Below are 144,179 nucleotides of genomic sequence, written 5' to 3'. Positions count from 1 at the left end.
AGTCAAGGGAATAGAGGTAGTAAAGGCAGAATAGAGGTAGTAAAATAAATAGAGGTATTAAAGGGAATAGAGGTAGTAAAGGGAATAGAGGTAGTAAAGGGAATAGAGGTAGTAAAGGGAATATAGTCAGTAAATGGAATAGAGATAGTCAAGGGAATAGAGGTAGTAAAGAGAATAGAGGTAGTAAAGGGAATAGAGGTATTAAAGGGAATGGAGGTAGTAAAGGGAATAGAGGTATTAAAGGGAATAGAGGTAGTAAAAGGAATAGAGGTAGTAAAGAGAATAGAGGTATTAAAGGGAATAGAGGTATTAAAGGGAATAGAGGTAGTAAAGGGAATAGAGGTAGTAAAGGGAATATAGCTAGTAAATGGAATAGAGATAGTCAAGGGAATAGAGGTAGTAAAGAGAATAGAGGTAGTAAAGGGAATAGAGGTATTAAAGGGAATGGATGTATTAAAGGGAATAGAGGTAGTAAAAGGAATAGAGGTAGTAAAGAGAATAGAGGTAGTAAAGGGAATAGAGGTATTAAAGGGAATAGAGGTAGTAAAAGGAATAGAGGTAGTAAAGAGAATAGAGGTAGTAAAGGGAATAGAGGTATTAAAGGGAATAGAGGTATTAAAGGGAATAGAGGTATTAAAGGGAATAGAGGTATTAAAGGGAATAGAGGTAGTAAAGGCAGAATAGAGGGAATAGAGGTAGTAAAGGCAGAATATAGGTAGTAAAAGGAATAGATGTAGTAAAGGGAATAGAGGTAGTAAAAGGAATAGATGTAGTGAAGGCTGGCAACAAGAAATTATTGAAATGTTTAATTTGAATTACTGTTTGTTCCAACAACACTCCACATCCATTACCTTCCATTACCTTCAACACTCCATTGCCTTCAACACTCCATTACCTTCTACTGAGGAGGATGCCTGCTGTTCTCGACTCCCATTCCCCATGCCAATCAATAGTTGGGTATAAATAAAAGGGAAACTACATCCTAAACTTCACTTCCCCTGTGCTCTCATTTTACAGTTCAGTCATTTCATAGAAACTATTATCCAGAGCGACTTACAGTAGCAACTAGGGTTAAGTGCTCAGCAGATTTTTCACCTAGTCGGTTCAGGGATTCGAACCAGCAATGTTTCAGTTACCATCCCAACACTCTTAACCGCTAAGCTACCTGCCACCCCAATCAAATCACATCAAGCTTTACTTATACAGCATTTCAGACATGTCATGCAACACAATGTGCTTTACTGGGGGGGGGGGGGGGGGGTAATAGAGGTAGGAAAAGGTAATAGAGGTAGGAAAGACGGAATAGAGGGAATAGAGGTGGTAAAGGCAGAATAGAGATAGTAAAGGGAATAGAGGTAGTAAAGGGAATAGAGGTAGTAAAGGGAATAGAGGGAGTAAAGGGAGAATAAAGGGGAAAGGGAATAGAGGTGGTAAAGGCAAAATAGAGGTAGTAAAGGGAATAGAGGTATTAAAGGGAATAGAGGTAGTAAAGGGAATAGAGGTAGTAAAGGGAATAGAGGTAGTAAAGGGAATAGAGGTATTAAAGGGAATAGAGGTAGTAAAGGGAATAGAGGTAGTAAAGGGAATAGAGGTATTAAAGGGAATAGAGGTATTAAAGGGAATAGAGGTAGTAAAGGGAATAGAGGTAGTAAAGGCAGAATAGAGGGAATAGAGGTAGTAAAGGGAATAGAGGTAGTAAAAGGAATAGAGGTATTAAAGGGAATAGAGGTATTAAAGGGAATAGAGGTAGTAAAGGGAATAGAGGTATTAAAGGGAATAGAGGTATTAAAGGGAATAGAGGTAGTAAAGGCAGAATAGAGGGAATAGAGGTAGTAAAGGGAATAGAGGTAGTAAAAGGAATAGAGGTATTAAAGGGAATATAGGTAGTAAAGGGAATAGAGGTATTAAAGGGAATAGAGGTATTAAAGGGAATAGAGGTAGTAAAGGCAGAATAGAGGGAATAGAGGTAGTAAAGGGAATAGAGGTAGTAAAAGGAATAGAGGTAGTAAAAGGAATAGAGGCATTAAAGGGAATAGAGATAGTAAAGGGAATAGAGGTAGTAAAGGCAGAATAGAGGGAATAGAGGTAGTAAAGGCAGAATATAGGTAGTAAAAGGAATAGATGTAGTAAAGGGAATAGAGGTAGTAAAAGGAATAGATGTAGTGAAGGCTGGCAACAAGAAATTATTGAAATGTTTAATTTGAATTACTGTTTGTTCCAACAACACTCCACATCCATTACCTTCCATTACCTTCAACACTCCATTGCCTTCAACACTCCATTACCTTCTACTGAGGAGGATGCCTGCTGTTCTCGACTCCCATTCCCCATGCCAATCAATAGTTGGGTATAAATAAAAGGGAAACTACATCCTAAACTTCACTTCCCCTGTGCTCTCATTTTACAGTTCAGTCATTTCATAGAAACTATTATCCAGAGCGACTTACAGTAGCAACTAGGGTTAAGTGCTCAGCAGATTTTTCACCTAGTCGGTTCAGGGATTCGAACCAGCAATGTTTCAGTTACCATCCCAACACTCTTAACCGCTAAGCTACCTGCCACCCCAATCAAATCACATCAAGCTTTACTTATACAGCATTTCAGACATGTCATGCAACACAATGTGCTTTACTGGGGGGGGGGGGGGGGGGGGGGGGTAATAGAGGTAGGAAAAGGTAATAGAGGTAGGAAAGACGGAATAGAGGGAATAGAGGTGGTAAAGGCAGAATAGAGATAGTAAAGGGAATAGAGGTAGTAAAGGGAATAGAGGTAGTAAAGGGAATAGAGGGAGTAAAGGGAGAATAAAGGGGAAAGGGAATAGAGGTGGTAAAGGCAAAATAGAGGTAGTAAAGGGAATAGAGGTATTAAAGGGAATAGAGGTAGTAAAGGGAATAGAGGTAGTAAAGGGAATAGAGGTAGTAAAGGGAATAGAGGTATTAAAGGGAATAGAGGTAGTAAAGGGAATAGAGGTAGTAAAGGGAATAGAGGTATTAAAGGGAATAGAGGTATTAAAGGGAATAGAGGTAGTAAAGGCAGAATAGAGGGAATAGAGGTAGTAAAGGGAATAGAGGTAGTAAAAGGAATAGAGGTATTAAAGGGAATATAGGTAGTAAAGGGAATAGAGGTATTAAAGGGAATAGAGGTATTAAAGGGAATAGAGGTAGTAAAGGCAGAATAGAGGGAATAGAGGTAGTAAAGGGAATAGAGGTAGTAAAAGGAATAGAGGTAGTAAAAGGAATAGAGGCATTAAAGGGAATAGAGATAGTAAAGGGAATAGAGGTAGTAAAGGGAATAGAGGTAGTAAAGGGAATAGAGGTAGTAAAGGGAATAGAGGTATTAAAGGGAATAGAGGTAGTAAAGGGAATAGAGGTAGTAAATGGAATAGAGGTAGTAAAGGGAATAGAGGTAGTAAAAGGAATAGAGGTAGTAAAAGGAATAGAGGTATTAAAGGGAATAGAGGTATTAAAGGGAATAGAGGTAGTAAAGGCAGAATAGAGGGAATAGAGGTAGTAAAGGGAATAGAGGTAGTAAAAGGAATAGAGGTAGTAAAAGGAATAGAGGTATTAAAGGGAATAGAGATAGTAAAGGGAATAGAGGTAGTAAAGGGAATAGAGGTATTAAAGGGAATAGAGGTAGTAAAGGGAATAGAGGTATTAAAGGGAATAGAGGTATTAAAGGGAATAGAGGTATTAAAGGGAATAGAGGTAGTAAAGGCAGAATAGAGGGAATAGAGGTAGTAAAGGCAGAATATAGGTAGTAAAAGGAATAGATGTAGTAAAGGGAATAGAGGTAGTAAAAGGAATAGATGTAGTGAAGGTTGGCAACAAGAAATTATTGAAATGTTTAATTTGAATTACTGTTTGTTCCAACAACACTCCACATCCATTACCTTCCATTACCTTCAACACTCCATTGCCTTCAACACTCCATTACCTTCTACTGAGGAGGATGCCTGCTGTTCTCGACTCCCATTCCCCATGCCAATCAATAGTTGGGTATAAATAAAAGGGAAACTACATCCTAAACTTCACTTCCCCTGTGCTCTCATTTTACAGTTCAGTCATTTCATAGAAACTATTATCCAGAGCGACTTACAGTAGCAACTAGGGTTAAGTGCTCAGCAGATTTTTCACCTAGTCGGTTCAGGGATTCGAACCAGCAATGTTTCAGTTACCATCCCAACACTCTTAACCGCTAAGCTACCTGCCACCCCAATCAAATCACATCAAGCTTTACTTATACAGCATTTCAGACATGTCATGCAACACAATGTGCTTTACTGGGGGGGGGGGGGGGGGGGGGGTAATAGAGGTAGGAAAAGGTAATAGAGGTAGGAAAGACGGAATAGAGGGAATAGAGGTGGTAAAGGCAGAATAGAGATAGTAAAGGGAATAGAGGTAGTAAAGGGAATAGAGGTAGTAAAGGGAATAGAGGGAGTAAAGGGAGAATAAAGGGGAAAGGGAATAGAGGTGGTAAAGGCAAAATAGAGGTAGTAAAGGGAATAGAGGTATTAAAGGGAATAGAGGTAGTAAAGGGAATAGAGGTAGTAAAGGGAATAGAGGTAGTAAAGGGAATAGAGGTATTAAAGGGAATAGAGGTAGTAAAGGGAATAGAGGTAGTAAAGGGAATAGAGGTATTAAAGGGAATAGAGGTATTAAAGGGAATAGAGGTAGTAAAGGAAGAATAGAGGGAATAGAGGTAGTAAAGGGAATAGAGGTAGTAAAAGGAATAGAGGTATTAAAGGGAATAGAGGTAGTAAAGGGAATAGAGGTATTAAAGGGAATAGAGGTATTAAAGGGAATAGAGGTAGTAAAGGCAGAATAGAGGGAATAGAGGTAGTAAAGGGAATAGAGGTAGTAAAAGGAATAGAGGTAGTAAAAGGAATAGAGGTATTAAAGGGAATAGAGATAGTAAAGGGAATAGAGGTAGTAAAGGGAATAGAGGTAGTAAAGGGAATAGAGGTAGTAAAGGGAATAGAGGTATTAAAGGGAATAGAGGTAGTAAAGGGAATAGAGGTAGTAAATGGAATAGAGGTAGTAAAGGGAATAGAGGTAGTAAAAGGAATAGAGGTAGTAAAAGGAATAGAGGTATTAAAGGGAATGGAGGTATTAAAGGGAATAGAGGTAGTAAAGGCAGAATAGAGGGAATAGAGGTAGTAAAGGGAATAGAGGTAGTAAAAGGAATAGAGGTAGTAAAAGGAATAGAGGTATTAAAGGGAATAGAGATAGTAAAGGGAATAGAGGTAGTAAAGGGAATAGAGGTAGTAAAGGGAATAGAGGTAGTAAAGGGAATAGAGGTATTAAAGGGAATAGAGGTAGTAAAGGGAATAGAAGTAGTAAATGGAATAGAGGTAGTAAAGGGAATAGAGGTATTAAAGGGAATAGAGATAGTAAAGGGAATAGAGGTAGTAAAGGCAGAATAGAGGTAGTAAAGGGAAAAGAGGTAGTAAAAGGAATAGAGATAGTCAAGGGAATAGAGGTAGTAAAGGCAGAATAGAGGTAGTAAAAGAAATAGAGGTATTAAAGGGAATAGAGTTAGTAAAGGGAATAGAGGTAGTAAAGGGAATAGAGGTAGTAAAGGGAATATAGTCAGTAAATGGAATAGAGATAGTCAAGGGAATAGAGGTAGTAAAGAGAATAGAGGTAGTAAAGGGAATAGAGGTAGTAAAGGCAGAATAGAGGTAGTAAAGGGAAAAGAGGTAGTAAAAGGAATAGAGATAGTCAAGGGAATAGAGGTAGTAAAGGCAGAATAGAGGTAGTAAAAGAAATAGAGGTATTAAAGGGAATAGAGTTAGTAAAGGGAATAGAGGTAGTAAAGGGAATAGAGGTAGTAAAGGGAATATAGTCAGTAAATGGAATAGAGATAGTCAAGGGAATAGAGGTAGTAAAGAGAATAGAGGTAGTAAAGGGAATAGAGGTATTAAAGGGAATGGAGGTAGTAAAGGGAATAGAGGTATTAAAGGGAATAGAGGTAGTAAAAGGAATAGAGGTAGTAAAGAGAATAGAGGTAGTAAAAGAAATAGAGGTATTAAAGGGAATAGAGGTAGTAAAGGGAATAGAGGTAGTAAAGGGAATAGAGGTAGTAAAGGGAATATAGTCAGTAAATGGAATAGAGATAGTCAAGGGAATAGAGGTAGTAAAGAGAATAGAGGTAGTAAAGGGAATAGAGGTATTAAAGGGAATGGAGGTAGTAAAGGGAATAGAGGTATTAAAGGGAATAGAGGTAGTAAAAGGAATAGAGGTAGTAAAGAGAATAGAGGTAGTAAAGGGAATAGAGGTATTAAAGGGAATAGAGGTATTAAAGGGAATAGAGGTAGTAAAGGGAATAGAGGTAGTAAAGGGAATATAGCTAGTAAATTGAATAGAGATAGTCAAGGGAATAGAGGTAGTAAAGAGAATAGAGGTAGTAAAGGGAATAGAGGTATTAAAGGGAATGGATGTATTAAAGGGAATAGAGGTAGTAAAAGGAATAGAGGTAGTAAAGAGAATAGAGGTAGTAAAGGGAATAGAGGTATTAAAGGGAATAGAGGTAGTAAAAGGAATAGAGGTAGTAAAGAGAATAGAGGTAGTAAAGGGAATAGAGGTATTAAAGGGAATAGAGGTATTAAAGGGAATAGAGGTATTAAAGGGAATAGAGGTATTAAAGGGAATAGAGGTAGTAAAGGCAGAATAGAGGGAATAGAGGTAGTAAAGGCAGAATATAGGTAGTAAAAGGAATAGATGTAGTAAAGGGAATAGAGGTAGTAAAAGGAATAGATGTAGTAAAGGCTGGCAACAAGAAATTATTGTAATGTTTAATTTGAATTACTGTTTGTTCCAACAACACTCCACATCCATTACCTTCAACACTCCATTGCCTTCAACACTCCATTACCTTCTACTGAGGAGGATGCCTGCTGTTCTCGACTCCCATTCCCCATGCCAATCAATAGTTGGGTATAAATAAAAGGGAAACTACATCCTAAACTTCACTTCCCCTGTGCTCTCATTTTACAGTTCAGTCATTTCATAGAAACTATTATCCAGAGCGACTTACAGTAGCAACTAGGGTTAAGTGCTCAGCAGATTTTTCACCTAGTCGGTTCAGGGATTCGAACCAGCAATGTTTCAGTTACCATCCCAACACTCTTAACCGCTAAGCTACCTGCCACCCCAATCAAATCACATCAAGCTTTACTTATACAGCATTTCAGACATGTCATGCAACACAATGTGCTTTACTGGGGGGGGGGGGGGGGGGGAATAAAAATAAAAACATAAGAGGATAAAAAACAAAAGAATAACAATAAAAACTGAACAAATAAAAAGCCCCCTACGGAAAAGCAAAGCTAAAAAGATGTGTTTTAAGATGTTTTTTAAATATATCCACAGTTTCGGCCCCCTTCAGGTTCTCTGGCAGCCAATTCCAGATGCTGGGGGCATAATAACCAAAGGCTGCCTCTCCATGCCTCTTGGTCCTAGACTTTGGGATAGTTAAAGGCTGCCTCTCCATGCCTCTTGGTCCTAGACTTTGGGATAGTTAAAAAGCTGCCTCTCCATGCCTCTTGGTCCTAGACTTTGGGATAGTTAAAGGCCAGTACCAGAAGACCTGAGGGACCTACTGGGTACATAACTAAAAAGCATGTCTGAAATGAATTGGGGTGCACAATCATGGATTGGTTTAAAAACCAATAGAAGAATCTTAAAACGTATTCTAAAGCTCACAGACAGCCAGTGCAGAAACCTTTAAACCGGTGTAATGTGTGCTCTCCGTCTGGTCTTGGTCAGTACCCACGCTGCAGCATTCTGTATGTTTTACAGTGCAGAAACCTTAAAACCGGTGTAATGTGTGCTCTCCGTCTGGTCTTGGTCAGTACCCACGCTGCAGCATTCTGTATGTTTTACAGTGCAGAAACCTTAAAACCGGTGTAATGTGTGCTCTCCGTCTGGTCTTGGTCAGTACCCACGCTGCAGCATTCTGTATGTTTTGCAGTTAACCAGTGGCTTTCTTGGGTAGACCAGACTGGAGAGCATGACAGTAGTCAAGCCTGCTTGTAATGAAAGCATGGATGAGTCTCTCTGTATCAGCCTGAGAGAGAAACGGCCTCACCTTGGCAATGTTTCTCAGGTGGTAAAAAGCTATTTTGGTCACATTCCTATTATGTGATTTGAAATTTAGTTCAGAATCTAAAATAACACCTAGTTTTTTTTTTTACCTGGTGTTTTATCTTTATTGCCCGGGAATTAAAATGTGCGGCCAGATTCTCGCTCTGTGCTTTGGCTCCAACAATAAGTACCTCGGTCTTGTCTTGATTTAGCTGGAGCAAATTGTGAGCCATCCAAGTATTTAAATCACTAATTCAGTGTAATAGTTTATCCGTGGAGCTAAAATTGTCTGGTGACACAGAAATGTAAAGTTGTGTATTGTCTGCGTAGCAGTGAAAATCAATGCTGTGCCTTCTGATAATGCTACCAAGGAGTAACATATACAAACTGAACAGTTCCGTACCCTAAATCAAACCTTGTGGAACTCCACATGTGATGTGTATTTTCTCTGAGTTATGTTCACCAAGGCTGACAAAAAATGATTGACCGGTTCAATATGTTCTAAACTCATTTAGAACTGGACCGTAGAGACCAACTCACCTCTCCAGTCTGTCCAGAAGGACATCAAATCAAATCAAATTTAAAATTGTATTTATCACATGCGACACTTCAATCTAAGAGTACAAGGACAGAGAGCTGTTTGTTGTGTTGGCTCTAAGATAACGTACCACTTTAACTAAGTCTGTCTCTGTGATGTGGTGGGCACTAAAACCAGATCGGAATTTTTCAAAAATACAGTTGGCATACACATTTTTTTTAGCTGTACTGTACTGTTGTGGGATGTGCTCCTGCACAGGTCCCTTTCACATTCTAGAGGTGACAGGACAGCAAATCAACCAAAACGCGCATAAGTTCCAACAGAAAGTCCAGGAACATTATAGTAGATAAGGGCGCACATTTCTCACTCAAAATATTGATGTTTCAGAATGACAATAAACAATCTCTGATTCAAGCCATGGATTCCTCACACTCAGTTGCACACAAGCACGCATACACACACACACACACACACACACACACACACACACACACACACACACAGGCACGCACACACAGCCCCGTTCCTTCCACTGTGACTTCACAAAGTCCTGCTAAGAATGTCAGGATGTAAGGTCCTGATGCCACTACTGCCAGGAGAACACTGCCTCGTAAATATTTAACCATCTGGTCGTTTACACAGCTATGCATGCACATCCACATCCACATCCACATCCTCATCCACATCATTATCCTCATCCACATCCACATCCTCATCCACATCCGCATCCTTATCCACAACCACATCCTCATCCACAACCACAGGCACATCCTCATCCACATCCTCATCCTCATCCACATCCACATCCTAATCCACATCCGCATCCTTATCCACAACCACATCCTCATCCACAACCACAGGCACATCCTCATCCACATCCTCATCCACATCCTCATCCTCATCCACATCCACAACCACAACCACATCCACATCCTCATCCACATCCTCATCCACAACCACATCCACAACCTCATCCACATCCTTATCCACAACCACTTCCACATCCTCATCCACAACCACAACCACATCCACAGGCACATCCTCATTCACATCATCATCCTCATCCACATCCACAACCCCATCCTCATCCACATCCACATCCTCATCCCCAACCACATCCTCATCCACATCCTCATCCACATCCCCAACCACATCCTCATCCACATCCTCATCCTCATCCACAACCACATCCTCATCCACAACCACATCCTCATCCACAACCACATCCACATCCACATCCTCATCCACATCCTCATCCTCATTCACAACCACATCCGCATCCTCATCCTCATCCACATCCACATCCTCATCCACAACCACAGACACATCCACATCCTCATCCACATCCACAACCACAACCACATCCTCATTCACATCCACATCCTCATCCTCATCCACAACCACATCAACATCCTCATCCACATCCTCATCCACATCCCCAACCACATCCTCATCCACATCCTCATCCTCATCCTCATCCACAACCACATCCTCATCCACATCCCCAACCACATCCTCATCCACATCCACATCATCATCCACAACCACATCCTCATCCACAACCACAACCACAGGCACATCCACAACCTCATCCTCATCCACATCCTCATCCAAATCCTCATCCACATCCACAACCACATCCTCATCGACATCCACAACCACATCCTCATCCTCATCCACATCCTCATCCACATCCTCATCCACATCATCATCCACATCCACAACCACATCCTCATCCACATCCACAACCACATCCACAACCACATCCTCATCCTCATCCACATCATCCACATCCTCATCCACAACCACATCCTCATCCACATCCTCATCCACATCCTTATCTACAACCACATCCTCATCCACAACCACATCCTCATCCACATCCTCATCCACATCCTCATCCACAACCTCATCCACATCCCCATCCTCATCCACATCCACAACCACATCCTCATCCTCATCCACATCTTCATCCACAACCACAACCACATCCACAACCACAACCACATCCTCATCCTCATCCTCATCCTCATCCACATCTTCATCCACAACCACAACCACAGGCACACTCTCATACATGCATAGAACAGTTCACACAAACCTATAAACACATACCGTATGTACAATCATGCTGCATACACACATTCACACATTCAAACACACAAACCCAATGAAGAAAACACACACACACACACACAGCTATTTACAAAGGGATGCTTACAATCCACAGTGGCTGTATCGCCGGGTAAGGCTGTGATTCCTTTCCTCTGCTTATATACTGCTCTGTAGCATATACAGTATATTATAAAGCACGGTTTGTGTAAAATTTGTGCTGGAAATGATGAACATTGTAGTGTAAAGTTAATGCTGGAAATTATGGACATTGTAGTGTAAAGTTAGGGCTGGAAATGATAGACATTGTAGTGTAAAGTTAGGGCTGGAAATGATGAACATTGTAGTGTAAAGTTAGGGCTGGAAATGATGGACATTGTAGTGTAAAGTTAGGGCTGGAAATGATGGACATTGTAGTGTAAAGTTAGGGCTGAAAATGATGAACATTGTAGTGTAAAGTTAGGGCTGGAAATGATGGACATTGTAGTGTAAAGTTAATGCTGGAAATGATGAACATTGAAGTGTAAAGTTAGGGCTGGAAATAATGGACATTGTAGTGTAAAGTTAGGGCTGGAAATGATGGACATTGTAGTGTAAAGTTAGGGCTGGAAATGATAGACATTGTAGTGTAAAGTTAGGGCTGGAAATGATGAACATTGTAGTGTAAAGTTAGGGCTGGAAATGATGGACATTGTAGTGTAAAGTTAGGGCTGGAAATGATAGACATTGTAGTGTAAAGTTAGGGCTGGAAATGATGAACATTGTAGTGTAAAGTTAGGGCTGGAAATGATAGACATTGTAGTGTAAAGTTAGGGCTGGAAATGATGAACATTGTAGTGTAAAGTTAGGGCTGGAAATGATGAACATTGTAGTGTAAAGTTAATGCTGGAAATGATGGACATTGTAGTGTAAAGTTAATGCTGGAAAGAGTAGTGTAGAAACACACAACATGGTATGGCATAGTGGGGCTAGATAGTGTGGAAAGGGTATTATACTCTGTCTCTGGAGGATGTAGAGGTCTGTTCGCTCTAAAGACTGGCCTGCTTAACCAGGGGTCAGAGGTCAGAACTCCAGAGGACCAAGGGTCAGTGAAAGGTCACGCTAAGCCGGAGAGCATAGGAGAAAAGTTCCCTGTGTAAATCCGATCTAACACAAAGAGATAAATGAGGCAATTACAGCACAGTGGTTATCTACATGGATGGACACAGTGCTCCCTGTACCTTATCTCCTACAGGTACTCAAAAGGTCAAATGGTCAAATACACACACTCAGGCACACTCTGCCTGGCTATCTCTACCCATATCTGTGTTTCTACTCTCTCTACCTCATTTCTCTCTATTCCCCCTCTCTAACGATAGCACTCTCTCTCTACCTCATTTCTCTATTCCCCCTCTCTAACGATAGCACTCTCTCTCTACCTCATTTCTCTCTATTCCCCCTCTCTAACGATAGCACTCTCTACCTCATTTCTCTCTATTCCCCCTCTCTAACGATAGCACTCTCTCTCTACCTCATTTCTCTCTATTCCCCCTCTCTAACGATAGCACTCTCTCTCTACCTCATTTCTCTCTATTCCCCCTCTCTAACGATAGCACTCTCTCTCTACCTCATTTCTCTCTATTCCCCCTCTCTAACGAAAGCACTCTCTCTCTACCTCCCTACCACCTCCTCCCCTCATTCCCTCTCCCTCCCTCCCTTCCAATTCAATTCAATTTAAGGGCTTTATTGGCATGGGAAACATATGATAACATTGCCAAAGCAAGTGAAGTAGATGATAAACAAAAGTGAAATAAATAAAAATGTACATTAAACATTACACTGACAAAAGTTTAAAAAATAGTTTTTTTAAAATGTCATATTATGTGCAAATGGTTAAAGTACAAAAGGGAAAATAAATAAACATACATATGGGTTGTATTTACAATGGCGTTTGTTCGTCACTGGTTGACCTTTTCTTGTGGCAACAGGTCACAAATATGGCTGCTGTGATGGCACACTGTGGAATTTCACACAGTAGATATGAGAGTTTATCAAAATTGGGTTTGTTTTCGAATTCTTTGTGGATCTGTGTAATCTGAAGGAAATATGTGTCTCTAATATGGTCATACATTTGGCAGGAGGTTAGGAAATGCACACATCCTGCACCCTCTCCCACATATGCTTCCTGCCTTTTCCCTCGAGGAACCTTTTTACCACACCAGCTGAGCTAAATCTTTCCTTTCCTACCCTGCTGAAGTGAAAATGACCTGGATTTGGGATGTGGACTGTGGAGGATCACTGGACACTGGCTGGAAAGACTGAACCGGCTTCCCACACCAAGCTAGGGATGGACTATAGCTCCACTCTGCCCCTGCCCTCTGCAGTGTAAAGTAGAAGACAGAGCACTAGCTGGAATGGTTGCAACATTTTGTCAATGCCACTGTCTTGGTTGTTGCCTAGTTACCAAGAATCCTTGTTCCGGCCAAACGCTATGCCACATCCACGGGCGTTAGTTTCTTCTCCTCCCGACCCTTCACCGAAACAAACACTTTCAGGGGCTGTCTGATTGGTCCAGAAACCGATGGGTTGGACCAGACCCAGGACAGGTGGGTAAAGCAGCTTTATGACATCGATCATTGGCTTTGATACTCTGATTGGTTGGAGACGATCCAATTGCTGATGACTTTGTTTTGTACAACACCCATCGTCGCCACAGACGACTGCAGTGTTGGCGGTCTCAGATTAAAGTATGTTGTGAACGACAGAACAGCGGAACAATTTAGTGTGAGTCGTCAGGCTAGTCTTGGTTACGTTCAACCCCATACTCTTTTGTGGTTTAATGATACCCCATCAACAACAACAATAAGGAAATGTATTTTCTTAAAAGTCAGTGATAAGATATGACCAAAGGCTCCACGAAGCGAATATATCAATATTGAAAGTTAAAGAATCGTCAGGGTGAAAGGCAGTTCAACCCTCTCCATTCTCTCTCCCAGTACACAGTACAAGCTACTCACAACCCACACGTATTGTTATCACAATCCTCTTAGCAAACAGAGAAGCCCTCAAGCACCTCATTCCAAAACAACATCTTCTTCGGATTAAAATCTAATCATGTACATCGCAACATTATCATCAACACAATCTATTATATTGCCACTTTGGGATATTGCTGACGAGCACTATAGCGCTATCAATGAGATTCAAATAGGCAAAAGTGGTGCTCACATGGTTCTCTCTTTGTGGTCCACATTCATGTGCTTTGGCTGCTGTTATCAGGCAGCTGGCTGTACTTTAGGCCTTCAATAATTCAGTGTAAACATACAGAGATGTGAGGAGGAACCGAGGGGCTTATCTTGTTTCTTTTCTCTTCCATCTCACTGAACATCAATTCAGACTCACTGTTTACCGGAATCAGCCTTCCTCTGTCCTCCCCACCCTCTCTCTGTCCTCCCCCCCCTCTCTCTCTGTCCTCCCCCCCCCTCTCTCTCTGTCCTCCCCACCCTCTCTCTGTCCTCCTCTCTCTCTGTCCTCCCCACCCTCTCTCTGTCCCCCTCTCTCTCTGTCCTCCTCTCTCTCTCTGTCCTCCCCCCCTCTCTCTCTGTCCTCCCCACCCTCTCTCTGTCCCCCTCTCTCTCTGTCCTCCTCTCTCTCTCTGTCCTCCCCCCCTCTCTCTCTGTCCTCCCCCCTCTCTCTCTGTCCTCTTCTCTCTCTGTCCTCCCCCCTCTCTCTTTGTCCTCCCCCTCTCTCTCTGTCCTCCCCCCTCTCTCTTTGTCCTCCCCCTCTCTCTCTGTCCTCCTCTCTCTCTGTCCTCCCCCCTCTCTCTTTGTCCTCCCCCTCTCTCTCTATCCTCACCCGCTCTCTGTCCTCCCCCCTCTCTCTCTGTCCTCCCCCCTCTCTCTCTGTCCTCCCCCTCTCTCTCTATCCTCACCCCCTCTCTCTGTCCTCCTCTCTCTCTGTCCTCCCCCCTCTCTCTCTGTCCTCCCCCTCTCTCTCTATCCTCACCCCCTCTCTGTCCTCCTCTCTCTCTGTCCTCCCCCCTCTCTCTTTGTCCTCCCCCTCTCTCTCTATCCTCACCCGCTCTCTGTCCTCCCCCCCTCTCTCTTTGTCCTCCCCCCTCTCTCTTTGTCCTCCCCCCTCTCTCTTTGTCCTCCCCCTCTCTCTCTGTCCTCCTCTCTCTCTGTCCTCCCCCCTCTCTCTTTGTCCTCCCCCTCTCTCTCTATCCTCACCCGCTCTCTGTCCTCCCCCCTCTCTCTCTGTCCTCCCCCTCTCTCTCTATCCTCACCCCCTCTCTGTCCTCCCCCCTCTCTCTTTGTCCTCCCCCTCTCTCTCTATCCTCACCCGCTCTCTGTCCTCCCCCCTCTCTCTCTGTCCTCCCCCCTCTCTCTCTGTCATCACCCCCTCTCTGTCCTCCCGCCTCCATCCTTCCCTCCTGTGTTTCCTCCTGGATAACATCAGGTGCAATCTTCCTCTTCACCTACTTTTAATCTGCAATTCCATACAGAATCAAAAGTGTCTGTGTAAACGTATTTGACCTGAATGTAGCCCTTTACTGCTGTCAATGGGAAAGCGCCCCATTTGGCCTCATAGGTGGAATATTATTCATATTTTTAATAATTTCGTAATTTATTTACACTACTGGTCAAGGGTTTTAGAACACCTACTCATTCTAGAGTTTTTTTTCTTTTTTTTCTACATTGTAGAACACTAGTGAATACATCAAAATGATGAAATAACACATGGAATTCTGTAGTAACCAAAACAGTGTTGAACAAATTAAAATATATATTAGATTTTAGATTCCTCAAATAGCCACTCCTTGCCTTGATGACAGCTTGCACACTCTTGGCATTCTCTCAACCAGCTTCACCTGGAATGCTTTTCATCAAATCAAATCACATTTATTTATATAGCCCTTCTTACATCAGCTGATATATCAAAGTGCTGTACAGAAACCCAGCCTAAAACCCCAAACAGCAAGCAATGCAGGTGTAGAATCACTTTTCCAATAGTCTTGAAGGAGCTCCCACATATGCTGAACACTTGTTGGGTGCTTTTCCTTCATTAAAAGGTCCAACTCATCCCAAACCATCTCAATTGGGTTGAGGTTGGGGGATTGTGGAGGCCAGGTCATCTGATGCAGCACTCCATCACTCTCCTTCTTGGTCAAATAGCCCTTACACAGCCTGGAGGTGTGTTGGGTCACTGTCCTGTTGAAAAACAAATGATAATACCACTAAGCCCAAACCAGATGGGATGGTGTATCGCTGCAGAATGCTGTGGTAGCCATGCTGGTTAAGTGTGCCTTGAATTCTAACATGGAAGCCAAACCGGCTGTGCGCATGTGCCATCGTGCATACATTTATTTTGTCCCCCCACACAAACGCGGGGATGACTCAGGTTAAAATATCAAAACAAATTCTGAACCGTTGACATTAATTTGGGGACAGGTCGAAAAGCATTAAACATTTATGAAAATTTAGCTAGCTAGCTTGCACTTGCTAGCTAAATGATCCTATTTAGCTAGCTTGCTGTTGCTAGCTAATTTGTCCTAGGATGTAAACATTGAATTATTATTTTACCTGAAATGCACAAGGTCCTCTACTCCGGTAATTAATCCACATATAAAACGGTCAACCGAATATTTTCTAGTCGTCTCTCCTCCTTCCAGGCTTTTTCTTCTTTGAAGTTATTTGTTGATTGGCATCTAAACTTTCATAGTATCACCACCACGACCGACAACACAGTTCGTCTTTCACGTGGGTACCTGCTTCTATAAACCAATGAGGAGATGGGAGAGGCAGGACTTGCAGCACGATCTGCGTCACAAATAGAACTGACTTCTATTTTAGCCCTTGGTAACACAGGCGCTCGTTGATGCGCGCGAGCAGTGTAGGTGCAATAATTGAATAATATAGATTTCTACATTTATTTTGCAACGCTCGCACACGCTATGCGAGAGGTGTAGTCAGGGTGTAAATAAACCACAGACAGTGTCACCAGAAAGGCACCCCCACAACATAACACCCCCTACTACATGCTTTCTGTGTGGGAAATACAAATGCAGAGATCATCGTTCACCCACACTGTGTCTCACAAAGACACGACGGTTGGAATGAAAAGTCTCAAATTTGGACTCTAGACCAAAGGACAAATTTCCACCTGTCTAATGTCCATAGCTCGTGTTTCTTGGCCCAACCAAGTCTATTGTTCTTATCGGTGTCCTTTAGTGATGGTTTCTTGGCAGCAATTCAACCATGAATGCCTGATTCACACAATCTCCTCTGAACAGTTGATGTTGAGATGTGTCTGTTACTTAAACTCTGTGAAGCATTTATTTGGGCTCATAATGTAATACATTTCAAGTCTATACCTGACATGGTACAGGTGTCTTCTTTTTTAAGCCCATAATCAAATCAAATGTTATTGGTCACATACACATGGTTAGCAGATGTTAATGGTCACATGGTTAGCAGATGTTAATGGTCACATGGTTAGCAGATGTTAATGCGAGTGTAGTGAAATGCTTGTGTGTCTAGTTCCGACAGTGCAGTAATATCTAACAAGTATCTAACAATTCCCCAACAACTATCTAATACACACAAATCTAAAGGGGTGGGTGAGATTTGCTCTGAATGTAGGCAGCAGCCTCTCTGAGTTAGAGATGGCTGTTTAGCAGTCTGATGGCCTTGAGATAGAAGCTGTTTTCAGTCTCTCAGTCCCAGCTTTGATGCACCTGTACTGACCTCGTCTTCTGGATGGTAGCTGTGTGAACAGGCTGTGGCTCGGGTGGTTGTTGTCTTTGATTATCTTTTTGGCCTTCCTGTGATATCGGTTGCTGCAGGTGTCATGGAGGGTATGCAGTTTGCCCCCGGTGATGCGTTGTGCAGACCACACTACCCTCTGGAGAGCCTTGAGGTTGAGGGCGGTGCAGTACCCGTACCAGGCTATGATACAGTCCGACAGGATGCTCTCGATTGTGCACCTGTAAAAGTTTGTCAGGGTTTTGTGTGACAAGCCCAGTTTCAGTTTGTCTGTGAAGTGTACGCCGAGGAACTTAAAACGTTCCACCTTCTCCACTGCTGTCCCTTCGATGTGGATAGAGAGATGCTCCCTCTGCTGTTTCCTGAAGTCCACGATCATCTCCTTTGTTTTGTTGACGTTGAGTGAGAGGTTGTTTTCCTGACACCACACTCCAAGTGCCCTCACCTCCTCCCTGTAGGCTGTCTCGTCATTGTTGGTAATCAAGCCACTAATGTTGTGCCATCTGCAAATTTGATGATTGAGTTGGGTGAACAGGGAGTACAGGAGGGGGCTGAGAACGCACCATTGTGGGGCCCCAGTGTTGAGTGTCAGCAAAGTGGAAATGTTGTTTCCTACCTTCACCACCTGGGGGGCGGCCCGTCAGAAAGTCCAGGACCCAATTGCACAGAGCAGGGTTGAGACCCAGGGCCTCCAGCTTGATGATGAGCTTGGAGGGTACTATGGTGTTGAATGCGAAGCTATATTCAGTGAACAGCATTCTTACATAGCTATAACCATGTGTGTGAGGTGTATACTTGTGTTTCAAAGTAGATTTGTTTTACGACTACCAAGAAACACTCTGTGTGACCCTGATTTAGCTCACTACAGTAAAAGGTTAAACACACCATTTATTTTGAGGGAGTTTTATTCTGTGGTCTTGCACCACATCACTTTTCAGTTCAATTGCAATTGTTTTCATTGGTCCCTAAAATATTCAAACAGAGTGGTTCTGGGTCTATCAACTTTACTCAAAGGCAAGTTTCAAATGTTCCACACTCCTTTGACGCCGCGTGCTTGACAGGACGTCTTGTGTGTGCCCCCCCCCCGTCCCATGCAAATCATTTCACAAGACTGAGAGCTCTCTCTCTACCTCTATTCCCTAGCACAAGCTCCTAATCATAAAACATAAAACACCAATAAAACTGCTCAGGTACTCTACCTCTACCCAGGGCCCCGCTTCAGCCAAGGAAAGATGGCCTCACAAAATCACAAATGCAGCTTCCTTAAGTGTCTGAGAACAATACCTTTGTGTTCCATAAAGCTTGTAGACCAAGTAGCTGGAAACAGGAAAACCTTGCTCCCCTATGGCTGTCTGGCTTTCATCCTGGGTTTTTCCTCTCTCTCTTATCAGACCCTGAGCCGATAAGAGGGAACACATAGACGTGGTGATGACTGCACACAGACGTGGTGATGACTGCACACAGACACGGTGATGACTGCACACAGACGTGGTGATGACTGCACACAGACGTGGTGATGACTGCACACAGACACGGTGATGACGTGGTGATGACGTGGTGACGTGGTGATGACGTGGTGATGACGTGGTGATGATGTGGTGATGACGTGGTGATGACGTGGTGATGACGTGGTGATGTGGTGATGTGGTGATGTGATGATGTGGTGATGACGTGGTGATGATGTGGTGATGACGTGGTGACATGGTGATGACGTGGTGATGACGTGGTGATGACGTGGTGATGTGGTGATGTGGTGATGTGGTAATGACATGGTGATGTGGTGATGACGTGGTGATGACGTGATGACGACGTGGTGACATGGTGATGACGTGGTGATGACGTGGTGATGACGTGGTGATGTGGTGATGTGGTGATGACGTGGTGATGTGGTGATGTGGTGATGTGGTAATGACATGGTGATGTGGTGATGACGTGGTGATGACGTGATGACGTGGTGATGACGTGGTGACATGGTGATGACGTGGTGATGTGGTGATGACGTGGTGATGACGTGGTGATGACGTGGTGATGACGTGGTGACGTGGTGATGACGTGGTGATGTGGTAATGACATGGTGACGTGGTGATGTGGTGATGACATGGTGACGTGGTGATGACGTGGTGATGTGGTGATGTGGTGATGACGTGGTGACGTGGTGATGACGTGGTGATGTGGTGATGACGTGGTGATGATGTGATGACGTGGTGATGACTGCACGTCTTTCCTTTGACTCAATGCCTCTGGCTCAAGAGCGCATTGTTCAAGGTCTTGATTGGGGTCTCCTCGAAACAGGTGTGCAGCACGGGGAAGGACTTCTACACACAACCTGACCTGAATGGCTCTGACAATAGCTAATCAAAACAAGAGAGTAGAGTTACGAGATCCACACATTGTTTGTTTCAACCTGAACAATTATTTTCCGAGCCCAGTATGAGTTATAATTTAGAAGTTCAGGATTATTTAGAAGAACGAGTGATAGAGTACAAGCAAAACATATGTTTTTTACAGGCTAATGATCCAATGTAATAAGAAAAAGAGCAGACATTCATAAAACTCTGTCCATGTCAAGGCAATGACAGTCTCCTTTTTTCTCTCCATTTGGAGTGATGCTATAGTAGTGACTGAATATGAGACCAAAACAACAAGTCTGGACAAATAGAATAAGGTAAAAAATATTACTATTTTGTAAACACCTTCAAAGGGCAAGTCTATCTACACTAAAACCCTGCAGACATTATTATTTCCTCTGATGACAGAACAGCTTTGTTTCTCGCTCGTGGGAGTTATTTTTTCCCCGTGTTTAGAGGTTGTCAAGGTTTTTAGGAACGCCTACAGGGCTGTCGACATGGTCATTGACCTCATAGGGAAGGCCCAAACATGTTTCAAAGACTCCAGCCACCCAACCAAGACTGTTCTCTATGCTACTGCACGGCAAGCGGTACCAGCGCACCAAGTCTAGAACCAACAGGACCCTGAACAGCTTCTACCCCGAAGCCACAAGACTGCTAAACAAGACTGCTAAACAAGACTGCTTAACAAGACTGCTTAACAAGACTGCTAAATAGCTAATAAAATGGCTACCCGCTGCTGTTACTGTCTATTATCTATCCTTTACCCCTATCTACAGTATACTGCTGCTACTGTCTATTATCTATCCTTTACCCCTATCTACAGTATACAACTGCTACTGTCTATTATCTATCCTGTTGTCTAGTCACTTTACCCCTACCTACAGTAGACTGCTGTTACTGTCTATTATCTATCCTGTTGTCTAGTCACTTTACCCCTACATACAGTATACTGCTGCTACTGTCTATTATCTATCCTTTACCCCTACCTACAGCATACTGCTGTTACTGTCTATTATCTATCCTGTTGTCTAGTCACTTTACCCCTACCTACAGTATACTGCTGTTACTGTCTATTATCTAACCTGTTGTCTAGTCACTTTACCCCTACCTACAGTATACTGCTGTTACTGTCTATTATCTATCCTGTTGTCTAGTCACTTTACCCCTACCTACAGTATACTGCTGCTACTGTCTATTATCTATCCTTTACCTCTACCTACAGTATACTGCTGCTACTGTCTATTATCTATCCTTTACCTCTACCTACAGTATACTGCTGCTACTGTCTATTATCTATCCTTTACCCCTACCTACAGTATACTGCTGTTACTGTCTATTATCTATCCTTTACCCCTACCTACAGTATACTGCTGCTACTGTCTATTATCTATCCTGTTGTCTAGTCACTTTACCCCTACCTACAGTATACTGCTGTTACTGTCTATTATCTATCCTTTACCCCTACCTACAGCATACTGCTGTTACTGTCTATTATCTATCCTGTTGTCTAGTCACTTTACCCCTACCTACAGCATACTGCTGTTACTGTCTATTATCTATCCTTTACCCCTACCTACAGCATACTGCTGTTACTGTCTATTATCTATCCTGTTGTCTAGTCACTTTACCCCTACCTACAGCATACTGCTGTTACTGTCTATTATCTATCATTTACCCCTACCTACAGTATACTGCTGCTACTGTCTATTATCTATCCTTTACCCCTACCTACAGTATACTGCTGTTACTGTCTATTATCTATCCTGTTGTCTAGTCACTTTACCCCTACCTACAGCATACTGCTGTTACTGTCTATTATCTATCATTTACCCCTACCTACAGTATACTGCTGCTACTGTCTATTATCTATCCTTTACCCCTACCTACAGTATACTGCTGCTACTGTCTATTATCTATCCTGTTGTCTAGTCACTTTACCCCTACCTACAGTATATGTACATAGTACATACATACTAAACTACCTCGTACTCCTGCACATCGACTCGGTACTGGTAATTCCTGTATGTTGCCATGTAACTTTTACTCGTTATTATTGTTCATTATTCACTGTGTATTTATTCCTGTCACTATTTCTACATATTTGTTTTATTTTTATCTTGAAATCTGCATGGTTGAAAAAGCACTAGTAAGTCAGCATTTTCCCTGTTGAACCTTTTGTTTACGGAGCATTTGACAAACAACATTAGATTTTTTAGGGAGGGGTGTGAAACACACAAACATACACTTTCCAGGGTTTAGGAGGAGTGAAGTACATGTAGTTCAACTAGTAATTTAACTACATTTTGCAGTAGCTTGGTGGTAGATTAACTCATTTAAAATCTATGTAGATAGCATTTACAGTAGTTCATTACTGTCATGTGTGCTCCCTCTCCTGTGTGCTCCCTCTCCGGTCTCTAGGTCACCAGGCTGCTCGTTATGGCGCACACCTGTCACCAGCGTTACGAGCATCGAGTTACGAGCATTCAAAGTAACTTCAGTTAAGGAAACTACATATATGTTTAAGGGTAACTTTAGTGTAGCTTACCTTCTTTCAGTGTAATTGGTACTTTGGTAAACTATCTTTTCAGAGTAGATTCTCCAACACTGACACTTTCCATGTTATGGGTTTATAAATCAAATCAAATTTTCTAATTAAATCTAATTTAATTTGGCACATGCTTTGTAAACAACAGGTGTAGACTAATAGTGAAATGCTTACTTAAGGGCCCTTCCCAGACAAACCGCAGTCAGCTGTAGGCTAGCAAGTGACCAGGGTAGACGTGGCAGTGTGGTGGCCTTAGAGTGGCCTTTGAGGGGCTTGTGTCTGTTATCATGCAGCCAAGGAGAGGAAAACGTATATACAATACCTGTCCAAAGTTTGGACATACCTACTCATTCAAAGGTTTTTCTTAATTTTTTACTATTATCTACAATGTAGAATAATAGTGAAGACATCCAAACTATGAAATTACTCATGTGGAATCATATAGTAACATAAAAAGTGTTAAACAAATCCAAATATATTTTTTGATTTTAGATTCTTCAAAGTAGCCACCCTTTGCCTTGATGACAGCTTTGCATACTCTTAGCATTCTCTCAACCAGATTCATGAGGTAGTCAACTGGAATGAATTTCAATTGATAGGTGTGCCTTGTTAAAAGTACATTCGTGGAATTTCTTTCCTTCTTAATGCGTTTGAGCCAATCAGTTCAGTTGTGACAAGGTAAGGGTGGTACACAGAAGATAGCCCTATTTGGTAAAAGATCAAGTCCATATTATGGCAAGAACTGCTCAAATAAGCAAAGAGAAATGTATATATATATATATATATAGTACCAGTAAAATATTAGGACACACCTACTCATTCAAGGGTATATATATATATATATATATATATATATATATATATATATATATATATATAGATAGATAGATAGATATAGATACACAGAGACACACAGGGACACAGAGATAGAAAGACAGAGATAGAAAGACAGAGAGAGAGAGAGAGAGAGAGATCTACCATGACAGTTGGCGCCTGGATTCCTCTCCCTGGTCAGTGACATTATCCCTTCACCAACACACATACACACGCATGGACGTGTGCGTGGGCACTAGGCACTCACAACACACACACACACACACACACACACACACACACACAGAGAAAGAGACACACGTGCATACACATTATCTCTCTGGCCCTCGCTCTCTCTCTCTCTCTCTCTTTCTCTCATTCATTCACTCACTCACTCACTCAGACACACACGTGCATGTACACACATTCCCTCTCTACCTCTCTCTGGGTTCTCCGCTCTCTCAATTCAATTCAATTCAATTCAAAGGCTTCATTGGCATGGGAAACATATGCTAACATTGCCAAAACAAGTGAAGTAGATAATAAACAAAAGTTAAATAAACAATAAAAATTAACAGTAAATATTACACTCACAAAATAATTAAGACATTTCAAATGTCATATTATGTACAGATAGAGTGTTGTAGTGGTGTACAAATGATTAAAGTACAAAAGGGAAAAAAATAAACATAAATATAGGTTATATTTACAATGGTGTTTGTTCTTCACTAGATTACCTTTTCTTTTGGCAACAGGTCACAAATCTTGCTGCTGTGATGGCACACTGTGGTATTTCACCCAGTAGATATGGGAGTTTATCAAAATTGGGTTTGTTTTCAAATTCTTTATGGATCTGTGTGATCTGAGGGAAATATGTATCTCTAATATGGTCATACGTTGGACAGGAGGTTAGGAGGTGCAGCTCAGTTTCCACCTCATTTTGTGGGCAGTGTGCACATAGCCTGTCTTCTCTTGAGAGCCAGGTCTGCCTACGGCGGCCTTTCTCAATAGAAAGGCTATGCTCTCTAAGTCTGTACATAGTCAAATCTTTCCTTAAGTTTAGGTCAGTCACAGAGGTCAGGTATTCTGCCACTGTGTACTCTCAGTTTAGTGCCAAATAGCATTCTAGTTTGCTAGTTTTTTTGTGAATTCTTTCGAATGTGTCAAGTAATTATCTTTTTGTTTTCTCATGATTTGGTTGGGTCTGTGGGGTCTGTTTGTGTTTGTGAACAGAGCCCCAGCCCCAGCTTGCTTAGGGGACTCTTCTCCAGGTTCATCTCTTTGTAGGTGATGGCTTTGTTATGGAAGGTTTGGGAATCGATTCCTTTGAGGCGGTTGTAGAATTTAACGGCTCTTTTCTGGATTTTGATAATTAGTGGGTATCGGCCTAAATCTGTTCTGCATACATTATTTGGTGTTTTACGTTGTACACGGGGGATATTTTTGCAGAATTCTGCATGCAGTCCCTCTCTCTCTCTCTCTCGCTATCTCTCTGTGAAACACATACACACACACACACACGCACGCACACACACACACACACAGTTATTCCCCAGGTGCTTTCTCTGGAGAGTCCAGTGTGTTCCTGAATGACTCATCCTCTTCCATTCACCACACAAGCCAAGCAGGACAATGTTGTGATGTCGGCCTACGAGCAGAATCTAAAAACAGAAAAAAATCTCTCATCCATTGAGGAACTTTCCCACGCTGGGGGTGATGGAGGATAGAGAGGGAGAGTCCAGAGCAAACAGAATCTTTCCATAATGTCATTGTTAGAATATGTGTTGTTTCACACTGGGTAAGCCAGGAAAACAGACCAACCCCCAGGGGTGTTGTCACACCCAGTATCAAACCAGGGTCACACCAGGATCCACAGCACAGTTTCAGGACACCCAGTCTGTGTCCGACATCACACCCTATTCCCTATATAATGCACTACATTTCCCTGGTCAAAAAAAATACACTATATAGGGAATAGGGTGTGATTTTGGACACAGGCCCATTATCATCCAAACACTAATCAAACAGGTCCCACCCTTTATTAAATAAATTAAAACCCAAGCTGGGACGGAGCACTGAGCCACTGAACAGCTTCCTGAGATCTGTTTTAGGCCTAACATTAATCTCCCACAGTTATCTTTTCTACTTTTAAACTCGGACAAAACAGAGATGCTAGTTCTAGGCATCAAGAAACAAAGAGATTTTCTGTTGAATCTGACAATTAATGTTGGTTGGTTGTACAGTCGTCTCAAATAGAACTGTGAAGGACCTCGGCGTTACTCTGGACCCTGATCTCTCTTTTGACGAACATTCAAGACTGTTTCAAGGACAGCTTTTTTCCATCTACTGCATTGCTAAAATCTTAAACTTTTTGTCCAAAAATGATGCAGAAAAGTTAATCCATGCTTTTGTCACTTCTATATTAGACTACTGCAATGCTCTACTCTACAGCTACCCGGATAAAGCACTAAATAAACTTCAGTTTAGAATCTTGACTAGAACCCAAAAATGTGATCATATTACTCCAGTGCTAGCCTGCCTACACTGGCTTCCTGTTAGGGCTACAGCTGATTTCAAGGTTTTACTGCTAACCTACAAAACATTACATAGGCTTGCTCCTACCTATCTTTCCGATTTGGTCCTGCCGTACATACTTACACGTACGCTACGGTCACAAGACGCAGGCCTCCTTATTGTCCCTAGAATTTCTAAGCAAACAGCTGGAGGCAGGACTTTCTCCTATAGAGTTATATTTTTATACAATGGTCTGCCCATCCATGTGAGAGACACAGAATTGGTCCCAACTTTTATGTCTTTACTGAAGACTCATCTCTTCAGTAGATCCTATGAATGAGTGTAGTCTGGCCCAGGGGTGCGAAGGTGAACGGCAAGGCACTGGAGCGACGAATTGCCCTAGCTGTCTCTGCCTGGCCGGCTCCCCTCTCTCCACTGGGATTCTCTGCCTCTGACACTATTACAGGGGCTGAGTCACCAGCTTACTGGTGCTCTTCCATGCCGTCCCTAGGAGGGGTGCGTCACTTGAATGGGTTGAGTCATAGCCGTGATCTTCCTGTCCGGTTTTGCATCCCCTCAGGCTTGTACGGAGGAGATCTTCGTGTGCTATACTCAGCCTTGTCTCAGGGTAGTAAGTTAGTGGTCTGTTGATATCCCTCTAGTGGTGTGGGGGCTGTGCTTTGGCAAAGTGATTGGCCCTGTCTGGGGGGTATCATCGGATGGGGCCACAGTGTCCCCCGACCTACTCCTGTCTCAGTCTCTAGTATCTATGCTGCAATAGTCTATGTGCCGGGAGGCTAGGGTCAGTCTGTTATATCTAGTGTAATTCTCCTGTCTCATCCGGTGTCCTGTGTGAATTTAAGTATGCTCCCTCTAATACTCTCTCTCTCCCCCTCCCCTCACGGAGGACCTGAGCCCTAGGATCATGCCTCAGGACTACCTGCCTGATGACTCCTGGCTGTCCCCAGTCCACCTGGTCGTGCTGCTGCCCCAATTTCAACTGTTCTGCCTGTGGCTAGGGAACCCTGACCTGTTCACCAGACGTACGATCTTGTACCTGCTGTTTTTGAATCTCTCTCTCTACCGCACCTGCTGTATCGACCTCTGAATGCTCGGCTATGAAAAGCCAACTGACATTTACTCCTGAGGTGCTGTCACGACTTCCGCCGAAGTTGGTGCCTCTACTTGTTGGGGCGGCGTTCGGCGGTCGTCGTCACCGGCCTTCTAGCTGCCACCGATCTACGTTTCTTTATCTATTTGTTTTGTCTTGATTGTACACACCTGGTTCCCATTACGTTATAATTATTTTCCCTATTTAACCCTCTGGTTCCCAATATGTTTTGTGCGTGATTGTTCCTTGTTAAGTGTTATTAGACTGCTGTGTTATGGGGTGTTTTCTCTGCGTGGAATTTTATGGTTGTTTCTTTTAGAGTAAAACACGTTGTTTTACTCAGTTCTGTGTCCTGCACCTGACTCCATCCTCACCACTGCACACTGACAGTTGACAGGTTGACCTGTTGTACCCTCTACAACCACTGTGATTATTATTTCACCCTGCTGGACATCTATGAACGTTTGAACATCTTGAAGAACAATCTGGCCTTAAATGGCCATGTACTCTTGTAATCACAAACCGGCACAGCCAGAAGAGAACTGGCCACCCCTCAGAGCCTGGGTCCTCTCCAGGTTCCTTCCTAGGTTCGTGTCTTTCTAGGGAGTTTTTCCTAGCCACCGTGCTTCTACATCTGCATTCTTTCCTCTTTGGGGTTTTAGGCTGGGTTTCTGTATAGCACTTTGTGACATCAGCTGATGTAAAAAGGGCTTAACAAATGCATTTGATTGATTGATTGATCTTCCCTTAGCAACTTCAAAATTGTTAAAAAGTTTGTAAAAAACAATTCTAATGAATGTAACAATTTGGACAATATTTGAAGATACTGCAAACTTTTTGATTCTTTATAATCCATAAAGTATTGACTGAATTACAGCACATAAAACAAACAAATAATGAATGGTGTGAATTCAGGTATTCCATTTATTGTCAAATTTCTCTTTTTTTCTTAGAATGCACTCATACATTTTATTATTGTTTCAGTTATTTTTAAACATTTTGTGTTAAAATAAAGAAAATGATATGTGCCTCATTTGCATATATTAACATAAAGGGGTGGAAGAGGGCTGCACCTAACAAAACACTTGCTCTACGCTACCTGCACTCAGCTTTAGCGTTCTTATAGATGCAACGGAAAGACAATGTATTCCATTCAGCCCATTACAGCCGTTACCCGGGTCGTTACAAACATTTCTGTGGTCATAATGTTATCGGGGAAAAAAGGCACAAGCAAGTGTATGAAAGAGTCGCAGCAGTAAAATGAAACCAATCGAGCGAGCGAGATTTAAGTGACAAGTGGATTTCACAGCCCTCAAACACAGGCAGTAGATGGCTGAAAAAGACAGATCCTCAGGTGGGCGGGGCATGCGCTTTGCTACTTCCCTGACTCTCCTCTTTTTCTCTTTTCTTTAGAGACAATGATCCAATTAGTGGTTGGCTGACTGATGATCATTTTTCAGTTGCCTGGAGATGTGACCTGGCCTAATTGCCTCCATAATTGTCAGGCAGGCTGATACACCTGGGGCTTCATCCATGGCAGCTAGGCAGATAACAGTCTCTCTCCTCCCCTCCCCTCCGTGACTCTCCTCTCTCTGGCTCCACACAGCAGTATGGAGCTGGAGACCTAATGAAGCTGCAGTCATGATCCATGCCCACCGCCAACCTTCCATCCTGGGGGATGGTGGGTAATCCACCATCCCCCAGGATTGGTTGCTGGAGGGCAGGTATGAACTTGTTTGAATACACTGCCCTCTGTGCTGCTAGCCTGCTGCTGACCAATGTTACCATTGATTTATTGTCATTTCAGATACAACGTGAGTTAATTACAGGCAGGATCAAATCAAATCAAATCAAATTTTATTTGTCACATACACATGGTTAGCAGATGTTAATGCGAGTGTAGCGAAATGCTTGTGCTTCTAGTTCCGACAATGCAGTAATAACCAACAAGTAATCTAACTAACAATTCCAAAACTACTGTCTTGTACACAGTGTAAGGGGATAAAGAATATGTTCATAAGGATATATGAATGAGTGATGGTACAGAGCAGCATAGGCAAGATACAGTAGATGGTATCGAGTACAGTATGTACAAATGAGATGAGTATGTAAACAAAGTGGCATAGTTTAAAGTGGCTAGTGATACATGTATTACATAAGGATACAGTCGATGATATAGAGTACAGTATATACGTATGCATATGAGATGAATAATGTAGGGTAAGTAACATTATATAAGGTAGCATTGTTTAAAGTGGCTAGTGATATATTTACATCATTTCCCATCAATTCCCATTATTAAAGTGGCTGGAGTTGAGTCAGTGTCAGTGTGTTGGCAGCAGCCACTCAATGTTAGTGGTGGCTGTTTAACAGTCTGATGGCCTTGAGATAGAAGCTGTTTTTCAGTCTCTCGGTTCCAGCTTTGATGCACCTGTACTGACCTCGCCTTCTGGATGATAGCGGGGTGAACAGGCAGTGGCTCGGGTGGTTGATGTCCTTGATGATCTTTATGGCCTTCCTGTGACATCGGGTGGTGTAGGTGTCATGGAGGGCAGGTAGTTTGCCCCCGGTGATGCGTTGTGCAGACCTCACCACCCTCTGGAGAGCCTTACGGTTGAGGGCGGAGCAGTTGCCGTACCAGGCGGTGATACAGCCCGCCAGGATGCTCTCGATTGTGCATCTGTAGAAGTTTGTGAGTGCTTTTGGTGACAAGCCGAATTTCTTCAGCCTCCTGAGGTTGAAGAGGCGCTGCTGCGCCTTCTTCACAATGCTGTCTGTGTGAGTGGACCAATTCAGTTTGTCTGTGATGTGTATGCCGAGGAACTTAAAACTTGCTACCCTCTCCACTACTGTTCCATCGATGTGGATAGGGGGGTGTTCCCTCTGCTGTTTCCTGAAGTCCACAATCATCTCCTTAGTTTTGTTGACGTTGAGTGTGAGGTTATTTTCCTGACACCACACTCCGAGGGCCCTCACCTCCTCCCTGTAGGCCGTCTCGTCGTTGTTGGTAATCAAGCCTACCACTGTTGTGTCGTCCGCAAACTTGATGATTGAGTTGGAGGCGTGCGTGGCCACGCAGTCGTGGGTGAACAGGGAGTACAGGAGAGGGCTCAGAACGCACCCTTGTGGGGCCCCAGTGTTGAGGATCAGCGGGGAGGAGATGTTGTTGCCTACCCTCACCACCTGGGGGCGGCCCGTCAGGAAGTCCAGTACCCAGTTGCACAGGGCGGGGTCGAGACCCAGGGTCTCGAGCTTGATGACGAGCTTGGAGGGTACTATGGTGTTGAATGCCGAGCTGTAGTCAATGAACAGCATTCTCACATAGGTATTCCTCTTGTCCAGATGGGTTAGGGCGGTGTGCAGTGTGGTTGAGATTGCATCGTCTGTGGACCTATTTGGGCGGTAAGCAAATTGGAGTGGGTCTAGGGTGTCAGGTAGGGTGGAGGTGATATGGTCCTTGACTAGTCTCTCAAAGCACTTCATGATGACGGAAGTGAGTGCTACGGGGCGGTAGTCGTTTAGCTCAGTTACCTTAGCTTTCTTGGGAACAGGAACAATGGTGGCCCTCTTGAAGCATGTGGGAACAGCAGACTGGTATAGGGATTGATTGAATATGTCCGTAAACACACCGGCCAGCTGGTCTGCGCATGCTCTGAGGGCGCGGCTGGGGATGCCGTCTGGGCCTGCAGCCTTGCGAGGGTTAACACGTTTAAATGTCTTACTCACCTCGGCTGCAGTGAAGGAGAGACCGCATGTTTTCGTTGCAGGCCGTGTCAGTGGCACTGTATTGTCCTCAAAGCGGGCAAAAAAGTTATTTAGTCTGCCTGGGAGCAGGACATCCTGGTCCGTGACTGGGCTGGATTTCTTCCTGTAGTCCGTGATTGACTGTAGACCCTGCCACATGCCTCTTGTGTCTGAGCCGTTGAATTGAGATTCTACTTTGTCTCTGTACTGACGCTTAGCTTGTTTGATAGCCTTGCGGAGGGAATAGCTGCACTGTTTGTATTCGGTCATGTTACCAGACACCTTGCCCTGATTAAAAGCAGGGGTTCGCGCTTTCAGTTTCACGCGAATGCTGCCATCAATCCACGGTTTCTGGTTAGGGAATGTTTCAATCGTTGCTATGGGAACGACATCTTCAACGCACGTTCTAATGAACTCACACACCGAATCAGCGTATTCGTCAATGTTGTTGTCTGACGCAATACGAAACATGTCCCAGTCCACGTGGTGGAAGCAGTCTTGGAGTGTGGAGTCAGCATGGTCGGACCAGCGTTGGACAGACCTCAGCGTGGGAGCCTCTTGTTTTAGTTTCTGTCTGTAGGCAGGGATCAACAAAATGGAGTCGTGGTCAGCTTTTCCGAAAGGGGGGCGGGGCAGGGCCTTATATGCGTCGCGGAAGTTAGAGTAACAATGATCCAAGGTCTTTCCACCCCTGGTTGCGCAATCGATATGCTGATAAAATTTAGGGAGTCTTGTTTTCAGATTAGCCTTGTTAAAATCCCCAGCTACAATGAATGCAGTCTCCGGATGAATGGTTTCCAGTTTGCAAAGAGTTAAATAAAGTTTGTTCAGAGCCATCGATGTGTCTGCTTGGGGGGGGGATATATACGGCTGTGATTATAATCGAAGAGAATTCTCTTGGTAGATAATGCAGTCTACATTTGATTGTGAGGAATTCTAAATCAGGTGAACAGAAGGATTTGAGTTCCTGTATGTTTCTTTCATCACACCATGTCACGTTAGTCATAAGGCATACGCCCCCGCCCCTCTTCTTACCAGAAAGATGTTTGTTTCTGTCTGCGCGATGTGTGGAGAAACCCGTTGGCTGCACCGCTTCGGATAGAGTCTCTCCAGTGAGCCACGTTTCCGTGAAGCAAAGAACGTTACAGTCTCTGATGTCCCTCTGGAATGCTACCCTTGCTCGGATTTCATCAACCTTGTTGTCAAGAGACTGGACATTGGCAAGAAGAATGCTAGGGAGTGGTGCACGGTGTGCCCGTCTCCGGAGTCTGACCAGAAGACCGCCTCGTTTCCCTCTTTTTCGGAGTTGTTTTTTTTTTTGGTCGCTGCATGGAATCCACTCAGTTGTCCTGTTTGTAAGGCAGAACACAGGATCCGCGTCGCGAAAAACATATTCTTGGTAGTACTGATGGTGAGTTGATGCTGATCTTATATTCAGTAGTTATTCTCGACTGTATGTAATGAAACCTAAGATGACCTGGGGTACTAATGTAAGAAATAACACGTAAAAAAACAAAAAACTGCATAGGGAGGGTTGTATGGAGGGAGGGAGGGAGGGAGCGAGGAAGCTTTGGAGGGAGGGAGGGTTGGAGAGATGTAGGGAGGGTTGGAGGGAGGATTGGAAGGTTGGAGGGAGGGAGCTTTGGAGGGAGGCAGGGTTGGAGGGAGGTTTGGGGGAGGGTGGGTTGGAGGGAGGAAGGCAGGAGGGGTTGGAGGGAGGGAAGGAGGGCTGTAGGGTTGGAGGGAGGGTTGGAGGGACGGTTGGATATGTCAGGATCAATGAGAAAGAAGCATGTATTTGACTTCATTGGCTGAAAGATTTCTACAAACATACTGTATAAGTCAGTCATTACATTTTCCACCCTTTTCTTCGTCCTTTACGCTTTTGACAGACTTTACTGCATCCATCACCAATCTACAGTACATGAATGTTGGTTCAGATTTAACCCCAAGGAGGTCCAAATCATAGAAATATACTATTAATGTTTGAGACCACAATGACAGCGTGGCCAGCTATGGAATCAATGGAATGGAATGTGTTTCTGAGGGGACATCATCTTTCCCTTTCCATAGTCCTCTAGGCTGAACCCTGGTGACAAGCATATGACCCCTGACCTCAGATTCCACACTGGATTGAGGGAAGGGAGTTAAAAGGGAGGGACAGTTGGAGGGAGAGAGGGAGGGTGGGACAGTTGGAGGGAGGGAGGGAGGGAGGGAGGGAGGGAGGGAGGGAGGGAGGGAGGGAGCGAGGAAGTTTGGAGGGAGGGAGGGTTGGAGGGAGGGAGGGAGGGAGGGAGGGAGGGAGGGAGGGAGGGAGGGAGGGAGGGAGGGAGGGAGGGAGGGAGGGAGGGAGGGTTGTATGGAGGGAGGGAGGGAGGGAGCGAGGAAGCTTTGGAGGGAGGGAGGGTTGGAGAGATGTAGGGAGGGTTGGAGGGAGGATTGGAAGGTTGGAGGGAGGGAGCTTTGGAGGGAGGCAGGGTTGGAGGGAGGTTTGGGGGAGGGTGGGTTGGAGGGAGGAAGGCAGGAGGGGTTGGAGGGAGGGAAGGAGGGCTGTAGGGTTGGAGGGAGGGTTGGAGGGACGGTTGGAGGGTTGGAGCGAGGGTTTGAGGGTTGGAGGGAGGGAGGGTTGGAAGGTTGGAGGGTTGGAGCGAGGGTTGGGGGGAGGGAGGTAGAGAGGGTTTTAGGGTTGGAGGGAGGGTTGGAGGGTTGAAGGGAGGGAGGGTTGGAGAGAGGGAGGGAAGGTTGGAGGGAGGGTTGGAGGGAGGGGGAAGGTTGGAGGGTTGGAGGGTTGAAAGGAGGGTTGGAGGGGAGAAGGGAGGAAGGGAGGAATGGAGGGAGGAGGGAGGAATGGTTGGAGGGAGGCAGGGTTGGCGGGTTGGAGGGAGGGTTGGAAGGTTGGAGGGAGGGTTCGAGGGAGGAATGGTGGGAGTGAGGGTTGGCTGTTTGGAGGGAGAGAACCCTCCCTCCCTCAGACCATTATTCCTCCTCCACCAAACTTTACAATTGGCACTATGCATTAGGGCAGGTAGCGTTCTCCTGGCATCCGCCAAACCCAGATTCGCCCGTCGGACTGCCAGATGGTGAAGCATGATTCATTAGTCCAGAGAACGTGTTTCCACTGCTCCAGAGTCCAATGGTGGTGAGCTTTACACCACTCCAGCCGATGCTTGGAATTGTGCATGGTGATCTTAGGCTTACAGTGCCTTGCGAAAGTATTCGGCCCCCTTGAACTTTGCGACCTTTTGCCACATTTCAGGCTTCAAACATAAAGATATAAAACTGTATTTTTTTGTGAAGAATCAACAACAAGTGGGACACAATCATGAAGTGGAACGACATTTATTGGATATTTCAAACTTTTTTAACAAATCAAAAACTGAAAAATTGGGCGTGTAAGTAAGTGTTAAGAAAGTATTTACTAAAATAATCTGAAGTAAAAAATAAATAAAATAATAAATTTAAAAAAATAAGAAAAATAACAAATAGCTAAGGAGCAACAATTAAATAACAGTAGCGAGGCACTGGGTTCTTGGTACAGAGTCAATGTGCAGGGCACCAGTTAGTCGAGGTAATTGAGGTAATGTGTACATGTAGGTAGAGTGACTTTGCATGGATAATAAATAGAGAGTAGCAGCAGTGTAAAAATGGGGGGGGGGGGGGGGGGGACAATGCAAATAGTCTGGGTAGACATTTGATTCGATTATGGCTTGGGGGCAGAAGAGAGAACAGTCTATGACTAGGGTGGATAGAGTCTTATGCTTGGGGGCAGAAGAGAGAACAGTCTATGACTAGAGTGGATAGAGTCTTATGTTTGGGGGCAGAAGAGAGAACAGTCTATGACTAGAGTGGATAGAGTCTTATGCTTGAGGGCAGAAGAGAGATCAGTCTATGACTAGAGTGGATAGAGTCTTATGCTTGGGGGCAGAAGAGAGAACAGTCTATGACTAGGGTGGATAGAGTCCTATGCTTGGGGGCAGAAGAGAGAACAGTCTATGACTAGGGTGAATAGAGTCTTATGCTTGGGGGCAGAAGAGAGAACAGTCTATGACTAGGGTGAATAGAGTCCTATGCTTGGGGGCAGAAGAGAGAACAGTCTATGACTAGGGTCTTCCTCTGACACCGCCTGGTATAGTGGTCCTGGATTACGTCACATCTGATGATAACATATCAACAAATCCAAGCAGGAGCCAAATTCACAGATTATATTTTTCTGGTTCTCAATCTGACAGAGTTGGAATACTATGAGGAGTGTAGAGGCCTGTGCATCCAGAGGGTGGAGGTGGAATACTATGAGGAGTGTAGAGGCCTGTGCATCCAGAGGGTGGAGGTGGAATACTATGAGGAGTGTAGAGGCCTGTGCATCCAGGGGGTGGAGGTGGAATACTATGAGGAGTGTAGAGGCCTGTGCATCCAGAGGGTGGAGGTGGAATACTATGAGGAGTGTAGAGGCCTGTGCATCCAGAGGGTGGAGGTGGAATACTATGAGGAGTGTAGAGGCCTGTGCATCCAGAGGGTGGAGGTGGAATACTATGAGGAGTGTAGAGGCCTGTGCATCCAGAGGGTGGAGGTGGAATACTATGAGGAGTGTAGAGGCCTGTGCATCCAGAGGGTGGAGGTGGAATACTATGAGGAGTGTAGAGGCCTGTGCATCCAGAGGGTGGAGGTGGAGGCCTCATACTCATGCAGTAGACTGGCTGTGGTTTCTCCTCTCCTCTCCTCTCCTCTCCTCACCCATCTCTCCTCTCCTCACCCACCCACCCACCTCTCCTCTCCTCACCCACCCTCCTCTCCTCACACAACCTCCTCTCCTTTCCTCTCCTCTCCCCACCCACCCACCCACCCACCTCTCCTCTCCTCTCCTCACCCACCCACCTACTTCTCCTCTCCTCACCCACCTCTCCTCTCTTCACCCAGCCACCTCTCCTCTCCTCACCCACCTCTCCTCTCCTCCCCTCAATCTCCTCTACATTCCTCTCCTCCCCCACCCTCCTCTCCTCAGTCTCTTATTTCCTCCCCCATCCTCTACACTCCTGTCTCTTCTCTTCTCCTCTCCTTTCCTCCCCCACCCTCCTCTACACTCCTCAGTCTCTTCTCTTCTCCTCTCCTTTCGTCCCCCACCCTTCCCTCCTCTCCTTTCCTCCCCCACCCTCCTCTCCTCAGTCTCTTCTCCTCAGTCTCCTCTCCTCTCCTCTCCTCTACATTCCTCTCCTCCCCCACCCACCCTCCTCTCCTCAGTCTCTTCTCCTCTCCTTTCCTCCCCCACCCTCCTCTCCTCAGTCTCTTCTCCTCAGTCTCCTCTCCTCTCCTCTACATTCCTCTCCTCCCCCACCCTCCTCTCCTCAGTCTCTTCTCCTCAGTCTCCTCTCCTCTCCTCTACATTCCTTTCCTCCCCCACCCTCCTCTACCCTCCCCCACCCTTCTCTCCTCTCCTTGCATCTCTAGTCCACACGTTTCTCCATTATCATGCAGACTGTGTACTAGTCTGTCCCTCCCCTGTGTACAACACGCCCCACAATGTCTGGTTCCGTGCCTGTCGCCCAGCCAGACAGACAGTAAGTAATATGCAAAACCTCACTCTTCACTCCCGTCCTCTGTGTCCTCTGCCCTTGCCTTATGCTGATTGTATAAGCGTCGGACAACCCTTGTCACTAATACCAAGCGATTATGGCCAATGGCAAACGCTGGGACCCTGGGACGTCTTCAAGCAATGGGAGTCTGAAGACTCTTCTGTGTGTTCTCAGTCAGAGTGACGGACTGAGTGAGAACTCTTAAAATGGCATCCAAGCAGTTCAGTGTTTTGGGCTGGGGTCCAGCATTGGTGTGACTTCAAAAGTCCCAGCCCAGCCAGCATCTGCAGGAGAGCAGCCCAGGTGTGGATCTCTCTGTGTGTCTCTGTGTCTGATAACAAACACCATTTCCTCTTGTCTGTGTACTTTACAACCCTGCACTTTCCATTTTGACCCAAAATAATTACACAATGTCTCCAAATTATTGTGCTCTTTATTATCTGAAGCCTCCACTCACTGTTCTTTCTACATCTGCTAGTCAACACCCGCCTCAGGCATCTTCCGCAAGCCTCTCTTCATCCCTCCTAGCCTACCTCTCTGTTTATCCCTCCATCTCCCTCTTTCTGCTTATCCCTCTCTCTCTCTCTCTCTCTCTCTCTCTCTCTCCTCAGTCACTTCTCAGGCCACGACAGGGGGACAGGTGGGGACCAGGCCCGTCAGGCCTTGGATGGGCCACCCCTTCCCCCCTTCCACTCCCCTCCCGTCGCCCTCCCGCTCGCCTCCCTGTCCCACAGATGGCCCACACGGGCCACTGCCTGACTGCCTGCAGAGTGGATGTTGTTGTCGTGTGCACTCAGGCACACTTGATTAGAGGAAGAGGACACATCTCTTCCTCACATACGGGGCTCAACCAAAACAACCCACCTGCTTTTCTTTCAAGTCGGACACTCAGGACAGATTGGATGGTAAAGGGCAGCAGAGGGGGGACGGATTGTCAGTTGTGATTATTCTTCATTTTGTGTGTGTGTGTGTGTATGTGTGCGCACGTGCGTGCGTGTGTGTGTAAAAGCCTTCAGAGTTCAGCTCAGGCTTTATCCCCCTCCCTGTGTCCTCCTCATCCAGTGCATTGTGTGACAGGAAGATCAAATCAATTCAAATTTTATTGGCCACATACACATGGTTAGCAGATGTTAATGCGAGTGTAGCGAAATGCTTGTGCTTCTAGTTCCGACCGTGCAGTAATATCTAACAAGTAACAATTTCACAACAACTACCTAATACACACAAGTGTAAAGGAATGAATAAGAATATGAACGTATAAATATATGGATGAGTGATGGCCGAACAGCATAGGCAAGATGCAGTAGATGTTATAGAGTACAGTATATACATACAGTATGAGATGAGTCATGTAGGGTATGTAAACATTGTATAAATTGTCATTGATTAAGTGACTAGTGATGCATTTATAAGATCCAATTATTAATTATTAAAGTGGCAAGAGATTGAGTCTGTATGTTGGCAGCAGCCACTCAATGTTAGTGGTAGCTGATTAACATTATTATGGCCTTGAGATAGAAGCTGTTTTTCAGCTTTGATGCACCTGTACTGACCTCGCCTTCTGGATGATAGCGAGGTGAACAGGCAGTGGCTCGGGTGGTTGTTGTCCTTGATGATCTTTTTGGTCTTCCTGTGACATCGGGTGGTGTAGGTGTCCTGGAGGGCAGGTAGTTTGCCCCAGGTGATGCATTGTGCAGACATCACTGCCCTCTTGAGAGCCTTATGGTTGTGGGTGGAGCAGTTGCCGTACCAGGCGGTGATACAGCCGGACAGGATGCTCTCGATTGTGCATCTGTAAAAGTTTGTGAGTGTTTTTGGTGAAAAGCCAAATTTCTTCAGCCTCCTGAGGTTGCAATGTGTGATGTGTACGCCGAGGAACTTGAAACTTTCCACCTTCTCCACTACTGTCCCGTCAATGTGGATAGGGGGGTGCTCCCTCTGCTGTTTCCTGAAGTCCACGATCATCTCCTTTGTTTTGTTGACGTTGAGTGAGAGGTTATTTTCCAAGGGCCCTCACCTCCTCCTTGTAGGCTATCTCGTCATTTTTGGTAATCAAGCTTACCACTGTAATGTTGTCTGCAAACTTGATGATTGAGTTGGAGGCGTGCATGGCCATGCAGTCATGGGTGAACAGGGAGTACAGGAGAGGGCTGAGAATGCACCCTTGTGGGGCACCAGTGTTGAGGATCCGCGGGGCGGAGATGTTGTTTCCTACCCTCACCACCTGGGGGGCGGCCCGTCCAAAAGTCCCGGAACCAGTTGCACAGGGCAGGGTCGAGACCCAGGGTCTCGAGCTTAATGACGAGTTTGGAGGGTACTATGGTGTTAAATGCTGAGCTGTAGTCGATGAACAGCTTTTTCACATAGGTATTCCTTTTGTCCAGATGGGTTAGGGCAGTGTGTAGTGTGATTGTGATTGCGTCGTCTGTGGAGCTATTGGGGCGATAAACAAATTGGAGTGGGTCTAGGGTGTCAGGTAGGGTGGAGGTGATATGATCCTGGACTCGTCTCTCAAAGCACTTCATGATGACGGAAGTGAGTGCTACAGGGCGATAGTCGTTTAGCCCAGTTATCTTAGCTTTCTTGGGAACAGGAACAATGGTGGCCCTCTTGAAGCATGTGGGAACAGCAGACTGGGATAGGGATTGATTGAATATGTCCGTAAACACTCCAGCCAGCTGGTCTGCGAATGCTCCGAGGACGCGGCTAGGGATGCCGTCTGGGCCGGCAGCCTTGCGAGGGTTAACACGTTTAAATGTTTTATTCACGTTGGCCGCGGTGAAGGAGAGCCCGCAGGTTTTGGTAGCGGGCCGTGTCATTGGCCCTGTATTGTCGACAAAGCGAGCAAAGAAGTTGTTTAATTTGTCTGGGAGCAAGACGTCGATGTCCGCGACGGAGCTGGTTTTCTTTTTGTAATCCGTGATTGACTGTAGACCCTGCCACATACGTCTCGTGTCTGAGCCGTTGAATTATGACTCTACTTTCTCTCTATTTTATTTTATTTATTTCACCTTTATTTAACCAGGTAGGCTAGTTGAGAACAAGTTCTCATTTATAACTGCGACCTGGCCAAGATAAAGCAAAGCAGTTTGACACATACAACAACACAGAGTTACACATGGAGTAAAACAAACATACAGTCAATAATACAGTAGAAAAATAAGTATATCTACAATGTGAGCAAATGAGGTGAGATAAGGGAGGTAAAGGCAATAAATAGACCATGGTGGCGAAGTAAATACGATATAGCAACGATTGTCGTTGGGAAAAGGAGAAGAGGAACAAAGTGCAGCGTGGTACGTATTCATAATCCTTTTAATAAAGATGAATACTGAACAAAAACAACAAACCGACAAACGAACAGTTCTGCAAGGTGCAACAAAAACACTAACCAGAAAATAACTACCCACAACCCATAGTGGGAAAACAGGCTGCCTAAGCATGGTTCTCAATCAGAGACAACGAGCGACAGCTGCCTCTGATTGGGAATCATACCAGGCCAAACACAGAAATACAAAACCTAGAATACACAACATAGAATGCCCACCCCAACTCCCTGACCAAACTAGAACAGAGACAAAAAAAGGAACTAAGGTCAGGACAAATAAATACAGTAGGGGAAGAGGTAGTTGTTTGGGCTATTTATAGATGGGCTATGTACAGGTGCAGTGATCTGTGAGCTGCTCTGACAGCTGGCGCTTAAAGCTATACTGATGCTTAGCTTGTTTGATTGCCTTGCAGAGGGAATAGCTACACTGTTTGTATTCGGTCATGTTTCCGGTTGCCTTGTCATGATTAAAAGCAGCACTTTCAGTTTTGCGCGAATGCTGCCATCAATCCCCGGTTTCTGGTTGCGGAAGGTTTAAATAGTCACCAACAACATCACCAATGCACTTGCTAATAAACTCGCTCACCGATTCAGCGTATACATCAATGTTATTGTCCGATGCTATCCGGAACATATCCCAGTCCGAGTGATCGAAGCAATCTTTTTTATTTATTTTTTATTTATTTTTTTTACCCCTTTTTCTCCCCAATTTCGTGGCATCCAATTGTTGTAGTAGCTACTATCTTGTCTCATCGCTACAACTCCCGTACGGGCTCGGGATAGACGAAGGTTGGAAGTCATGCGTCCTCCGATACACAACCCAGCCAGTCGTACTGCTTCTTAACACAGCGCGCATCCAACCCGGAAGCCAGCCGCACCAATGTGTCGGAGGCTACACCGTGCACCTGGCAACCTTGGTTAGCGCGCACTGCGCCCGGACCGCCACAGGAGTCGCTGGTGCGCAATGAGACAAGGACATCTCTACCGACCAAGCCCTCCCTAACCCGTACGACGCTAGGCCAATTGTGCCTCCCGGTCGCAGACGGTTACGACAGAGCCTGGGCGCCCGGGCGCGAACCCAGGGACTCTGATGGCACAGCTGGCGCTGCAGTACAGCGCCCTTAACCACTGCGCCACCCGGGAGGCTAATCGAAGCAATCTTGAAGCGTGGAATCAGATTGGTCGGAGCAGCGTTGAACAGACCTGAGCACGGGTGCTACCTGTTTTAGTTTCTGTCTATAGGCTGGGAGCAACAAAATGGAGTCGTAGTCAGATTTGCCAAAAGGGGGGCGGGGGAGGGCTTTGTATGCGTCGAGGAAGTTAGAGTAGCAATGATCCAGAATGCTGCCAGCCCGGGTCACTCATTCGATATGCTGATAAAATTTAGGGAGCCATGTTTTCAGGTTAACCTTGTTAAAATCCCCAGATACAATGAATGCAGCCTCGGGATGTAGGGTTTCCAGTTTACATAGAGTCCAGTGAAGTTCTTTCAGGGCCGTCGAGGTGTCTGCTTGGGGGGATATACACGGCTGTGATTATAATCAAAGAGAATTCTCTTGGTAGATAATGTGGTTGGCATTTGATTGTAAGGAATTCTAGGTCAGGTGAACATAAGAACTTGAGTTCCTGTATGTTGTTATGATCACACCACGACTCGTTAATCATAAGGCATACGAAGAAGCCCTTCTTCTTACCAGAGAGATGTTTGTTTCTGTCGGCGCGATGCGTGAAGAAACCGAGTGGCTGTACCGACTCTGATAACATATCCCGAGTGAGCCATGTTTCCGTGAAACAGAGAATGTTACAATCTCTGATGTTTATCTGGAAGGCAACCCTTGCTCGAATTTTGTCTGCCTTGTTGTCAAGAGACTGGACATTGGCGAGTAGTATACTCGGGAGCGGTGCGCGATGTGCCCATCTACGGAGCCTGACCAGAAGGCCGCTCCGTCTGCCCCTTCTGTGGCGCCGTTGTTGTTTTGGGTCGCCTACTGGGATCCGATCCATTGTCCTGGGTGGTGGACCAAACAGAAGATCCGCTTCGGGAAAGTCGTATTCCTGGTCGTAATGTTGGTAAGTTGACATTGCTCTTATATCCAATAGTTCCTCCCGGCTGTATGTAATAACATTTATGATTTCCTGGGGTTACAGTGTGAGAAATAATACGTAAAAAAACAAAATACTGCATATAGTTTCCTAAGAACGCGAAGCACCAAATCTCGGCACCAAATCTCCCTCAGTTCCCAGCACTGCAGTGTGTTGTAGTACATCACCTGGCATGTCCCCCACCTCTCTATCTTTTCCACAGTGTTAGATCCCAACGGCGACACCTTAACACAGCATTTATCAGCCCTGTTTATAACCATGCACAGCCTGTCACGTGACGCCTTGTGAATATCACCATGCCACTAGTGGTGTACCTACCTAGAGTAGCATACACAACACAAAGCATCTCCCTTGCCTGTGGCTTTCGTGGTGCAGCTCAATACACCATGAGGGGATACAGAGTCAGTGATTTATCGCCAAGGCGACGAGAGAGAGGGAGAGAGAGCGAGAGAGAGCACGGGAGAGAGAGAGAGAGCGAAAGAGAGAGAGAGCAAAAGAGTGAGAGAGAGAGCAAAAGAGAGAGAGAGCGAGCAAAAGAGAGAGAGCGAGCAAAAGAGAGAGAGCGAGCAAAAGAGAGAGAGAGCAAAAGAGAGAGAGAGAGAGAGAGCGAAAGAGCAAGAAAGAAAGAGAGGAGAAGAGCTAGACAATGGCATTGTAACTCAAAGTAGCTAGCTGGCCTGGACAGCCCCTATCTATCGTCTTTTAGGGAACAGAAAAATCTGTATATGCTGTCAGATCTGTGGCAGGCTGTCTTGGCCAGATTACGAACAGTGTGTGTGTGTGCATGTGTGTGTGTGTGTGTGTGTGTGTGTGTGTGTGCGTGAGTGCGTGCGTGCATGTGTGTATGTGTGATAGAGGACAGTATCTCAGCATTGGGCTGTGTCTACATGTCAAGTTTCACCCAGTGGAAACACATTAGAGACTTCCTCTCATTTATCTCCTCCAGTTCCTCCTATCTGTAATAGACTGGTCTGCTGCTGTGGCTCTACTGCAGGTCTGACTGAAACCCAGGATGTATGGAGAAGTGTGAGGAGAGAGACTCAGGCTGTATCCCAAATGTCCCTCTACTCCCTCAATAGGGCTAGGGCTCTGGTCAAAACGTACTTACAGTACCTTTTGTCTACGGATACTTGTCAGGCCATAAAGGGTCCTTGGATGAAAATTCCTACACATTGCAATGTCCAATAACTTCCTGTGTTATTTCACCATCTGTAATAATGTCTAACTGTCCAATGGTCCACGAAAACAAAGCAGCTGTATTGAACAATAGCATTTTTTGTTTCCTTTATAAACGCCAACTGTCCCCTTCAGCACCGAATGTCACTTTCTGGTTGGCTCTGTGTTTCATTTGGTGACTCTAATGTATTCCTTTCTACGGGGCTCGGAGCAGGAAGGAAGTTGAATATTTCAAATTATTGGTAAAGTCTCATATAGTTTGTAATTAAAAACCTGCTCGTCACAAGGGGGGGGGGGGGCTTCTATAGGTCACATGTCCATCTGCTACCTGGCTGTCACATACCCGCCCAACCGTCCATCCATCATTCCATCCATCCAACAAAACCAGCCTGGACCTTAGTGTTGTCATGTACTGTCATGTTGTCTTGTCTCTGTCCTTTCCCTTCACCCTGTCTCCCTCTGCTGGTCGTGTTAGGTTACCTTTTCTCCCCCGCTTTCCCCCAGCTGTCCCTTGTCTCCTCTAACTACCCATTCACCCCGTTCCCCACCTGTTCCCTTTTTTCCCTCTGATTAGGTCCCTATATCTCTCTCTGTTTCTGCTCCTGTCCTTGTCGGATTCTTGTTTGTTTGTGTCATTCATGCCTGAACCAGACTGTCGTCATGTTTGCTGTAACCTTGTCCTGTCCTGTCGGAATCTGCCGGTCCATCTGAGCCTACCTATGTTTGGTAATTAAAGAAGCTCTGTTTAAGTTGATTCGCTTTTGGGTCCTCATTCACGCACCGTAACAGAAGAATCCGACCAAGAATGGACCCAGCGACTTCGGATCCTCTCCACTCAGCCGTCGAGATCCAGGGAGCGATGCTAGGCAGACACAAGCAGGAATTGTCTGCTGCTCGACATGCCGTTGAGACCCTGGCCACCCAAGTCTCCAACCTCACAGAACAGGTTCACCATCTCCGCCTCGATCCACCGGCCACTTCCAGGGCTTTCGAATCTCCGGAGCCCAGAATCAATAACCCGCCGTGTTACTCTGGGGAGCCCACTGAATGCCGCTCGTTCCTCACCCAGTGTGATATTGTGTTTTCTCTCCAGCCCAACACTTACTCCAGGAGCACTGCTCGTGTCGCCTACGTCATATCTCTCCTTATTGGACGGGCTCGTGAGTGGGGCACGGCAATCTGGGAGGCAAGGGCTGAGTGTACTAACCAGTATCAAGACTTTAAGGAGGAGATGATACGGGTTTTTGATCGATCTGTTTTTGGGGAGGAGGCTTCCAGGGCCCTGTCTTCCCTATGTCAAGGCAATCGATCCATAACAGACTACTCTATTGAGTTTCGCACTCTTGCTGTCTCCAGTGGCTGGAACGAGCCGGCCTTGCTCGCTCGTCTTCTGGAGGGTTTCCGCGCAGAGGTAAAGGATGAGATTTTCTCCCGGGAGGTTCCTTCCAGCGTGGATTCCTTGATTGAACTCGCTATTCGCATTGAGCGACGGGTTGATCTTCGTCACCGAGCTCGTGGAAAGGAGCTCGCGCTCTCCGTCGCCTCCCTCTCCGCATCACTACCATCTTCCTCTGCCGGCTCGGGTGCTGAGCCCATGCAGCTGGGAGGTATCCGCATCTCGACTGAGGAGAGGGAACGGAGAATCACCAACCGCCTCTGTCTCTATTGCGGTTCCGCTGGTCATTTTGTCACTTCATGTCCAGTAAAAGGCCAGAGCTCGTCAGTAAGCGGAGGGCTACTGGTGAGCGCTACTACTCCTGTCTCTCCTTCAAGATCCTGCACTACCTTGTCGGTCCATCTACGCTGGACCGGTTCGTCAGCTTCCTGCAGTGCCTTAATAGACTCTGGGGCGGAGGGCTGTTTTATGGACGAGACCTGGGCTCGGGAACATGACATTCCTCTCAGACAGTTAAAGGAGCCCACGGCCTTGTTCGCCCTGGATGGTAGTCCTCTCCCCAGGATTCAGCGTGAGACGCTACCTTTAACCCTCACTGTTTCTGGTAATCATAGTGAAACCATTTCTTTTTTAATTTTTCGTTCACCTTTTACACCTGTTGTTTTGGGCCATCCCTGGCTAGTTTGTCATAATCCTTCCATTAATTGGTCTAGTAATTCTATCCTCTCCTGGAACGTCTCTTGTCATGTGAAATGTTTAATGTCTGCTATCCCTCCTGTTTCCTCTGTCTCTTCTTCACAGGAGGAGCCTGGTGATTTGACAGGGGTGCCGGAGGAATATCACGATCTGCGCACGGTGTTCAGTCGGTCCAGGGCCACCTCTCTTCCTCCACACCGGTCGTATGATTGTAGTATTGATCTCCTTCCGGGAACCACCCCCCCCCGGGGTAGACTATACTCTCTGTCGGCTCCCGAACGTAAGGCTCTCGAAGATTATTTGTCTGTAGCTCTTGACGCCGGTACCATAGTCCCCTCCTCCTCTCCCGCCGGAGCGGGGTTTTTTTTTGTCAAGAAGAAGGACGGGTCTCTGCGCCCCTGCATAGATTATCGAGGGCTGAATGACATAACAGTGAAGAATCGTTATCCGCTTCCTCTTATGTCTTCAGCCTTCGAGATCCTGCAGGGAGCCAGGTTTTTCACTAAGTTGGACCTTCGTAACGCTTACCATCTCGTGCGCATCAGGGAGGGGGACGAGTGGAAGACGGCGTTTAACACTCCGTTAGGGCACTTTGAATACCGGGTTCTTCCTTTCGGCCTCGCTAACGCTCCAGCTGTCTTTCAGGCATTAGTCAATGATGTCCTGAGAGACATGCTGAACATCTTTGTTTTCGTTTACCTTGACGATATCCTGATTTTTTCACCGTCACTCCAGATTCATGTTCAGCACGTTCGACGTGTCCTCCAGCGCCTTTTAGAGAATTGTCTTTTTGTGAAGGCTGAGAAGTGCACTTTTCATGCCTCCTCCGTCACATTTCTCGGTTCTGTTATTTCCGCTGAAGGCATTAAGATGGATCCCGCTAAGGTCCAAGCTGTCATTGATTGGCCCGTCCCTAAGTCACGCGTCGAGCTGCAGCGCTTTCTCGGCTTCGCGAACTTCTATCGTCGTTTCATCCGTAATTTCGGTCAGGTGGCAGCTCCTCTCACAGCCCTTACTTCTGTCAAGACGTGCTTTAAGTGGTCCGTTTCCGCCCAGGGAGCTTTTGATCTCCTCAAGAATCGTTTTACATCCGCTCCTATCCTTGTTACACCTGACGTCTCTAGACAGTTCGTTGTCGAGGTTGACGCGTCAGAGGTGGGAGTGGGAGCCATCCTTTCTCAGCGCTCCCTCTCTGACGACAAGGTCCACCCATGCGCGTATTTTTCTCATCGCCTGTCGCCGTCGGAACGTAACTATGATGTGGGTAACCGCGAACTGCTCGCCATCCGGTTAGCCCTAGGCGAATGGCGACAGTGGTTGGAGGGGGCGACCGTTCCTTTTGTCGTTTGGACTGACCATAGGAACCTTGAGTACATCCGTTCTGCCAAACGACTTAATGCGCGTCAGGCGCGTTGGGCGCTGTTTTTCGCTCGTTTCGAGTTCGTGATTTCTTATCGTCCGGGCTCTAAGAACACCAAGCCTGATGCTTTGTCTCGTCTCTTCAGTTCTTCAGTAGCCTCCACTGACCCCGAGGGGATTCTCCCTGAGGGGCGTGTTGTCGGGTTGACTGTCTGGGGAATTGAGAGGCAGGTAAAGCAAGCACTCACTCAAACTCCGTCGCCGCGCGCTTGTCCTAGGAACCTTCTTTTCGTTCCCGTTCCTACTCGTCTGGCCGTTCTTCAGTGGGCTCACTCTGCCAAGTTAGCCGGCCACCCTGGCGTTCGGGGTACGCTTGCTTCCATTCGCCAGCGTTTCTGGTGGCCCACCCGGGAGCATGACACGCGTCGTTTCGTGGCTGCTTGTTCGGTCTGCGCGCAGACTAAGTCCGGTAACTCTCCTCCTGCCGGCCGTCTCAGGCCGCTTCCCATTCCCTCTCGACCGTGGTCTCACATCGCCTTAGATTTTGTCACCGGACTGCCTTCGTCAGCGGGGAAGACTGTTATTCTTACGGTTGTCGATAGGTTCTCTAAGGCGGCTCATTTCATTCCCCTTGCTAAGCTTCCTTCTGCTAAAGAGACGGCACAAATCATCATCGAGAATGTTTTCAGAATTCATGGCCTTCCGTCAGACGTCGTTTCGGACAGAGGTCCGCAATTCACGTCTCAATTTTGGAGGGAGTTTTGCCGTTTGATTGGGGCTTCCGTCAGTCTCTCTTCCGGCTTTCACCCCCAGTCTAACGGTCAAGCAGAACGGGCCAATCAGACTATTGGTCGCATCTTACGCAGTCTTTCTTTTCGCAACCCTGCGTCTTGGTCAGAACAGCTCCCCTGGGCAGAATACGCCCACAACTCGCTTCCTTCGTCTGCGACCGGGCTATCTCCTTTTCAGAGTAGCCTCGGGTACCAGCCTCCGTTGTTCTCATCTCAGTTCGCCGAGTCCAGCGTCCCCTCCGCTCAGGCTTTTGTCCAACGTTGCGAGCGCACCTGGAAGAGGGTCAGGTCTGCACTTTGCCGTTATAGGGCGCAGACTGTGAGAGCTGCTAATAAGCGTAGAACTAAGAGCCCTAGGTATTGTCGCGGTCAGAGAGTTTGGCTCTCCACTCAGAACCTTCCCCTTAAGACGGCTTCTCGCAAGTTGACCCCGCGGTTCATTGGTCCATTCCGTATCTCTCAGGTCATTAATCCTGTCGCAGTGCGACTTCTTCTTCCGCGATATCTTCGTCGCGTCCACCCGGTCTTCCATGTCTCCTGTGTTAAGCCCGTTCTTCGCGCCCCCGCTCGTCTTCCCCCCCCCCCCCCCCATCCTTGTCGAGGGCGCACCTATCTACAGGGTCCGTAAGATCTTGGACATGCGTCCTCGGGGCCGTGGTCATCAGTACCTAGTTGACTGGGAGGGGTACGGTCCTGAGGAGAGGAGTTGGGTTCCCTCTCGGGACGTGCTGGACCGTGCGCTGATTGATGATTTCCTCCGTTGCCGCCAGGTTTCCTCCTCGAGTGCGCCAGGAGGCGCTCGGTGAGTGGGGGGGTACTGTCATGTACTGTCATGTTGTCTTGTCTCTGTCCTTTCCCTTCACCCTGTCTCCCTCTGCTGGTCGTGTTAGGTTACCTTTTCTCCCCCGCTTTCCCCCAGCTGTCCCTTGTCTCCTCTAACTACCCATTCACCCCGTTCCCCACCTGTTCCCTTTTTTCCCTCTGATTAGGTCCCTATATCTCTCTCTGTTTCTGCTCCTGTCCTTGTCGGATTCTTGTTTGTTTGTGTCATTCATGCCTGAACCAGACTGTCGTCATGTTTGCTGTAACCTTGTCCTGTCCTGTCGGAATCTGCCGGTCCATCTGAGCCTACCTATGTTTGGTAATTAAAGAAGCTCTGTTTAAGTTGATTCGCTTTTGGGTCCTCATTCACGCACCGTAACAAGTGTTCTATTTGTACATACTGCTGAAAGAGAGGAAGAGGATACTGAAACAAGTCACAGATATTGTTTACAATCTGTTGCTGTGGGATATCTCACCAGTCCTCCTGTCTTTTTATTCATGTTGCCATGGTACCCTTATGTATATTCAACGTCTTTATATGACGGACATGTTTATACTGTGATGGAGGTAAACCCAGTGTGTGTGTGTGTGTGTGTGTGTGTGTGTGTGTGTGTGTGTGTGTGTGTGTGTGTGTGTGTGTGTGTGTGTGTGTGTGTGTGTGATGTCTGGGGACGGTGACAGATTGTTAGAGGGGAGTGTTGCCGGGATAACACCCTCATGGCCATGCATGAGCACGACACGAATGACATATCAGCGAAGGTAAAGGCTGCTCACACACACACACCCAGAGACAGACACACACACACAGAAACACACACCCAGAGACAGACACACAGACACACACCCAGACACACACACCCAGAGACAGACACACACAGACACACACACCCAGACACACACACCCAGAGACAGACACACACACATACACACACACACACACACACACACACACACACACACATACATACACAGCATACACACACACTCCCAGAGATACACAGCATACACACCCAGAGACAGACACACACACCCAGAGACAGACACACACAGACACACAAACCCAGAGATAGACACAGACACACCCAGAGACAGACACACACACACCCAGAGACAGACACACACACACACATACACAGCATACAGCACACACAGCCTTGCACGCATAACCATAGACACATAAATACATAAACACCCTCCTTTTTAGATACACATACAGGACATATAAAAACATCTGCCGAGGAGATCAACCATCCGATAGGCAGATAAATCCATAAATGCGAACAAAAGTCATGGTGAACAGTAACACCACACATGGTACTATCTGCTTTCTGTACCTGGACCTTATGACCTCCCCCTCAGCAGGTACTTCTGGTTCACCTCCATCTTCTGATTCTCTGGCAGGGCCTGGTCAAAAGTAGTGCACTATATAGGGAATAGGGTGCCAGTCCTGGTGAAAAGTAGTGCACTATATAGGGAATAGGGTGCCAGTCCTGGTGAAAAGTAGTGCACTATATAGGGAATAGGGTGCCAGTCCTGGTGAAAAGTAGTGCACCATATAGGGAATAGGGTGCCCTTTGGAATACAGACACTCTGTCCTCTGGTGTCATCCACAGATAACGCCAACTTTCCTCTGCATCTATTCTATTGGCTTTAAAAAAAAATACCCCCTTTCTGTCTGTCTGTCTGTCTGTCTGTCTGTCTGTCTGTCTGTCTGTCTGTCTGTCTGTCTGCCATTGCCAGCCTTGTACTGCACAGCACGTCCCTCCCTCACAAGCTCGCAAACACTAATTTCTGGGTCAATTTGTCCCTGGCTGCACAGACACTATTCAAAAGATGGTGTTGGCATCAATAGACATTGTGGGGATTGACTGTACATGATCTAAATGGCTTTGGATCTCACTGAGCATTAACACTGAGTGACCTAATGGACAACAAGCTACTGAATGAGGCCCATCGAAGTGAGGATGCACTGGGCCAACTCAGCCACTGATAGTGTATTTCCAAGTCAATGACCATTGAAGTGGGCTCTATGAAATGGACATGACGTGAACATTGGACAACAAAGCTAAATTAAGGACCACATAGTTTTGCTCTAGCTTTTCCAGGGCCTTCAGCACCATTAGCTGGTCTGCTCACACTAATAGTGCTGATGCACAGAGAGTGATGTCATTACACAGACAAAGCAGGGAACCAAGAGACATGTCTAAGGCCTAAGATTGGTCCTGGAAGTCTGTCTGTCTGTCTGTCTGTCTGTCTGTCTGTCTGTCTGTCTGTCTGTGGCCCCAGAGATATGGCTTTTGTTTGCTGAGAGAGCACACCTGTTTTAAAGGGCCATGTCTGTCTGTAGATGTGGCCCCTAAGAGAAGGCATCTGATTATAAGGCCCCTGGTAACTGAGAGAGGGCACCTGGTTCCATAGGGGCCATGCATTATGCAGCGCCCGCATTTCCATGTCACCTCCTTCTCTTCCTCTTGCACCGCAGCAAAAATAGAACCAACGAACGGCAGGCAGGCAAATAGGCAGACAGACAGACAGACAGACAGACAGGCAGGCAGGCAGGCAGGCAGGCAGGCAGGCAGGCAGGCAGGCAGGCAGGCAGGCAGGCAAGCAGGCAGGCAGGCAGGCAGGCAGGCAGGCAGGCAGGCAGACAGACAGACAGACAGACAGACAGACAGACAGACAGACAGACAGACAGACAGACAGGCAGGCAGACAGACAGACAGACAGACAGGCAGACAGGCAGACAGGCAGGCAGGCAGACTGAGGGAGCTTTCGCTTCGTTGTTTACGACACCCCTCCTACCACTTTCTCTTGTTCCTCACTCCCTCCCTCCATCTCTCCCTCGCCCTATCTCCCTCCTGAGCAGGGTTATTGCTCTTGTTATATTCCTCCCTCTTATCCTCGGCGGAGAAAGAGAGACGAGAGAAGAGAAGGAGGCTGCGTCACTCTGGAGGACGGGGGCCTTAGATGTCAGAGATGCCTCGTCTCCGTCTTTTTATTGCCTGCTTAATAAAATGCCTCTGGTGTCTCCCTCCCTTGTGTGCTTGCCTTGCCTCTACTCTACTGCACTGTGGAAGAGGGGGAGAGAGGAATCCTAAGACCATATGCGTCTCTTGGTGTCTAGTCCTGCTGTGCTTTCTGTGCTATCTCCGCACATACAGTGCAAAGGAGAGGAGAGGAGAGGAAAGGACACCTCGTTGGGAACTATGGTGTGTAGGGGCAATACGAGAATATTCCCAGCATGCATTGTGGGCTCTGAGCGTTTACATCGCAGTGTCCAACGGCAGGTGGGCAGTGTATGAATATTACATGATAAAGACGGTTTTCTCAAAACAAAAGCAAGGAAGACTCATCCTGCACTGGTGAAAGTATTAACTGCTTCTAGTTACATTACTGCATGAAATAATGGAGTGTCTACGTCTGGAATCCTTTGTGCCCACGCATCAATAACAGCAGCGCCACTGTTGAAACACACAGAGAGGAATAGAAGGAAGAAGAGAAAGACAGACAGAGAGAGAGAGAGAGAGAGAGAGAGAGAGATGTTTATTTATTTTCCCTTTTGTACTTTAACTATTTGCACATCGCTACACTATATATAGCCATAATATCACATTTGAAATGTCTCTATTCCTTTGGTGTGTAACGTTTACTGTATTTTTTAAATTGTTTATTTAACTTTTGTTTATTATCCATTACAGTTGCTTTGGCAACGTAAACATGTTCCCTATGCCAATAAAGACCTCTGAATTGATTTGAGATTGTGAGAGAGACTGACACCCCTATCAGATCACAGCAAAATCACACTCTACTTGAACAGAGCTATGCTCAATCATGAGGCATCAAAGCTAAAGGAACTGAATAACATTAAGAAATTATATATCTGAGGACTTGGGGGTAGAAGCTGTTAAAGAGCCCTTTGGACCTAGACTTGGCGCTCCGGTACCGTTTGCCGTGCGGAACCAGAGAGAAAAGTCTATGACTAGGGTGGCTTGAGTCATATACACCGCCTGGTGTAGAGGTCCTGGATGGCAGGAAGCTCGGCCCCAGTGATGTACTCGGCTGTAAGCACTACCCTCTGTAGCACCTTATGGTCAGATGCCGAGCAATTGCCATTCCAGGCGGTGATGCAACCGGTCAGGATACTCATGATGGTGCAGCTGTAGAACTTTTTGAGGTCATGGGGACCCATGCCAAATCTTTTCAGCCTCCTGATGGGGAATAGGCGTTGTCGTGCCCTCTTTACAACTGTGTCAGCTCCTTTGTCTTGCTGACGTTGAGGAAGAAGTTGTTGTCCTGGCACCACACTGCCAGGTCTCTGACCTCCTCCCTATAGGCTGTCTCATCATTACCGGTGATCAGGCCTACCGCAGTCGTGTTGTCAGAAAACTTAATGATGATGTTAGAGTCGTGCTTGACCACTGTAAGGTTCTGTATTTATTTTCTTAGTCAACCTTGTGTTCTGTTTCGTTATGTTCTTGAACGTAGCCCTGTCTTTAATTTTTATTCATTGTTTTCACCTGTGTTAGTTACTCACCTGGTCTCATCAGCTCCTTATTTACTTCAGTTCATTCTGTTTGTGTCTTTGTGAGTAATTGTTCGTTTTGACTCTACTAAGCCTTTTCCTAGCTCGTCTGTGAGAACCAGCTATAGCCTTCAGTTCTAGTTTTGATTCACCTGCCTGTTTGCCTACCTGTGTATGACCATTGCCTGCCTGTTACCACGATTCCTGGCTAAATAAATACCTGCCTGTGAATCTATACCTTTTTCTGCCTTAGTATTAATTACAACCACGTAGTCGTGGGTGAACAGGGAGTACAGGAGGGGACTAAGCACACACCCCTGAGGGGACCCCGTGTAGAGGATCAATGTGGAAGATGTGTTGTTGCCTACCCTTACCACCCGGGCGTGGACCGTCAGGAAGTCCAGGATCCAGTTGCAGAGGGATGTGTTTAGTCCCAGGGTCCTTAGCTTAGCGAAAGCTTTGGAACATTCTCAGCACATTTAAGGAACTTGACAAAAAAAAGTTTATTTTCTTACTTTATTTCATTACTTTAACAGAACGTTGTTATATTTCATTTTGGTAATGTTCTCCAACTGGTTTGACATTGGAAATGTTCTCAAATTCAGAGAACGTTAAGAAACAATGTTCTTCTGTGGGAATTTCAGTACTTCAGCATAACGTTTCCTTGTGGTTGTATTTAAAGTCATGTTCTCAGAACAATAAGAAAACGTTCCATAAAAACCACAAGAAAATATTAGTAACGTTTTAAGAATGTTATTTAAAAACATTCCGTTCTCAGCGTCAACAAAACGCTCTCTAGCCTCGCTCTTGTTAAGTGTGTTCAGGTGTGTTGGCCACGCCCACTTATTGTCAATACCTGATCTTAATGAACGCTTGTTTCCTTTGAAATGCGGTCTGTTTGAATAGACCAAAATGAACAGCTTTGTATCAGTTAAGAAAACATGGCATGCTAGCTCCATCCTGGTCGTGCATTGGACTAATTCCATGGATTGAGAACAGAAGATCATTAAAAGTCCTATTGAAACATTCAGTGGAAGTTTTAAGGAACCTCCTTGCAACTTAAAAATAAACATTCCCAGAACAGGCTAAATTTTCTCTTCCGTTTTACCTGTCAGGAAACATATGGCTTCAATCCCAGAACCAATGGGAAGCCAAAATGTACATTCCCGCAACTTCCAAGGAACCAAATGTGCTGGCTGGATTGTCCCTTGGTCATTCAGACCTAGATAGTTAAACTGCACATTGAAAAAGCTTTTCCCTGCAGAGGGAGAAAATAGGTGACAACAATGGACCCTAACGCCTCCTCAACACAGAAACTCATGAGTTCCTTTTAGCTGGGGATGAACTGCAAATAAATGCTGTTGGGTGTTACATAAGGGGCTACAGTCAATCGAAGACGATCGAAGAAAACAAAAACTGTTACAATTCTACTCCAAACCGATGGTAAAAAAAAGAAAGAACCATGTATAAAATATAGCCTATATTTTGTTGTTTGCTTCAGAAAACAAACACCACACAAGAGATCATTCACAAACAGCTACAGTATTGGGTTGTTCTATTCAATATCAAACTGTTCTTATATTTCTTTCATGAGTGTTTTGAGGAAGCTTCAGAGGGGGTACAACAAAGGAAGTCTGAGATACAGTGCAGACTGTGAGGAACAAACAGTCACCAATATTAGATAATACCACACCAAGCCCCTTTGGTAACCAGGGTAAATAAACGCTCACATCAGAAATTCAGAAACACACCATGAACAGTATCATACACCAAGCCACCTGTCTCTTTCCTTTGAATTACCATTTGGTTATTTATGCATTTTCAAAGCTTGCGGCATAGTTAGGCCTTTGATGAACCCCCCCCCCCCCCCCCCCCCCCCCCCGTTTTGGTAATCCTTTTTTGGTGGAGCACCTTGGCAGTATGAAAGGGGCTCCTAAAGGAGAGCAGAGTAATTCAGCTAGCGCATCAGGATGGCTCCATGCTAGCCCAGGGATACGGTGGCGGGGAGCGTGGGGCGGGGAGCCAGAGAGAGAGTGAGCGCTAACCCAGGGGAAGACGCACAGCAGGGGCTCAGAGAGAAAGAAAGCGAGCCTCTGCGGCCCACTCTCCTCCAACTGTGCCTGCTTTCTCAAGGTCAATCACAGAGCCGGGTACACGCACACATGCAGTAGCTGAGCGAGCACACACACACACACACTCACAGAGCCGGGAACACAAACACACTCAGAGTCACACACACAGCCGGGTACAGACACACACACACACTCACATTCCCTGAGCACTAGACACACATTCACTCAGGGAGGAGGACAAAAAGAGAAGCGGCTCCCTGCATCTCTTTCTATTGTGACATATCTACAATATAATATAGCTACTATTGTGACATATCTACAATATAATATAGCTACTATTGTGACATATCTACAATATAATATATCTACTATTGTGACATATCTACTATATAATATATCTACTATTGTGACATATCTACTATATAATACCTACTATTGTGACACATCTACTATATAATATGTACACTATTGTGACATATCTACTATATAATATATCTACTATTGTGACATATCTACTATATAATATCTACTATTGTGACATATCTACTATATAATATCTACTATATAATATATCTACTATTGTGACATATCTACAATGCAATATATCTACTATTGTGACATATATACTATATAATATATATACTATTGTGACATATCTACAATGCAATACATCTACTATTGTGACGTATCTAATATATAGTATATCTACTATTGTGACATATCCACTATATAGTATATCTACTATTGTGTCATATCCACTATATAACAAAATTTAGTATTTATTAGCTGTCAAAATGTCAACCATGGGGTGATAAAAAGCTGATTATTCTAACACAGATGCACAGTGTATTTATGGTAATAGACCAAATGCTTCTATTGATTCTTGTGTGTGTGTGTATGTGATCACTGTGTTAGCGCGATTGTGAGGTTTTTTTTCCTGCATTTAAAGCCCACTAAGTCCCTCTTGTAAAAGATAATTTCACCTCTTGGTCAAAATTGTATTTTTTTTCTCCTTTGAGGTTTTAGCCAAACAGCTGCAAATTCACTGTTGGTCATTAACGAGGCAGGGTCAATTCCCCAAACAATGTGTTTCATGTCACAATAAAAAGCAGTTTTTTATGTCTTGTATCCGTAAAGCAGTATTACACAGATAAAACACGTAGAAACAAGCATCTGGAGGATTATAAAAAGAATTGCCTTGATAAACTCACAGATCCACGGCAGAAGCTACATCCCGCTCTTGAACAGGCAGCAGGAGGTTGAGACTGGATACCACGGATCCTTATCCTGTACACTGTGATATGCTGCCCCCACCTGGACAGAAAATATGTTGTCAGTAACCAGGCAATCCCAAATATAGTGGTTTTATACCGCCCTCTTGCTGTCTTGACAGTTATTTCACAGTGACATTAAGAAAAAAACAGTAACACCAACCATTATTTGTGTACCTATATGTACATTAATACATGAATACCCCCCCCCCCCCCCCCACCCACCCACCAGCTCCAAAACCACACCTCAGACAATTGTAAAGACAGCATGCATGGCTCTCAAATGGCTGTCAAACATGACAGCAACAAAACCTGACATCCTACTCAGGAAGTATTTTTGGTGTAACAATAACCTTATAGGCCTACTATGCTATGCTATTATATTTGGTTCTCTAATGTAAAATGCAAATGAATCATTCTTTACTAAACGAGCACACATGTAGCCTACAGTCTTTCATTATTCTCGCCACCAGAGAAAAGACAGGGACGAAATCCTAATTTACTTACCTCTAGTGTCACGTTCTGACCATCGTTCTGTTATTTTATTATTTGTTTTAGTATGGTCAGGGCGTGAGTTGGGGTGGGCAGTCTATGTTTGTTTTTCTATGTTGGTTTTTGTGTTCGGCCTAGTATGGTTCTCAATCAGAGGCAGGTGTCGTTAGTTGTCTCTGATTGAAAATCATACTTAGGTAGCCTGGGTTTCACTTTTGGTTTGTGAGTGTTTGGTCCACACGGTACTGTTTCGGTTTTCATTAGTTCACTTTATTGGTTTGTATTTCAGTGTTCAGTTCGTTTTCATTAAAGATTACATCATGAACAATTACCACGCTGCGCTTTGGTCCGATCCTTACTCCTCCTCAGACGACGAGGAGGAAGCCCGTTACATCTAGGCTGCTATACATATTTATTTGGTTTGTCTTTTGTTTTTCATTGAATGTTAGTGGTAATTAAACAATACGTATTTAGAATTTATCCTTATTAATTTTCCAGAAATAGTTTAACCAGCAATAGTTTAACCAGTATTCTCAAATTGAAAAAAGTGAGGGAGCATTAGTTGCCCTGTGATCCAGGTACCGCTACACCCCTGTTCCTACACTGTCAATGGTAGCAATTATTAGTCTCGTTTTTTATTTATTTAAGATCAATAATACATACACACCACAGGTAGCCACATCCTAACAAGTGTACTTGGCAGGTGCCAACTAGTAGCTACAGCGTAACCTACCGAAATGTAAAAAAGAAAGAAGATATGCTACATTGTAACCGAAAGATTACAATTTGGACAGCGTTTGCATGCAACGTGTCTAACCTAAATGTTCGTTATTTTCCGCTCACTTTCGGGATCACTTCGGTTAACTCCGTCAGCCATTCGGCTTGTTCCGCTTTTCATTCGGTTGTTCTCGATTGTGCCGCTGACGATTTGATTTTCCTCCCTCTCGTACTCTGTTGTTGTTCTCGGTGACGCGACGGAGGTGTAGCCTGACGCGGTCTCTTACGTGTCGGCCTGAATAAAAGTGGAGCTCCGAGGGCCCGGGAGTGACGGAGGGAGTCTGTATCGGTAAGAGAAGACTAGTGTCCGGGAGGAAGAGAGACAAGGCGTGTCCCAAATAACATATAACCTGTCCGGGTTCGGCCCGGAGGGACAAAGAGATCATGGCGGCGGGCTTGTTACAGGCAGTCATGCAGACATGGAGGGAGGGGAGGCTGCTGCGGCGGCGAGTAGCCTGGAAAAAGACAGGGAATGAGGAGTAGGCTAGCCCGCCGGCAGGATCGAGTGGAACGTTGCTTGTTTGGACTGCATATTATGTGATGCGATTTCCCAAGCAAATTCGCCCTGTCATGAAATCATAGTCTGTCTGTCCCTATAAAGATTGAAGGCTAATTTGCGCGTATTTGGTCTTGCCCAGCAGCCTAGCCTGTAGAATAGCAATGCAAAGGTAGCTGTCTAGATTGCATGTAGCCTACAAAATGTAGGGGTTAAACCAAACTCGACTGCTATATAATGTTTGTTACGAAAAATCTGGGTATTCTTGAACTTCAATTCTTAAAGTGCAAGATTATGTATCGGCTCCATAATATGAAATTATGACATTTTTGTATTTTGTTTTTGTCCTCTATAGTTAAATCAACTATTTTGGGGGGAGGAGCGTTGTTGCTTGCCTTGTCTAAAATAAATTAACCTAGATACGAGCCCAGATTTGGATGTGGTTTATGTGTCTAAATGCCTGGGTCGCTACAATATGTCCCTACAATAATATGGCCCGTCATACTAGTCTATTTGTTTCTAGTCGTTTTTTGTTTGCCAAATCAATGTTAAAGCAAGTGTAGCCTAGTCGAAACCTCAAACACAGGCCACTGTTGTTTTTTTGCAGGCCCATTTTGGGATATTTACTTATTATACAGAATTATATTGTTTCATATTGCTCCCAAAAGTTGACCTAAATGATATTGACCTAAATGTAAAACCAATGGTAACCTATGTATGTATTGTATGCCACACAGAGGCGTCGGTCCCACTCTCCATGTGGCTCTCTGCCTTGTCACTGAGTTTAGCCTATTTTCTTATCTACTGATTGGTAGTGATGTGCAGTTCGTGGACTGTTCGTTCTTTATGAACGACTTTTTCCTGACTCGAGAGATATGCTTCGTTTTTCAGAGTGACTCGTTCGTTTTAGTCGTTCGTTTGACCTGCTGGCCGCAATGAATTGAACAGCACAGTTACGCGCTCCTCCGGCTCAGTCAGTTATGTATATAAACCCAGGATTGCTGATGCTATGTGTTGGCCATTGAGAGGCCAAGCATGGGTAGCTGCAGTCCAATATGGCGGCCGGAGTGGGTGTATGGAAAACAAATCATCTAATTGGGCAGATTTGTTGCCACTCCTGACCGTTTTGCATGGCTGATTGGGCTGCGGCGCGACGAGACGATAGGCAGGCGACCAGTGCTGTATCGACGTGCCTGCTTACTTGAAGTGATTCCTGCAGCCTTCAAAAAATATATATATATGCAAGTAGTTATTAAGGGACAAATTCTTATTTTCAATGACAGCCAAACCCGAACGACGCTGGGCCAATTGTGTGCCACCCTATGGTTGTGATACAGCCTGGATTCGAACCAAGGTCTGTAGTGACGCCTCTACCATTGACCGCTGCGCCACTCGGGAGCCAAGCCTGCTGGGTATCAAGGTTGTCTTGCCTGTTGCTAACTTGGCCATATTTTTTCTCTCACGTGATTTTACTTCAAGCAGGATAGCAGCCTACACAATAAATAATTAATACTGATAACCGTGTAGATGTCACGTTGATACATAGTCTACTATCAATGGAAAGGCCATGAGGCGGCAGGTAGCCTAGTGGTTTGAGTGTTGGGCCAGTAACCGTAAGGTTGCTGGATCAAATCCACGAGCTGACAAGGTAAAAATGTGTCGTTCTGATAGGAAGGGGCAGTATATCGTATTTTATTATATACCAGTATTTATGCAGGGACCGATTTGGGTATTTACTTTACCTTCTATACCGGTGTTTGAATGTTTGCTTTGTTAAATGTGAGACGCCATGTCCATTTTTATAGTTTACTTCGCAACTTGAGTCATCTCTCTTTCTCTCTGCGCCACTTTCAACACAGACCTAGCCACGCCCCCTGTCACTCAAGGAGCGCATTTGATGTTCCTCAACCTAAGACGAGACTCTAGAGTTCAGTCTGCATGGTAGTGATGGGCATTCTGGCTCGTTCGGCTCAGCTCACCCAAAAGAGCCGGCTCTTTGGGTCCCAAACGGTCCTTTAGAAAAAATGTTTTGTATTTCTTCAAGTAAAAACAGTTTGCGATAGTTTGACTATGATTGGTGTTAAAATAATTATAATGAAATTATTAAATTAAATCATACTCTACCTTAACCACAATGTATTTAGTTAGACATGCATTGGTTTGTTATGAAAAATAATGCTATTAAACATTTGCATTTAAAGTATAACTTTATAATGTATATAAAAAAGTGCATATCTAACCATTCAAAACGAATACAATCTGAACAACATGATAATAGAATATTGCATCATATCAAATAAAACATAAATAATGTGCAGAACTGCAGCATCCCAGTGAAAATATGAAACTGGTCCCTCTTCTCTCTTCTTTACTGCCATGTTATAATCAGCATCCCAGTGAAAACATGAAACTGGTCCCTCTTCTCTCTCTTCTTTACTGCCATGTTATAATCAGCATCCCAGTGAAAACATGAAACTGGTCCCTCTTCTCTCTCTTCTTTACTGCCATGTTATAATCAGCATCCCAGTGAAAACATGAAACTGGTCCCTCTTCTCTCTTCTTTACTGCCATGTTATAATCAGCATCCCAGTGAAAACATGAAACTGGTCCCTCTTCTCTCTCTTCTTTACTGCCATGTTATAATCAGCATCCCAGTGAAAACATGAAACTGGTCCCTCTTCTCTCTCTTCTTTACTGCCATGTTATAATCAGCATCCCAGTGAAAACATGAAACTGGTCCCTCTTCTCTCTCTTCTTTACTGCCATGTTATAATCAGCATCCCAGTGAAAACATTAAACTGGTCCCTCTTCTCTCTCTTCTTTACTGCCATGTTATAATCAGCATCCCAGTGAAAACATGAAACTGGTCCCTCTTCTCTCTCTTCTTTACTGCCATGTTATAATCAGCATCCCAGTGAACATGAAACTGGTCCCTCTTCTCTCTCTTCTTTACTGCCATGTTATAATCAGCATCCCAGTGAAAACATGAAACTGGTCCCTCTTCTCTCTCTTCTTTACTGCCATGTTATAATCAGCATCCCAGTGAAAACATGAAACTAGTCCCTCTTCTCTCTCTTCTTTACTGCCATGTTATAATCAGCATCCCAGTGAAAACATTAAACTGGTCCCTCTTCTCTCTTCTTTACTGCCATGTTATAAACAGCATCCCAGTGAAAACTGGTCCCTCTTCTCTCTCTTCTTTACTGCCATGTTATAAACAGCATCCCAGTGAAAACTGGTCCCTCTTCTCTCTCTTCTTTACTGCCATGTTATAAACAGCAGCACACAGCAATGCAGACCAGATTGAGCTTTTATGAGAGATTCACTTTCGAGGGGCTGATGCGGTTTCTTCTCTCAGTAGTTATTTGTCCCGTTTTCGAGAAGACCCTCTCAGAGGGAACGGATGTGGCCACTATGCAGAGTCTCCCTGTCATGACTTTAGTAATCCATGGGTAGACAGAGGCCTTGTTCTTTCACCAGCTCAGAGGGTCTGCAGATCTTTGGAGGAGGGGCTCCTCCAAATAGGATCGCACCTCCATTATGGCATCTACTGAGGGATTCCTTCGTGCTGCATCCCCAGTTGCTCTCTTGTCAAACAGCAGACGTTTGTGGCACTACTGCTGGTGCTTCTGCTCCATCTGATCCCTCTTCTTCCTGTTGCCCTGGTGCCTGAGCCAGCTGACTGCTGGGGCTGTCCCTCCCTGCTGCTGAGGTTATTCTTTGAAGAGCCTCATCAATCGCTCTGGCATCACTGAAGGCTAACTTCTTAAACCTGGGGTCAAGTGCAGCGGTTTCTGATAGCACGTGATTATATTCCATTCTGTGGAACTTTTTGTCCATTGATGAACATAGTGTGTCCATCAACTCTATGTCACACGTGGTTGCATTTGCTTCTCTCTGGCAGCTGGCTGTGATTCGCTGCAGACCCTGACACAGGAGTATCATTTTTGAAGCTGTCACATAGCTGAAAAGAGAGAACAGTAACTTATTAGTTCAGGTTCATGTTTTGTCTACTGATACTACATTCTCATCTACTGCTCATATACAGTGCCTTGCGAAAGTATTCGGCCCCCTTGAACTTTGCGACCTTTTGCCACATTTCAGGCTTCAAACATAAAGATATAAAACTGTATTTTTTTGTAAAGAATCAACAACAAGTGGGACACAATCATGAAGTGGAACGACATCTATTGGATATTTCAAACTTTTTTAACAAATCAAAAACTGAAAAATTGGGCGTGCAAAATTATTCAGCCCCCTTAAGTTAATACTTTGTAGCGCCACCTTTTGCTGCGATTACAGCTGTAAGTCGCTTGGGGTATGTCTCTATCAGTTTTGCACATCGAGAGACTGACATTTTTTCCCATTCCTCCTTGCAAAACAGCTCGAGCTCAGTGAGGTTGGATGGAGAGCATTTGTGATTTGTGTAAAGAATCAACAACCATTTTGCACGCCCAATTTTTCAGTTTTTGATTTGTTAAAAAAGTTTGAAATATCCAATAAATGTCGTTCCACTTCATGATTGTGTCCCACTTGTTGTTGATTCTTCACAAAAAAAATACAGTTTTATATCTTCACGTTTGAAGCCTGAAATGTGGCAAAAGGTCGCAAAGTTCAAGGGGGCCGAATACTTTCGCAAGGCACTGTATTTTATTTATTTTTTTGTTCTTTAAATTAGTTAATTCTATGAATTTAAATCTTTTGATTATTCATATCTTAATTTTGTAATAATTTAATAAATAGATTAGGCTCTTCTGATATGCGAGCCGGCTCTCAACGTTCACCTTCAAGAGCCGGCTCTTAGAGGCGACTTGTTCTTGAACAACCCATCATGGTCAATGCAGCACATGCAACAGTGTTGATGACAGCAATGCTGTTTTCTCTTTGCTTCTTAATATAAATCAACTAGCGTTCTATAGTGACACTATTAGTTTGTGTTTCTTACATCAGCAAACAGCTAGTTTGTCTTTTCTTAGCACGTTGCCCTAAATCTTGTGAGACGCTAATTGTTTGCTGCTAATGGTAATAGCTAGCCAGCTAATAAATGTACTGAGTAAGAGCAAACGTAGCTAGCTAATACAGCATGATAATGCCAATGATGGTGTAGACCTAATCAGTATGTTGTTTGTGCAACAGTATCTTCTAAATCGAAGAGGAATATGCAAAGCAAGAATAGGTTAGCTACATGAAGTAGCTAAGAGAACATGCAATGTCGCCAAAGCTTATAGGGTCCCCTAGGAAACACTTATCAACACTTTAGTTCCTACCCTGTCACAGTAACTTCCCTGGCATTTTAATTCGTTGTCATCTCAAACACTGTATTCAAAGTGCCCACTATTATATTCTAAATATAGAATTAGAATAGTCATTCTATTTCCATGATTCCAACAGTTTTGCTCTAATTCGCAAGTCAAATCGCAATTGCAACATTTGGTTAAAATGAAGTCCTAGATGATTTGCCCATATCGTGCAGCCCGACGTGGCAGTGTGGAAATGATCTCAAATGAGCAGTGGTGTAAAGTACTTAAGTAAAAATACTTTCAAGTTCTAACATCATTTTATTTTTTGGTATCTGTGCTTTACTTTACTATTTTTTATTTTTGACAACTTTTACTTTTACTTACCTACATTCCTAAAGAAAATAGTGTACTTTTTACTCCATACATTTTCCCTGACACCTAAAAGTATTCCGTTACATTTTGAATGCTTAGAAGGACAGGACAATTCACGCACTTGTCAAGAGGACATCCCTGGTCATCCCTACTGCCTCTGATCTGACGGAATCACTAAACACAAATGCTTTGTTTGTAAATTATGTCTGAGTGTTGGAGAATGCCTCTGGCTATCCTTAAATAAAAAACAAGAAAATTGTGGCCATCTGGTTAGCTTAATGTAAGGAATTTGAAATTATTTATTATTTTACTTTTGATACTTAAGTTCATTTAAAAACAAAACCTTTTGAACTTTTACTCAAATAGGATTTTACTGGATGACTTTCACTTGAGTCATTTTCTATTAAGGTATCTTTACTTTTACTCATGTATGTCAATTGGATATTTTTTCCACCACTGCAATTGAGTGCAGGAAATGAAGAAATTATAAAGGTATTGAATTGAACAGTATAAAACCATCAGAATGGAGAAAGCCCCATTGAAATCACTTAGAATGTATGTGTTGCCACCCTAGGATCACTCACTACTCATAAAGCACCCTAGGATCACTCACTACTCATAAAGCACCCTGGGATCACTCACTACTCATAAAGCACCCTAGGATCACTCACTACTCATAAAGCACCCTAGGATCACGCACTACTCATAAAGCACCCTGGGATCACTCACTACTCATAAAGCACCCTAGGATCACTCACTACTCATAAAGCACCCTAGGATCACTCACTACTCATAAAGCACCCTAGGATCACTCACTACTCATAAAGCACCCTGGGATCACTCACTACTCATAAAGCACCCTGGGATCACTCACTACTCATAAAGCACCCTGGGATCACTCACTACTCATAAAGCACCCTGGGATCACTCACTACTCATAAAGCACCCTGGGATCACTCACTACTCATAAAGCACCCTGGGATCACTCACTACTCATAAAGCACCCTGGGATCACTCACTACTCATAAAGCACCCTGGGATCACTCACTACTCATAAAGCACCCTGGGGTCACTCACTACTCATAAAGCACCCTGGGATCACTCACTACTCATAAAGCACCCTGGGATCACTCACTACTCATAAAGCACCCTGGGATCACTCACTACTCGTAAAGCACCCTGGGATCACTCACTACTCATAAAGCACCCTGGGGTCACTCACTACTCATAAAGCACCCTGGGATCACTCACTACTCATAAAGCACCCTGGGATCACTCACTACTCATAAAGCACCCTGGGATCACTCACTACTCATAAAGCACCCTGGGATCACTCACTACTCATAAAGCACCCTGGGATCACTCACTACTCATAAAGCACCCTGGGATCACTCACTACTCATAAAGCACCCTGGGATCACTCACTACTCATAAAGCACCCTAGGATCACTCACTACTCATAAAGCACCCTGGGATCACTCACTACTCATAAAGCACCCTGGGATCACTCACTACTCATAAAGCACCCTAGGATCACTCACTACTCATAAAGCACCCTGGGATCACTCACTACTCATAAAGCACCCTGGGATCACTCACTACTCATAAAGCACCCTAGGATCACTCACTACTCATAAAGCACCCTGGGATCACTCACTACTCATAAAGCACCCTGGGATCACTCACTACTCATAAAGCACCCTGGGGTCACTCACTACTCATAAAGCACCCTGGGATCACTCACTACTCATAAAGCACCCTGGGATCACTCACTACTCATAAAGCACCCTGGGATCACTCACTACTCATAAAGCACCCTAGGATCACTCACTACTCATAAAGCACCCTGGGATCACTCACTACTCATAAAGCACCCTGGGATCACTCACTACTCATAAAGCACCCTAGGATCACTCACTACTCATAAAGCACCCTGGGATCACTCACTACTCATAAAGCACCCTGGGATCACTCACTACTCATAAAGCACCCTGGGATCACTCACTACTCATAAAGCACCCTGGGATCACTCACTACTCATAAAGCACCCTGGGATCACTCACTACTCATAAAGCACCCTGGGATCACTCACTACTCATAAAGCACCCTAGGATCAATCACTACTCATAAAGCACCCTAGGATCACTCACTACTCATAAAGCACCCTGGGATCACTCACTACTCATAAAGCACCCTGGGATCACTCACTACTCATAAAGCACCCTGGGATCACTCACTACTCATAAAGCACCCTAGGATCACTCACTACTCATAAAGCACCCTAGGATCACTCACTACTCATAAAGCACCCTGGGATCACTCACTACTCATAAAGCACCCTGGGATCACTCACTACTCATAAAGCACCCTAGGATCACTCACTACTCATAAAGCACCCTGGGATCACTCACTACTCATAAAGCACCCTGGGATCACTCACTACTCATAAAGCACCCTGGGATCACTCACTACTCATAAAGCACCCTGGGATCACTCACTACTCATAAAGCACCCTGGGATCACTCACTACTCATAAAGCACCCTGGGATCACTCACTACTCATAAAGCACCCTAGGATCACTCACTACTCATAAAGCACCCTGGGATCACTCACTACTCATAAAGCACCCTGGGATCACTCACTACTCATAAAGCACCCTGGGATCACTCACTACTCATAAAGCACCCTGGGATCACTCACTACTCATAAAGCACCCTAGGATCACTCACTACTCATAAAGCACCCTGGGATCACTCACTACTCATAAAGCACCCTGGGATCACTCACTACTCATAAAGCACCCTGGGATCACTCACTACTCATAAAGCACCCCGCCCAATTAAAAAATAAAAAAAATACTGTGATATAATATTTTGGCCATATCGCCCGGCCCTACGTTCTGCCCCTGAACAAGGCAGTTAACCCCACTGTTCCCCGGGAGGCCGTCGTTGTAAATAAGAATTTGTTCTTAACTGACTTGCCTAGTTAAATAATAAAAAAATGAATGGCAACAACACCGGGGGGGGACAGGGCCCTTCTCTCCAACTTAACAAGCTGTCCAACAAGGCATGGGAAGTCTACCTAGTAGCCGATATCAGGGTGACAGTCACAGTAAGCACACTCGTACAACGCATTAAGCCCCAGTACACCCATCATCAATACTTTTAATGCAAAATAAACAATCGTCAGTTTTCTAACTGAAAATGTACCATTATTTGTGTAAAACTAGCAGTTATATTCGACTAAGACTCATCCTCTGACCTCAAAACAGAAGTCCAAACTTGTGCAGTATAATAGCTCAATGTACGGTAGTTACACAGCTCAATCAAAACCGTCTAAACTATAGCAGGGCGCTTTCAAAATACCCACTCGCCCATACTCCGGTCGCCATAATCCGGTCGCCCATACTCCGGTCGCCCATACTCCGGTCGCCCATACTCCGGTCGCCCATACTCCGGTCGCCATACTCCGGTCGCCATAATCCGGTCGCCATACTCCGGTCGCCATAATCCGGTCGCCCATACTCCGGTCGCCCATACTCCGGTCGCCATAATCCGGTCGCCCATACTCCGGTCGCCCATACTCCGGTCGCCATACTCCGGTCGCCCATACTCCGGTCGCCCATACTCCGGTCGCCCATACTCCGGTCGCCCATACTCCGGTCGCCCATACTCCGGTCGCCATACTCCGGTCGCCCATACTCCGGTCGCCCATACTCCGGTCGCCCATACTCCGGTCGCCCATACTCCGGTCGCCCATACTCCGGTCGCCCATACTCCGGTCGCCCATACTCCGGTCGCCCATACTCCGGTCGCCATACTCCGGTCGCCCATACTCCGGTCGCCCATACTCCGGTCGCCATACTCCGGTCGCCATAATCCGGTCGCCCATACTCCGGTCGCCCATACTCCGGTCGCCCATACTTCGGTCGCCATACTCCGGTCGCCATAATCAGGGCGCCCATACTCCGGTCGCCCATACTCCGGTCGCCCATACTCCGGTCGCCATAATCAGGGCGCCCATACTCCGGTCGCCATACTCCGGTCGCCATACTCCGGTCGCCCATACTCCGGTCGCCATACTCCGGTCGCCCATACTCCGGTCGCCATACTCCGGTCGCCCATACTCCGGTCGCCCATACTCCGGTCGCCCATACTCCGGTCGCCCATACTCCGGTCGCCCATAATCCGGTCGCCCATACTCCGGTCGCCCATACTCCGGTCGCCCATACTCCGGTCGCCCATACTCCGGTCGCCATATTGTGATGCCACTACCCCTGTTTGACCAATAAACCAGATATTTCACCAGAGTAAAACATTTGAAGCATACAGCTGCCATTTCCACTCACTTCCAAATATGGCCAGCAGTGGGAGAAGATGGAGCGAGATGGATTTTGGCCGACATTCTGCTAATTTTCTTATTGATGAAACATTTGATCTCCATACAGTTTCCAAAACTAGAATGTGTAACAAAAAGAGTGGACTGCGTTTTGTAGACTTTATCCTTTGCCAAAGTTTCTGAAAATTGCGTTTAGAAGGAATGAAGGGTGAATTGAGTTATTGCACACGCACTTCACAGCTATAACGGAAATATACAAATAAATGATACAACCAATAGGATCTCACTAGCTTGTGTTTGGCCCCACCCACCTCCTTGCTTGTTCTGCCCAATATGATTAATTTCCTCCCATTGGAAACGACAGGCTCTGGTCTATCTTGGGTTAGTTATAAAAATCTTTACCTCTACCTCTTCACGGGTCAGCCATATTTGCACTTCTCCTAGATGGATTAGCTGACAATGTTGGGAAAACCATGTGCGCGCTTCAATAGGGCAGAAGTCTGTGAGTTGTTGTCATTCCGGATGGCCAGGTAGCTACCAACAATTACAAGGAACTGTCATGTGGGGAATCGTAAGTGACCAGTTTCATCTTGTTCTTGATAACATGTCTTGTTTAGAGATGTTTTCACTGATTTCATGTTAATGCTAATATGGCTACAATTTGCTATAACAATCACAGCAGGTGCTCATTGTGCAAGTTTATTTATGTTTTCAATAAACATTGGATGCAAAATATAGTTTACATGTTGTCAACAATCTAAGCTGACCACAGTCTGTTTTGCCCCATAGTTGCGCACACCTCAGTTTTGTTGCTAAACAACCAACCCGTCTATAGGAATACATGGAATTCTACACTATTTCAGTTAAATGTTTTGAGGACAAAGTTACGGTGCATTCGTAAATGATTCAAACCCCTTCCCCTTTTCCACATTTTGTTACGTTACAGCCTTACTCTAAAATGGATTAAATATGTTTTTCTTCACCAATCTACACACAATACCCCATAATGACAAAGCAAAAACAGGTTTTTAGAAATGTTTGCAAAAAAATAGAAATACCTTATTTACATAAGTATTCAGACCGTTTGCTATGAAACTCAAAATTTAGCTCAGGTGCATCCTGCTTCCATTGATCATCCTTGTTTCTATAACTTGATTGGAGTCCACCTGTGGTAAATTCAAATGATTGGAAAGGCAACACCTGTCTATATAAGGTGCCACAGTGCATGTCAGAGCAAAAACCAAGCCATGAGGTTGAAGGAATTGTCCGGTCGGAAGCCACTCCTCAGTAAAAGGCATATGACAGCCGCTTGTAGTTTGCCAAAAGACTCTCAGACCAAGATTGGAGGAAACCTGGTACCATCCCTACTGTGAAGCATGGTGGTGGCAGCATCATGCTGTGGGGATGTTTTTCAGTGGCAGGGGACTGGGAGACTAGTCAGGATTGGGGGAAAGATGAACGGAGCAAAGTACAGACACCGTCCAACAGGACAACGACCCTAAGCACACAGCCAAGACAACGCGTGAGTGGCTTTGCGACAAGTGTCTGAATGTACTTGAGTGGCCCAGCCAGGACTCGGACTTGAACTCGATCAAACATCTTTGGAGAGACCTGAAACTATCTGTGCAGCGACGCTCCCCATCCAACCCGACAGACCTTGAGAGGATCTGCAGAGAACAATCAGAAAAACTCCCCAAATACAGGTGTTCCAAGCAGTGGTGAGAAAAAGTATAAATCATTTTAAATTCCTTATATAAAGCACATGGCATCATTTTCTTTTTTTTGATTTTTTTCTTTCCAGATAGCCAGGGACATGGTCCAACACCATCATTTACAAACAAAGCATGTGCTTAGTGAGTCCGCCAGATCAGAGGCAGTGGGGATGACCAGGGAGGTTCTCTGTTTAGTGAGTCCTCCAGATCAGAGGCAGTAGGGATGACCAGGGAGGTTCTCTGTTTAGTGAGTCCTCCAGATCAGAGGAAGTGGGGATGACCAGGGAGGTTCTCTGTTTAGTGAGTCCTCCAGATCAGAGGAAGTGGGGATGACCAGGGAGGTTCTCTGTTTAGTGAGTCCTCCAGATCAGAGGAAGTGGGGATGACCAGGGAGGTTCTCTGTTTAGTGAGTCCTCCAGATCAGAGGCAGTAGGGATGACCAGGGAGGTTCTCTGTTTAGTGAGTCCTCCAGATCAGAGGAAGTGGGGATGACCAGGGAGGTTCTCTGTTTAGTGAGTCTGCCAGATCAGAGGCAGTAGGGATGACCAGGGAGGTTCTCTGTTTAATGAGTCCTCCAGATCAGAGGCAGTAGGGATGACCAGGGAGGTTCTCTGTTTAGTGAGTCCTCCAGATCAGAGGCAGTAGGGATGACCAGGGAGGTTCTCTGTTTAGTGAGTCCTCCAGATCAGAGGCAGTGGGGATGACCAGGGAGGTTCTCTGTTTAGTGAGTCCTCCAGATCAGAGGAAGTGGGGATGACCAGGGAGGTTCTCTGTTTAGTGAGTCCTCCAGATCAGAGGCAGTAGGGATGACCAGGGAGGTTCTCTGTTTAGTGAGTCCTCCAGATCAGAGGCAGTAGGGATGACCAGGGAGGTTCTCTGTTTAGTGAGTCCTCCAGATCAGAGGCAGTAGGGATGACCAGGGAGGTTCTCTGTTTAGTGAGTCCTCCAGATCAGAGGCAGTAGGGATGACCAGGGAGGTTCTCTGTTTAGTGAGTCCTCCAGATCAGAAGCAGTAGGGATGACCAGGGAGGTTCTCTGTCTAGTGAGTCCTCCAGATCAGAGGCAGTAGGGATGACCAGGGAGGTTCTCTGTTTAGTGAGTCCTCCAGATCAGAGGCAGTAGGGATGACCAGGGAGGTTCTCTGTTTAGTGAGTCCTCCAGATCAGAGGCAGTAGGGATGACCAGGGAGGTTCTCTGTTTAGTGAGTCCTCCAGATCAGAGGCAGTAGGGATGACCAGGGAGGTTCTCTGTCTAGTGAGTCCTCCAGATCAGAAGCAGTAGGGATGACCAGGGAGGTTCTCTGTTTAGTGAGTCCTCCAGATCAGAGGCAGTAGGGATGACCAGGGAGGTTCTCTGTTTAGTGAGTCCTCCAGATCAGAGGAAGTGGGGATGACCAGGGATGTTCTCTGTCTAGTGAGTCCTTCAGATCAGAGGAAGTGGGGATGACCAGGGAGGTTCTCTGTCTAGTGAGTCCTCCAGATCAGAGGAAGTGGGGATGACCAGGGAGGTTCTCTGTCTAGTGAGTCCTCCAGATCAGAAGCAGTAGGGATGACCAGGGAGGTTCTCTGTCTAGTGAGTCCTCCAGATCAGAGGCAGTAGGGATGACCAGGGAGGTTCTCTGTCTAGTGAGTCCTCCAGATCAGAAGCAGTAGGGATGGCCAGGGAGGTTCTCTGTTTAGTGAGTCCTCCAGATCAGAGGCAGTAGGGATGACCAGGGATGTTCTCTGTTTAGTGAGTCCTCCAGATCAGAGGCAGTAGGGATAACCAGGGAGGTTATTTTGATAAGTGTGTGAATTAGACAATTATCCTGTCCTGCTAAGCATTCAAAATGTAACGACTACTTTTGGGTGTCAGGGAAAATGTATGGAGTAAAAAGTACATTATTTTCTTTAGGAATGTAGTGAAGTAAAAGTTGTCAAAAATATCAATAGTAAAGTACAGATACCCCAAAAAACGACATAAGTAGTACTTTACTTTAAAGTATTTTTACATAATTACTTTACACCACTGGTGCCAAGCGTGTAGAATCATACTCAAGAAGACTCAAGGATGTAATTGCTGCAAAAAAGTGCTTCAACAAAGTACTGAGTAAGGGGTCTGAATACTTATGTAAATGTAATATTTCCGTTTAATTTTTTATACATTTGCGAGGGGAAAGAAGAAAAAAACAGTTTTTGCTTTCTCATTATGGGGTGTTGTGATGTCATTATGGGGTGTTGTGATGTCATTATGGGGTATTGTGATGTCATTATGGGGTATTGTGATGTCATTATGGGGTGTTGTGATGTCATTATGGGGTGTTGTGATGTCATTATGGGGTGTTGTGATGTCATTATGGGGTATTGTGATGTCATTATGGGGTGTTGTGATGTCATTATGGGGTATTGTGATGTTATTATGGGGTATTGTGATGTTATTATGGGGTATTGTGATGTTATTATGGGGTATTGTGATGTCATTATGGGGTGTTGTGATGTCATTATGGGGTGTTGTGATGTCATTATGGGGTGTTGTGATGTCATTATGGGGTATTGTGATGTTATTATGGGGTATTGTGATGTTATTATGGGGTATTGTGTGTAGATTGACGAGGGGGGAGGAAAACTATTTAATACATTTTAGAATGAGGCTGTAACGTAACCAAATGTGGAAAAAGTCAAGGGGTCTGAATACTTTCCAAATGCACTTGAAGTATTTTTGTTGTTGTTGTAGAGGAGACAGTAACATTAGTCCTCTAAAATGTGTTTAGAAATATGCATTAAGGTGTCTATAATAGAATACATATGGCAAAAATGAATGTAGACATTTCTATAGTTTCCCAAATATTTTTTACAATGGTGTGGGAGAGCCAAGCTGGAGGCATGGTGGCTTCAACACAATGGTGTGGGAGTTCCAAGATGGAGACATGGTGGCTTCAACACAATGGTGGGGGAGTTCCAAGATGGAGACATGGTGGCTTCAACACAATGGTGTGGGAGAGCCAAGCTGGAGACATGGTGGCTTCAACACAATGGTGGGGGTTCCAAGATGGAGGCATGGTGGCTTCAACACAATGGTGTGGGAGAGCCAAGCTGGAGGCATGGTGGCTTCAACACAATGGTGGGGGAGTTCCAAGATGGAGGCATGGTGGCTTCAACACAATGGTGGGGGAGTTCCAAGATGGAGACATGGTGGCTTCAACACAATGGTGTGGGAGTTCCAAGATGGAGACATGGTGGCTTCAACACAATGGTGTGGGAGAGCCAAGCTGGAGACATGGTGGCTTCAACACAATGGTGGGGGAGTTCCAAGATGGAGGCATGGTGGCTTCAACACAATGGTGGGGGAGTTCCAAGATGGAGGCATGGTGGCTTCAACACAATGGTGTGGGAGTTCCAAGATGGAGACATGGTGGCTTCAACACAATGGTGTGGGAGAGCCAAGCTGGAGGCATGGTGGCTTCAACACAATGGTGGGGGAGAGCCAAGCTGGAGGCATGGTGGCTTCAACACAATGGTGTGGGAGAGCCAAGCTGGAGGCATGGTGGCTTCAACACAATGGTGGGAGAGCCAAGCTGGAGGCATGGTGGCTTCAACACAATGGTGTGGGAGAGCCAAGCTGGAGACATGGTGGCTTCAACACAATGGTGGGGGAGTTCCAAGATGGAGACATGGTGGCTTCAACACAATGGTGGGGGAGTTCCAAGATGGAGGCATGGTGGCTTCAACACAATGTTGTGGGAGTTCCAAGCTGGAGGCATGGTGGCTTCAACACGATGGTGGGGGAGTTCCAAGATGGAGGCATGGTGGCTTCAACACAATGGTGTGGGAGTTCCAAGATGGAGACATGGTGGCTTCAACACAATGGTGGGGGAGTTCCAAGATGGAGGCATGGTGGCTTCAACACAATGGTGTGGGAGTTCCAAGATGGAGGCATGGTGGCTTCAACACAATGGTGTGGGAGTTCCAAGATGGAGGCATGGTGGCTTCAACACAATGGTGTGGGAGTTCCAAGATGGAGGCATGGTGGCTTCAACACAATGGTGTGGGAGTTCCAAGATGGAGGCATGGTGGCTTCAACACAATGGTGGGGGAGTGCCAAGCTGGAGGCATGGTGGCTTCAACACAATGGTGTGGGAGTTCCAAGCTGGAGGCATGGTGGCTTCAACACAATGGTGGGGGAGTTCCAAGATGGAGGCATGGTGGCTTCAACACAATGGTGTGGGAGAGCCAAGCTGGAGGCATTGTGGCTTCAACACAATGGTGGGGGAGTTCCAAGATGGAGGCATGGTGGCTTCAACACGATGGTGGGGGAGTTCCAAGGTGGAGGCATTGTGGCTTCAACACGATGGTGGGGGAGTTCCAAGGTGGAGGCATTGTGGCTTCAACACATCACCCCTAATTAGTAATCTAGTGTGTATATTTAAATCATTGGGCTCAGCATCTGCTCTGACCAACAACTGTCTGTCATGTGCGCGCAAAGAAATAGATCATGCTGCAGGCAGCATAGAGAGGGGAAATGCATGTTTAGAGCTGATCAATTATCACACGGTGCAAGAGTGAATGCAGTCAATTGATTATTGAATGTTATCAATGGACACAGCTTTGTAGAACCAAAACATGCATAGCCTGCCACTGCTCAACACTCAAACTCAAATGAATCGTTGGGTGGCTGCTGCAGTTCGCAAATGATAACTTATTGGGCAAATCTCTCTCCTGGGGCAGTCAAAAAATGTCATTCTGTTCATAATCTATTCCGGTGGCGGCCGCACCTAGACTTCGTTTCAAATGTCAAAAAAAAATAACCTTATTTGTATGCTTATCAATCACAGTTTCACGCACAGTTTTACACGTTTCAGTCACAGATGTCAGATCCTATAAAGATGAGAGCTCCAATATGGTGAACGAGAGGCTTGTAGAATCATGATTCTTTTGAGTTTTTAGTTCATCGTTTGCCGATAGGGGATCCAGCGTGTTCTGGGCATTACTGAATCAAATGAACCAAATGAGTCGAAATATTAGTTATTTTGACTGAAAGAGTCTAAAAGATCCAAGTCAATAAAAAGAGGCGTACTTCCCATCACTACTGAATGTGCCCTTTCGAGAGGATCACTTTTTGTCAAGTCCCCTTTTCAATTGTGATGCATTATGGGGATAAAAATTGTCTGACTTGCGCCTACATATCTTCTAGCAGGTTGGCATTTTTCGTCATGAATCTTGTTCTGGAGGCAGCTCAGCAGTGGTCACTAGCTAGCACAGCCACAAAGTCATCAAATCTGATTTTAAACCTAATTTTAACCACACTACTAACCCTAATGCCTAACCTTAAATTAAAACCAAAAAGCACATTTTTGTTTTCATACATTTAGCAATATAGCAATTTTTACAAAATAATTGTTTAAAAACTTTTCAGCTGAGTGAGTGAATTTGGCTGTTTCTCTTCCTGTGTCTGTACCCGGCACTTCTTCCATTACCTTTCTTTACCACTGAAGAGGAGGGCTTGTGGCTGCTGGCCCTCTCTCCACAACCAGACTTCCATGTCTAACAGCCAGCCAACGCTCACTGGCAGTAGGTGGATTTCCTACATGGAATTGTTGGGATGGCAAACCAGACTAGCAGCACAACAAGTCACAACACATCAGTCGTGTGTGGTGAATCATTTCTAGTCTGGAGACATGGCATGTTGACAAGACAGTGGTAGAGAAGGGGAAAAGGGTTTTGGAAAGCAGGGGAAGAAACGGCCTGTAGGGGACGAAACGGCCTGTAGGGGACAAAGCCAATGCATGACATGTTGATTATTGGGTTTCTCGTAGTGCGCATGCCTGCCAAGTATCTGAGTCGGTCAGACTCGTGGAGTCGAGCAGCAGCTTGCCTATTGGTGAACATTTTGAAGCCTAAAAGTTCAGAAAAGGAAGAAATTGGGATGCTTAAATAATGGCACACTATCTCCTATATAGTGCACTACATTTGACCAGAGCCCTATGATCCTTATGGGGCCCTGGTCAAAAGTAGTGCACTGTATAGGGAATAGGGTGTCATTTCAGATGTAGCCATTAGGTGGATCTACAGGCCTTCTGCTGAACAAGGTGCCCCAGAGGACTGGGGGGAAATGTCAGCTGCCCAGACACACACTAGCTGCAGGGAGGAAAGTGACACAATGAAATGAATGACTTCTCCAGGGAGCGTGTATGTGTGAGTGTGTGTGTGAGAGATGTAGAGGTTCTGAATGGACCCGAGGACAACTAGACCCGTTCCATATAGACCTGGTTAGATCCAGAACCATTCCAATCCAATCTTTCCTGACTGCATCAAACTGGGAAAAGTTAGATAAGCTAGCTAGATAGCTAGGAGGGAGGGAAGCAGTAGAAAAGTTAGATAAGCTAGCTAGATAGCTAGGAGGGAGGGAAGCAGTAGAAAAGTTAGATAAGCTAGCTAGATAGCTAGGAGGGAGGGAAGCAGTAGAAAAGTTAGATAAGCTAGCTAGATAGCTAGGAGGGAGGAAAGCAGTAGAAAAGTTAGATAAGCTAGCTAGATAGCTAGGAGGGAGGGAAGCAGTAGAAAAGTTAGATAAGCTAGCTAGATAGCTAGGAGGGAGGAAAGCAGTAGGAAAGTTAGATAAGCTAGCTAGATAGCTAGGAGGGAGGGAAGCAGTAGAAAAGTAATTTGTTTTAGGATAACTGAGGCTGCATGCACTTTCTCATCCTACAGTTACAAACAACAACAACTCCATTCAGAATATTAAGTAGCAGCCTACCTGTTGTCTCTTGGTCGTTGTAGCCTTCTCCTTTAACGTGGTGCGAGGCTCTATGACTGTAGCCTATTGCTGCTTTGATGACCTATGATTGGCCAATAACAACAACAAGCTACACGCGCCACTCTCATGAAAAGCAAAGAGCTGTAGCATAAATTATACCATTGTTCTCTTTCTACTGAAGCAGTCATGTTTGGATCTATATTGGTACTTCCCAACAAGGCATTTGAAATTACACATACCCGATGACCCATGACAATCACATCAGACCCAGGCCCGTGACATTATTTAGAATTCTTGATCCGAACCCTCTCGGGTATAGGTGGATCTGCGAAGACCTGTAGTGTGATGCGCTCATGTGTTTATAACCCAGAAATTGGCCACTTCCTCACTCCACTACAGTGTTGGTCTCTAAGGTATTCCTCAGCCAGAATGCAAGGCTTTTTTCTTTGTAATCATGGCGTCAGTTTTCCAGTGGTTGTCTCAGGACGTTCCTAAAATAAATGACATTGTCAAAGGGTTGCCCTAAGTCCCTCACTTACATGTACTGTATATTTACAGTATATACACTGGAGTGTACAAAACATTAAGCACAACTTCCTAATATATATATATATATATATATCCCTGTGTCGAAAGCGTTCCACAGGGATGCTGGCCCATGTTCCACAGGGATGCTGGCCCATGTTGTGTCAAGTTGGCTGGATGTCGTTTGGGTGGTGGACAGTTCTTGATACACACGCGGGCAACAGTTGAGCGTGAAAAACCCAGCAGCATATACCGTTCAAAGGTACTTCAGAATCCGTTATCTTGCCCGTTCACCCTCTGAATGGCACACACATGCACAATCCATGTCTCTATTGTCTCAAGACGTAACACTCTTTTATTTAACCTGTCTCCTCCCCTTCATCTACACTGATTTGAAGTGGATTTAACATGTGGCCTCAACAAGGGATCATAGCTTTCACCTGGATTCACCTGGTCAGTCTGTGTCATGGGAAAAGCATCTTAATGTTTTTTTATAAACTGTGTGGGTCGAGCCCTGAATGCTGATTGGCTGACCGCCATTGAATATATCAGATCATATACCATGGGTATGAGACAACATTTATTTATACTGCTCTGGTAACCAGTTTATAATAGCAATAAGGCACTTCAGGGTTTGTGGTATATGACCAATATATCATGGCTACGGGCTGTATCCAGGCACTCTGCGTTGCGTCTTGATTAAGAACAGCCCGTAGTCATGGTATATTGGCCATATACCAAAGGGCTGTATCCAGGCCCTCTGCGTTGCGTCTTGATTAAGAACAGCCCGTAGTCATGGTATATTGGCCATATACCAAAGGGCTGTATCCAGGCCCTCTGCGTTGCGTCTTGATTAAGAACAGCCCGTAGTCATGGTATATTGGCCATATACCAAAGGGCTGTATCCAGGCACTCTGCGTTGCGTCTTGATTAAGAACAGCCCGTAGTCATGGTATATTGGCCATATACCAAAGGGCTGTATCCAGGCCCTCTGCGTTGCGTCTTGATTAAGAACAGCCCGTAGTCATGGTATATTGGCCATATACCAAAGGGCTGTATCCAGGCACTCTGCGTTGCGTCTTGATTAAGAACAGCCCGTAGTCATGGTATATTGGCCATATACCAAAGGGCTGTATCCAGGCACTCTGCGTTGCGTCTTGATTAAGAACAGCCCGTAGTCATGGTATATTGGCCATATACCAAAGGGCTGTATCCAGGCACTCTGCGTTGCGTCTTGATTAAGAACAGCCCGTAGTCATGGTATATTGGCCATATACCAAAGGGCTGTATCCAGGCACTCTGCGTTGCGTCTTGATTAAGAACAGCCCGTAGTCATGGTATATTGGCCATATACCAAAGGGCTGTATCCAGGCACTCTGCGTTGCGTCTTGATTAAGAACAGCCCGTAGTCATGGTATATTGGCCATATACCAAAGGGCTGTATCCAGGCCCTCTGCGTTGCGTCTTGATTAAGAACAGCCCGTAGTCATGGTATATTGGCCATATACCAAAGGGCTGTATCCAGGCACTCTGCGTTGCGTCTTGATTAAGAACAGCCCGTAGTCATGGTATATTGGCCATATACCACACCCCCAGGCCTTATTGCTTAAGTATACTCAGTGTCGAAGACTATGATAAAGCTCAGGAATAGCTTTGAGCGCTGTCTGTGACGGTGCCATATTAACCTTCACTCGACCTCTCAGTCACATCTGTGAGAAGTGGCTTCGCCCTGCTGTACTTCAAAGAAGGTACAAGCTATCATGTTGACATTTAAGTGACACAAGTCATATACAACTTTGTCAGTTATAAACAGACTCATTATACACGTCTTATTTCAGTTATTAGCTACTTTATTCATAAAAACTGGAAGGACATCTGTGGTCATAGTCTTATATGGATTTGTACAAACAAACACTTGGCTAACAGACAGAGAGAAGCTTTCCACTGACTAATGAACTCTACAGGAAGATTAATGACATGCATTTATCACAATGTGATATTACATGATAATACCAGTTAACTATCAATTGTGTTGAAGTCTTCAGAATATTTACTTGTAGAAAATACTACAAAGCAGTAATGCTACTACCATTTTGTCAATAAAAACCAGCTGAAAGGATCATTACTGTGATTTTCTCCTTGATATGCATCAGAAAGTCTTCTGTAACCCTCTTGTACTCCGCTCCCCTTTTCCCCAACAGCTAAGTCGATGACCATGGAGTCGGCAGCAGAGGATCAGCAGGGGGGAGACACAGCCGTGTCAGAGACAGACAGCCAACAGATCGCCCACTCACAGGTTAGTACCCTGCCACATACTGGTACAGCACCTCATCACTACTACCACTCACAGGTTAGTACCCTGCCACATACTGGTACAGCACCTCATCACTACTACCACTCACAGGTTAGTACCCTGCCACATACTGGTACAGCACCTCATCACTACTACCACTCACAGGTTAGTACCCTGCCACATACTGGTACAGCACCTCATCACTACTACCACTCACAGGTTAGTACCCTGCCACATACTGGTACAGCACCTCATCACTACTACCACTCACAGGTTAGTACCCTGCCACATACTGGTACAGCACCTCATCACTACTACCACTCACATGTTAGTACCCTGCCACATACTGGTACAGCACCTCATCACTACTACCACTCACAGGTTAGTCTACACTGCCTCCCTGTCTCTCTACCACACACTGCTACATCTATCACACACTGCTGCTACACACTACTACATACTCACTGACTGATAGGGTATGTGCTGACACTCCACACACACAGCAGAGATCTATGACTGACAGAGAGACGGTAATCAGCATGACCCTGTAGTACTAGAAATCTGGTCACCTACCAGAGGAGGCTGGTGGGAGGAGCTATAGGAGGATGGCTCATTGTAATGGCTGGAATGCAAGCAGGAGACAGTAAAATGGCCAGGTGACCAAGCCGAGACAGTAGGATGTCACAGAATATACTGTACATACTTACATCACTCACACTACCGTTTCATTCTCATACACACAAGAAATTCGTACAGTTAATGTCGGAAGTTTACATACACTTAGGTTGGAGTAATTAAAACTCGTTTTTCAACCACTCCACACATTTCTTGTTTACAAACTATAGTTTTGGCAAGTCGGTTAGGACATCTACTTTTTGCATGACACAAGTAATTTTTCCAACAATTGTTTACAGACAGATTATTTAATTTATAATTCACTGTATCACAATTCCAGTGGGTTAGAAGTTTACATGCACTAAGTTCACTGTGCCTTTAAACAGCTTGGAAATTTATAGAAAATGATGTCATGGCTTTAGAAGCTTCTGATAGGCTAATTGACATAATTTGAGTCAATTGGAGGTGTGGCTGTATTTCAAGGCCTACCTTCAAACTCAGGGCCTCTTTGCTTGACATCATGGGAAAATCTAAAGAAATCAGCCATGACCTCAGAAAATAAATTGTAGACCTCCACAAGTCTGGTTCATCCTTGGGAGCAATTTCCAAACGCCTGAAGGTACCACGTTCATCTGTACAAACAATAGTACGCAAGTATAAACACCATGGGACCACGCAGCCATCATACCGCTCAGGAAGGAGACGCGTTCTGTCTCCTAGAGGTGAACGTACTTTGGTGGGAAAAGTGCAAATCAATCCCAGAACAACAGCAAAGGACCTTGTGAAGATGCTGGAGGAAACAGGTACAAACGTATCGATATCCACAGTAAAACAAGTCCTATATCGACATAATCTGAAAAGCCACTGCTCCAAAACCGCCATTAAAAAAAGCCAGACTACGGTTTGCAACTGCACATGTGGACAAAGATCGTACTTCTTGGAGAAATGTCCTCTGGTCTGAACTGTTTGGCCATAATGACCATCGTTATGTTTTGAGGAAAAAGGGGGAGGCTTGCAAGCCGAAGAACACCATCCCAACCATGAAGCACACGGGTGGCAGCATCATGTTGTGGGGGTGCTTTGCTGCAGGAGGGACTGGTGCACTTCACAAAATAGATGGCATCATGAGGACGGAAAATTATGTGGATATATTGAAGCAATATCTCAAGACATCAGTCAGGAAGTTAAAGCTTGGTCGCAAATGGGTCTTCCAAATGGACAATGACCCCAAGCATACTTCCAAAGTTGTGGCAAAATGGCTTAAGGACAACAAAGTCAAGGTGTTGGAGTGGCCATCACAAAGCCCTGACCTCAATCCTATAGAACATTTGTGGGCAGAACTGAAAAAACGTGTGCGAGCAAGGAGGCCTACAAACCTGACTCAGTTACTCCAGCTCTGTCAGGAGGAATGGGCCAAAATTCACTCAACTTATTGTGGGAAGCTTGTGGAAGGCTACCCTAAACGTTTGACACAAATGAACAATTTAAAGGCAATGCTACCAAATACTAATTAAGTGTATGTAAACGTCTGGCCCACTGGGAATGTGATGAAAGAAATAAAAGCTGAAATAAATCATTCTCTCTACTTTTATTCTGACATTTCACATTCTTAAAATAAAGTGGTGATCCTAACTGACCTAAGACAGGGAATGTTTACTCTGATTAAATGTCAGGAATTGTGAAAAACTGTGTTTAATTGTATTTGGCTATGGTGTATTTAATCGTCCGAATTCAACTGTACCCATACAGATACAAAATCATGTATTTTATAAACGTACGTAGTATGGCCCAGAAAACCCCAAGTTTTTCCATACTAGGAGAGACTCGGGGGTTCTAGTCATAGGTGTGTCCCCCCTGGACAGCAGGATTATGTTTATGCTTTGCAGGTTTCCATGGCAGCGGGCCACGCCACGTCCAGTGGTCCTACGGTCACCCTGGTGCAGCTGCCCAACGGTCAGACGGTCCAGGTTCACGGGGTCATCCAGGCTGCTCAGCCCTCGGTCATACAGTCACCACAGGTCCAGACTGTTCAGGTGAGTAGACCTTCTCATCTAACCTTTTATTTGTAGAGGTTTGTCTCATTAAGATAAAAAAAATACCTAAAACTTTAGCTTAGATACACCAACTTTGCACCCTGGGTACAACTCTGACCACCACAACAGGACACAAGAAGAATATACTGTGATGGAGCTAGTGTTATTTCACAGCCCAGCACTAACACACCTGATTGGACTGTTTCAGATCTCCAACATAGCAGAGAGGGAAGACTCCCAGGAGTCAGTGGACAGTGTGACTGACTCTCAGAAACGCAGAGAGATCCTCTCACGACGCCCCTCATACAGGTACACTTTGATGTTTGTGTGATCATGCTGTACTGTGACGACTGTTAGTGTGCGTTTTATCTAACGTCCTGACCTCTGACCCTAACAGAAAGATCCTGAATGACTTGTCATCGGGTGACACCCCGGGGGTTCCCAGGATTGAGGAAGAGAAGTCAGAGGAGGACCTAGCGCCTGCCATCACCACGGTTACCATGCCCACATCATGCCCTATCTACCAGACCAGCAGTGGCCAGTACAGTACGTCACCTTTGACCCTTCGTTCTTTTACTCAATAATGTCACTGACAAAGAGTTTATTTACAGTAAGAGGGTAGTTTAAGCAAGATCTTTAGTTGTTTATGTTGCAACCTTATTCACAAACTCTCTCTCATATCTCTCATCTCTCTCTCATTCTCTCTCGCCCCCTCCCTTTCTTTCTATCTCTCCCTCCCCCTCCCTCTCCTCTCTCAGTCGCCATCACCCAAGGCGGTGCAATCCAGTTGGCCAATAACGGAACAGACGCGGTCCAGGGACTGCAGACCCTGACCATGTCTAACGCTGCGGCCGCCCAGCAGGGCACCACCATCCTGCAGTACGCCCAGACCTCGGACGGCCAGCAGATCCTGGTGCCCAGCAACCAGATGGTAGTGCAAGGTGAGTGGTAGTGCAGACACTGGCCTTACCTCTTTGAACTCACAAACAGACAACGGTGTGTTTTAATGGAATCAGCTCATCTAAAAGAGATAATGAGTAGTTATCCTGGGTGCCAGGTCATCTGTATATCAGTAATCCATTGCAACTGCAATGTAGTAGATTTCCATATTTCACCTCCTGGATCATGGCATTGTTCCCCAGCTGCGTCTGGAGATGTGCAGGCCTACCAGATCCGCACGGTCCCCAACAGCACCATCGCCTCTGGGGTGGTCATGGCTTCCTCCCCTGCCCTGTCTGGCCAGGGGGGCCCAGAGGTAGAAGTTACCCGCAAGAGAGAGGTCAGACTCATGAAGAACAGGTAAGGACATACAGTCAGAGTGAGGTTCTCTTTGGTTATGGTCCACTGTGAACTCCATCTAGCCAAACATAAGGGCTCATACATGCTACAAGTAAAGCGTTACATCAGTCTGCATTAAGTAAAGTGTAACCAAGATCCTAGAGAGATGCTGTGCACCATCCCATACTAGCTGAGCCAATAGCCGGAGGTTTCCCTGACTGTGTCTTGGTCCTTGTTGTGCCACACAGAGAGGCGGCCCGCGAGTGTCGCAGGAAGAAGAAGGAGTATGTCAAGTGTCTGGAGAACCGCGTGGCCGTGCTGGAGAACCAGAACAAAACCCTGATAGAGGAACTGAAAGCACTTAAAGACCTGTACTGCCATAAATCTGAATAGCCCCAAACTACCCCATCAGACTGCCCACCGACCTGTACAGACTCTGCCAAGCGTTTGCCCCCAGGCATGACCCCTGACATCTGAAGCAAGAGGATGTGAGAGAGAAGACGGAATGAAAATGGATTGATGGACGGGAGATCAGTAACGGACAGTGCTTTGTGGGAATTGTAGTTTTGTAGGTAAACACAACCACCCCAGCCAATACGTCCCCCAATCTCCCATCCATCCAATCTATTCTCACCATGTCTTCTCTCTCACATCCTCTTGCTTCCACTCCTTCTTCTCCCGCTCACTTGTTAACCACCTTTTCTTTTATCTTCTCCTCTCCCAACCTGTCTCAATATGATCACATCGTGGAACACGAAAGAGGAGGATTCATGTGTCAGTTGTGGATCCAGAGATAACGTGATGAAACAAAACACTAACTCTTACACTATTCAAGCTTCTTGTTTGGGGTTTGTTTACTGGGAAGTCAAGTCACAGACTTCCCACATTGTTAGTCATTTTTTTTATTAACCCGAAGCCTCTAACAATGGTTAGCCAATCAAACAAGAGGGTTAGTGTCTGACTGTCCAATAAGCTCAAGAGGAGGTCAAAACAAGGAAGTCAAGACAGCCTCTAGAACCCTGCTATTGGAGTCCGTTAGGACATGTATATGAGATTGCTTTGCACAGTAGATCAGATGAGATGTTGTTTTGAGTTAAACCTCCATGATCAAGATAACCCATCAACTCAGAGTCATCTTCCATTTCAACTGTCTTGGGTGTTTTCTTCCCTTTGTTACTTGTTGATATCTGAGATTTTATAAACTATTGTTACACTCTAAAGATGTAGGTTGTTGCTGGGTTGGCGGTGGAATTTGGATCCCATATAACTACTAAAGGAAACACATTAATATCTGCAGATAGGAACCAATTGTCAGTACACTCCACAGCCTTAAATTCACCCAAGTAAACCTTGCTGGAATAGATCATTTTGTTATCTCCGGCATACACATATTTACAGTGAGTGAATGACTACATGCATACATATGATTACATATGACATAACAATACGTTACTAGGGTTACATAGGACTTGGGATCCATCTTCCAACGTCACATTCTTTGTGTTCTGTTTATGATTGGATAAAGTTGTATTACATATGAGTTATTTTTCTTTTGATATTATTACTGTACATGGAGCCTACAGCATGTGTAGATTTTGCTATGATATTTCTATTGATTTGGGAGAGAAAAAAATCTTATGCATAATATGAAACCAATATAGATTTACGTATTTGTATCATACACTGCAGTACATAAAATGTAAACGATATACAGTACATCTTTCTTCCTTTAGCTTACCAGGCTTATCACAATGCCAGCAGATAAAAGGACTTTTTTAAACTCCTCTGCTCATCTTTAGGTTTTGTTAACCTAACGTAGCAGGCGTTTCTCTCTTTCTGGTCCTGACGAGAAAAAATAAACTGTCAGGAGAGGTTCTCTTCTGCACTGTTGAACCAATCCTGTAAATGTGGAGGAGGAGTTAAGATGGAGTGTCGGCTTGAAAACGGAAGTGTCGTCACAGGCTCTCTTTCCATTCCCCCTGAAAACCAGATGCATCCGGTAGAGTCCGAACCCGCACAGAGTGCCTTTTCTAGACAGACAAGTGGACAGCCTGTTTGAAGTTATTACGGACCCACAAGATATATCACTTCAATTATTGCTCTAGGTTTCATTTGGCTGTAAATGGCTAAGAAATCAATTTGATGCTTCCTGCCACACCACTCATCTGTACAGAGGACTGAGAGCCCCGAGTGGTTGTAAAATCCTCGAGTGAACGTTGTAACAGGTTTACTACAAATGTATTTTATCACAGAGGTCTGTGAAATGTTTTTTTTTTACTTGTTATATTTTTCCTCGTAGAAAAGGCAGCAACACCATGATGCACCGAAAGCTGTTTTCCTTTTTCTATGATGGTATTATGTCATGTGTAACGTCACAGTACAGTAAATGCATTTGTTTTAGTTCTTATTCATTGTGCTTTATGAATAAGAATTCATTTTAGACACCAGAACACTATGGTTCAGCCAATTCCAAACCTGTAATATCTCAATACAAAACTTGATCTGTGGAAATAATCAGTACCAAAATCCTAGTTTGTTAGTCTTTTTGTATTCACGAGGACGCATCGGGAATCTAAATATTTTCAATCTGGGTGAACCATGAAAAACAAATCAACACATTGGAATTTCAAAAACTATCTTCAATGTGAATACCCAGATTTATCTCACACTCATCTAACATAAAGCATTGCTTCCTGAGTTTTCAGTTTGCTGTTGGGGTGGGGATAAAGGGTAGCCTAAATATGACTGATGAAGTTTGTTAATGCTTTGTATTTTTACTGTGTTTGTATGTTGAGATTAAGTCAATCCAGTGTTGCTCTTTTTTTTATACATTAAAGGACTGTTTCAAATGTACTGTATTCATCACGTTATCTGAATGTTGTGAATAGGGAAGTGGGTTGGGGTGAAATGGTCACAGAAAGAAGTGTGAATCTACAATGGCACCACTGTAATTGTGTTCTTCTGTTGTGAGCAAATGGCAAAGCCATCCGTTGATTTGTATGAATAATCCCTCCTTCCTGGCCCTACAGTGCTTCACACAGACGATTTGACGTGATAAATTGCAGAGGTGATCTCTTAGCAGAGCTTTGTCAGGGTAGATTATGCATTCATGCTGAGGGAATGCAATTTGACACAAGCACACCTTGAGCCTCAGCTTTGCCGACTTTGGGGGGAAAAAAACTATTATTTTATGACAGAAGAGCAGATCTGACAAGAGCCGGATCCAGTTTACCAAAAAGCAGCTTTTGAAAAAGTATCAATTTCACAGGCCTCTGTGATAAAATACATTGTAGTAAACCTGTTACAACATTCGCTCGAGGCTCTCAGCCCTCCGTACAGATGAGCGGTGTGGCAGGCAGCATCAAATTGATTTCTTAGCCACTTACAGCTAAATGAAACCTAGTGCATTTTGGGAAACCGGGCCCAGGTCAATGCCTCTAACAGCACAGCATGTGAGATTTGCTTGAAAAGAACGTGAATTGTCATCTTGACAAAATACCAGTGAAGATGCCGATCGGTCAATTTGTTTACTTGTATTACATTCAGTTTAAGTAGCTGAATTAATGGAAGAATATCTATAGCTTACAGTGGTTTGATTTCTGGAGCATTTTGAGGTTCATAGAAACCTGACTTTACTTCCTGCATGAACAGCCTGTCACAGCCAAACTTTGAACAATAACCTATTTCTGAACTTTTATGCCCTGTTTGTATATTGCTAATTTTACAAGTTGTAATCTTTAAATACTGTTTATTGTACGTAATGTAATCCTGTTAGGGGAGGTTTTATTGTGTTCCAGTGGTGTATCAGTCAGTTGTATATACTGTGAACAGCATTACCTTGCTAAACACGCCACACTCGACAGATTTGAAAGTGCTATGTAACACTTATTGTACCGCTCTTTTGGAAACAATAAATTGCATTCAAAGTGTCTTATTTGTCATCATTTTATAAAGTGAGCAAACCTTAAAACATATAAGCTACAGGGCCTTATAGGAGCACTTCTGTTTTCACCCAATGAGAAACCTTCCTGCTGTCCTGGATGTGTGCCAATACCTTTTCATACGAAGAACATAAAGTACCTTTATCAAGATTGGGTTGAAGAGAACATTTTTGACAAGAGTTCTGCTCTGTTTTTGTTGTTGTCTAAAATGAAGCTATCTTATAATTCATGCCAAACTATAGCTCATAATCAATGGTACAAGTGAGGCCTCTGACGTCCTATCGATATCCAATCCACCAACAGCCAGTTGAAGTGATAACATTGATTGAAACACTAAGTTTAAAAGGGAGCTGAGAGAGCTCTTTGGACAGACAGACAGACAGAACAATGCCATGATGTTGTGGAGCACTTGCCATAGGGGCTGTAGTCATTAATCACATGCACCAGAGACTAGATACAGACTTGCTGAGGAAGCTCTTAGGACTGTTGACAGTGGTATAGAGGATCAATATGGTTGATGATCCCAGATGATATTACACACCAGTGACATCAACCAACACGACAGGATACAATTAGGAGCTTCAATCCAACTCATACAGGCCTGCTTTTCCCTCTGCGTGAGTTTCTTATGATAGCTACATAATGTATTGTCCTCTTGTACAGTGGTATTTGAAAACCATTGCAGCAGAAGGCTATGTGCCCATTTTTAAACCAAAATGGTTTCAACCCAGTTCTACAGTGTTTTTGATCTGTGCTTTCTAGAAGGAAAACATTTTATGGCACTCTTTGTTTAAAGGGGCAGTGCAGTCAAAAACTAGATTTCCTATGTTTTATATATACAGTACCAGTCAAAAGTTTGGACACGTTCAAGGGTTTTTCTTTATTTTTACTATTTTCTACATTGTAGAATAATAGTGAAGACATCAAAACTATGAAATAACACATATGCAATCATATAGTAACCAAAAAAGTGTTAAACAAATCTAAATATATTTTATATTTGAGATTCTTCAAGGTAGACACCGTTTGCCTTGGTGACAGCTTTGCACACTCTTGGCATTCTCTCAACCAGCTTCATGAGGTGGTCACCTGGAATGCATTTCAATTAACAGGTGTGCCTTGTTAAAAGTTAATTTGTGGAATTCCTTTCCTTCTTAATGCGTTTTAGCCAATCAGTTCTGCTGTGACAAGGTGCTATACAGAAGAGAGCCCTATTTGGTAAAATAACAAGTCCATATTATTGCAAGAACAGCTCAAATAAGCAAAGAGAAACGACAGTCCATCATTACTTTAAGACATGAAGATCAGTCAATGAGGAAAATGTCAAGAACTTTCAAAGTTTCTTCAAGTGCAGTTGCAAAAAATATCAAACATTATGATGAAACTGGCTCTCATGAGGACCATCACAGGAAAGGAAGACCCAGAGTTACCTCTGCTGCAGAGGATAAGTTCATTAGAGTTACTAGCCTCAGAAATTGTAGCCCAAATAAACACTTCACAGAGTTCAAGTAACAGACACATCTTTACATCAACTGTTCAGAGGAGACTGCATGAATCAGGCCATCATGGTTGAATTGCTGCAAAGAAACCACTACTAAAGGACACCAATAAGAAGAGGAGACTTGCTTGGGCCAAGAACCACGAGCAATGGACATTAGACTGGTGGAAATCTGTCCTTTGGTCTGATGAGTCCAAATTTGAGATTTTTGGTTCCAACCTCCGTGTCCTTGTGGGATGCAGAGTAGGTGAACGGATGAATGCCGCATGTGTGGTTGCTACCGTGAAGCAAGGAGGAGGAGGTGTGATGGTGTTTTGCTGGTGACACTGTCTGTGATTTATTTAGAATTCAAGGCACACTTAACCAGCATGGCTACCACAGCATTTTGTAGTGATACATTTGCACTTTTAAATGTGTTTGATTTGTAAATCTGAGTCCATAGTTGTAAATCTGAGGTGTGCTCGGGTGTTCCGCAAGGTTCTATTTTGGGCCCACTGTTGTTCATTTTGTATATCAACAACATTGGGGATCTTATTGAGACAGCGGATGTTCATTTTTATGCAGATTATACTGTTCTTTATTCAAGTGGTAGTAGTTTATCTTTAACTTTTGATAATGCCCAAAGAGCATTTAACATCCTACAGCAGAATCTGTATGATTTAAAGCTGATTCTAAATTTGGGTAAAACAAAATGCATGGTATTTTCAAATGCCAGGCATGTTACAAATCATGTCATTGCTACATTGGCTGGACATACTATAGTGTAAGTTAAAGTGTACAAATATTTGGGTGTGTGGGTTGATGATAAGCTGAGCTTCACTGTGCATGTAGAGAACTTGATAAGGAAGCTCAAGCTGAAAATAGGATTTTATTACCGGCTTGTTTTTCTCTTGATGCCAGGAAGGAGCTGGTACGATGTACATTACTGTCGGTTTTAGATTTTAGTGATGTTATATACATGCAGGCCTGAGCCACTACCCTGAGAGCACTTGATTCAGTGTATCATGCAGCCCTCAGGTTCATTACAAATCAGAAACGTCTAACACATCATTGGGATCTCTACAGCGCTGTTGGCTGGTCGTCATTGACCTTGTGTAGGCTTAAACACTGGTATACACTGATTTATAAGGCCATATTGGGGAAAATGCCATTTTATATCTGTTCTTTTTTAGTCAGGTCAGTAAATAAATGTAAATTACGTACCCATTCTGATTTGTTTCTAACAGTACCAAAAATTAGAACAGGACATGGTAGAAATAGTTTTAGTTACTTAGCTCCGTGGTCCTGGAATTCTGTCATGATCTAGTTTCGTTGGTGGAGATTAAACACTTGATCGATGTATATATCATAGAAGAGTGTAATTGTTTTTAGGCCAGCTGTTTTTAGTCAAGACGTTTGTGTTTTTAATGTGCAATCTTTTTGTTGTACTGTATGTGTGTTTATAGTTTTGTTTAATGTTGTGTTAGTGTATGTAAATTGTTTTGTCTGAAACGTTGTTCCCTCCGCTGCTATTGGACCAGGTCTCTCTTGGAAAAGAGATGTTATCTCAATGAGAAAAACCTGGATAAATAAAGGTAAAATAAAAAAATACAAAATAAAGGTTTTACCTTTATTTAACTAGGCAAATCAGCTAAGAATAAATTCTTATTTACAATGACGCCCTACACCGGCCAAACCCGGACAACGCTGGGCCAATTGTGCACCGCCCTAGGGGACTCCCAATCACGGCCAGTTGTGATACAGCCTGGAATCAAACCAGGGTGTCTGTAGTGACGCCTCATGCACTGAGATGCAGTGCCTTAGACCCCTGTGCCACTCGGGAGCAGCGGGAATGCCATTTGTTTTTCAACAGGACAATGACCCAACACACCTGCAGGCTGATGGAGTGCTGTATCAGATGACCTGGCCTCCACAATCACCCAACCTCAACCCAACGGAGATGGTTTGGGATGAGTTAAACCGCACAGCGAAGGAAAAGCAGCCAACAACTGCTCATCATCCTTCAAGACTGTTGGAAAACCATTCCACGTAAAGCAGGTTAAGAGAATGCAAAGAGTGTGCAAACCTGTCATCAATGCAAAGGGTGGCTACTTTGAAGAATATAAAATCTAAAATATATTTTTATTTGTTTAACACTTCTTTGGTTACTACATGATTCCGAACAATGTGGAAAATAGTAAAAAAAAAGAGAAAAACCCTGGAATGAGTAGGTGTCCAAACTTTTGAGTGGTATTGTATATAGTATGTCCACACTATGAGGTTGGAATAATATTGTAAAATTATGATAATGACCTTTTAGAGTAAGAGCTGTCTGATAAGGGGGTAGTAGGGTAGTGGGCATTAATTAGATGGTAGTGTGAACGGCCCATTACATCACTGGGGCCAAGCTTCCTTCCATCCAGGACCTCTATACCAGGCGGTGTTAGAGAAAAGGCCCTAAAAATTGTCAAAGACTCCAGCCACCCTAGTCATAGACTGTTCTCCCTGCTACCACATGGCAACCGGTACCAGAGCGCCAAGTCTAGGTCCAAGAGGCTTCTAAACAGCTTCTACCCCCAAGCCATAAGACTCCTGAACATCTAGTCAAATGGCTACCCAGACTATTTGCATTGCCCCCCCCCCCCCCCACCTCCCATCTCCACACCACTGCCACTCTCTGTTGTCATCTATGCATAGTCACTTTGAAAACTCTACCTACATGTACATACTACCTCAACTAACCGGTGCCGCCACACACTGACTCTGTACCGGCATCCCCCTGTATATATTGTTATTTTTTACTGCTGCTCTTTAATTACTTGTTACTTTTATCTCTTATTCTTATCTGTATTTTTTTAAACTGCACTGTGGTTTAAGGGCTTGTAAATAAGCATTTCACTGTAAGGTCTACCTACACCTATTGTATTCGGTGCATGTGACTAATACATTTTGATATGATTTGATTTGAAAAGACTGGCTGTAATTTCAGCCTGTAATAAATGTTCAGTTGAGTTTTGGCCTTGTATGGTGACACCACCATGCAGGAAATGAGTTAACACGCCAATAAAAAAGACAATTCCAAACCTCTCTGCCAATAGCAGCAAATGTTCTGGTTTCCTCTCCTCACTCAGACCACTCCCAGACAGTCCTAGCAAAAGCTAAGAAGCTTAATTTAAAAAACAATCACAGTCCAAATGTGAGATGTTTGTTCTGAAAAGAAAAAAGATATATATATCCTCATCCTTAGGGAGGGATTTAAGTCTTCAAGGAAGGGTGCTTTTATCCAAAGCTGAGGGGCTTCGTGCATCCTATCTTTTTTCATCTGTTGACATTCCCAAATCCCCTTGCTGTACCTTAGATAGGCTTTTGTACAACTTCATATGGAAAAACAAGCCACATAAGATAAAAAGAGATGTTATCACCAACAGGGTTTGTGACGGCGGTCTAAATGTCTTAGACTTCACTCTCTTCAATCAGATATCAAAGGTCAACTGGATTAAAAGGTACATAAAAAATCCTCATCGTTTCTGGAATATTATACCTCATTTTGTTTTTCAGAAGCTCAGAGGGCTTACATTTTTTACTACAATGTCCCTATATTGAGGGTAAACTTCCTGTGAAATTGTTGGCTTTTCACAAGCAGGCTTTAATGTGCTGGGCTTTGCTATATAAACACAACTTTTCACCTCATAAATGTTTTATATGGACTAATGGGTTGATATTACATGGAAACAAGATGTTATTTAACCGTATCTGGTTCTCGAAAAACATTGTCCTTGTCAGCCAATTAGTTAGTATTAGTGGGAATCTATTTACGTGGTGAGAATTTATGGAAAGATATAACTTTGAGGTTTCAAACAAGGAATATAAGACACTTATAAAAACTATACCTAGTGGGATAAAAGCTTTACTTCAGAGTAATGCGTACTTTGGAATATCTCCTATTGTAAGCGATATCCAGGTGAATGGCATAGGCTTAGTAGATAAGAAATTCAACAATTGTTTATTAAGGAATGTTTTCTATAGGAAGTCTATTCCCTCTGTGATATTTTGCTGTTTTTCATCGTTTGATGTAAACTGGAGCCGTGCTTGGCTCACTCCACACACATTTATGGTGACCAATAAAGTAAAGGAGATCTCCTTTCAGATTATCCATAGATTCTATCCATGTAATAGCTTGATTTCTAAGTATATACCTGATGTTACCAGTGAATGCAGTTTTTGTGAACTAGAAACTGAATCTATTGAACACTTATTCTGTCATTGTTTACATAGTGAAGTATTCTAGGCTGATGCAAAACTATATCTTGGCAACAAAATGCACACAAACTTTGAAATATCTAACTTTGACATATAATTTTACTACACTGATTCCACAATTGAACGTGAGATGTCATAAATCTCTTTATGTTATTAATAAAAATGTTTCATACACAAATCAAAATTTATGAAGAAAAAGGCCCTTTTCTTATTTAAAAAAAATCTGATTTGGAAAACTATTTAGAATCATTGAAACGTATACAGAACAAAATGTCTAAAACATGTATTCCCTACATGTCTGTATTTTAATTGATATAATGTGGATTTGTATTTTTATTATTTTTTCTCTTGCTTATTTGTGGAATCCCTCTGGCTGTTCTGTTTCTGGGGTTTTGCACGTTACTGTTTAATAATAAAAATAATAAAAATAAAATAAAGGTATTTTTAAACGGCTGCATTGGTATAATTTAGGTACAGTCCTCTCCGTGGTTTTTGTCCAATCAAATGTACGATTAGCCAAGAGGTTGTCTTTCTATGGGTGGATGATTGACATGTTCATAGAGCAATGAGAGAAGGACACTCTTGATTTATAAAGACCAATAGGGATGAAGATGTATGTACTGAATATAGTTATTGGTCAGAATGAATTTAGACTGACACGTGTTTCAACCAACTGCCATCGAAACATTCCCCTTTGTTTTGAGTAGTTTATGGTTCTGTAAGTGGGTGGGTCAACTCTGCGTGCCAGATGTGCGTTCAGTTCGCTTGAACGTTTGCTACGTTACGGAACGGTTTGTACTTAACGACTCGTTTCCCCAAAACGTTCGTGTACGTTCTTGAACAGACGTTGAGGATCGTTTGCTCGCGTTTGGTGGGTGTGGCGAGGTGTGGCTTGAAGCAATGAGTGACGAATTTGCGAATTTAAAGGGCAGTGGCTATGCTGACAGCGTTCCCCAACCCTTCCCGACAACTGGTCGTTCAGTACGATCGTCACTAGTTACCACTCCCAGAAAGTCAGAAACCCCTCTTATTTCAACAATTTATCTTCCTATAATGTGATTTTAACCTGAACTCCAACCCTAAATTAAGAATTAAAAGCAATTGTATTTATTTATTCATTGTTTTTGCTATAGTCACATGTTCCGTTCAATTGAACGTTCCAAACGTAAAAGCGTACTGAACGCAGCCCAGGCAGCGGTGTGTTCAGAGCTGATGGCGGTGGTGGCGGGTAGCGGACCGCAGAACTGGCCGGTGGAGAGGAGGGGATAACGTAGCTTTTTTTTAGTCCACAAGTTGTGAGATCGAAAATTAACTCCGACAAGGCTTGACCAGATTACATTCACTAAATGATTTGAAACTCCCCGGCTTTGATTTCTTTATCAAGCGGGTAGCTACGTTAGTGTAGGCCTCAAGCCTCGGATAAAGTTGTCGTCTGATCCTGGGATTGGGAATCCAAGAAAGATCTCTCACGCCAGTCCTATCTCGGACAATTGGGAATCCCTGTTCGGAAACTATTGGGGATCCATGCGTGGAAGAACTAGCTAGTGGCATATGAGTGGAGTAGTTTTTTTTCGTTAAATGATTGTTTAAACGGCAGCTCCGGAGGCGTTGATGCATATTGGCAAAGTTATTAAAGGGACGAGCTAACTAGTTAATCTATCCTACAGACAATGTTCCATTGCTGCTAGCTGATTTCGCAAAGGAATGATGAATGGGCAACCGCTTGTAATGCTCGGATTTAAACAGCTGCTTGATTACCTCAGTGTTACAAATAATTCGTTTCGTTAGTTAGCAACCCTGTAAATAATAGAGCATAGAGCACTCGAACAAACATCGATTTTTATTTTGCCGTGCAGCCAGCAATCTGATTCATGGTGCGGACGGAGCACACACTCAGATGGCCAGGGTTGCAATTTATTGACATTACTGGTCCACAATTTAGTTGACCATTTACGTGTTTCTCTCATCTCTGTTTTAATTACAGATGTGTTTTTTTTTTTAATCCTAGGACTTGTAGCTGAATCATAGGCTTATGTAATGTATGTATGCAGCAGTAAAGCTAAATATCTGGCATCCTTGATTTGAAGGAACTTTGCACTACTTAATTAGTGTTGAGGTTATCCCTGGTTTGGAATGGGGAATACGGTTTCATGCTGCGTGTCGCCCGAGGAGAGCCCAAAGCTACCAAGGCAACCGGTGGACCGCCACGAAGACTACCAAATAATTACGGCCGTGAGTGACGACACCGGCCCGTACCTGCAGCACATCAGCGACAGAGAAGTCCCTGACGGTAGGTGTCACACACCCGACAGCATAGCTAGGATTGGAAATATTTACAGAATGTGACTGGTTACGAGAAAGACAGAACCGGTAAGGGTCTGTCCTGTGTTTGGTTGGTTTCCTCCAAATCTACATTCTCATTGGCTGTGGTAGTTGCATCAGTAGAGATGCAGTACTAAAATATACAACATCCATTTAGTCTTTTTAACACACTCTTTCTCATACACCTCCGAGGCTTGTAGCCAACTGAATTACATGCAAATAAAGTTAGGTGAGATGAGGCTACCAATTGGGAAGGAGGGCTATTTGATCTATAGCCCCCTGGTGTCCGGCCCCTCCCTCTCAGCAGGGTTTGATGTTGCTGGTTGTTTACAGCTTTAGACTACAGCTTTAGACTACACCTGCATGGTGTTACACTCCTGGGGTAAAACCACACACACACTTCCTGCTGCTGCAACACCAGGCATCGTGCACTCATCCATTCAGACCCACAATGACTGAGAGCAGAGGAGCTCAGACTGTTGTTGCCACCATCATTGATCTCAGTGATAAGGGCATTCCACAGTACCAGCCCAACTAGCTCAGCCAAATCAAATTGTATGTCACACGCCGAATACAACAGGTGTAGACTTCACCGTGATATGCTTACTTACGAGCCCTCCCCCAGCAATGCAGAGTTAAAAAGTAAGACAAAATTATCAAACAAGGAAATGGTAACACAATAAAATAAGACTATATACAAGGAGTACCAGTACCGAGTCAATGTGCAGGGGTAGGAGGTAATATGTACATATAGGTAGGTGTAAAAGTGACTAGGTAATCATTAGTTGCCATACCAAGCCAGTCAAGATGCTCTCAATGGTGCAGTTATAGAAACTTTTAAGGATCTGGGGACCATGAGACATTTTTTTCAGCCACCTGAGGGGGAAGAGGTGTTGTCGTGCCCTCTTCAAATCAAATTTGATTGGTCGCGTACATTTTGTGACGTGTTTGTTCTTAAAATTGCACGACTAAGAGCTCCTCAGCAAAAATTTAAATTAATGATAGATTTATTGAGTTATCTCAGAATAATTCTGACTTTTGAGGAAGTGTATACTGGCTACAGTGTCTCAAAATGGACAAACCGTACTATTGCCTCTATTTATTTTTTTTCTTCTCGTTTTTCAAGCAAAGGTCTTTCAAGGAAATATGTGAGCACATTCGTTCGGTTGGGATAAGCGAGTTGGGCTAAGCGCCAGTTGAACTGAAGCATGCTGACGCCTTAACATGCCAACCAGGCCTCGCCCACCCTTAGTGCTGCAAGGTATTCTCCCGGCAGGAAGACTCCAGTCCAGGGAAAGGCCAGGGAGTGATTGATGGAGGTTGGTGGAGGGAGGAGAGTGGAGCTGTGTGGCTGGGGAGGGGAGCTGAGGCTCCATCTTATCTAGGCTGGAGTAATCCCATGATGTTGTCTGACCGACTCATCTTAGTGGATCTGATAGGCTGAATAACTTTGTGTCGCACCATGGTTTGTGTTGTAAAAGACTACATGTTGGCTAGTCTACCTGCTAGTCGCTGCCCTATGCTCTGTAAAGAACACACTGTTTGGTTCGGTAGCCTGTCTGCAGATGGGTTGGCATGACTACTCCCACTTCCTGTTTCTCAGCGTGCTGGCCAGTGTGGGAGGGGTGTAGAGTGAGGACTGTGTTTTCCACAGAGACCCCAGACAAAGGTCTCCTTGTTGCCCCCGCCCTGCCAGTCCCATACCACCATCCCCGCACACGCTGCCAAGCCAACCCGCCTGGCCTCGCATCCCCCTGGCCCTGCCTGCCACGTCTGATCCAGACCAGGAGCACCCAATCCCAGACAGATGTAGCTGTTAATACGTTAGGGTAGGATGAGGCTGTCTAATAGCTCCACCTGACCATTGAGCCTGTAATGTGGTGTGGTTGCAAAGGAGGTCATCAGATTCATCTGCATCATTAGAATCCGACGCTCCTGCTGTCCAAGTGTGTTTTGTTACATAGCCTGGCTGCTGTACACACACGTACTCACTCATTCATTCATCCATCTAACTGGGTAAAAGTAGGCCTGGGAATTGCCAGGGATCTCACGATACAATAGGATCACCATCCTTAGCTGCTGATATGTGTCAAGGTCTCTGAATGTGCTGTAACTGTATCCATTTTCCCCATCACTAGGTACTGTAATGGCATGCATTCCTTCCAGGTACTGCAGCACAGGGATAGTTCTAATGGTTGAGTGACATCCTGTACCGTATGGTACATTATAGAACAGGTTGTGCTGATTGGTTGATATGGGACAACTCCCACAAAATACAATTTCTTGTTAATGTCATAATTCCACTGTCTGTAGCCCAGGCAGGAAATTCATAAACTTCATCTCACTCGTGGGGAGAGTCTACACATTTTTTCATGCTACTATTTGGTTTGCAACAGTTGGGGGTTATAAACCTAGCTGTCTGCCTCTGACCGAGGCAACAATGTATAATTTTACAAATGCGAAGAGGCAAGCTAAGCACTGGCTGTCACCAAGCGGCACCAGGACAGCAGCTAGTTCTCCCAGTCCTGTGCTATCAACGGAAACGTCACTGTTAACATCCCCAACTAGCTTGGTTACCTCAGGCTCACCAACCATAAGTTGTTGCCTATGTAGGCCTATTGGATATTTATTACATTCATTATTGAAGTTCTTGTCTCATCATCATTGAGTCTCTGCTAGCTATCTACATGTCAATGACTTGTTTAGCATAGCAACGTTGAATGAATCGAAAGATTAGAACCAACGACTGGGTCAACAAGAGAAAACAACTAAGACCAGCCCGCTTGGGTAGCAAACTTTAGAATGTAAAAACAAATTTACGTTTTAAAATGTTTTTAATGAATATTTTCATAAATATGTTGGCAACATATAGGCTTCAAACCCTGGAATTATCATGTGATAACTTCGCCTCAGAACAGCCCTTGTCGGGAGTTGTCACGATAATTCCCGGGTTCTCAGGCATTATTGTTTAGGTTCAGTAAGCTACAGGTCACTGTTCTGTCTGTCAGGTCTCATTTTCCACTCACCAGCTTCAAGTCAACATACTCACCTCAGGTGAACTAAGGTAGTTTACCCCATAAACAGGCGGTTTTCTGGATCACCAACTTTCCAAGTCAGGTTCTTCTGTTTCTTAGTCTCATTACTCTTGTTGTCTACTTTGTTTCTAATGGTCAGCGGTGTCTTTGTGTTCCAGAACTGGCCCAGGAGTCCAACCCATCAGACCATGCCAGAGCCAGCACCATCTTCCTCTGCAAGTCCCAGACAGACAGCGAATGTAAGTACTCTACCCTGGTCACAACACATCACACAGCAGAAATGATCATAACGCCATGTCAGCCAATACGGAACACATCTCAAACTCTCGTCTTACGCACTTTAGCTACTTGGTACAGTGGTAAACCAACCTTGTCTCTGCTCTAGCAAGCTATGTAGAGAGATGGTACTTAGGCTACTGGAAGTGACTGATATGGCTTTCTCAGAAGCACAATGTGACTCAGTATCATTCCAAATTTTCTGTTTTGTCTGGGTCTGTAATGGCCTATTTTGTTTTTCCTTCCAGTGCGAGACAAGAGGAAAAGCAATCACATAAACCATGTCAGTCATGTAAGTATTTCAATACGAAGTTTTAATTTTGTGTTAACCAACAATAAATAATGAATTGTGTGGGCCTACTGTGTGGGCCTACTGTGTGGGCCTACTGTGTGGGCGTGCATGTGAGAATACATCTGTAATCTCATTTTCCTCGTAACTTGGGTCACTGGAGGACAATTTGGGTCACGGGAGGATGGTCAATTTGTCATTTGGGTCTCGAGCTGAAACAGGTTTAAGAACCTCTGCTCTAGAGGACAACACCAAGCTCATGTATATGCAAATGCCACTCTGACCATCACACCTTATTGGTCAGCTCTTATAGGATGTAGCCCTTATACTGGTTGAAAAGGACAGATTGTTCCAATTTAGTGTCCCACAGTGGCTGTACAGTAACATGCTATACATGACGTCAGAGCTCAGTGGCTGTACAGTAACATGCTATACATGACATCAGAGCTGTGGCTGTACAGTAACATGCTATACATGACATCAGAGCTCAGTGTCTGTACAGTAACATGCTATACATGACGTCAGAGCTCAGTGGCTGTACAGTAACATGCTATACATGACATCAGAGCTGTGGCTGTACAGTAACATGCTATACATGACATCAGAGCTCAGTGTCTGTACAGTAACATGCTATACATGACATCAGAGCTCAGTGTCTGTACAGTAACATGCTATACATGACATCAGAGCTGTGGCTGTACAGTAACATGCTATACATGACGTCAGAGCTCAGTGGCTGTACAGTAACATGCTATACATGACATCAGAGCTCAGTGGCTGTACAGTAACATGCTATACATGACATCAGAGCTCAGTGGCTGTACAGTAACATGCTATACATGACATCAGTGTCTGTACAGTAACATGCTATACATGACGTCAGAGCTCAGTGGCTGTACAGTAACATGCTATACATGACATCAGAGCTGTGGCTGTACAGTAACATGCTATACATGACATCAGAGCTCAGTGGCTGTACAGTAACATGCTATACATGACATCAGTGTCTGTACAGTAACATGCTATACATGACATCAGAGCTCAGTGGCTGTACAGTAACATGCTATACATGACATCAGTGTCTGTACAGTAACATGCTATACATGACATCAGAGCTCAGTGGCTGTACAGTAACATGCTATACATGACATCAGAGCTCAGTGGCTGTACAGTAACATGCTATACATGACATCAGAGCTCAGTGGCTGTACAGTAAGTAACATGCTATACATGACATCAGAGCTCAGTGTCTGTACAGTAACATGCTATACATGACATCAGAGCTCAGTGGCTGTACAGTAAGTAACATGCTATACATGACATCAGAGCTCAGTGTCTGTACAGTAACATGCTATACATGACATCAGAGCTCAGTGGCTGTACAGTAAGTAACATGCTATACATGACATCAGAGCTCAGTGGCTGTACAGTAACATGCTATACATGACATCAGAGCTCAGTGGCTGTACAGTAACATGCTATACATGACATCAGAGCTCAGTGGCTGTACAGTAACATGCTATACATGACATCAGAGCTCAGTGTCTGTACAGTAACATGCTATACATGACATCAGAGCTCAGTGGCTGTACAGTAAGTAACATGCTATACATGACATCAGAGCTCAGTGGCTGTACAGTAACACAGTAACATGCTATACATGACGTCAGAGCTCAGTCTCCACTTCACAGCTCTCTAACAGCCGTTCTGAAATAGAACATCACACGACAGGAAGTTGCCCCCAATCCTTTGGCTGTTTGAGTGAGGGGGAAATGCTGTAAATTACGAGGACTCAATGTATTTTGAAAGATGAGATGTTGAAGATTATAATCAATACCGTTTTGAGTCCAAATGTGCACTTCACATTTCCATATCATAAAACTCATGTGATATACAGTGTGAAGGTTCATGATCACTGTCTGATGTATAGTTGTATAGTTACAGGATGACATGGCGTTATACCCTGGGTTGTCCTGAACAGAAAGAGACCATGTTGGTTGAATTGTGAAGAAAATGTGCAATATTTTTCTTATGTTGCACCAACCCCAAATTTTCAAAGAATTTTCTCATGTTGCTGATTGTATCCAGAGTATTTTTAGATTTCGTTATCAACAAATGTGGCGATAAGTACAGTAACTGTAAAATGCACACCAAATCAACGATGTAATGTTTTGGATTCAGTCCTGTCAGGTGAACTGTTGTCCTCACCTTTCCTCTAATCATTTCCCATAATCCCCAAACTGTTCCCTTTTTAATTGCTGCCATGGTTATTCTTTTTTTATTTTACCTTTATTTAACTAGGCAAATTTGTTAAGAACAAATTCTTATTTACAATGACGGCCTACCCCGGCCAAACCCGGACGACGCTGGGCCAATTGGGCGCCGCCCTATGGGACTCTCAATCACGGCCGGATGTGATACAGCCTGGATTCGAACCAAGGACTGTAGTGATGCCACTTGCACTGAGATGCAGTCCCTTAGACAGCTGCGCCACTCGGGAGCCCATATGCTTTCCATAATTCTTCCGTAAGAAACATTTCAATTTAGCCCGTTCCATATAGGTGAATTCCCACCCGTGTAAGTAGTTAAGCAGAGGGTTGGCTGTGGTTATGGCTGCCTTCTTTTACACCAACCTCTAATAATATAACTAGCTAAGTGCCAAGACCTTTGACCTGGTCAAATAAAAGGCAGGGCTCCTTGCCTGCTACTATTCTGTGTGTGTTCATGTAGCTTGAGTTGACCACAATAGAACAGGCTGTAACCCCTGTGGTGTCCTGTCAGCTAGAAGACAGACACAGATAAAGAGGAGACCTGGTGAATGTTTAGCGAGTGTTCACCCTCAACTCCACCTCATCTCCTTCTCTCTGTATTATAGAGCAACGGCCCAGTTTAGCCACATTTCAAACCTTTTACCTTGGAAATAGTTCATGACCCAGGAGTGACTTATTGGTGATGTCATTATTTGGCTAAGGCCACCACAGGCTAACGTTAGCATCAATTACCTCAGAAGGATTGGGTTCAGCAGGGCCCACATTAGCAGCGTCTGACTTCCATGTCACATGTTTAATTTTGCAGACCTCTCCTGGCCCTCTCTCTAAGAAGTACAGTTCCTGTTCCACCATCTTTATAGATGACAGCACGGTCAGCCAGCCTAACTTGAAAAGCACAATTAAATGGTGTGTACCCACTACCTTCTTATAGGCACACACAGGAAACCTTTTGTAGTTGAACTCTGGCCTAATGAATTCTGTCTGTCTTTGTTTTCCAGTGTTACATTAGCAATATACTACCACATTAAAAACAGGTGAGTGGCAGTGCTTTGACTTGTTCAGTCTGAGTATGTACAGGTATTACTTTAAATGGGGGATCAGAAGGTGCCTTCGAGGCCTCTGGCAGAATGTCTGTATTGGACAGTATTTGGCTCGTAGTGGAGACGTTTCCTCTGTTCCTCTGTCTCTCTCAGGGACTCAGACAGGTCACTGGACATTTTTGATGAGAAGATGCACCCCTTATCGGTGAGTGGTCGGTTCAATTTGACCATAATCCACTCAGGGTTTACAGGAAGTGAATAGCTGTTATGTGTTTACAGGAAGTGAATAGCTGTTATGTGTTTACAGGAAGTGAATAGCTGTTATGTGTTTACAGGAAGTGAATAGCTGTTATGTGTTTACAGGAAGTGAATAGCTGTTATGTGTTTACAGGAAGTGAATAGCTGTTATGTGTTTACAGGAAGTGAATAGCTGTTATGTACTCCAAAGACCTGCTAATACAGGTTTACATCAAAACAGAGGTCTGCAGAAGATGTGGCAGTATTGGTTTCTCAGCCCTTGTCTACATCAATATCTGGCATCAGCCACCTTCCTCACTCCCTTCTTAGACCTTACGCTGCAACTTGATATGCCCCATAGCCCAGCATAGCACATACCACTGCTCTTAGCTCCAACTTCAGCATAGCACATACCACTGCTCTTAGCTCCAACTTCAGCATAGCACATACCACTGCTCTTAGCTCCAACTTCAGCATAGCACATACCACTGCTCTTAGCTCCAACTTCAGCATAGCACATACCACTGCTCTTAGCTCCAACTTCAGCATAGCACATACCACTGCTCTTAGCTCCAACTTCAGCATAGCACATACCACTGCTCTTAGCTCCAACTTCAGCATAGCACATACCACTGCTCTTAGCTCCAACTTCAGCATAGCACATACCACTGCTCTTAGCTCCAACTTCAGCATAGCACATACCACTGCTCTTAGCTCCAACTTCAGCATAGCACATACCACTGCTCTTAGCTCCAACTTCAGCATAGCACATACCACTGCTCTTAGCTCCAACTTCAGCATAGCACATACCACTGCTCTTAGCTCCAACTTCAGCATAGCACATACCACTGCAGGGGGAATGAAGAAGTTAGTTTAGCTCTGGTAGGAAAGTCGATATAAAACCATTAGGAAATTGAGAAATTACTTAAATGTTTCCTTATCTTGTTGGGGGGTAGTCTTTTATGTGCTATTCAAGACATGAATGTGTGTTTTGTGTTGTCTCTGGGATGGTATGTGTTGTCTAACACTGTCTTCTCCCTGCAGAGAGAGCAGGTCCCCGACAACTACTCTGTTATGGACCCTGAGCACAAACTCATCTACCGCTTTGTCAGAACTCTATTCAGCGCTGCACAGCTCACTGCAGAGTGTGCCATCGTCACCTTGGTGAGGAGTTCAATCAGCAACCCTCAAAACACATACAGTTGAAGTCAGAAGTTTACATACAACTTAGTGAAATACATTTAAACTCCGTTTTTCACAATTCCTGACATTTAATCCTAGTAAAATTCCCTGTCTTCGGTCAGTTAGGATCACCACTTTATTTTAAGAATGTGAAATGTCAGAATAATAGTGATTTGTTTCAGCTTTTATTTCTTTCATCACATTCCTAGTGGGTCAGAAGTTTACATATTAGTATTTGGTAGCATTGCCTTTTAAATTGTTTAACTTGGGTCAAATATTTCGGGTAGCCTTCCACAAGCTTCCCACAATAAGTTGGGTGAATTGTGGCCCATTCCTCCTGACAGAGCTGGTGTAACTGAGTCAGGTTTGTAGGCCTCCTTGCTCGCGCACACTTTTTCAGTTCTGCCCACAAATGTTCTATAGGATTGAGGTCAGAGCTTTGTGATGGCCACTCCAACACCTTGACTTTGTTGTCCTTAAGCCATTTTGCCACAACTTTGGAAGTAAGCTTGGGGTCATTGTCCATTTGGAAGACCCATTTGCGACCAAGCTTTAACTTCCTGACTGATGTCTTGAGATGTTAATTCAATATATCCACATCATTTTCCGTCCTCATGATGCCATCTATTTTGTGAAGTGCACCAGTCCCTGAGTTTGGAGGTATGTCTTGAAATATATCCACAGGTACACCTCCAATTGACTCAAATATCAATTAGAAGCTTCTGATAGGCTAAAGCCATGACATCAATTTCTGGAATTTTCCAAGCTATTTAAAGGCACAGTCAACTTAGTGTATGTAAACTTCTGACACAGTGAATTCTAAGTGGAATAACCTGTCTGTAAACAATTGTTGGAAAAGTTGCTTGTGTCATGCACAAAGTAGATGTCCATTTGTGGAGTGGTTGAAAAAAATAATAGTTTTAACGACTTCAACCTAAGTGTATGTAAACTTCCGACTTCAACTGTACATGTATTGTAGCTCCGTTGGTAGAGCATGGCACTTGTAACGCCAGGGTAGTGGGTTTGATTCCTGGGACCACCCATACCTAAAATCACTTTGGATGAAAGCGTCTGCTAAATTATAATGTACTGTATTATTCACTAGGTGTTGTGGGATTGTATTAACCTACATGAGACGCTAGAATACATCTGCACTAATGCACCACAGGGGGGCAGCAGAGTAATAGAAACCATTGACGAAGTACATTAAAAAAAAAACTTTTTATTTAACTGGGCAAGTCAGTTAAGAACAAATTCTTATTTACAATGACGGCCTACCCCGGCCAAACCCTACCCTACCCCGGCCAAACCCTAACCTGGATGACGCTGGGCCAATTGTGCGCCACCCTATGGGACTCCCAATCACAGCCGATTGTGATATGGCCTGGAATCGAACCAGGGTTAGTAGTGAGGCCTCTAGCACTGAGATGCAGTGCCTTAAACCGCTGCGCCACTCAGGAGCCCAAATGAACAGAGCCTAGTTTCAATTTAAACAGACCTGCATTTGATTAATACAATTGGTCCTAATATATCAAGCATTCCTTATTTCCTGGACTCCAACCATAACAAAGTAGTATTTCTCACTTGTGTGTGTATATAGGATAAATAATCAATAACATGCCCCTTTCCCTACTGGTTTTCTATGTTGGGCACATGGCATTTCTGAATGGAAATAACCAGCTCAGGTTTATCAAAGACCTCTAACCTCACCAGGTGTACCTGGAGCGTCTGCTGACCTACGCTGAGATAGACATCTGTCCCTGCAACTGGAAGCGTATCGTACTGGGAGCCATCCTGCTGGCGTCCAAGGTGTGGGACGACCAGGCCGTGTGGAACGTAGACTACTGCCAGATCCTCAAAGACATCACCGTGGAGGACATGTGAGTGGACAGGACACACACACACACTCAAGATACACCTTTCTCACTATTGTGCCAACCTAAACCGTACTTTAATGTTCAGCTTCAGATATGTTATTTTCACTTTGAGGGCGGGGGCTGGTTTGGTAGTGATTTGGGGGTGGGGGCTGGTTTGGTAGTGATTTGGGGGCTGGGGCTGGTTTGGTGGGGGCTGGGGCTGGTTTGGTAGTGATTTGGGGGCTGGTTTGGTAGTGATTTGGGGGCTGGTTTGGTAGTGATTTGGGGGCTGGTTTGGTAGTGATTTGGCGGCTGGTTTGGTAGTGATTTGGGGGCTGGTTTGGTAGTGATTCATCATGACCATGTTTCAGGTGGAGAACAGATGTAGACTGGAGCCTTCTTCCCCCCTGGTCTGATAATCATTCATTGGGCTGTAGTCTATAGACTGGTACAGTCTTTAGCTCTCATCAGGGCTGTGTGAGATGAAGACCCTGCTTTGGGCACCAAAGGAGTGAAGACTTGGCCCAGAGAGGGACATTGAGGGAGGCGGAGTACTGGTTGTATACAGGATCTCCAAGCCATCAGTAGGCTGCTCCTTACTAAACTACTGGCTGAAATTCTATTGGCTTTTAGAGTGGGCTGGAGTTGGCTGTTGTCTCTTAAGTTAGGTTGTTGTTGGAGTTTGTACATGTGTCAAATAAGGGGTGCTTATATTTGTTCTGTTTCACACATGACAGTGTATTATGAAATAGAAATGTTTTTTGTTTTTTTTTGCATCTCCAAACTCCTCCTCAGACACCCTCAGAGTGGGGTCACATCCAGGGTCAGCCATTATCAACAGCAACCTGGGAGAAATTGGGGTTAAGTGCCTTGCTCAAGGGCAGATTGACATTTAAAAAAATATCTATATCTGGTCAGCTCTGGAATTCTAGCTACGGTTACTGGCCCAATGCTCTGGGCTACCGCCACCCTGTGTGTGTGAGCCCATGTCCCTCCCGCTCTACTTTGGATTTGCAGTCTACTGTCATGTCTTTGTGAGCTGGGGAGTCTGGAGTGGCTCTCATCTCTCCTACATAATGGCAGTAGCCCTCACACACTCCATTAGTTGCCCTGGGAGACCAGCCTTCCAACACACACCCTCCAGCCACCCTGGCCCTCATGTCTTCTCTCCCACAAAGCATCCTGGATGTTGTCTCCGTGGTGACTGGCATGCAGCTCTTTTATTGTCATGGTGATAAGGATGATGAGGCGAATCTGTTCAGGAGAGACATGAAGCGAGCCGTATGGGTCTTCATTGTCAGAATGAATAGGCCAGCCCTCAGTTGCTCTAGTTGGTTGAGTTGTATTTTTATTTTTTTATGTAATTCCTGTAATTACTTGGGGAAGAATATATTTTACATTTTTTAAATAATAAACATTTGAATAAGATGGGTTGAATAGCAGTCCTGTAGACCTGCACCCTTCTCCTTGCTGCTGTAAGGGAAAGACAAGGTTTTGCTATTGGTTAGACTCTCGCCCTAGTCAGTGGTTGACGACGTTACCCCTATCGTTGATCTATTTGGCATTTCTCCCTCACTCATTGTCAGGGTTGATCCTAGATCTGTGCCTGAGGGCAACTTTTTTGTTGTATTAGAAGTCTCTATTAACCCTGTTTAATCCGCTCTCCTTCCGTCAGGAACGAGATGGAGCGTCACTTCCTGGAACTTCTGCAGTTCAACATCAACGTACCGGCCAGTGTTTATGCTAAGTACTACTTTGACCTGCGATCTCTGGCCGAGGACAACAACCTCCTCTTTCCCCTCGAGCCACTCAGCAACGAGAGGGCACAGAAACTGGAGGTAAGGTGGTGAAGGGTGGTGGATATGGTGGTGAAGGAAATGATGGTGAAGGGTGGTGGGTATGATAGTGAAGGATATGATGGTGAAGGATATGATGGTGGTGGGTATGGTGGCGAAGGATATGATGGTGAAGGGTGGTGGGTATGATGGTGAAGGATATGATGGTGAAGGGTGGTGGGTATGATGGTGAAGGATATGATGAAGGATATGATGGTGGTGGGTATGGTGGCGAAGGATATGATGGTGAAGGATATGATGGTGGTGGGTGGTGGGTACGATGGTGAAGGATATGATGGTGAAGGGTGGTGGGTATGATGGTGAAGGATATGATGGTGAAGGGTGGTGGGTATGATGGTGAAGGATATGATGGTGAAGGATATGATGGTGGTGGGTATGGTGGCGAAGGATATGATGGTGAAGGATATGGTGGTGAAGGATATGATGGTGGTGGGTGGTGGGTATGATGGTGAAGGATATGATGGTGAAGGATATGATGGTGGTGGGTATGGTGGCGAAGGATATGATGGAGCTTACAGGTAGCAAAAAAGGATGGCTGCTGAGACATGAATGGTCAAAAGGGAAGTGTTATTAACCAGTGCATCAGGTATGAAGCCAATGAGCCTGTGTATTGTGTTGTCCAGGCCATCTCCAGACTGTGTGAAGACAAGTACAAGGACCTGAGCCGAGCGGCCATGAGGAGGTCCTTCAGCGCTGACAACCTGGTGGGCATCCGCCGTTCCAACGCTGTGCTCTCATAGGCCAGCCACACTTCAGCGTTGTGCTCTCATTAGTCAGCGACAAATCTGTCACTCCAATACTGCTCTCTCATAGGACAGCCACACTCCAACATTGTGCTCTCACTGGACAGACACAATGGTGGAGTTAATTTCACATGGCCCTGTGCCCCGGAATGGGGGAAGTTTGCTCATTTTAGACTTCCATTGGTCCTTAAGTGAAAAGTCCACCCGCCTGGAGCACTGAGCCATGCAAAATTAACTGCACCAATATCTGACCTCTACAGCCCAACCAACACCCCAGGATACCTGCCACAAACCCAGCCCCTCAGAGACTGGTCGAGGCAGCACCATAGGCCCTGTCCCGTCCCAGCCCCTCAGAGACTGGTCGAGGCAGCACCATAGGCCCTGTCCCGTCCCAGACCCTAAGAGACTGGTCGAGGCAGCACCATAGGCCCTGTCCCGTCCCAGCCCCTCAGAGACTGGTCGAGGCAGCACCATAGGCCCTGTCCCGTCCCAGACCCTCAGAGACTGGTCGAGGCAGCACCATAGGCCCTGTCCCGTCCCAGCCCCTCAGAGACTGGTCGAGGCAGCACCATAGGCCCTGTCCCGTCCCAGACCCTAAGCGTAAAATAACTTCTTCACTACATAGAAAGAAGGGGAAAAATACTTTTTTTTGGTGCTTACTATGTAGGCTACTAGCTGTGAAATGTACCTGTTTTTAAATTGAAAATAATTTGGAGATGGAGTATTTTAAATAAACACTAAACATGTAACAAATCATTGTCTTTCATTGGAGTGGAGATGAGAAACATGTGGGAGCGCATTGTAAACATTTTACTTTAGACATCAAATGACGCATACTCAGAAACAGATTGGTCCACAGTTTAATTCTCTAGCAGTGAGAGCTAAATGAAATGAGAGTAGGGGAGAGCTGCATCTTCAGAAATATCTAGAAATAAATCTTTCTTGCAAAATCTCAGCAATGAATTTGCCACATTGAATGTAGTACACACACAAGGCTGCAGTCCAGACTACTGAAGGACGCCACCGCAGAGTAGAACTCTCACACTGAACGTCAGGAAACAGGCTAATAAATTAGACACTGGAACATTTACACACTAGTCTGGTTAGAAAAACTCTGAAGCACAACAAAGTAGAAAGTCAGAAACCAGCAACTGGACAAGGTTTTAGTTCACCCAGAGTTAACCATGTTCTAGTCTAGCTGTCCACCAGTTCGACCTTTTGACCATTTTGTAAACGTCTGACTCAATGTGAGTACTGACGCGGTCATTGAAAATGTATACAGAGCCGTAGGTGATGTGTCCCATGGTTCAGTGCAGTTTACAGGTGATCGACATCATCAAATCAAATTTATAAAGCCCTTCTTACATCAGCTGATATCTCAAAGTGCTGTACAGAAATCCAGCCTAAAACCCCAAACAGGTTTTTTTTTGGCCTGGAATGGCCAAAACCTAGAAAGGAACCAGGCTCTGAGGGGTGGCCAGTCCTCTTCTGGCTGGAGATTATAACAGAACATGGCCAAGATGTTCATAAACAACCAGCATGGTCAAATAATAATAATCACAGTAGTTGTCGAGGGTACAGCAAGTCAGCACCTCAGGAGTAAATGTCAGTTGGCTTTTCATAGCCGATCATTAAGAGTATCTCTACCGAAACCTGTACATTTACCATTGGGTTGGTGTGAACAGTTCCAGTGTGTACCAGCAGGGGGTGTAACACAGAACTCAGAGGGAGGTCAGGTGCACTTTGGCCATGCCTTCTCTTCTGGCCTGTGAGACTGATCTACAAACAGACAGTCCCTCTAAACCACTTTACAACATGGTCCATATCAAAACTATTCCAAAGCATTAAACTCCTTACAACTGCTATTAGTGTTTTCTAGAGGCTACTTTTGACCACGACTTCTAACACAAAATACTGGTTGAGAAAAAGAGGCCCTTGTTTATTGATATACTAGTAGACTACACATCCATTTTCAGATGACCTCTGAAAGCTGATTTAACCATAGGTCCAGTCCAGAATCTGGTCAACAGTTGGGCTAGAGATCTTCATCCTACTACTATAAAGACCGGCTAGGGTGTTCACAGACCAGTTGGTCAACCAAACTGGATTTTACCGGGCAGGATAGGGCAGATTGTGTGTATTGGTACGTACTGGATTAATTGAACTGGAGCAGCATACAAACACATCCATACCACAGATACACCACACATTTACTAGATTCATACTGAATAGTGATTCAAACCACTGGGATTGCAACGAAACACATGAAATATTTTCATCCATTAAGGACCCAGTGTCCACACTGAATAATGGTGGCATTCTGGGTAAGCAAAATCCATAGTCTTTTATAGAGCATCATATATACAGGAATAAATAGTGAGTCATCTAATGGTCCAGATGTGCAGGTTATACGTCCATCCACAGTCTGACGAAAACACAACTCCCTTTTTCCCCTCAGAGAATGTTCTAGTGCCCTCAAACTCAACTCTGGCCAGCGAAGCCAGTGTCACTGCATTTTTACGTTGTTCCCCTCTAATCAGGAACTGATTGAGACCTGGGACACCAGGTGGGTGCAATTAATTATCAGGTAGAACAGAAAACCAACAGGCTTCAAGCCTTGTAGGGTAAAAGTTGAATACCTCTGTGGGTCTGTTGAAGTAGTGGTACTTTGCCAAGGCAGCGATGAGTACCAGTTGTACCAAAGAGCTCATATGATACAAACGTCCCATTTCATTCAAAGAAATTCACTTTGTGATTTCTACAATATCCCTCTTTTCTGTTAAAAACACATGTGTTCTATGTTCCATGAAAAGAGTCAGTGAGGCAGGTTTGTTGATAAATGTTGTATTTACAACCTGTGGAATGACTTGGTTCATCTCCTGGTTGTCCTCTGACCCTTTTGCTTCCAGAGAACTGCTTTATCACGTCCAACGTCAAGGTGAGGCCCGTTCTCACATATGACAGAGCTATCACTGGACACCATTAGGGGCTCCTCTACCCTCTAGGGTCCCATTCACACGTGTGAGGGCGGGGCAGGTTTGTGGTAGGACCCTGGTGGCAGAGCTGCCCCGGGGTGTCCCGTGAGGACCGTGCTGGCCTCAATGTACATGGAGGGGGGCACGGTGGGCTTGGAGACCCAACAGGGGCAGCAGCGAGCAGTGAACCTCCTCCAGGACTCCAGGGTCTTCCCAGACCAGATCCACACCCCTGACGTGATGCCCACCACAAGACACATGAAGTACTTCAACATGAAAACGGCGTAGTCGGGCCCCAGGCCCAGCCTCTGTCTCTCAGCCTGACAGGAGCAGGATAGAGCCCGGTCCCAGCCCGGCCTGTAGTGCTGTTCGTACACCAGGCAGGCTACTACTATAGTAGCAGGAACAGTGTAAAGCACCGTAAACAACCCAATCCTGATCATCAGCTTCTCCAGTTTGTCGGTCTTGGTCCCTCCCTGTTTGATGATGCTGCGGATGCGGAACAGAGACACAAAGCCCGCTAGGAGGAACAGGGATCCGGTGAAGAGGTAGACCACCAGGGGAGCTAACACAAACCCCCGCAGGCTCTCCAGACTCTGGTTCCCCACGTAGCAGATCCCCACCACCGGGTCTCCGTCCACAGAGCTCAGAGCGAGGACCGCAATGGACTTGACGCTGGGGATCAGCCAGGCAGCCAGGTGGAAGTACTGGGAGTAACCAGCAATCGCCTCGTTGCCCCACTTCATGCCCGCGGCCAGGAACCAGGTGAGGGAGAGCACCACCCACCAGATGGAGCTGGCCATGCTGAAGAAGTAGATGAGCAGGAAGACCAGGGTACACAGGGGTGGGCCGGTGGTGTCATACAGGATGTGCTGCTGGTCTCCGCTCCCAGCGCACGCCACCCTCTCGTGACCCGCCACTAGTCGTATAATGTAGCCCAGGGAGACAAAGAGGTAGCAGGCAGCCAGGAAGATGATGGGTCTCTCAGGGTACTGGAAGCGCTCCATGTCGATGAGGAAGGTGGCCACGGTGGTCAGGGTGGAGACGAAGCACAGGATGGACCACAGGCCGATCCAGAAGGTGGTGAAGGTGCGTTCGTCCTGGGAGAAGTAAGGGTGGTGGCAGGGTTGGGCACAGTTATCCACAGGGCCAGTGTGGACCCGGTTGTATAAGGGATGGGCGTCTTTCTTGATGGGCACCAGAGGGTCCCGACAGCGGCAGTCCCGGTCACACTCCTGGGGGGCGGGGGGCTTGGGGGCAGGCTGCCTGCGGCGGGTGCCCTTGGGGGTGGGTTTGGGGAAGGAAGGGGCGAGGGTGGTGGTCTCGCTACTGTTCTGGTCCATACACAGAGTCTCGTCTCCCAGCTGAGGCAGCTGCTCACAGCTCATCCTCTCTGGCCACTCAAAACCATACTGGATCATGAGGGGGGAGCAGCCTCGCTTGGCCCGCTCACACACAGAGCGGCAGGGGGGCAGGGGCTTCTTGTAGTCCTGCAGACAGATAGGGGTGTACATGGAACACAGGAAGAAGAGCAGGTCTGGGGAGCAGCGGATGCGGACTAAGGGCCAGAACTGATGGACCTCCAGCCCCACCTCCTCCTGGGTGTCATGGTTGAACTGGTTGGGCATGTAGGTGAGGTTGTACCCAATGCCCTTACACATGGGAACCGTGATGGGCTCGCACACTATGTCCTTGGAGGCAGCGTGCGCTAGCAGGGGCAGCTGGGAGAGGAGCAGCGCGAGCAGCCAGCAGACGACACCACACAGAGGGGGTTTGACTGTGGTCGCCATGGGGAAGTGGGATATTTCCATATAAAGAATATAGGTAGAAAAATGACAGGAATTGCGTTGTGGACCCAGTATTTGCTAAGCTCAGGCTTTCCTTTCATTTATGACTGCATCTCCGACATATGAAATCCCAGGAGAAGCGTAATTGCTCCAGCAGCATGTCCACAGTCCTCTGTTCTATAAATCACAGACAAGTTTCATCCCAGACTGCAGGACGCTCATTCTCTTCCAACAGCATGAGCACCTTTCGAAGGAACCATGGTGATTGTAAATACAGCAGCCAAGATCCGAAAAAAACCGAAATAAAGTGCCAATGTTTTATCCAATAAAGCTAGTGAGGATTTCGGGAAGATGGACTATGAACACCAAGCCGACCGAGGCTCTAAATAGGTTGCATTCAATTGTAAATCATTCACCAAGCTTTGCAATTACTTGAGTTGACAATTAATTTACCCTTTCCTTGCATGTCGGCCACGCGTCAATAAATGTAGTAACTGTAACCACAGGCTTAAACAAGAAACAATGTTATATTCCTCCAGTTTTGTATTCCGCATGACAGGTGAAGTCGCCTGTGCCTTGAAAAGAGGAACACCTTTCGCCGCGTCTCTCTGAACAATAAAAGCACTTGGAAGCAAAACTGTTAGAAAAATAATCTCAATGTTTCTCTCCGCTATGGTGCCTCATTTAAAGTCCACATTCCAATCCAATTAAAACAGACTCCCCTCTTCATGCAGCCGCTCTCGGGGTCTGAACCTCGGGGTAGAAAACAGGTTTCGGATAAACGTCCACTTACGCTCCTCTCGCTCCAAAGTTTGGGAAACTCGTTACGCTTTCCTTTGTCCAACCAAATGTATCACTTGGACAACCCCAGAGTCGTCTCATTCAAAACTTCAGCACTTGTTTTCCAAACTTATCTCAAACGATTGTAAGCATGTATCGCTGTGTCTCGCTACACATCTCAAAGTGCTTGCCAGAATAACTCGCTCCGCTGCCCAAGAGGAAGAGACCCCTCCTGCTGCAGAACGCCCACCTCGTCCACAGCGCCAGCCCTCGAGCACTCAGTTCTATTGACCAAGGACTGTTTGGATAGCTTCACCACGCCTACTCGCACTCCGCCGCGCTCCTTGTACCTTTTGGACTAATGAGGACCAGAGTTTGAGCTACAGCGTTGACCAAATCAGTTCATTTATGGATGACCAAAATGTACCGGATGTGGAGGGACAGGTGGCATTTGGAGACATTAACGCACCTGCACCTCAAGCTGTATACTGTATATGCACCGTGGATAAAATAAATAAATAGAGTCAATGTAGGGACAAATGAAAGGTGGGGATCATATTGAAAAGTGTTTTGACGGGTTCCTGTACTGCATGGGTGTTTACCAGGGTTGGGTGGGTTACTTTCTAAATGTAATCCGTTAAAAAAGTTACTAGTTAATTAACTGTCCTAAATTGTAATCAGTAATGTAACTTTTGGATTACCCAAACTCAGTAACGTAATCTGATTACATTGAGTTACTTTTAGATTACTTTCCCCTTAAGAGGCATTAGAAGAAGACCAAAATGTGTGTTACCAATTGAAAGACATCCATTGCAGGATAAATCACTGTTAAAGTTTACATAGCTGGCTATATATGGATAATACATTTGACTTTATGGGTTGGTTATGTAGGCTTCTTCTAACACGTCATTTTCTACTACATATAATAATAATAATAATACGATTCAATTATATCTTTCCATTAAAAAACTAAGTCTATCAGAATTCCAGAAATATTGGAAATATGGAAGTATAGATTAGCCAAATTGTTTTACCTGAGCATGACCCAGTGGTGATTTTAGCATGCAAATCTTGGTGGGGCAAACAAATAAAATAATGATGCATGCCAGCAATGCCTCTATACAACACTAAACAATACATTAATTGCACTATAACAGTGCCAAACGGTGCCCACAAACTGTTAGGGCCTACATAAAGCTGTCCCAACAGCAGTCCCAACACCTTACCACTGCTAAACCTGGCTATCAGGGGAACCTTGTCTGGCAGCGATTCAGCCTTATTTATTGCCTTTTTTTTAAAACATAGCTGATATGGCTGACTTGTTTAAACAAATGTGGTTTCTACTGACAATTGACATGTACAAACTATGGCATAAGAGAACGATGAGCAGATAAGATGCAATCCGATGAAGACATTAATGAGCGAGCTAGGACGGACGTTGTCAATATAACTATTTGTTCAGCACTTTTGAAATGTACAGCGACAGAATTCAGAACATGGACAGTTCTTACAGTGTTCTCCCTGTACACCAAGTCAGAACCATAGGATAAATAACGGGGGCATATATGCAGACATTGAAAGCTCTTACAATATTCAATGATTACATTTCTCTAAAACAGGCTAAAGGATAATTAAGAGGGGAAAAGGGACCAAATTATTTGCATGAGGCACATGGGCTACTAACAGCTTACTACATAACAGAGCAAGTAACGTTATTACTTTCTTAGCTACAGTATACATATCTCCATGGCATATTACATCATTTATGCAGCAACATTTTTGGACTAACCTTGTGCTGTGCTCACTTCCTTCCAAACCACTCATTGTTGAATTTGCAATTTCCATAATGTTTATGTCCAATGACACCGATACGTTTTATCTATAGTTTCTCTTCATTATTTATCTTCACATGACAAGGATTGAAAAGTATTTGCCAACATATTGTAGACTTGATTCATGATGATGACTGCTAGCTAAGATTTTGAAAGTATGATGTTGACATGATCAGTCCAATCAAAGCTACTGTACATATAACGTGATTTGACGCCATTCTATCTGTGTGTGGCCAATGACCTTGAGCCTTCTTGGATGGGCACTTCTAATGTAACGCTATGACAGCAGCCAAAGGGTTTGAATTTTCGAGGTCTCCCCTTACACTTCACAATGACGTAGTTTCCCCATGAGTGACAGAACACTGAGCCAATCACGGCGCAATGCTCCACATTTTCTGCTGGCTTGCCCCACCACCACAGAAAGCACTGAGCTAGGCTGAAACACCTGTATTTTGGAGCTGCATTAGTCAAGAAAACAAAAAAGAGACAATGTTTGTATGCGGCTTTACTAACTCAATTATATATATATACATTGTTTGCAAACTGATATGTGACATGTATTTTAATGCCAAAATAAAAGCTGCACTTGTATTCCATAGGCTTGGATCCGCACTGCAGCAAGACCGCATTTTTCACTGGCTGTCCACTGGTTTCAAAAACAATGATTGATAGGCAGCTTAAACTTCTTGAATTCAACCATTATTGGGTTCAAATCCACATTTAGATTTGTGAACAGCCATCCACAACAACCACAATCCGTACGGCGCAAATAGCTAAATGAGAGAGCAGCAGTGTGATTCACATCAATGCTCTTATGTAGATATGAATGAGTGATATCCGTATCACCGTAGACTACACCACTGCTGTCGTCCTTACCTCCAAGATTTTATTCAAGTTGGATAATCTTTGGATGCCGACAGCATTCGCACCATTGGAAGACATAGCTTGGACTGTAGCCTACAAAAGCCTATTTGTGCTCTTTTCTCGCGATCCATCAAACACATTTGGTGTGTCATCACAGTGGTCTCTGACATCATAGTGGTCTCTGACATCATAGTGGTCTCTGACATCATAGTGGTCTCTGACATCACAGTGGTCTCTGACATCATAGTGGTCTCTGACTTGTGGTCAGACTCGCTCAGGTGGAACAAATTTAAACTTGGGCCTTTTTTCAATGCCGATTTGAATGTCATTGAGAAAACAGAAATGTAAAAAAATAAAATAAATCACAAACATCCTTTCTGAATTTAAAAGTAATCCTCGAAGTAATCATCTAGTTTTTCAAAAGTATCTGTAATTCAATTACAATATTTTTGCTGGTAACATAATGGATTACAGTTACCATTTTTTGTAATCCCTTAAATGTAATGGATTACATGTAATCCGTGAGTGTTTACCCTAGAGGTCATAATGGATTACAGTTACTGTTTTTTGTAATAGCTTACATGTAATGGATTATGGTATCATTTGTATAAAAAATAGGGATTATGGCATCAAATACACCAAAACACATGGTTTCCAGGCGTTATTATGAGCTGTTCTCCCCTCAGCAGCCTCCTGTGCAAGGGACCCATTCCTGCAGCCTGAATCATCAACACACACCTGTAGAAAAAAAAACATAGGTAGGGTGGTAGATTGGGAGAGAGGTTGGTAGGTAGGTTGGGTAGTTAGGTAGGTTGGTAGGTAGGTAGGTAGGTAGGTATGTTGGTAGGTAGGTAGGGAGAGAAGTTGATAGGTAGGTAGGTTGGTAGGGAGGGAGGTTGGTTGGTTGGTTGGTAGGGAGGGAGAGAGGTTGGTAGGTAGGTTGGGTAGTTAGGTAGGTTGGTAGGTAGGTAGGTAGGTAGGTAGGTAGGTTGGTTGGTAGGTAGGTAGGTATGTTGGTAGGTAGGTAGGGAGAGAAGTTGATAGGTAGGTAGGTTGGTAGGGAGGGAGGTTGGTTGGTTGGTAGGTAGAGATACAGGTTGGTATGGAGGGAGGTAGCTAAGTAGGGAGTGAGGGAGGTTGGTAGGGAGGGAGGTAGGGAGTGAGGGAGGTTGGTAGGGAGGGAGGTTGGGAGGGAGGTAGGGAGGGAGGGAGAGGTTGGTGGGTAGGTAGGAAGTTAGGTAGTAAGGTAGGTAAATAGGTAGGTAGGTAGGTAGGTAGGTCAAATCAAATCAAATTTATTTATATAGCCCTTTGTACATCAGCTGATATCTCAAAGTGCTGTACAGAAACCCAGCCTAAAACCCCAAACAGCAAGCAATACAGGTGTAGAAGCACGGTGGCCAGGAAAAACTCCATAGAAAGGCCAAAACCTAGGAAGAAACCTAGAGAGGAACCAGGCTATGTGGGGTGGCCAGTCCTCTTCTGGAGATTATAACAGAACATGGCCAAGATGTTCAAATGTTCATAAATGACCAGCATGGTCAAATAATAATAATCACAGGCAGAACAGTTGAAACTGGAGCAGCAGCACAGCCAGGTGGACTGGGGACAGCAAGGAGTCATCATGCCAGGTAGTCCTGAGGCATGGTCCTAGGGCTCAGGTCCTCCGAGAGAGAGAAAGAAAGAGAAAGAGAGAATTAGAGAGAGCATACTTAAATTCACACAGGACACCGGATAGGACAGGAGAAGTACTCCAGATATAACAAACTGACCCTAGCCCCCCGACACATAAACTACTGCAGCATAAATACTGGAGGCTGAGACAGGAGGGATCAGGAGACACTGTGGCCCTATCCGATGAAACCCCCGGACAGGGCCAAACAGGAAGGATATAACCCCACCCACTTTGCCAAAGCACAGCCCCCACACCACTAGAGGGATATCTTCAACCACCAACTTACCATCCTGAGACAAGACCGAGTATAGCCCACAAATATCTCCGCCACGGCACAACCCAAGGGGGGGGCGCCAACCCAGACAGGAAAATCACATCAGTGACTCAACCCACTCAAGTGACGCACCCCTCCTAGGGACGGTATGAAAGAGCCCTAGTAAGCCAGTGACTCAGCCAGTGACGGGAGGGAGGGAGGGAGGGTCAGGGAGGGAGGGAGGGAGGGAGGGAGGTTGGTAGGTAGGTAGGTAGGTAGGTAGGGAGGGAGGGAGGGAGGGAGGGAGGGAGGGAGGGAGGGAGGGAGGGAGGGAGGGAGGGAGGGAGGGAGGGAGGGAGGGAGGGAGTTTGGTAGGTGGGTAGGTAGGTAGGTAGGTAGGGAGGGAGGTAGGTAGGCAGGGAGAGAGTTTGGTAGGTGGGTAGGTAGGGCGATAGGTTGGTAGGGAGGAAGGGAGGGAGAGAGAGAAAGAAGGAAGGAAGGAGGTAGGTAGGTAGGGAGATATATTGGTTGGGAGGGAGGGAGGGAGGGAGGGAGGGAGGGAGGGAGGGAGGGAGGGAGGGAGGTCAGTCGGTAGATAGGTAGGTAGGGAGAGAGGTTGGTAGGTAGGGAGAGAGATAGGTAGGTAGGGAGAGAGGTTGGTAGGGAGGGAGGGAGGGAGGTTGGTAGGGAGAGAGATTGGTAGGTAGGGAGGTTGGTAGGTAGGGAGGGAGGTTGTTAGGTAGGTAGGGAGAGAGATTGGTAGGTAGGGAGGGAGGTTGGTAGGTAGGGAGAGAGATTGGTAGGTAGGGAGGGAGGTTGGTAGGTAGGTAGGGAGAGAGATTGGTAGGTAGGGAGGGAGGTTGGTAGGTAGGGAGAGAGATTGGTAGGTAGGGAGGGAGGTTGGTAGGTAGGTAGGGAGAGAGATTGGTAGGTAGGGAGGGAGGTTGGTAGGTAGGTAGGGAGAGAGATTGGTAGGTAGGGAGGGAGGTTGGTAGGTAGGGAGAGAGATTGGTAGGTAGGGAGGGAGGTTGGTAGGTAGGTAGGGAGAGAGATTGGTAGGTAGGGAGGGAGGTTGGTAGGTAGGTAGGGAGAGAGATTGGTAGGTAGGGAGGGAGGTTGGTAGGTAGGGAGAGAGATTGGTAGGTATGGAGAGAGGTTGGTAGGTAGGTAGGCCTATAGGTAAGGTAAACAGCAGGCATGCTTTGTGTGTTGACCTAGCAGGACTGAGTCTAAACATGCATGACAATGGGTCCAACACGCAAGAACACTGCCCTGTGTTCACATGGAGGGGCTCTTCCACAAAGCATGGCTGTGTCCCAAATGGCTCCCTATTCAGTACACTCTATTCGTGCACTATATAGGGAAGATGCGGGCCATTTGGGACGAAGGCCATGTTTTCACTCTTAGCCAGTTTCTCTTGACCTGTCTCTTTAAGGTCAGGGAACATTCATACAGGATAGGGTTGATATTTTCTCACACAACTAGATTTGCTCTCCTTGTCCTATCACTCAAACAGACTCCATCTATAACCATGGTTTGCTGCTCTGATATAAACTGACTGTACAATGTTTACCTAATTGCTTTGAAATACAAAGTACACCACATACCATAGGTGTAGATAGATAGCATTAGCATGGGTGTGGTGTGGTTGATGTGTGGGTACTAGAGTATACCCCACCTACAACACTACATTGCTCAGGAGAATAGTTATGGCTTCTTTACTATGTGCAGTCAAACAAACACAAGTAGACTCTCTCTCTCTCTCTCTCTACCTCCCTACCTCTCTAAGAGTGTTGAGGCTTTCTGAAGTCCTAAGATTTTTGTTCAAGACTTAACACTGAAGGAACACATTCAAACCAACCCCTGACCTGCATCATTGACAAATCTGCTAACCACTGGTTACAGAGCACAGCATATCAACAGATCTGACAGCTAGGCACACCTAGTCATCAACTGCCCACACAGGCAGTGCTGCTCTGTGATCAGACAGAGTGGACCCAACAACCAATCACTTGATTGTCACTTCTTCTTTCTCTGGAATCAAAACAACCACCTGAACGCACCTACAAAAAAACACACGGTAATGATTGTGGGCTCCATTTCAGTTAGCTTGGGTATGTGAACGAAATGGAGGGCTGTGTCCACACTCCTCCCTGACCCCCCCCCCCCCCTCTCTCACCACCTCCCTCCTTCCAGAGCCAGGGATGAGCCTGCGTGCCCGTACAGGTGTCTACACAAAAGCCTTTATCCTACTCCTCATTCAGCCCCCTCCATACAAAACACACACACACACACACACACACACACACAAAAGGCTGATGACACAATGTTACAAATGTTCACGTTTGTAAATCATTCTCATTTTCCAGTCTCCACTCTTCCTTCCTCTCTCTGGTTTATCCTTTATGTACAGAGACATGAGGTCAGGGTTACACAATACCAGACACAATTACTCATAAACACCCCTAATCCCACGTTTAGGGACCAACAACCATGTGTAAATCCCACATTTTGTGTGATAAAATGATGTAAACCCAATCTCATCATTATAATAGCAGTATTTATAAGTAGGGCCAGAGCTTTTCCTGGTTAGTTGACATGGTAAAAGGTAGGAAAAAAACCTGGGCCTATTTATAAAACATAACTAGGGCCAGGAATATACCCTGACTAAATGTCTCTATCCATGAGCCTGGGCCTATTTATAAAACATAACTAGGGCCAGGAATATACCCTGACTAAATGTCTCTATCCATGAGCGTGGGCCCTGCAAACGACTCAATAACATGTTCAGACTTCTAGTCAGAGGGCAAAGAGAGCATCAGTCGACTGAGAGGGCTGTGACAGGTGAGAGAGGGGGTTGGGTTGGGTTGTGACAGGTTATAGAGGGGGTTGGGTTGGGTTAGAGAGGGGGTTGGGTTATGACAGGTTAGAGAGGGGGTTGGGTTGTGACAGGTTATAGAGGGGGTTGGGTTTGGACAGGTTATAGAGGGGGTTGGGTTGGGTTGGGACAGGTTATAGAGGGGGTTGGGTTGGGTTGTGACAGGTTAGAGAGGGGGTTGGGTTGGGTTGTGACAGGTTAGAGAGGGGGTTAGGTTGTGACAGGTTAGAGAGGGGGTTAGGTTGTGACAGGTTAGAGAGGGGGTTGGGTTGTGACAGGTTAGAGAGGGGGTTGGGTTGGGTTGTGACAGGTTAGAGAGGGGGTTGGGTTGTTACGGGTTAGAGAGGGGGTTGGGATGTGACGGGTTAGAGAGGGGGTTGGATTGTGACAGGTTATAGAGGGGGTTGGGTTGGGACAGGTTAGAGAGGGGGTTGGGTTGTGACGGGTTAGAGAGGGGGTTGGGACAGGTTATAGAGGGGGTTGGGTTGGGTTGGGACAGGTTATAGAGGGGGTTGGGTTGGGACAGGTTATAGAGGGGGTCGGGTTGGGTTGTGACAGGTTAGAGAGGGGGTTGGGTTGTGACAGGTTAGAGAGGGGGTTGGGTTGGGACAGGTTATAGAGGGGTTGGGTTTTGACAGGTTAGAGAGGGGGTTGGGTTGGGTTGTGACAGGTTATAGAGGGGGTTGGGTTGTGACAGGTTAGAGAGGGGGTTGGGTTGGGTTGTGACAGGTTATAGAAGGGGTTGGGTTGGGTTAGAGAGGGGGTTGGGTTATGACAGGTTAGAGAGGGGGTTGGGTTGTGACAGGTTATAGAGGGGGTTGGGTTGTGACAGGTTAGAGAGGGGGTTGGGTTGGGTTGTGACAGGTTAGAGAGGGGGTTAGGTTGTGACAGGTTAGAGAGGGGGTTAGGTTGTGACAGGTTAGAGAGGGGGTTGGGTTGTGACAGGTTAGAGAGGGGGTTGGGTTGTGACAGGTTATAGAGGGGGTTGGGTTGGGTTGTGACAGGTTAGAGAGGGGGTTGGGTTGGGTTGTGACAGGTTAGAGAGGGGGTTGGGTTGTTACGGGTTAGAGAGGGGGTTGGGATGTGACGGGTTAGAGAGGGGGTTGGATTGTGACAGGTTATAGAGGGGGTTGGGTTGGGACAGGTTAGAGAGGGGGTTGGGTTGTGACGGGTTAGAGAGGGGATTGGGACAGGTTATAGAGGGGGTTGGGTTGGGACAGGTTATAGAGGGGGTTGGGTTGGGACAGGTTATAGAGGGGGTCGGGTTGGGTTGTGACAGGTTAGAGAGGGGGTTGGGTTGGGACAGGTTATAGAGGGGGTTGGGTTTTGACAGGTTAGAGAGGGGGTTGGGTTGTGACAGGTTATAGAGGGGGTTGGGTTGGGACAGGTTATAGAGGGGGTAAGGTTGGGTTGTGACAGGTTAGAGAGGGGGTTGGGTTGGGTTGTGACAGGTTATAGAGGGGGTTGGGTTGGGTTGTGACAGGTTAGAGAGGGGGTTGGGTTGGGTTGTGACAGGTTATAGAGGGGGTTGGGTTGGGTTGTGACAGGTTAGAGAGGGGGTTGGGTTTTGACAGGTTAGAGAGGGGGTTGGGTTGTGACAGGTTAGAGAGGGGGTTGGGTTGTGACAGGTTATAGAGGGGGTTGGGTTGTGACAGGTTATAGAGGGGGTTGGGACAGGTTATAGAGGGGGTTGGGTTGTGACAGGTTATAGAGCGGGTTGGGTTGGGTTTTGACGGGTTAGAGAGGGGGTTGGGTTGGGACAGGTTATAGAGGGGGTTGGGTTGGGACAGGTTAGAGAGAGGGGGTTGGGTTGTGACAGGTTATAGAGGGGGTTGGGTTGGGACAGGTTAGAGAGGGGGTTGGGTTGGGACAGGTTAGAGAGGGGGTTGGGTTGGGACAGGTTATAGAGGGGGTTGGGTTGGGACAGGTTAGATAGGGGGTTAGGTTGGGACAGGTTAGAGAGGGGGTTGGGTTGGGACAGGTTATAGAGGGGGTTGGGTTGGGACAGGTTATAGAGGGGGTTGGTTGGGACAGGTTATAGAGGGGGTTGGGTTGGGTTGTGACAGGTTAGAGAGGGGGTTGGGTTGGGACAGGTTATAGAGGGGGTTGGGTTGTGACAGGTTAGAGAGGGGGTTGGGTTGTGACAGGTTAGAGAGGGGGTTGGGTTGGGACAGGTTATAGAGGGGGTTGGGCTGTGACAGGTTATAGAGGGGGTTGGGTTGGGTTGTGACAGGTTAGAGAGGGGGTTGGGTTGGGACAGGTTAGAGAGGCGGTTGGGTTGGGATAGGTTAGAGAGGGGGTTGGGTTGGGACAGGTTAGAGAGGGGGTTGGGTTGGGACAGGTTATAGAGGGGGTTGGGCTGTGACAGGTTAGAGAGGGGGTTGGGTTGTGACAGGTTAGAGAGGGAGTTGGGTTGGGACAGGTTATAGAGGGGGTTGGGCTGTGACAGGTTAGAGAGGGGGTTGGGTTGGGTTGTGACGGGTTAGAGAGGGGATTGGGTTGTGACAGATTATAGGTCAACTCCATCTTTCTTCAGTCAACTAAGGAAGTGGATTGGAATTCCACTTAATGAATATAAAATTCCTCTTTGAAAATAAACGGCCTCTTAAATTCTTTAATTTTAATTTAAACCCAAACCGATCTACTAACTTAAGTAAAGCACATTTTTTCTGAACAGACCAACTATCTAAAATGTAGATTCATAGGCTTTCACACAAGGACATAGGTCCAAACTAGAGGCCCCAGTCTGAATATACCATGAGGCAACAGTTGTAATTCTCCAGAGCAGCAGTACTAGCTACTCTCTCTCTGATCCAGGTCACCCGGAACAGCAGGGTCCAGTGTGCCTTTGTATGGCTGCTCAACGTCAGGGGGCCAGGGTGTGTGTGTGTCAGAGAACGGGGGGGATGGTGGAGGGGGGGGGGGGGGTTTCAAAGCCACTATTTTCCTCCTTTCACAAGCACCGACCCTCACCCCTCGCGTTCCATCCCATGTTACCCCCTCCTCCCTCTCCCTTTGCACCCATCATCTCTCCCATCGTCTTTTTCTCCTTAAACCATCTTTTGTTTTCTTTTTCTGATGGCATTTCTCCTCTCTTGTTGTCAAGGCCCTAAATGAGTCTTGACCGGCCCCCGGGCCACTGGAGAAGCACAAAGGATCGTGTTCCGCTCGCTACAGTTGAGCCATTGTGGCCGCTGACAACGCACTAATTGGCAATGACAATTAAGCGCGGTCGACACTCAGGTTCAATTTGCCTGCTCCTCAATACAAATCACAGGCAAATGAGTCAGGCGATACACAGTTTGAACACACACACTTTGTTCTGTTACAGTTTTCTCTTGCCTTGTTTGGAACTTGTGGGAAGCCTGCTGACTGGCATGGTTTTGGACTGGTTGGAAAGCCTGCAGGCTCTTGCCTTGTTTGGGACTGGTTGGAAAGCCTGCAGACTCTTGACTTGTTTGTGACTGGTTGGGAAGCCTGCAGGCTCTTGCCTTGTTAGGGACTGGTTGGGAAGCCTGCAGGCTCTTGCCTTGTTTGGGAAGCCTGCAGACTCAAGCCTCATTTGGGAAGCCTGCAGACTCTTGCCTTGTTTGGGACTGGTTGGAAAGCCTGCAAACTTTTGCCTCATTTGGGACTGGTTGGGAAGCCTGCAGGCTCTTGCCTCGTTTGGGAAGCCTGCAGACTCTTGCCTCATTTGGGAAGCCTGCAGACTCTTGCCTCGTTTGGAACTGGTTGGAAAGCCTGCAGACTCTTGCCTCATTTGGAACTGGTTGGAAAGCCTGCAGACTCTTGCCTCGTTTGGGAAGCCTGCAGACTCTTGCCTTGTTTGGGAAGCCTGCAGACTCTTGCCTCGTTTGGGAAGCCTGCAGACTCTTGCCTCGTTTGGGACTGGTTGGAATGCCTGCAGACTCTTGCCTCGTTTGGGACTGGTTGGAAAGCCTGCAGACTCTTGCCTCGTTTGGGAAGCCTGCAGACTCTTGCCTCGTTTGGGAAGCCTGCAGACTCTTGCCTCGTTTGGGACTGGTTGGAAAGCCTGCAGACTCTTGCCTCGTTTGGGAAGCCTGCAGACTCTTGCCTTGTTTGGGAAGCCTGCAGACTCTTGCCTCGTTTGGGAAGCTTGCAGACTCTTGCCTCGTTTGGGACTGGTTGGAATGCCTGCAGACTCTTGCCTCGTTTGGGAAGCCTGCAGACTCTTGCCTCGTTTGGGAAGCCTGCAGACTCTTGCCTCGTTTGGGACTGGTTGGAATGCCTGCAGACTCTTGCCTCGTTTGGGACTGGTTGGAAAGCCTGCAGACTCTTGCCTCGTTTGGGAAGCCTGCAGACTCTTGCCTCGTTTGGAAAGCCTGCAGACTCTTGCCTTGTTAGGGACTGGTTGGGAAGCCTGCAGACTCTTGCCTCGTTTGGGAAGCCTGCAGACTCTTGCCTCATTTGGGAAGCCTGCAGACTCTTGCCTTGTTTGGAACTGGTTGGAAAGCCTGCAGACTATTGCCTCGTTTGGGAAGCCTGCAGACTCTTGCCTCGTTAGGGACTGGTTGGGAAGCCTGCAGACTCTTGCCTCGTTTGGGAAGCCTGCAGACGGAACAAGGACAGGAACTAAAGGCTGAGCTCATTTTCTTTCAACCACATTTTGTCATGTCAGCAAACTGCATGCAGAGTTCATAGTTTCAAAGTCCAATGACATTTTACAGGGATTTAATTCCTCTGGTAACTACAGTATATTCATTTCCAATAACAGAGATGGAATGGTTCCATCCTCCCACTCATTCATTTCATACATTTACAGAGAGAAAACACTCATATACTTTGTGTAGTTAAAACAACCTCACACTGAAAATCTGTTTTAAATCTTAAATGGTTACAAAGCCTGTAACCCTTGTGTCCCCCAGGGAAATAAATGTGTGAGGGCTCCATTTAGAAGAGAGAGAGAGGACAGAGAGGACAGAGAGATGAGACTTCAACTCTGACCTGCCCAACATTAAGATCTTAATGGGTTTTGGAATCAACAGAGCGGCAAGGCTCAAGGACCCTCTAAAAACAACCCAAACCTTTCAGATCTCTCTGCCACTTCATGAAGAAAAAAAATGTGGCGGGCACACGTCCACGACAGACTGGCACACGTCCACGACAGGCTGGCACACGTCCACGACAGGCTGGCACACGTCCACGACAGGCTGGCACACGTCCACGACAGGCTGGCACACGTCCACGACAGGCTGGCACACGTCCACGACAGGCAGGCACACGTCCACGACAGGCTGGCACACGTCCACGACAGGCTGGCACACGTCCACGACAGGCTGGCACACGTCCACGACAGGCGGGCACACGTCCACGACAGGCTGGCACACGTCCACGACAGGCGGGCACACGTCCACGACAGGCGGGCACACGTCCACGACAGGCGGGCACACGTCCACGACAGGCGGGCACACGTCCACGACAGGCGGGCACACGTCCACGACTGGCGGGCACACGTCCACGACTGGCGGGCACACGTCCACGACAGGCTGGCACACGTCCACGACAGGCGGGCACACGTCCACGACAGGCGGGCACACGTCCACGACAGGCTGGCACACGTCCACGACAGGCGGGCACACGTCCACGACAGGTTGGCACACGTCCACGACAGGCTGGCACACGTCCACGACAGGCGGGCACACGTCCACGACAGGCGGGCACACGTCCACGACAGGCGGGCACACGTCCACGACAGGCGGGCACACGTCCACGACTGGCGGGCACACGTCCACGACAGGCTGGCACACATCCACGACAGGCGGGCACACGTCCACGACAGGCGGGCGTGTTGCAGCCCATCGTCGGGTCTCAAACAAGTCCTCAGATGCCTGTGGATTACTGCCTGTCAGCTTTAGAGCTTCATCTCTCACTCTCTCCAAAGACCAGGAGAAATGGCTGCTGCCTGCCGCAGGGAGGACAAGTGGAGCGTTGACAAAGTAAACTACATGGGGATTGGGGAAGAAGCCACCAGACCAGGAGAAATGGCTGCTGCCTGCCGCAGGGAGGACAAGTGGAGCGTTGACAAAGTAAACTACATGGGGATTGGGGAAGAGGCCACCAGAGCAGGGGGGTGGTAGGAGAGTGGGTTTCTCAAGCTTTGTGTGGTTTGCCCTGACAGATGGAACAGGGATCCCATTGGCTGCTGTATGCCCCAACCACAGATCTAGGATCAGATGATAATCCTACCATTAACCATTGGGTTGGATGAAATAATATCTGACCCTGTATTAGTGGTTCGGGGCAACTCCTATCTACTCCTATGCCAGGCTGGAGAGTTGGTAGAATGTGATACCAGGTGGATGTTGTCTCACCAATGAGGTCATGCCAATGAATTAACACAATGTCTTTAGGGTTCTTCCAGACCTTAACCTTTGAAAAGGATAGAACGAGATAACGTGCCAGCGTAAGCAATATAATACAACTCAGTATTAAAAAAGGACACATAGCGAGTGGTAGAACTCAATCAGATCCTTGGTGCATCCTCTTACATGACATTACAAGGCTGGTAGTATAGTGTGGTTTATGACAGGTCCTCTGGCTGGCTCTTGGTTCTCCTCCAGGAAACCTGATCCATCTGGAAGTTAAGTTGTAATTTGGGATTAGTGAGAGTCAAGAGTTAGTGTTTGGACCTTCTCTGGCCCTAAACCAAACCAAGACCAACCAAGCCCAATAGGAACCATCCGGACCATTAACAGAACTATAGGGGTAGAAATAGACAGAACTGAATCAGTTGTTCCACTCTGTAACCATTCTTAGGTTTGTTCTGAGTTATAACCAGATAATAATTATGTATTTCATATATAGTGCATAATATATTGTTTAACTAGGGCCATGGGGTTTTCCAGACCGTGTATGACCAGAGAAGAAACATCTCTGTGGAGGCTATGCTTTTCAACTGGTTTACTTCTCCAGCTCAGGAAAATCTTCAGTCCCTATAGAATATCATGTTGCTGATGTGAAATGACAAGCCAGATCACAACATCAATGCCCACACCATGCTGTAGTAGTTTGTTTTATTGGCATCAGTGGTAAAAAGAGAAAAGAAGAAAGAACAGCAGGAGGAACGAGGGGTCAGGTACAGAGGTTGTCTGTTGGCTGAGATACAGTCTGAAACCAAGGCAGAACGGTCAGGTACAGAGGTTGTCTGTTGGCTGAGATACAGTCTGAAACCAAGGCAGAACGGTCAGGTACAGAGGTTGTCTGTTGGCTGAGATACAGTCTGAAACCAAGGCAGAACGGTCAGGTACAGAGGTTGTCTGTTGGCTGAGATACAGTCTGAAACCAAGGCAGAACGGTCAGGTACAGAGATTGTCTGTTGGCTGAGATCCAGTCTGAAACCAAGGCAGAACGGTCAGGTACAGAGGTTGTCTGTTGGCTGAGATACAGACTGAAACCAAGGCAGAACGGTCAGGTACAGAGGTTGTCTGTTGGCTGAGATACAGTCTGAAACCAAGGCAGAACGGTCAGGTACAGAGGTTGTCTGTTGGCTGAGATACAGTCTGAAACCAAGGCAGAACGGTCAGGTACAGAGGTTGTCTGTTGGCTGAGATACAGACTGAAACCAAGGCAGAACGGTCAGACACAGAGATTGTCTGTTGGCTGAGATACAGTCTGAAACCAAGGCAGAACGGTCAGGTACAGAGGTTGTCTGTTGGCTGAGATACAGACTGAAACCAAGGCAGAACGGTAGATTAACCTGAAACAGTGCTGAAGTCCAGACAGACATGGTGGTGGTTGTCTGTTGGCTGAGATACAGACTGAAACCAAGGCAGAACGGTCAGGTACAGAGGTTGTCTGTTGGCTGAGATACAGACTGAAACCAAGGCAGAACGGTCAGGTACAGAGGTTGTCTGTTGGCTGAGATACAGTCTGAAACCAAGGCAGAACGGTCAGGTATAGAGGTTGTCTGTTGGCTGAGATACAGACTGAAACCAAGGCAGAACGGTAGATTAACCTGAAACAGTGCTGAAGTCCAGACAGACATGGTGGTGGTTGTCTGTTGGCTGAGATACAGACTGAAACCAAGGCAGAACGGTCAGGTACAGAGGTTGTCTGTTGGCTGAGATACAGACTGAAACCAAGGCAGAACGGTCAGACACAGAGATTGTCTGTTGGCTGAGATACAGACTGAAACCAAGGCAGAACGGTCAGACACAGAGATTGTCTGTTGGCTGAGATACAGACTGAAACCAAGGCAGAACGGTCAGACACAGAGATTGTCTGTTGGCTGAGATACAGTCTGAAACCAAGGCAGAACGGTCAGACACAGAGATTGTCTGTTGGCTGAGATACAGTCTGAAACCAAGGCAGAACGGTCAGGTACAGAGGTTGTCTGTTGGCTGAGATACAGACTGAAACCAAGGCAGAACGGTCAGACACAGAGATTGTCTGTTGGCTGAGATACAGTCTGAAGCCAAGGCAGAACGGTAGATTAACCTGAAACAGTGCTGAAGTCCAGACAGACATGATGGTGGTTGGTGCACAACATAAATACAATAAATATTGGGCCAAAGTAACACAATGTAACAAAGGCAGAGTAAAACACTGAAGAGAATAAAAACACAACGAAAAGCAGGGTGCAGTAATTCAGAAACCAAGGGCTCATGGTGCGAAGGCACATGGAAGTAAATAAATCCCTATTTGGGACTCCGAGTCCAAACAGAAAGACATGTCCAGGAGGTTTATTCCCTTTGGTTCAATGCTCTCATCAGTCCCTCAGTAGGGACAACATTGTTCACCATTTACAGTGCACAGAATCCCTGATGTTTAAAAGATCAACTCACGTTAAGAGAAGCCGTTACAGACGATCACAGAGCGAACATCAGCCGTGTAAGAGTCTGCACTCTGACTTTAGTTATGTACATTGTACTGCATTTACGTACAGCGTTTTACTTCAAGGAACAGAAGTTATACACCCTCCCTGTCCTCTCAGCACATTACTAGTTGTACATTGAGGAGCTTTGCTAGAAGCCAATTAAAATAAAACATCACATTTCAGATATATTCTCCGTTGCGTTCCAGATTGGAGTAGGCACCCTTATTCAAGCAACAGTGACCGTGGTTTTTGGCCCTCGGTCTATACAATGAACAAACAGAAACATGGTTCAATACTAAATGGGAATCTGAGGCACGGTGCCATGATTAAAGATAGAAGCCCACACGTCAGTCTCACACAGACTACATTATCGCTGTAAGGAACACGTCAACAGGCTGTTAAGGCAGGCGAACGTACAGTCACTCAATAAATACCATTAATGAAATGTTCAAAAGCATGTACTCATTATGCATTCACACACAAAAAGAAAGGTGATTTATTACACAACACAAAAAAACAATACTGGCAAAATAATTGATTGGGCAACATGCCAAAAACGATAATGTAGCTGCATTTAAACAAGCACACCCACTTAGCTAGCTGTTAACTGGACCTTGTCTGGGGCATTAGTGCAGCTTAGTATCGCTGGCTCAGTGTCAGCCACACCAACACCCTGGCTTAGAGCCATTATCCAGTTTTCAATCAACGCAAGACATTTCCAGAAATTATATGACTTGTTACTTCAAATGTAAACCACAGGAAAACTAACACACTTACATACAAATTCATGGACAAATAAACTACCAGAACTTGGATGACCAGATAAAGGGCCCGTCCAGGAGAGATGGGACGATATGGGAAGAAAAGAGGACAGTGATAACCAGAGACATGTATTCTAGAGAAAGCAGAGTACGACTATAAAGACCTAGTTGCATAGGGAAGACACTCAACTCAAGGTAAAGCTTCAGTCTTTGAAAGTTTTGCACGATTAAAGCAGAGTACCTCAAAAAGGACAAGAAACAGAGGAGAGAAACAGAGGAGAGAAACAGAGGAGAGAAACAGAGGAGAGAAAAAGGCAACAATGAAAAGAAAAATGTATATTTTTGCCCCAAGTGTAGTTCCAGTAGTGAGAGCAGTGAGCCATCACAGTCCCAGCTCCTGTGGGTTCGTGACGGCTTGGCTTGTGTAACAGAACTAAGCCACGCATGGTGTTTTCCCTGGACTGTAATTTGGGCCTCCTGTGGCTGAGGCCTGGGGATGTAGGGCTGACCTGAAGGAGCTCTCCCTGCTGAATATACTGGACAGTCAATAACTCCACCAGCCTCTAGCATCAGAGGACAGGACTCGTTGCCCTTATTTAACCAGGATTAAGAATACATGATATGTGAAATGACTATGACCTCAAACTCATTCTAGTTTCATGTTAGTCCTGGACCCTTCTATTGAACATGTCCAGATAAAGAGTTGCCAGGTTAGAGCTGGGTGCACAACTGGCCCAGTGTCGTCCGGGTTTGGCCCGGGGTAGGCCATGATTGTAAATAAGAATCTGTTCATAACTGACTTACCTAGTTAAATAAGGTTAAAACATTTTTTTTTAAATAACCAACTCACCATCAAACTTATGGTGAGTTGGTTATTGAAGGACCGCGTTTGGGAAACCCTGGGTTATAGAGGGGCTCCAAAGGGTAATAGGCGAGTTAAATATGCAAACGCATCCTTCAATACTGTGGCTACGAGCCCAATCTGTGGCTTGACATCTGAATTAACATGCATTGATAGTGCAAAAACATGTGAAGGAGAGGGAGGGAAAGAGAATGACGTCCAGAGAGACAGTGTGGGGAAAGGCTGGGGACAAGGGGGGGGCACAGTATCCTAATGTAGACTTCAGATATATAGCGAGTTGCCACATCACACCAACTGAGACCACATATAGTCCATACACACTGCATATAGTGACATCACACCAACTGAGACCACATATAGTCCATACACACTGCATATAGTGACATCACACCAACTGAGACCACATATAGTCCATACACACTGCATATAGTGACATCACACCAACTGAGAACACATATAGTCCATACACACTGCATATAGTGACATCACACCAACTGAGACCACATATAGTCCATACACACTGCATATAGTGACATCACACCAACTGAGACCACATATAGTCCATACACACTGCATATAGTGACATCACACCAACTGGAACCAGCTGTCCTTCTCATAACCAGCTGTTGAGTCACCTGGTGTGTGTGTGTGTGTGGAAAGGTTATCCCGTAAAGCCTTCAGGTGGTATGTTTGTGTGCCCAGAAACTTAAAGGACACATCACTGCTGTTCAGTCATCATAGTCTGTCTTCCTTTATTTGTGTGTGTAGCACTATGATGACAGAGGACACACTCTTTTCACACCACTAGCTAGCTAGCGTTTGCTCCGGTCCAACATTAAACCAACTCGGAAGTTCAAAGACATTCAAAGTTGATCTGAAGAAGCGCTCCTCTGTAGGTATAATTCTGTGGGCCTAATTCAGATCATACACATCATAACAAGATGCCCAACGCTTCAGAGCAAGCTTCCTCAATCCTCTCTCTTCCTGATTAAACCATGCTCTTACGGCAAGCTTCCCCATCCCCTCTCTTCCTGGTTAAACCATGCTCTTACGGCAAGCTTCTTCATCCCTCTCTCTTCCTGATTAAACCATGCTCTTACGGCAAGCTTCCCATCCTCTCTCTTCCTGGTTAAACCATGCTCTTACGGCAAGCTTCCCCATCCTCTCTCTTCCTGGTTAAACCATGCTCTTACGGCAAGCTTCCTCATCCTCTCTCTTCCTGATTAAACCATGCTCTTACGGCAAGCTTCCCCATCCTCTCTCTTCCTGATTAAACCATGCTCTTACGGCAAGCTTCCTCATACTCTCTTCCTGATTAAACTATGCTCTTACGGCAAGCTTCCCCATCCTCTCTCTTCCTGGTTAAACCATGCTCTTACGGCAAGCTTCCTCATCCTCTCTCTTCCTGATTAAACCATGCTCTTACGGCAAGCTTCCTCATACTCTCTTCCTGATTAAACCATGCTCTTACGGCAAGCTTCCCCATCCTCTCTCTTCCTGATTAAACCATGCTCTTACGGCAAGCTTCCTCAACCCTCTCTCTTCCTGGTTAAACCATGCTCTTACGGCAAGCTTCCTCATACTCTCTCTTCCTGGTTAAACCATGCTCTTACGGCAAGCTTCCCCATCCTCTCTCTTCCTGATTAAACCATGCTCTTACGGCAGGCTTCCTCAACCCTCTCTCTTCCTGGTTAAACCATGCTCTTACGGCAGGCTTCCTCAACCCTCTCTCTTCCTGGTTAAACCATGCTCTTACGGCAAGCTTCCCCATCCTCTCTCTTCCTGATTAAACCATGCTCTTACGGCAGGCTTCCTCAACCCTCTCTCTTCCTGGTTAAACCATGCTCTTACGGCAAGCTTCCCCATCCTCTCTCTTCCTGATTAAACCATGCTCTTACGGCAGGCTTCCTCAACCCTCTCTCTTCCTGGTTAAACCATGCTCTTACGGCAGGCTTCCTCAACCCTCTCTCTTCCTGGTTAAACCATGCTCTTACGGCAGGCTTCCTCAACCCTCTCTCTTCCTGGTTAAACCATGCTCTTACGGCAAAATACAATTAGCTCTTAACGACTTTCCTATGCAGATCGCTTTCCCGCTCCACAGCAAGCTGCTCTTTCTGCCCTGATTGGTGAAGTCATTTAATGTCCAGTTAAATGTAAAAAATATACAGTACCAGTCAAAAGTTTGGACACAACTACTCATTCCAGGGTTTTTCTTTATTTTGACTATTTTCTACATTGTAGAATAATAGTGAAGACATCAAAAACTAAGAAATAACTCATATGGAATCATGTAGTAACCAAAGTAAGTAGCCACCGATTCTTTAACTCTTTTGGGGGTTACTACATGATTCCATATGTGTTATTTCATAGTTTTGATGTCTTCACTATTATTCTACAATGTAGAAACTAGTCAAAATAAAGAAAAACCCTGGAATGAGAAGGTGTGTCCATTTGTGATTGGTACTGTACATATTTCGGAGGTTTAAAAAGGAACAGAAGAACCATGTAAACCAGTACTTTTTGGAACTTTATTTTGCAGAGCAGAACAGTGGAATGAAATGTAAAAAAACAAATGGTTCTGTTCAGAACGAAATGATTGAAAAATAATTTTGGTTCCAACCCCTGCTTCCGGTCATAGCTGTTTAAAGTGGCATGAAAAGAGTGTTTCTATTGCAGAAAGCAGAGTAGTTCCTCTCCAGTGGGTCTTGCGTTAGTGTCCATCTCTCCCAGGTGAGAGTGATGTCAGATCAAAAAGCAGGTGTGTCAGGGAGCATGATCCTTGCTTAGTCATCAACACTTCTGTTACTGTGTATCCTGGCCGACTCTCTCTCTCACACACACACACACACACACACACACACACACACTTTGGTAAGAGCAGCTCTGTGGAGTGGGTCCGCTGTTTCTCTCTCTGTGTGTGATCAGGTGTCCTGGTAGGGCATTGTGAAGCAGCCTGGTGTATCGTCGTTAGGGCTCCAGAAGGACGAGGGTCTCGTGTGGTGGAGCTCCCTGCGGACACAGCGTGGACATGGCTGGGCCTTCTGACGACACTCTGTATGGAACACCGCTCCGCAGACATCACATCTGGATCACACACACACCAAAATACAACAACAATCTGTGGTGATTGTAGGCTGGTCGATTTCACCAATGTCAGAAATGTATAGTAAATCAGAGGGAAAATATCACTATAGTAAAAATGTGGATAAAATGTAGTTTTAATGGCCCTGTTCAGTTCAGCCCTGACTGTCTAAGATGTACCACCTGTTGCCATCCTGCCAGGTGTCTATAGGACAGGACAGCATACTACACAGGTGGCTGTCTCTCCATCCATCATTCCATTCATCATTCCATCTATCATGTCATCCATAATTTCATCATTCCATCCATCAATCATTCCATCTATCATTTCATCCATAATTTCATCATTCCATTCATCATTTCATCCATCATTCCATTCATCATTCCATCCATCATTCCATTCATCATTCCATCCATCATTCCATCCATCATTCCATTCATCATTCCATCCATCATTCCATCCATCATTCCATCAATCATTCCATTCATCATTCCATCAATCATTCCATCCATCATTCCATCCATCATTCCATCCATCATTCCATCCATCATTCCATCCATCATTCCATCCATCATTCCATCTGTCATGTCATCCATAATTTCATCATTCCATCATTCCATCCATCAATCATTCCATCTATCATTTCATCCATAATTTCATCATTCCATCATTCCATCCATCAATCATTCCATCTATCATTTCATCCATAATTTCATCATTCCATTCATCATTTCATCCATCATTCCATTCATCATTCCATTCATCATTCCATCCATCATTCCATCCATCATTCCATCCATCATTCCATTCATCATTCCATCCATCATTCCATTCATCATTCCATCAATCATTCCATCCATCATTCCATCCATCATTCCATCAATCATTCCATTCATCATTCCATCCATCATTCCATCCATCATTCCATCCATCATTCCATTCATCATTCCATCCATCATTCCATCCATCATTCCATCCATCATTCCATTCATCATTCCATCCATCATTCCATTCATCATTCCATCCATCATTCCATCTATCATGTCATCCATAATTTCATCATTCCATCATTCCATCCATCTATCATGTCATCCATAATTTCATCATTCCATCATTCCATCCATCTATCATGTCATCCATAATTTCATCATTCCATCCATCAATCATTCCATCTATCATTTCATCCATAATTTCATCATTCCATTCATCATTCCATCCATCATTCCATCAATCATTCCATCAGTCATTCCATCAGTCATTCCATTCATCATTCCATTCATCATTCCATTCATCATTCCATTCATCATTCCATCCATCATTCCATCCATCATTCCATTCATCATTCCATTCATCATTCCATTCATCATTCCATTCATCATTCCATTCATCATTCCATCCATCATTCCATTCATCATTCCATTCATCATTCCATTCATCATTCCATCCATCATTCCATCCATCATTCCATCCATCATTCCATTCATCATTCCATTCATCATTCCATTCATCATTCCATCCATCATTCCATCCATCATTCCATTCATCATTCCATCCATCATTCCATCCATCATTCCATCCATCATTCCATCCATCATTCCATCCATCATTCCATCAGCTGAGCAATACATATGCATCTTTACTACATACAGTGCCTTCAGGAAGTACTCATACCCCTTGACTTATTCCACATTTGGTTGTGTTACAGCCTGAATTCAAAATGGATTAAATTGATTTCTTTCTCCCCCATCTAAACACAATACCCCATAATGGCAAAGTGCACATTTATTGAAAATGAAATACAGAAATATCAAATTTACATAAGTATTCACACCCCTGAGTGTTAGAATCACCTTTGGCAGCAATTACTGCTGCCAAAGGTGTGAGTCTTCATGGGTAATTCTCTAAGAGCTTTACACACCTGGATTGTACAATATTTTATAAAAAAAACAAATGTGATTCCACTTTGACATTGGGTATTGTGTGTAGGCCAGTGACACAAAATCTAAATGTAATCAATTTTAAATTCAGGCTGTAACACAACAAAATGTGGTAGGGAGTTTTTCCTAGCCACTGTGCTTCTACACCTGCATTGCTTGCTGTTTGGGGATTTGATTTTGGTAAAAGATAAGAGCTGTGAAAACTTTCTGAAAGCGCTGTAAGTATCTCAATGACTAGAAGAAAAGATGAGATTGCATCCTAAAACGTATGGAACATAGAATGGTGAAAGCATCTGCTGTGTCTGAAAAGAAGAGAGAGAGAGAGTCTTAGAGAGACGGGTCAAACGAGACAATACATTGGAATACACAATATTGTAGAGCATGATTATGGAATGCATCAGACTCAACATATCAACATATCTCATCGACGGGGCTGTAGTAGAACAGGTTGAGAGCTTCAAGTTCCTTGGTGTCCACATCACCAACAAACTAACATGGTCCAAAACACACCAAGACAGTCGTGAGGAGGGCACGACAAAGCCTATTCCCCCTCAGGAACCTAAAAAGATTGTGTATGGGTCCTGAGATCCTCAAAAGATTCTACAGCTGCAACATCGAGAGCATCCTGACTGTTTGCATCACTGCCTGGTACGGCAATTGATCGGTCTCTGACCGCAAGGCACTTCAGAGGGTAGTGCGTACGGCCCAGTACATCACTGGGGCTAAGCTGCCTGCCATCCAGGACCTCTACACCAGGCGGTGTCAGAGGAAGGCCCTAAAAATTGTCAAAGACTCCTGCCACCCCTGCTGCTACTCTCTGTTTATCATATATGCATAGTCACTTTAACTATACATTCATGTACCTACTACCTGAATTGGGCCGACAAACCAGTGCTCCCGCACATTGGCTAACCGGGCTATCTGCATTGTGTCCCTCCACCCGCCAACCCCTCTTTTACGCTACTGCTACTCTCTGTTCATCACATATGCATAGTCACTTTAACCATATCTACATGTACATACTACCTCAAATCAACCTGACTAACCAGTGTCTGTATGTAGCTTCGCTACTTTTAAAGCCTCGCTACTGTATATAGCCTGTCTTTATACTGTTGTTTTTATTTCTTTACCTATCTATTGTTCACCTAATACCCTTTTTGCACTGTTGGTTAGAGCCTGTAAGTAAGCATTTCACTAAGGTTTAGAACTTCACCTGTTGTATTCAGCATTTCACTAAGGTTTAGAACTTCACCTGTTGTATTCAGCATTTCACTAAGGTTTAGAACTTCACCTGTTGTATTCAGCATTTCACTGTAAGTTCTCTACACCTGTTGTATTCAGCATTTCACTGTAAGTTCTCTACACCTGTTGTATTCAGCATTTCACTGTAAGGTCTACTACACCTGTTGTATTCGGCGCACGTGACAAATAAACTTTTGATTTGATCTATAGCATTGGTTATGTTTTTCCTATTTCGTTGCATTACAACCTGTAATTTAAATAGATTTTTTGGGGGGATTTCATGTGATGGACATACACAAAATAGTCCAAATTGGTGAAGTGAAATTAAAAAATTACTTGTTTCACAAAAATTCTAAAAAATAAAACACTTAAAAGTGGTCTGTTCATATGTATTCACCCCTTTTGCTATGAAGCCCCTAAATAAGATCTGGAGCAACCAATTACCTTAAAGTCACATAATTAGTTAAATAAAGTCCACCACTTAGATTGCACACAGGTGGACTTTATTTAACTAATTATGTTACTTTAAGGTAATTGGTTGCTCCAGATCTTACTTAGGGGCTACTCATTTCACTTCACCAATTTGGACTATTTTGTGGATATACTGTATATATATATATATATATATATATATATATATATATATATACACACATACATACACACACACTGTATACTGTACAGTATATATATATATATACTGTATATTTAATATATATATACACAGTGCCTTGCGAAAGTATTCGACCCCCTTGAACTTTGCGACCTTTTGCCACATTTCAGGCTTCAAACATAAAGATATAAAACTGTATTTTTTTTGTGAAGAATCAACAACAAGTGGGACACAATCATGAAGTGGAACGACATTTATTGGATATTTCAAACTTTTTTAACAAATCAAAAACTGAAAAATCAGGGACAACGTTTTGGAGAAGTACAGATCAGGGTTGAGTTATAAAAAAATATCAGAAACTTTGAACATCCCACAGAGCACCATTAATATAATTGAAAGGATATGGCACCACAACAAACCTGCCAAGAGAGGGCCGCTCACCAAAACTCACAGACCAGGCAAGGAGGGCATTAAACAGAGAGGCAACAAAGAGACCAACAATAGCCCTGAAGGAGTTGCAAAGCTCCACAGCGGAGATTGGAGTATCTGTCCATAGGACCACTTTAAGCCGTACACTCCACAGAGATGGCCTTTACGGAAGAGTGTCCAGAAAAAAAGTCATTGCTTAAAGAAAAAAATAAGCAAACATGTTTGGTGTTTCCAAAAAGGCACGTGGGAGACTCCCCAAACATATGGAAGAAGGTGAGACAAAAACTCTCATCACCCCGAGAACACCATCCCCACAGTGAAGCATGGTGGTGGCAGCATCATGCTGTGTGGATGTTTTTCCCCATCGGCAGGGACTGGGAAACTGGTCAGAATTGAAGGAATGATGGATGGCGCTAAATACAGGGAAATTCTTGAGGGAAACGTTCACCTTGGACAATTAAAAAATATATATATTTTACCTTTATTTTACTAAGCAAGTCAGTTCTTATTCTCAATGAGCGGCCTTGTTCAGGGGCAGAATGACAGATTTGTACCTTGTCAGCGCGGGGATTTGATCTTGCAACCTTTCGGTTACTAGTCCAACGCTCTAACCACTAGGCTATGCTGCCGCCCCAAATGACCCCATGCATACTGCTAAAGAAACACTTGAGTGGTTTAAGGGGAAACATTTCAATGTCTTTGAATGGCCTAGTCAAAGCGCAGACCTCAAACCAATTGAGAATCAGTGGTATGACTTCAAGATTGCTGTACACCAGTGGAACCCATCCAACTTGAAGGAGCTGGAGCAGTTTTGTCTTGAAGAATGGGCAAAAATCCCAGTGGCTAGATGTGCCTAGCTTATAGAGACATACCCCAAGAGACTTGCAGCTGTAATTGCTGCAAAAGGTGGCTCTACAAAGTATTGACTTTGGGGGGGTGAATAGTTATGCACGCTCAAGTTTTCAGTTTTTTTTGTCTTATTTCTTGTTTGTTTCACAATAAAAAATATTTTGTGTCTTCAAAATGGTAGGCATGTTGTGTAAATCAAATGATACGAACACCCCAAAAATAAAATTTTAATTCCAGGTTGTAAGGCAACAAAATTGAAAAAATGCTAAGGGGGGTGAACACTTTCACAAGCCACTGTATATATAGCGGGCAAACTGACTGAGTGTCCAAGGTTATGTTATTAATGCTGACACAACCAGACCAGGAGAGGAGCAGGTCTCTCTCTGGCCTAGAGCTCTCTCTCTCTCTCCCTCTGGCCTAGAGATCTCTCTCTCTCTCTCGCTCTCCCTCCTCTCTGGCCTAGAGCTAGCACTCTCCCTCTCTGGCCTAGAGCTAGCGCTCTCCCTCTCTGGCCTAGAGCTAGCGCTCTCCCTCTCTGGCCTAGAGCTAGCGCTCTCCCTCTCTGGCCTCGAGCTCGCACTCTCCCTCTCTGGCCTCGAGCTCGCGCTCTCCCTCTCTGGCCTCGAGCTAGCGCTCTCCCTCTCTGGCCTCGAGCTAGCGCTCTCCCTCTCTGGCCTCTCCCTCTCTCGGCTTCGAGCTCTCGTTCTCCCTCCCTCCCTTTCCATCTCTCTGGCCTAGAGCTCTCGCTCTGCCCTCCCTCCCTCTCTGGGCCTAGAGCTCTCGCTCTGCCCTCCCTCCCTCCCTGGCCTAGAGCTCTCGCTCTGCCCTCCCTCCCTCTCTGGCCTAGAGCTCTCCCTCCCTCCCTCCTCTTCCTTCCTGACCTCTCTGTCCTCTCCTCTCCTCGTCCTGATCTCCTCTCTGTCCTCTCCTCTCCTCGTCCTGATCTCCTCTCTGTCCTCTCCTCTCCTCGTCCTGATCTCCTCTCTGTCCTCTCCTCTTCCTGATCTCCTCTCTGTCCTCTCCTCTCTGTCCTCTCCTCTTCCTGATCTCCTCTCTGTCCTCTCCTCTCCTCTTCCTGATCTCCTCTCTGTCCTCTCCTCTCCTCTTCCTGACCTCTCTGTCCTCTCCTCATCTCCTCTCTGTCCTCTCCTCTTCCTGATCTCCTCTCTGTCCTCTCCTCTCTGTCCTCTCCTCTCCTCTCTCTCCTCTCCTCTTCCTGATCTACATTCCTTTTCAGTGAAACATCAAACCTCCCTGAGGTGAGAGAGGGCCATTCCTTCTCAGTAGCATGTCATAAGGCTCAACCAGAAGGAGACGAGGACAGTGACTGGGACAGAGCAAGGAGGATCAACTGCTCCTCTCCAGCACGGTGCCATGTCCCTATCACCCGTGCCCCTTCCAGCTGGTGTGACTAACAAGAGACAGAGACACACTCCTCTTTACTCCATTCATTCTCCAGGATGCCATCATGATCTAAGATCAGTTTTCTGCATTACCCCGAAAAGCTAAAGGTGCGACATGCAGAAATCGCTCCGCCATTTCCTGGTTGCGGGTTAGTGGGATATTGTGCTGGTCCTAGATCTGTGCATACAGGGGACTCACCTCTTAGTAGCACTCTCCTGGAAGGGGTAGATGACCTGTCCGTTCTGACACATCTCACAGATGAAGCCCTTCTCTCTGCACTGTCTGCAGCTGTAGACATGGGAACTGGCAAACTGAATCACCTTGGAGAGGAAGGGGGCCAGCGTCCCATCTATCACCTGTAGGGACAGTTGTAGGGAAAAAATAGGACATTTTCTTAATGGCACATTATTGAATAAAATAGAAACATTTTCTAAATTCTCATTCTAAATCAACCATTCTATTTCCCATCTACATTAATTCCCTGCAGTCATATATTCTACTATAGAGAGAGAACAACAGGAGAGGACAAACAGGGTTGATACAGGTCCCAACGGGAGGCACTGCAAAGAGATGGACAAGAGTTCGTCAGGAATTCACAAAACTAATAAAGGCCCTGGGAGAAAGAACTGGAGGCTGGAGAGGCCTGGGAAGGAGGTGTTGGGGGGTAACATGAGGGGGAGTCCTTTTTTTGTGAGGGGCCGTTTTAGCAAAAAAAAATGATATGTGAACGCCATTTACTGGACTGGGGGGTGCGTAGTTAAAAACCAGCAGGGCCTTTGAATCTTGGGGGCCTGGTAGAGAGAGCATTGTGGCCCCTTTGAATGAGTCTGGGGAAGGGAAGGGGCCCGGCCTGAGTGGACCTCCAAAGAACACTGAGGGAGGCTGAGACAAGTGGCTACACCTGGCCCCGGCTGCACCAATTAAAGGGCCTGCCAGGCATTCTTCAGCCTGGGGGAGAGAAGAGAAGGAGAAAGGAGGAGAAAGAGAGAGAGAGAAGGGAAGAGGGAAGGAGAGGGTGAAGGAGAAAGGAGACCACCACAACCCCCCCTCCTACTGGAGATGGATACTCTGCAGGGGAGGGGGAGGTTATGTCTGGATGGTTTGGGCAGAGAAAGACATTACATCATGTAAAATGTAATGTACATCAAATATATTTTGATTTGTGTTAACACTTTCTGGGTTACGACATGTTTCCATATGTGTTATTTCATAGTTTTGATGACTTCAATGTCGAAAATAGTACAAATAAAGAAAAACCCTGGAATGAGTAGGTGTGTCCAAACTATTGACTGGTGCTGTACGTGATTGCATACAAATGTAAGCAAAGTTTGAAATTAGTACATTTAAGTCAAATGTTATATCTGTTTGTGCTTCTTTCGGTCAATTTTCAGTCTACAAATGATTTGTCATTATGTTCTGGCCCCCTGACCATCCACTCAACACAAAAATCGCCCCGCGGCTGAATCCAGTTGATGATCCCTGACCTAAAGAATGGTCTTACAACCAGGAATAGTCCTTACACAGTAACACCTCAAGCAGTGGCTGAAAACACAGCCGAGCAGCCTGCAAGCCAGCCAGGCCGAGCAGCCAGCCAGCCAGCCAGGCAGGCCGAGCAGCCAGCCAGCCAGCCAGGCCGAGCAGCCAGCCAGCCCGGCCGAGCAGCCAGCCAGCCAGGCCGAGCAGCCAGCCAGCCAGGCCGAGTAGCCAGCCAGCCAGGCCGAGCAGCCAGCCAGCCAGGCCGAGCAACCAGCCAGCCAGGCCGAACAGCCAGCCAGCCAGGCCGAGCAGCCAGCCAGCCAGCCAGGCCGAGCAGCCAGCCAGCCCGAGCAGCCTGCCAGGCAGGCCGAGCAGCCAGCCAGCCAGGCCGAGCAGCCAGCCAGCCAGGCCGAGCAACCAGCCAGCCAGGCCGAGCAACCAGCCAGCCAGGCCGAGCAACCAGCCAGCCAGGCCGAACAGCCAGCCAGCCAGCCAGCCAGCCAGGCCGAGCAACCAGCCAGCCAGGCCGAGCAACCAGCCAGCCAGGCCGAGCAGCCAGCCAGCCAGCCAGGCCGAGCAGCCAGCCAGCCAGGCCGAGCAGCCAGCCAGCCAGGCAGAGCAGCCAGCCAGCCAGGCAGAGCAGCCAGCCAGACAGCCAGGCAGAGCAGCCAGCCAGCAAACCAGGCAGAGCAGAGCAGCCAGACAGCCAGGCAGAGCAGCCAGCCAGGCCGAGCAGCCAGCCAGCAAGCCAGGCAGACCAGAGCAGCCAGACAGCCAGGCAGAGAAGCCAGCCAGGCCGAGCAGCCAGACAGCCAGGCAGAGCAGCCAGACAGCCAGGCAGAGCAGCCAGCGTGTCCCTCATCCCCTAGCCTAGTCCAGATGATATATGCCCCCCCTGATCAAAGCTGACACCAGGGGTAATCAAGACACTCCATCATTTAGCTAAGCTGAATGAAACAACTGGCACCACACCACGCTGGGTTCTGACTGTGACTGATGCTCAGTGGACACGGAGAGAGGGAGGTTAAGGGAAACTGAGGGAGAGAGGGAGAGAGAGAGAGAGAGAGAGAGAGAGAGAGAGAGGAATTAAAAGGAAAATAAATGGCGGGAGAGGTATGAATGAACAGGGGGATGCTTTAGATGGCAGTAGCACTAGGGCTCCCCGTCTTTGCCAACCAGGTGGATACATTCTCCACAGAGAAGTGACCCTCCACCCAGAGCTGGTCTGAAGAAGGGGTGCAGAGCAGAGCGGAGAGGGGCCACCGTTTATTTGTCCTGCCTACAGCTGCCTTCCTTCGCTGCAGTGTCATTGTGACTGTTCCTGGAACAAACCACCCCCAACTTCTTCCACCCTCCCCAAATCCTCCTCATCCCACACATCCGATAAAGTCACGCCCCTCTGGCCCTGTCCCGTGCAGGGGGCTTTGTGGTCCAAACGGCTTAATCCCCTAAAACCTCTATTTAACACCCGCTACGTTATCCCTCTCTAGTGTTCCCCTGATGAAGGCCTGGAACCTCCATTAGTGATGCTAAGAAAGCCACCCGGATTACACACATAAAGACATGGTGAGCTCTGTTTGGATAACACGCTCCCTGCCACCCCACTCACTAAACAGGATTACCACCAGCCCCCAGTGTGCAGAGAGGAGAGTCTGTCTACTAGTGAGTGACAGACTTTGATTACAGAAGACGTAGAGAGTGATTACAGAAGACGTAGAGAGTGATTACAGAAGACGTAGAGAGTGATTACAGAAGACGTAGAGAGGGATTACAGAAGACGTAGAGAGGGATTACAGAAGACGTAGAGAGTGATTACAGAAGACATAGAGAGGGATTACAGAAGACGCAGAGAGTGATTACGGAAGACATAGAGAGTGATTACGGAAGACGTAGAGAGGGATTACGGAAGACGTAGAGAGTGATTACAGAAGACGCAGAGAGTGATTACAGAAGACGCAGAGAGTGATTACAGAAGACAGAGAGTGATTACGGAAGACGTAGAGAGGGATTACAGAAGACGTAGAGAGTGATTACAGAAGACGTAGAGAGGGATTACAGAAGACGTAGAGAGGGATTACAGAAGACGTAGAGAGGGATTACAGAAGACGTAGAGAGTGATTACAGAAGACGTAGAGAGTGATTACAGAAGACGTAGAGAGTGATTACAGAAGACGTAGAGAGTGATTACAGAAGACGTAGAGAGTGATTACAGAAGACGTAGAGAGTGATTACAGAAGACGTAGAGAGTGATTACAGAAGACGTAGAGAGTGATTCCGGAAGACGTAGAGAGGGATTAC

At 45.3% G+C, this 144,179-nt stretch overlaps 3 protein-coding genes and 1 pseudogene across 7 annotated transcripts in view; 2 read left to right on the top strand and 2 right to left on the bottom strand.

Moving 5' to 3' along the window:
• Positions 1-57,072: 57,072 nt before the first annotated feature.
• On the top strand, positions 57,073-86,491 carry LOC110501854 (cyclic AMP-responsive element-binding protein 1). Of its 3 annotated transcripts, none has more exons than XM_021579704.3 (8): positions 57,073-57,216; positions 78,545-78,639; positions 81,138-81,284; positions 81,493-81,593; positions 81,682-81,830; positions 82,043-82,225; positions 82,427-82,583; positions 82,811-86,491. In XM_021579704.3, the coding sequence occupies exons 2-8, from the start codon at positions 78,553-78,555 to the stop codon at positions 82,953-82,955; spliced, it is 969 nt and encodes a 322-aa protein (XP_021435379.1). In that variant the 5' UTR covers positions 57,073-57,216; positions 78,545-78,552; the 3' UTR covers positions 82,956-86,491. The 3 variants fall into 3 exon arrangements, with proteins under 3 accessions (XP_021435379.1, XP_021435378.1, XP_021435377.1); XM_021579703.3 differs by having other exon boundaries at positions 81,117-81,284; XM_021579702.3 differs by having other exon boundaries at positions 81,114-81,284.
• A 6,442-nt stretch (positions 86,492-92,933) lies between these two features.
• ccnyl1 (cyclin Y-like 1) lies at positions 92,934-108,099 on the top strand. Its single transcript, XM_036959286.2, has 10 exons — positions 92,934-94,530; positions 97,756-97,836; positions 98,122-98,165; positions 101,238-101,338; positions 101,431-101,466; positions 101,626-101,677; positions 102,754-102,873; positions 104,605-104,771; positions 106,423-106,585; positions 107,227-108,099. Exons 1-10 carry the CDS (start codon positions 94,374-94,376, stop codon positions 107,341-107,343), a joined length of 1,038 nt encoding a protein of 345 aa, XP_036815181.2. The 5' UTR covers positions 92,934-94,373; the 3' UTR covers positions 107,344-108,099.
• A 91-nt stretch (positions 108,100-108,190) lies between these two features.
• On the bottom strand, positions 108,191-113,863 carry LOC110501853 (frizzled-5 pseudogene; annotated as a pseudogene). Its single transcript, XR_016490647.1, has one exon. The product of XR_016490647.1 is annotated as a frizzled-5 pseudogene (transcript).
• Positions 113,864-133,366: 19,503 nt separating this feature from the next.
• plekhm3 (pleckstrin homology domain containing, family M, member 3) overlaps positions 133,367-144,179 on the bottom strand; it is a 67,123-nt gene continuing 56,310 nt past the window's right edge. For both annotated transcript variants that reach the window (XM_036959284.2, XM_036959283.2), the window contains exons 8-9: positions 140,604-140,761; positions 133,367-133,933 (exon numbers count right to left, since the gene is read on the bottom strand). In XM_036959284.2, the coding sequence (XP_036815179.2) occupies positions 133,771-133,933; positions 140,604-140,761 (321 nt within the window). In that variant the 3' untranslated portion in view covers positions 133,367-133,770. The remainder of the gene's footprint in view (positions 133,934-140,603; positions 140,762-144,179) is intronic.

This window comes from Oncorhynchus mykiss, chromosome 22, assembly GCF_057628025.1.
Source record: "Oncorhynchus mykiss isolate SJ-2025 chromosome 22, ASM5762802v1, whole genome shotgun sequence".
NCBI classification, from domain to species: Eukaryota; Metazoa; Chordata; class Actinopteri; order Salmoniformes; family Salmonidae; genus Oncorhynchus; species Oncorhynchus mykiss.
The sequence above is the reverse complement of the archived record's forward strand: the minus strand, read 5'-3'. Positions and strand labels throughout refer to the sequence as shown.

Excerpts from the sequence above, each read along its gene's own strand:
- LOC110501854 (XM_021579702.3), top strand. The coding sequence starts at position 78,553 with ATGACCATGGAGTCGGCAGCAGAGGATCAGCAGGGGGGAGACACAGCC. Across the intron at positions 78,640-81,113 it reads AACAGATCGCCCACTCACAG|CAGGATTATGTTTATGCTTT; the intron begins GTTAGTACCCTG and ends CCCCCTGGACAG. Across the intron at positions 81,831-82,042 it reads GACCAGCAGTGGCCAGTACA|TCGCCATCACCCAAGGCGGT; the intron begins GTACGTCACCTT and ends CTCCTCTCTCAG.
- ccnyl1 (XM_036959286.2), top strand. The coding sequence starts at position 94,374 with ATGGGGAATACGGTTTCATGCTGCGTGTCGCCCGAGGAGAGCCCAAAG. Across the intron at positions 98,166-101,237 it reads ACATAAACCATGTCAGTCAT|ACCTCTCCTGGCCCTCTCTC; the intron begins GTAAGTATTTCA and ends TTAATTTTGCAG. Across the intron at positions 101,467-101,625 it reads TACTACCACATTAAAAACAG|GGACTCAGACAGGTCACTGG; the intron begins GTGAGTGGCAGT and ends TGTCTCTCTCAG.